Source organism: Trachinotus anak, unplaced genomic scaffold, assembly GCF_046630095.1.
Source record: "Trachinotus anak isolate AG129_WGS33_773 ecotype Australia unplaced genomic scaffold, CSIRO_AGI_Tana_v1 ptg000011l, whole genome shotgun sequence".
NCBI classification, from domain to species: domain Eukaryota; kingdom Metazoa; phylum Chordata; class Actinopteri; order Carangiformes; family Carangidae; genus Trachinotus; species Trachinotus anak.
The window spans coordinates 24,449,154-24,558,194 of NW_027273862.1; the positions used below are offsets into that span (position 1 = coordinate 24,449,154).

The 109,041-nt window shown below is 39.4% G+C and overlaps 2 protein-coding genes across 6 annotated transcripts; both read left to right on the top strand.

Annotated features, from left to right (window-relative positions):
* The first annotated feature begins 201 nt into the window (after nt 1-201).
* znf609b (zinc finger protein 609b) lies at nt 202-73,862 on the top strand. Of its 2 annotated transcripts, none has more exons than XM_071489202.1 (8): nt 202-601; nt 21,946-22,831; nt 49,181-49,406; nt 61,610-61,697; nt 64,445-66,767; nt 66,885-67,254; nt 68,533-68,913; nt 70,532-73,862. In XM_071489202.1, the coding sequence occupies exons 2-8, from the start codon at nt 22,073-22,075 to the stop codon at nt 70,573-70,575; spliced, it is 4,191 nt and encodes a 1,396-aa protein (XP_071345303.1). In that variant the 5' UTR covers nt 202-601; nt 21,946-22,072; the 3' UTR covers nt 70,576-73,862. The 2 variants fall into 2 exon arrangements, with proteins under 2 accessions (XP_071345303.1, XP_071345304.1); XM_071489203.1 differs by having other exon boundaries at nt 66,888-67,254.
* A 1,525-nt stretch (nt 73,863-75,387) lies between these two features.
* gramd2aa (GRAM domain containing 2Aa) lies at nt 75,388-104,294 on the top strand. Of its 4 annotated transcripts, none has more exons than XM_071489204.1 (12): nt 75,388-75,646; nt 83,970-84,074; nt 91,306-91,363; nt 92,809-93,127; nt 94,398-94,501; nt 95,105-95,203; nt 97,422-97,493; nt 97,590-97,646; nt 99,720-99,897; nt 101,625-101,718; nt 102,559-102,663; nt 103,178-103,316. In XM_071489204.1, the coding sequence occupies exons 1-12, from the start codon at nt 75,507-75,509 to the stop codon at nt 103,179-103,181; spliced, it is 1,335 nt and encodes a 444-aa protein (XP_071345305.1). In that variant the 5' UTR covers nt 75,388-75,506; the 3' UTR covers nt 103,182-103,316. The 4 variants fall into 4 exon arrangements, with proteins under 4 accessions (XP_071345305.1, XP_071345307.1, XP_071345308.1 ...); XM_071489206.1 differs by having other exon boundaries at nt 75,392-75,646; nt 93,055-93,127; nt 103,178-104,294; XM_071489207.1 differs by lacking the exon at nt 75,388-75,646 and adding an exon at nt 77,664-77,892 and having other exon boundaries at nt 93,055-93,127; nt 103,178-104,294.
* The last annotated feature ends 4,747 nt before the right edge of the window (nt 104,295-109,041 follow it).

The window sequence follows — 109,041 nt, forward strand, 5'->3', positions numbered from 1 at the left end:
TGGACCGGCTGGTGGACATTCCTCCCTGAGAACAAACAGATGAATCCAGCGGCGAATCCAGTTCCATGTCTTCAGCCCGGGCTCTGCGGAGTGTGACAGTTCAGTCCGACTGGAACCGCGTATCCTGGATTTCCTGGCCGCTCCCGCTGCCGCTGGTTGGCTACATTGTATCGGTTCCCACACGAAGAGCCGCCGCCGCCGCGTCCATCCAGAAACGGGGAACACGGCGGAATTACCCGGGATGGGAAGCTGCTCGCCGCGGGATTAATTGCCACAAGGTCGCGGCGGAGGAACGGGCTTGTGTCGGGTTTGAGACCACGCCGATAAAAATGCGTCCCCGGACTCGGTTGTTTTCGATGTGGACGGTATCTCGAAGTGTGATGGCAGAAGTCCAGTGAATCGCTGGCCTCCCCTCCTCTCTTGTGTTGGATGTCTTGGGGAGTGCGCTGCCACTGGTTTCTGGTGCTTCACATTTTTTTATTTTTATTTTTATTTTTTTATTTGTAATTCAAGCCCATTACTCTGATTTGATCTTTTTTTATGGAGTGCACTCCACCATGGACAGACCAGGGGCTCGGAATAAGAGTGGCTAGCTAAGTCGGTAAGTTAGTACATTTTCTCTTGTATGCTCTTATTGTTGATAATGTTAGCCATTTAACGTCAAGCAGGCTAGCTTTACACCATATAGCCACACAGCATGCAGCAGCAAGGAGCTAGCCAAGCCTCACTGCACTCTGAGCTCATTGTTTCACTGCCTGCTAGCCTACAAGTCAGATTAGCTCATTAGACCAGGCTGAGTTAGCCCTGGGAGCTTCTTGAAGTTCAACTAGCGCGTAAACATTTTTCATGTAAAGTTACATTTTAGACAACAAAATGTTTTGAGGAAACAGTAGTTGGACAGAGTTAGAGCTGCAGATTCCTCCACCCCAGGAGCTCTGTGAGTGGGCTTTTTGAGGTCCTCAGCCGAAGCAGAAAATGAACAGTTTTTCACTAACTAGTGTCACTCTTGAGCTGAATTTCAGACCATGTGTGACCCCATGTTTCACTTCTACTATACAGTGTGAATGTAACATCCTATATGTTGTGTATAGTCTTCTCTGGTGGAACTTAAGGGGACAAGATCTTATGAAATGGTGGATTGTGGTCTAATAAACCCCTTTAGGTTTCTAACAGGGAAAAAAAAAACAAAAAACAGCACCTTTCTCTCCAGATTAGTCAGTTTCTTTTTGTTGGCTTATGTTATTGGGGCTGTCCAATCTCAGTGAAGTGAGTCATTCAATTAAAGCACTTTTTTTTTTTTTTTTAACAAGACCACTAGGGCTAACCATGTGCTCCATCCTGTGGTCTGTGCTGCTCCTTAGAGTGTGACAGTACCACATTAAAAACTGGCCATGTAACCTTCAGCCCAATGCTAAACTGCAGGTTAACATATTTGTCAGTTAGCCAAGATTTGAGATAACAATTCTGCATTCGATGAAATCGAATTTATCTGTGTGAAACTGCAAAACCTGAAGTTTCTTCAGAACGATCGCTGAATATCCAATCCCAACAGGTTGCCTTTCAAATGAAGTTGCGATGCTTGCATAGTCAAAATGACAAGTTTGTGGTGAAAAGAGTGTGAGATTTGGTTGCCAGTGTGTAAGCAAGCTTGCAAGATAGAGTTGGTTTTGGTTTCATAGGTTTTGCAGAACCTTTGTCTTTGATCCGGTTACACAGCTGCCAACAGTTAAACAAATATGATTGCTTGTGAACATATTGTCTTTTGTGTTGCATATTTCTGTTTTTAATTCTGCAACAGCTTATTGCTTACAAAGCAACTCCAAAGTCCTCCATCTGGCCTGGCTAAATGAATGGACTAGTCACTAGCATTACCTCACAGGGACGTGTTTCAGACAATGTCAGCAGTGTCTGTGAAAACGGCAAATTCAGTTTTACTAGAGTGTACTAGAACTAAACCAGTAAATTGGACAGGCTGATACTCGTGTTAGTGTTAGATTTTTGCAGATATATCAGTTTAGGTCTATATCCACTGATAAGAAACAAGATGATGGAGTACAGAAATCCCAAACTAGCTTTGAGCTGATTTAGAAACATTGTCACATTTATATAATTTGGGCTTTTGTTAGCAATGGGAACCAGCTCTGATCGACAGTGATGTAAACATAATATCAAAGTGAACATGCTAATTGTGGCCCCTTTTTCATGCTGTGACGTATTTCAGAGCGCAAACACTATAAACAGACCTGTCATCTGCCCAGCATTGTGCTCTTAAACCAGATACACCACAGCTACACTGCTCAGGGATGAAAATCACCATTCAAAGCATCTTACACAGAGCCTATAACACTTAAAGAAGCACCAGGGATGAGATGCAATGGATCCATTTTACTAGTTTGCATGGCAGCTAGCAGCTCACTCTTTTAGTGCGTCTGTGTCCTCTCAGTCTGAACAGAAAGGCAAACTCGTCTGGCAGTGTAAAAGGAGTCATGTTTAAATGCGTTAATTTTAGTGTCAAAACAGAGATAAGAGATCCACGTGCAAATAATATGGGGGTGTGAGCTGCCATATGACTTGTTTTGAAATGCTAAACCACAGACTGTCCATGCGATTTGTTTAGATAAACACATCAGTCGCCCAGAGAGAAAGGAAACTTATTTATGTTTGGCAGTGAAACATTTTACTTGTTCCTTAAGAGCCTTAAGCATTCCTGGGTAATACTGCAAATTAACTTTAAAAACCAGTTTGGTGACCTTGCAATTTGGCAGCTCCATTTTCCACACGTGGAAAAAAACTCTGAGCTGGCAAGACTGGGAAAAGAAAACCATAACATAAACGCAGGCACAAGATATTACATGGATTCCTCCTACACACAAACTGTAGCAATGCTTCACTGTCTCGTTAATCCACTTTGTTCCAGTGGGTCATGCAATAAATATGGCTGATTTGCACCATGTATGGTATTTGGTAATGTGCTCTATGTTGGAAATTCTTTGTTCACTCTCCGGTTAGCAGCAGAAGCAGCTGTGTTTGTTTCGTACTCAAACGTTTTGTCAAAAACGCCAGCAGACGCTAGCAATTGGGTTGCTCAAAGTAAAGGCTTGGCATCCAGCCACTGCAGCCTGACTGGGTGGTGGGCTTCAAGCTTTTAAGTGACTTACAGGAAGTAATGTCAATGGCGTGAACAAAACAATCATGCATACATTGATAGGAACACAAAATTAATAGTTGGGATATTCAGGGTCTCTCACCAATAAATAAAGTGTTGTGCATATTGATTCCAATATTTGAACCATTTTACAGTTTAACTCAACGAACCAGAAAGATATTTTGGTCTGAGGGCCAATAAGAGATCGACTGTACTAGAGCTACTGTAATTTTTCAGCTGTGAATTATAAATGATTCAAGCCTTTTACTCAGGCTGCATTGATTCATTACTGACTTCTATTGTATTGATTTTATACATTTTAAGGGTTTGTTATCTTGAGACATATTACTTACTATTCTTAATATTTTTCATAGTGCAATCAATACAAAACATAGTAATATAACAATGTCAAGCTCAGAGGATTTCATGTAGCTAGTGGTACTGTTAATAATTGTGATATTCATAACCTTTTTTTTTAGTAGTAATCATTCTAAGGAGCCTTGTTGTAACACGCCAGGTACATTTTATACAATCTTAAAGAGCCATCATTTGGAAAATGGAAGTGAAATTTAAGACTCTAAGCTCCACACAATAACATGACATTTATAGTTGTCAGAGATGTGTAAATTTGCCCAGTGCTTGGATGAGGGCTTAAGATGAACATAAGAGCAGTTCCACTGAGGAAATCCCCGTTTTCTTATTCACCAGATGTGATTTATTTAGATAACTAAGGAGCTTGGATGTGATGTTTTTAAATGGGGAAGCATGGAAACAGCTGATTGTAAACGTGACTAATGTATGTAATGACACTGTGGCTTTTAATTAGACTGAATATGTATTTGTCAGTACATGATGAGAAGGAAATAATTCCATAAAAAAAACCAGTGAAAATTTAGTATGATGTTTTGTTAATTTTACCTGACCTTTCACCTTTTAAAAGGCGTTCCACATCAGGCTGGACATCTAAGAAACAGTGTGGAAGAAGAGAATTTAACAGTGTTTGGTTAGAGGTCCAGGGCATCAGATTAGTCCAGAACAACGGGATTATTTTGGCTTTGTAAGTCTCTCATCATCTCATGGCCGCACACCAGCTGATGGCAAACTAAGAAAGGATTTGGCTTATATCCTTTTAAAGTACCTTAAAACTTGAATGAAGCCATTTATGAATGTGTATTCCTATATGCAGTTGCAGTCTTGGTTTTTACTTTGGTAAAGAAATAGAAATAATAATACATCCGCTGAATGAGATGCATAAAGCGTTCCTCGATTCCCTTTGTGCACTGGTGTTCAGCCTCATAATGTGGTTAGTGTCATTTCACAGATTGAGAGGAGATGGAGAATCTTTGTAGTTTTACATCACACAGTGTTTCCCCATGGTTGAGATTTATTTGAAGTGGTCCACCTAAAGTGATGGGGGTTGGGCTTGTTAAAGTGCTGGTGGGGGAGCTCCAACATCCAACACTTGAGAGTCCGCAGAAAAACAGCATTACATACATGATCTGACTTCCAGATAGTAGTCAGTAATGCATGTAGCAGACGTTTTACTGGCTAAACTGCACAGTCAGCTGCGTTTAACAGGAAGACATTAAAAAGGAGGAATTAATGAATAAAAACATTTAGAAAAATCTTTTTTGGGTGGAGTCTGCAGATTTCACATTTAAGTGTTTGAGCCTTACCCTGATCTCAGAGCTTTAGGTATCAATCTATACACAGTAGGTCTGTAATGATTAGTCAGTTACTCAAAATATGATCAATCAGTGACTATTATGATTAACTATTAATTGTCAGAATCATTTTCTAGTAAAAAAATTCAAACATTTTCTTGTTTAAACTTCTTAAATGTAAAAGTATCATTTTTGTACGTCACATCATGGCATCAGTTTCCGATGCTCTTTACTAATATTATTAAGGTCAAATGATTAATGAAGAAAATAATTGATTGTGATTATATCCATTAGTTACAGGCTATTACTACTTTCACACGTGCACAATTGGCCTAGTGTGTGTTTGTGATATCTATATCTATATATCTATATATCTATATATCTATATATATATATATATATATATATATATATATATATATATATATATATATATATATATATATATATATATGAGAGAGAGAGAGAGTTGTCCTATGGAATAGTTGTGGGTGGAGGGTTTGGGCTGGATTTGTCTTCATCAGACAGAAAATGCTGAGGTTCAGTTTTGGTCTGCAGCCAGCAGCAGTGTCTAGGAGGCACCTGAGAAATATTCCAGTGCTGCAGAAAAGGTAGCAGTGGAAACAAGTGTTTGTAATGTTCCAACAAACTCGCAGACCCTTCACTGTGTCTGTAGATATCATTAATTCGAACAGCTTGTCGCTGCTTTATTTGCTTGTTCACATGTCAAAGCACATTGAGGTGTTTTTGTGACAGCCTGCGGTTTACTTGAAATGCTGGAGACTAAACAAAGGATGTGAACTGGATCTGCTCTTCTGTAGTCAGTATTGATCCGTCCATCCATCCTGTGGATCAGCTTGGGACACTTCTTGTGGGTGCAAATGTTTTTGGGTTGGCCATCAAAATAAATCTTGTATAGGTGAGCTGTTGTGTTATGTGAGAACATTATCTCCTTCATATCCTGGAGTTACTATTTCCTTGAAAAAGGTGACTAGATGTGACAGTTGTCTTGTGAACTGTGAAGTCATGTCATGGGTCAGAGAATATGCAGTTCTGCTTTAGTTTTTATGGCACTGATTGGATTTCTCACGAGCCAATTTCCAATTATAGCAGAAAAGAGCTCTGAATGCTTGTTGCACAGTTGCTGCTTTGCCAGAGACTGGTGATCCATCTTTTCCTGGGACGCAAGCCCAGGTTACACTCAACTCTCAGCTGCACATGCTCTAAAGATATTGTCAGCTTTTGTGTTGCTGCACAGTCCTGAGTGCTGCAGAAATGTTGTTTCATTTGCCTGTGGTCTGACGTATCGTCTTCTGTGTTCTTGGAAAGAAAAGCCAGAGAAATTATGAGTCAGTTCAGGCAGATATTGATATTTTTTTGTTGTAGTTGTAATAATAAAGCCCTGTCAAATTGCATTAGTATATTTAACACACTATTTCTTTAAGTACGGCCTTAATTCACCCGCTCATAAGCAACATGACCTTGTTCCTCACTCTCGCTTCACCTGTTTCTGACACTGGTGATCTTTTCACTGCAAGGTGCACACAGATGGTATGAAGGAGTTGCTGCTCTACAGTAGCTGTAGCCCATCAATTTGTTGACAGAAAGCAGATGCTGTAAGCTTGATTTTTATCTGTAGGAATGTCACGGTCTTTTATAAATGCACATTGTTGAGTTGAGTTGTTGCTGTAGAGCAGGAAAGGTCTGTGAAGATGATGTGTGGGATTTCCTCAGTGCACATCAATACTGTAACATGGTGGCAGTGAGTGGGTGGTTCCGAGGCACTGTCCCTGTTGCTCTAATCATACTGCAGGATCCACTGTCGTCTGTAGAATCAAAGAGAAACATCGTCTCTCCGGGCTGACGCATGCCTCACTTGTGATATTGACAAGTAAATGAGGGAACATCCACAAATGACAAAAAATGTTGCAGTCTAAAGTTGAAACTCATGATCAAGTGGAACTTCAATACAGACGTCGATACTTAAAAAAAAAAATAGTAGTAAATGGTCTGCAACTGCCTGAGAACCCATGGAAACAGATTTATAGAGTTGTTTTATGTTTAAGTTTGAAACATATTCGCATCAGAGTGGCTTCAGTTTATAGATCATTGAAGTGTTGTGTCATTTCAGGCTCACAGTGATCATGTGCAGTTCCCTTTACTGTGCATGGATAAAGAATTTACGGGGATTACAGGCTTTATTCGTTTGATTCTGCAAAGCATGTACTGTAAATATCATGGGGCTAGTTTCTTGGGCAGTGTGTGTTTGCAGCTGTTTGATAGTGAAAACATTAACAAAGGAACTAGTGCTGGATGTTTTGGCAGCACTTTCTTTTTCTGCTTTACAGTTTCATGGTAACTTTAAAAGTGGTTCACTCCTGTGTCACCAGTTACAACGAACCCCCATTAAATTACCAATCTTGAACAAAATAGTGGTTCTGGTATGTAACAGGAAATCGTATTCGGGCCCTCAAGGTTGGATACTAATGCTTGGCCAGTTGCCCTTGGCAACCACATTTGGACCACTATCAACCATTTTGTATAGTGTGGTTGCTGCTTTTGGTAACCAACACACTGATTCCTCTGTCGCTGATGTAAAATCTTGTACCTATGCAAACGAGAGAGCTGCTGTGGTTCTTGGTTGGAAATGGCAAAATATGTTAAGCTGATGCTGTTATTAAGACAGTTAAGTATAAGAACTTTAAATTAGAGCTCTAACAATTTGTCGATTAATTGATTAATCTTTCATTGTTTTCAGTTTCTCAATTATAAACATTTGCTGTTTTTTTGCCAGAAGAAATAGTAAATGGAACATGTTTGGGCTTTGGATTGTAAGTCAAATAAAACAAGTAATATGAATACATCACCTTGGATTGTGGGAAATTATAAAAAAAAAATATATTTTTTCTTTTTCTTTTTTCTTTTTTGTTTTTACAATTTACAGACATTTTAAACACAAAATGATGATTCAGTTTATCAGGGAAATAATTAATGAACAATGAAAACAATTATTATTTACACCTCTAGTAGAAACTCTGCACTCTTTAAAAAATCTTTCATTATCATTATCAAGTGGAGTCTGATTAATAGAGAAATAAAAAAAGCAACTAAAAGCAGCCCAAAAGCACCAGAGAATGCACAGAATGGGGGATGAGGTTTGAAATATTAATGCAACACGTAAGGCTATCCTGGAAGACGGTTTACTACAAATACTGAAAGTGATAAAAACATTGCAGACTTAACTCATTTGTTGGTTCTTCTGATCAAATTAGACACAAGTGACAAGCCACTGATCTGATCACGCTGCAGGAAGTAATAATCTGTCCCTGTTCATTTTCCCATTAATCGGACGAGGTGCTGGAACCAGATTCACTTATTTGGATGGAAAATTTATGTCATACTTTGATAAACAGCATTATTATTAATTTTCACAACAGATCAAGGGAAATCTCTCATTAAAAACACAACACGTCAATCTCAAGAGTGTAGAAACCGTGAGAAAGCAGTTAATCAAAAACAAGCAAATTAAGCAACACTTGCAGTAATCATACACTCTTCACTCAACATTACAGAAAAAAGCAACCCAGTAATGACACTGGACAGATCACATCGTGTAGCTGCAGGCAGTGTATATTGATTTCTTCTTCAGCGCCATTGCTGTGATGTTTACTGCACATTATAAAAACATCTGCACTGTGGCCATTTGCCTAAACCGTCGGAGAAGCAATCTTGTGGCTTTAACTTAAGTGGATTGGACTGTCCTGACTGGTTTGGAAAAATATGGGTGGGTACCGTTTCACTCAACAGCTAAAGGCAGATTTATGTCTTTGTGTTGAGATGTTGTGGTATCTACATGCAGGGCAGTGGAGGCTATAAGGGTTACATGGAGACAACAAAAATTGCTTTTCTTCTTTGTCTAGTGTTTTCTCTGACATTTCTCCATTGCTGGGATTATTTGTTGATAGGAAACACAATATGGAGCAGGTTGGAGAAATACTCAATAATGCTCCTTTTCAGTGACATTAGACAAATGTGTATATTGCATTTACATTTACATTTAGTCATTTAGCAGATGCTTTTATCCAAAGCGACTTACAGAAAGGGGGTATTGAAATGCTGCAAGGCCATTCCCACTGGAATTCCTCTAATCTCAATCAACTCTGTTTGTATCGCAAAAAAAAGGGAAAAAATGAAGGAAAACCCAATTACTTGGGGGTGTATAATAAATGCAGGACACGTCCTGATAGTGTACAACACATCCATCTAGTGAGGTAGCGGTGCCACAACAATCTACAGGTTAAATCCTACGCTGAACTATAAATCAGTTCCCACGACATAGGCATCTACACCAGGAGCAGAGAAACAACCAACAAAGAAGCATAAATTCAGCTTTAGTGTTATTAGTAATAAAGTGAAATATTGAGATCCCTCAGGCTGTGAATATGTCAGACTAAACAGGATATGTAGTATGGCACTACTGAAAAACAACACTTGTGCCATTGCTTGGGAATGTGGTGTCTTAGGTTTTACTTGTACCGTACTGTAATCTGCCAGAAAATAGATTAGATCCTGACATTAAAGGAGAATATAATGTCTGACAGTCAATCTGTTGGCTTTGCATTTTAATTTGACAGCTTCTATAAAAGAAGATTGACAGTGTTGCAGAAAATGAGAGCAGACAGGTATGTAGAATAGAAGAGGTAGATAGATAACTTGAGCAAAAGAGTTTATTGGTGACAATCTGAGGAAAAAGTAAGCAAACCTGCGCTCTAGTAAATTTCAGGATGACAGAGCATTTGAGCTCTGACCTAGCTGACTTGTGTTTTTGAAGGTGATTGCACATTTGGCCTTGTCATTTCCTTTAATGGTTGACCAAGTGGTCATGGTGGCGGCAGATGTATAAAGAAAACCGTCAGATGTCTGAATGAGGCAAATGTATCTCAACTAACATCGGGTGGTGCTTTTTAATGTTTTTCTTGATTGCTTTCCAAAACAGAACATAAGGAAAACTGGTCTAGCTCCCCTAAGACCCCTGCATTGCCATTTTGCAAAATGGAAACTGTGGTTGTTTACAGCAGCAGTCCTGTTCCAGGAGTCTACGACCATGTGAACCAGAATACAGAGCTCAGTTTGTGCTGCCTAAAAAATTATTGACGAGGGTTAATGTGAGTTGAAATGTGGGAGTGAACACTGGTGAAAAGATTAAGCAAACATCCAGCGCCAACAAGTAATTATACTGTACTTGAGTAGGAAAAAATATGCAGGCATCAAAACACACAAGTCTAGTTTTATCACAAACTGGGTGTAGCTGAATGGGAACATTTTACCATCACTAAAATGCAGCATGCTACTCCTCCCGTCTCTTACATACATGTTCTCGAATTCTAACTGCTAGCAGGGATTGAGTGCACACAAGAGTCAGCACATATTGTCAGATACTTTTTTTGTGTGTGTTTTTATGGGCAAGATTAAGTTGCAAGATGCAGCTACATCAGATGGAAGTAAGTGTGAGATGACTCGATTTTGCGAAATTTATTGTTTAGTAATTGATCACAGCACTGACAAAAACTTGCAGTATTTGATCAGTGTTGAATTGGGTATAAATTGGTGCCTACACCTGATACTCATCAATTTTTGAATGTGACACTTGTGCCTCTCAGGAACAGATCACTGCTGCATTGATTCTGGAAAGCGACCATGTGAGAGTGACAATGGCGTTTAAGACTCGCTTTGTTGACTCGGCTTCTGTTAAGCAGCAGCTGGGAGGGAGGCTGGCAGTTATTTGAGGTTAATGGTTGTCCATGCCCTCCCTCTAGTTAGACACTTACATGGCAACAGTTTATCTGTCCATGGTACAACCAGCAGTGCAATGTATTAGTCATTCAGCAGCGCTTTTATTACAGTACTACAAGTCAGCCATTTACAATGTAATAGGTTAGTAGAACTTTCCCTCCAGATTAAATTAGTTTAACATCCAGAGAAGATATATGCAGATACAATAAGCCTGACTGAGTGTATTATGTGCAGAAGGCAGGTTGTCCATCCAGGAATCATGTAATAAACATAACACAAAACACTGAAGTAAAAAAATAAATAAATAGTGTCTTTATCTTATTCTATTCCACACACACAGACCCATAAAGACAAAGAGAGCTGCACACACCCAGCAGTGTTAGACAAGGGACTGTCTGCTCTGTAGCCCCAGGCCTTGTCCTTTCACAGCTCTTCCCTCTCCCTCATTTGTCTGTCAGTATTTAAGTAAAAGAAACCAGCTTAATTTACCCAACGCACTTATTCAACTCATTTTATCTTTTCTTCCCAGATCGAGGAGAAAAAGCTTAATATAATATTGATTGATGGGGAAAATATAACAGTTCAGAGTTGTCACAGACAGTTTTTTAGCAATGTCTGTGCCCTACTTGAATTTATCTGCTGCTTTTTGAAATTTTGTTATATCTACAATGAAATAAGGACCAAATAAAGTTCTCTCTTGTGCATCCTCTTGCACTCTTTAAACAAAATTCCCACTCCTAGTTTTAACCAGGGACAGATTCTTGATTTATATGTCGAATGGGGGCTGAAACAGAGAGAAACATCTCACCTGAACCAATGTGTATGAGTACTAATGCACTGGCATTTAAGTGTAAATTGTCAGTAGTGGGTGTCCAAATACTGTAGAGCACTCCTAAGTACTCCACTTGCTTGTTGTGGCAATGCGTCATATAACTTTAAACTGGCTTGTCGTTTTCTCAGTGTCCCATCTGGACCTGGTTTTAGGGTTAAGAAGAAAATCCATTTTAAAACCTAGAAACCTTAACAGAATCTTTGCCATGTTAATTTAACAGCAAGTGCTTCCTTTATTTTTCAAATATGCTGCTTCACATTTTACATGCGTCTGATAGTTCATCTTGATAAGTTCCCCTCTTTCGTTTTGAAGCTCTACGTGCAAAAATGGACTTTCTGCTGAATCAGAGGGAACAAGAAAACATGCATCATTGGTTTAGCTTATTGGTATCTTCACATGAGTTAATAATCCTGGTTTGAAACCTGACTTCAGTCACACTAACTGGAGGCAGTTGGGCGTGATGGTCACAGTGATAATACAACAGAACTCTGGCCTGCCGAGGTCACTGACCCCAACCTGAAGTTCTTAGAGTGGTTTAAGTTGAAGTTAATTCTTAAAACCTTCCTGCTAATATTCACCACAGCTATTCTTATTTGACAATATTAAAGCTTTTTAAACTGCAGATAAACAGACTGTTCAATAAATGAATAGTGAAACAGAGCACCACTATAGGCAGGTACTTCCTCTGCCAATGAATAATTCAATTTCATGGTTAATGATGAGGTTCCCTTATTTCATTTTCCAAATGATAAACCCTGACAGAAAAAAAACTTCTCATCCAAGAGTGCGTTCACCTTTTGGATAAAGTTATGTACAAATTTACATTCTACATATTGCACTTGGTTTTGTACACCTTGTGAGGGAATCGCCCCACTCTACAGGAAATGTATTTGATGTAGTGTTTTATTCTGTCCTTCCTTAATAATGTCACCAAGCAGGTTTTTAAATGTACTATCTGATCTCTCTGTCTCAAGGTCTTGATGAACTGTTGGCACTTACTTGTCTGATTCAGTGGCTGTAACCAAATAAGTTTAAACATCATAACCGGACTTGAGCTGTGGACAGGAATTTCATACTTGCTGAATAATCGGAACCCTTCACGTCAAAGCAGGCCATTATCTGTCAATATAGTAGGCACCTCTTTATCAACCATAATATCTGGCACAACCACAGACATCCTTGCCTGGTCCCTTCTGTTCTCACTAATCAAGATGATAAACTTATGTTGTTGCACTGTTATGCAGATGACACCATCTTATACTTGAGGGGCATCACAAAACGTTTGAAGTTTCGCAACCATCTACTGTTGAATAAAGGCAAATTCAAGATTATCTAATTTGATCATGGCAGGTGAAGGGAGGTTACTCTTTTATATTTCTGTTAACAGTTAACAAGTATAAGGGATAATTCCACCATGAACATTGTAGATTTAGATTTCATGTTGTTTAAAGATATACCATGGAAAAAATCAAAACAGATATTAGTTATGGAGTGAAACTAGGTTTTATTTTGCAGCTCTAATTTTAATTTACAGGGCTTTAATGGTAACTAGTTATTATTTATTTTTTATCTTTAGATTATTTGATATAAAGAGAGCACTTGGGGGGGGGGGGGGGAGGTGGCAACAATTAATGAATTAATTGATCAACAGAAAATAAATCTGAAATATTGATAATTTCAGTAATTTTTAAACCATAAATATCAATTAATTGCTATTTCTAACTTCTCAGTGTGAGAATTTGATGCTTTTCTGTGTCCTTGTCTCATTGGTTTAATATCCTTAACATAATTTCTACAATTCTTTACACTATGGTCACAAACTGTAAGTACAGATACGGTATTCAGTGAAAATGACCAGGTGCCACTACATTGAACTGATGAGGTTAGATGGCACTGAAAATCAACTAAATGATTCCTCAGTGGCAGAGCATGTGAAGTTTCTACAGCCGCATGAATATGCCTCATTAGTATTTAACCACACGCCACCATACAGATGGATTTTAATCATAATATATTATAATTCATTACAAATTTCAGTCTGAAGTCTGTCCATTGAGAAGCACACAATCATTGAGCTTACTTTACAGTTGACCACAAACACAATCAAGTGTGTCACAGTAGATGCTGCTGCTGTTACTATATTGACTTGCATTAAGACAGAGAGTCTCAATTATAGAATGAAGAGACCAAAGATAATTAGAAGTGTTTTGAGAATCCTAGTGACTGGCTTTTGTAATTCAGAAATCGTGGCAGAGTAGAATGGCTGAGCATGTTAATGGAGCTGTTCTCGTTTCTGCCAGAGTCCTCTTTGAGCACAGGAAAAATCAATCTGGCACCTTGTCAGTATTTAAGATCAGGGCTTCCTTACTCTCTGGCCAATGTGTAAGTGTTCTTTCCGACCTCTGCATCAGCTGTTGCCACAGACAAACCACAATTTGATTATTTATTTTTACTCATGGGTGGATCGAATTCCCAGTTTAGACTGGCCACCACTATTTAGGCTTGACAAAATTGTCATGGTTTTAGTGTAATTTGTTTTTCCATATTTTCCTTTGTGCAGCTATTGAGGAATAATGTTGACACTGTGCTGACAATGAGGTTATTTCTAATAGTAATTCAAAGAGAGCAAGTACTTCACGACAAGCACTTGCTTGTGTGAATGAGAGTAAGATCATTTACTGTGGCAAGCATTTCCACTTTTATATGACAGTAAATGTTCTTGAAGTCTCTTTGATTTATGTGAGACAAATGTTTGTTTACTTCTAATATTTTAAGTGTGATATTTAGCTCAATTTGATTATAGTTCACACAGACTTGACTTCATCTGTCAGCTGCTGAAACCTTGAGAGCAAGTCTTTATTCTTTCATTTAATCTATTATATCACTATCAAAAGGAGCTCAAGCTGTCAAGCCATAGACTTTCTGTGGGATTCCAGATTAATGTTGGTCGGAAGTAGTTCGCCTCAGACCATTTCCATATGGTGGCTTTTCTGGGTGCTGGGTGATTATCTTAAAATGTGTTGTTTAAGCATACAACATAATCACAGTGCCTTTGATAAGCACTCTGCGAGCTGCTCTTTATTTATCTTATAGCATTCAGTTGAATTTGTCGGCAATTACCCCCCCTTTTTACCCACCGTACCATCTCACTAAGGATGTCATCTAGGTCCAGCCCCCACATTTTCCTCATTAATGCAGTTTAAATCAAATTTCTCTAATAACATTTGTTTGTAATTTGTCTCTTCCAACTCTGTGCCTGACTAAATTCTTGTCGGGCTTTTGGCCTACTTTACACAAAGGTTTTTCGGTGCTCAGTTACTCTGGGATTTGAAATGATAAGTTTCTCATCAGAATAGAATCACCGATCACATTGACAGTATACTTAAAAACATATGGTGGACTCTCTACGTATTTAATATGTATCAGTGACACAAGATGGAAGTCCTTTGAATCTGGTGTTGGTATTTTCAAGGACTCAATATGATTTCTTGGCTCTGAGCCATTGTATAGCATAAGGTGAATGTTTTATTTCTTTATTTGGATCTGGATAAGCTTCAGCACCGTGGTTGCTAGTTTTCCTGGGGTCCATACCTGGGGTCTGCACAAATTTTTTTGACATGCAGTTAATCTGTGTGAAAATTTCCATTAGTTGAGGATTGAGCCAGAGGACAGAACTATTGAATATTAACAGTGAGTGACTGTTTTAGGATTGTGATGTATAATTGATTTATTTTTTGTGACCTAGCAAACTGCTGTCGTGGCTGGGTTTGGGTCTGGAACAGTTTCACAATGATCAGACATGCAGCTTTTTAGTTAGTGGCGTTACATAACTAATGCCAATTATTCAACTTTGTACTGTTGTTGATTGAACTGCTGATGCCATGGAGTATTGAAACTGGCAGACAAATTCATATCACTCACATCAGCATGTGATATTACTTTCTGATTTCAGGCAGCATTGACTGAATTAGCTTATAAGCATGCTGAAGCTGCAACATTACATCAATCAATTGATTGACAAAATAATGTAGTAATAATATTTTTTTTAAAACAAAAATGTCAAATATTTTCTGTTTCTAACCTCTGAGCTTCCGGATTTGGGATTTTGGACTGTTGGTCAGATAAAACAAGGCAGTTTAAGATGTCATCATGATGTGTGGAGATATAACAAATTTTTCAGACTATTCTTTGACATTACAGACACAGTGATCAATCGATTAATCAAAAGAAATAATTTGCAGACTAATTGATAATGAAAACAATCGTTAGTTTCAGCTCTAAAGCATGTAATACACTTTACATGAGGCACTCAGCCACCCAGCAGCAAAGGTTTTTGTTCATTATTAAGTCATTTTCAGTCAGAATAACCAAATGTTATTCATGCTGAATGTACCTTGTAAACCATCAGTATGGACTCTCTGGATCTGCAGTGTGCACAGTCCAAACATTTTCTGGTGCCTTTAAACTTTATTTGTGATCACTTATTCTGAGTGTCAGTGTAGCCAATCACATAATGCATGTATTTTTATATAACGTTACATAACATTGCGGTAACTGCTAGCCTTGTTAACATGTAACATTTCTGAACTTTGATCAAATGACCTGAAAGCCTCAGTGCAGATGTGTGGTTTTAACTGCATTGTCTAATTTGTCCACCTTAGTGTTGATGTAATTGTGAACAAAGCATGTCAGACAACTCTGAAGATAGCTAGAAATCAGTTATCTTTTCTATCAGAAAGAAAGAGACAGATTGCTGTTTCTCTGTTTGGTGAAAACTACATTGGAGAATGATGCAGTTTGAGGCAGTTTTGTCTGAGAGATTTGTTTTTTGCTGCATCACACCAGAGCCTGGACATTACGGCCTAATCAGCCAGAGAGCAATCTGCATATTTCACACTTGTTTTGTTTCTGTCGCTTTGAGTCACACAGCTGCCAGTCCAAGAGATGCAGGAATGCACTGCAGTCGGGGATAGAAGACCTTTTGGCAGTAATGGCAATATTTTGAATTAAACCTTTTGTGTGTTCAAGCAGTATCAACCAAAAGTAACCTCACTGAGTTTCTAATTTAGGTTGAAAATAATCTTTAAATTTGATCGAAAGTTAAAAATGCATACGTTTTCATAAAATGTAGTGCCTCCTCAACACAATCATCTGTATAATGCATGCATACTGAAGGCAGTCATCTGAGCTCCAGGTCACCCGTTACTGGTGATTGTGAGTTCCTGTTGACATACGTACTGATAAAGATGCTGGCTGACCCACAAACTCCTGATACCCATCACCTGGACTGACTCGGTGCATTTCTATTTAGGTAATCAGCTCATGCACACAATCCAATTACATGGAGGTTACTGTGGGGCTCTCTGGATGGGGACCTTGGAAATGTGCATCCTCTTCTCTGCAGGTCATTTAAAGGCTTAAATGACCTGCAGAGAAAAGGATGCACATTTCCAAGTTTTTTCCTGCTTATGTTAGTGCCATAGTTGCTTTTTAAATATAATAAACTCATAACTCATTCACTTTGTGTCCAAATGGGAGACTTTGTACAGCAATCATGTTTTCACAAAATGCCAGTGGCATTATTGATTCTGCTTATCGGTCCAATTCTTTATCGATTCAGGATCAACTTTCTGTGTGGAAAAAAAAAATCCATAGGCCTACACAAGTTTTCAGCTTCAAAGCAAGTGTTTTATTATCTCTGGGTCTGAGCACTGTAGAAACAGAGTAGACAGAGGTTGTCGGCTTCCCTTTGTAGCTGTAACAGCAGCAGAGCTGCTAGCATCCTCACCACTGTCTCCAGATTGCATGCATTCAAAAAATTACTGTCAGACTTTTGGGGTCAAAGTTTGTCCGTCTTTCGTTTTAAAGGGATTTATAACACTTGTTGGAAAGATTTTATTGCGCTTAACAAGTTGTCAACCTGTGTCTCCTCTGCTCTGCTCCTCTGTGTGTGGGCAGGCGCTGCGACACATGGTGAAACAGAGGAGAGGAGAGAAACGTGACAGTAAATAAAAGCAAAACAAAAAATTTGGTAAAATAGGTGAAATATGTATAAATTTCCCACTTGTTTTGATTTTCTGCTTTGTTTTGGTTTCTTCCCTCCAAGGCAACGGGAACAACAATTAACATAAGTTAAACAAATCATTGTGTTGCTTTGGCCATTTGGTTTATTGTTGAGTTGTGTGTTGGGCCCAGCCCGAGTGCTCCTGGGTATCCCTCCATCAGTGCTTGTTCAAACACAGAGCCTTGGCGATGCAGGGCATGTAGTTGAGATTTTGGAGGTGTTAAAATCTCCTCTGTGAGCCATGATAAACCAGACTCTTCCCTGCTTCTCTGCAAGACAATTTCAAGTAACTTTGGAGAAGCGTTTTTCAGACCACAATGAGATTTGGAGCACTCGGAGCAGACGATGAGGCAATAAACATTATGAATGTATACATACCTTGATTAAAAAATAAAAACATCATAGCATAGTGTAAGTTTTTATGATCTGTAATTATAGAAACAACTGTAAACAAAGGCCTGGGCCCAGTTACGTGCTAGTAAATATGCATTTTTCATGACTAAAGGAAAGCACATGACATTTATTATTCTAAATAAGGGCATTTCCTTAAAAATGTGTTTAAAGATGGTGCTTTGTTTCATTAAAGTAGCTAAGTTTTAATGCTGTTTAAAGATTTTTATACCATCACAGAGAGAATTCTGGCCAAGATAATGGGACTATTAAATTTTTAGGTTGACACAGATGCCTAATTTCAGGGCTTATCCTATCTGATTTTGACTGTACATTTCAAACTGTAATGACCTGTTCCCTGTTGCATAACAACATGGGCATTCTCCTTGCGTATGTTATTTTCCACCTTTGAATTGCACCTTTCCCCACCTCTGTCTGTCACATAAGAACAATAAGCAAAAATTGCCAAATTAGTCCTGCATTAGAGTCAGTTTCAGAACCGTCTTTACAGATGAACCTCATAATGTAATTTCTGTTTGATGCACAGATGGTGTTCCTCACAGTCACATGCAGAAAAGAACATTATGCCAGGCCTGATTTTAGTTGTGTTCCCCGGCAAATCGACCAGAAATGGCTTTTCCCCTCGTCTTTTTTCTGCGCTTGCAAGGCAGAATCACCCTTATGTGGCCTCTGTGATAGATAGCTGAATGAAACTGGATCTGTGAAAAAAGGACAAGCACTCTGGGAGTTGCACAGCCTGCATGCCTTTCGCTCAACGGGGCACTCACTGGGACATTTCCTCAGTGGGGCTTTTTCAAAAGGGGCTTGCGCTGCAGTTCCAGCTAAGGGCAGTACAGTAGGTCAACTGCTGATAGAGTTACAACCTCTCTTTTGTGGAGGTGTTGGACAAATTAGACCTCACAACTATTTACCCAGTCAAACAGGGACAGCTGCATCCCTCCACCCTCCAAAACCTGCCACCGACTGTTGTTCCTTTGGGGAGCCATCTGTGAGGAATAAACAGGCACAGTGATCAAATGATTGTTCAACAGTTTTACCTCTGTCACTGTTGGGGGTGATATGACTGGCCTCTTAACTGACTCATGGGCTCTGTGCATTATGTTATCCAGCTGCCATTTTGGACTGTTGTTCTAATGAGAGCTGAGCAACAGTAGATAGTGCAAAATTACTCCTTTTCTGTCAGTCAGTGGAAACAACCCAGCTTTAAGACTAGAGCATTAAAATCATTACTAAAACCATTGCTTTTGTCGTATTTTACATCTCAAGGTAAAACTCTCTTTGAGCTCTGCTACTATAGGGAGATTAATTTAATTGTAAGACTAATAATGAAGCAGAAAATATGCTGATATCTCCATGCAATCTCTTTGGATGCTGTCATAGTTATTCTCAAAGCTTCAGGATTTGACTTGATAAGCCCATCAGGATGAGCTGTATTTACACAGGGGTAATAATCTGGGCACCTGAAGTCAACTTTGAAATAATCTCAGTTTGTGGTTTAAAATGCTGTGCAAGTCTAATAGATAAAGAAGTTAAATATTCAACACTTTTTAGCAAATTGAGCTAACAGCTCAACCAAAGATGTGCATGTTCCTAATGTTTTATCAATTCTCCATTTTACTCAGTTAATTGTCTTTACTGAAAGAGAAATGTGTGGGAATTTCTTCATTTTAAAAGAATGAAGTAGTTTTAATGTTAAATCTTAGATCAATTAATTTACCAACTAATTAGTGAGTATTTGAGCTTGTTTTGTGCTGAAACAATGTGTTGAGTTACTTGTCGATTCTGATAGGGCTGCAACTAACTATTATATACGATTAATCTGCTGCTTTTGACTGATTGTTTTGACAAAAAAATGGCAAAAAATGGCAAAAATAAGCCTGTTAACACTTCCCACAGCCCAAGGTAATCTTGTTTTATTTGGCCAACAGCACAAAACCCAAAAAATATTTAGTTAACCTTCAAGAAAAGTATCAAGTCCTGACATTTGAGAAACTAGTACCAGCAAATGTTTTGATGACTTAATCCATTATCAAAATAGTTGCTGATAAGTTTCTTGAAGATAATCGTCAGTTAAATAGTTATTGCAGCTCTAGATTCTAATTACAGATGCATTTTGAATTAAACCATTTTTATTAGAGCTCTTAATGATAATGCATTGTTGAAATAACAAATTATGATGAGGTTCAAATGCCCTGGCCTCAACCTGGATCTATTTAACAGCAAATATTTCAGATATCCATTAGAAAATGTAGGATTCATTATTTAAGCCGTACAACATAAAACAAACACACCATGGCTACTAATTAGAAATAAGCCTATATTCATAATTCTGTTCAGAGGATCTTTTTGGGGCTCCACTGTGATTGGCTGTGTTTTGTCAGTCGTGTGTCTGCGGCTCAAAGAGAATCATCAGAATTCATGCCTGTTTGAGGGGGTATTGATCTGATCACCCTTACCACAACCCCCAGAGCCTTTTGTGCACAGGCTTTCTCTTTCCTCACGTTCCTCGTTGCACAAGGAGATGAGAAATACGGATGTGGGTTTTAATTATTTACCTACTTGCAGTGAGCTCTCAGGGGGCTGTAAGTGCAAGATTTTCAGAAAATGGTTTGATTCTTTGTCTTGTGCCGGTTCATCCTCATGTTTAAGACCATCAACACCAGCTTCTGAAGGGATAAATTGAACCAATGGACTGAGCACTGCAAGTTCTTCATTTAAGAAATAGAACATCCATAATGTGCGTGCAATGTGTTGGTGATTGGTTGAGGCCTCGTAACCGTGTGAGTTCTACCATCAGTATAGTAACTCATTTTGTTCGTGGTGTTATGTGTCAGTAATGTTAACTTGTACAGCAATCTTTTTTTAAAACATAACATTGTATCACTGTTAACCTATTGTGCACAATAGGCTCTGGCTTGATCAGTTGCGTTCTCCATTTTCATCATTTACCAATATTTTCCTCACAGAAGATTTTTACTATTCCTAATGGCAAACGAATGCTAAAAAGGATGTTGTAATGGTGCCAATACAGCTGCCAAGGCAAACTTTATGTATATATTCATTTGTTATTCATAAGGGAAACTTGGTGAACTTCACATTAAAAAATTCCCAGCATGATTCAAAGATAGCATCTAACTAAAAAAACATGTTAAAGACATGAATCATGCCGAACAGACAAACAATGAACAAGCTGATGTTCACATTTTCCCTGCCACTCTTGGAAACAATCACCGTTGTATTTTTACAAGGAAAATTTTTAAATTAAAACAAATATTTAAATTAAAACAGAAAGACCCTCCAGTCTTCTAAACACTGAGAACACATCTGATCTGAATTGAGAAAATTAAGTTAGTTCTTGAGTTCCACATTGAAGACACAGTTAACAAGATTTTTCTTTTTATATATCCATGTTGTTTTGTAGTAGGTCCGGTCCAAAATTAAACATTGCTGGGATCTGTAAAGGAATGTTGTATTTACTCACTAAAAGATATGAAACATGATGACCTTTGGGCTGTATTGTATAAGCAAATACAACAAACTGGTGTTCTCCTGACACATACACTGGTCCATTCATGTTTTTGAGCTCCTCTGTTAATGCAAGATTACCATTGTGCTCTTGAGTTGAAAAGGCAGGGCTCCATAAACCATGTGGGGGTGTGTGAGACCAGCTACTCCTTATTTATCAGCAGTGACACTATCAGCAGTGCCTCGTGAAAAGAGAGCCAGTCATTCAGAACAGTGGGGCCACCTTGGCTGTCAAAGCAGGATTTAGGCTACATTTCCCATGGTTGCCATGACAACTGTGGGAAGTGATTATAAAGAGAGGGTTTCGGAGCAGTGCTGTCACACCAGTGGGTATTACCATAGTGGTTTGCGCAGTGATCATCAGAGAATTACTGGCCCATGATCAAAGATTTTTTTTTTTGTGTCTTGTACCCTATGAAATGCTCAGTTCTGTGATGGCAGAGCTGTAGTACTATTATTTATCTGAATTTATAGACTAATACAACTCTTTTTTTTTTTATTTCTCTTTTAGGGAATATGTGGTTAAATGGGACAGGAACGAGTGGACCGTGAGGATTCTCTAACCCGTGTCCCGGAGTCCCAACTGTCTGAGAGGGTGTCGGACCTCACTGAGGCAATCCTGGGCCGTTGGCACTAAAATGTCCCTAAGTGGTGGCACTGCAGGCGGGAAAGGTGTGGACTCTAATGCGGTGGACACTTATGACAGCGGGGATGAGTGGGATATTGGTGTTGGAAATCTGATTATTGACCTCGATGCTGATTTAGAGAAAGACAAACTTGAAATGTCTGGTACCAAGGACGGCATGGCGGCACCTCCCAGTGCAGTGGCAGCATTGCCGGACAACATCAGGTTTGTTAGTCCAGTGTCTGGGTCTCAAGGCAAGGAAAGCAAATCCAAATACAAGCGCAGTAAGAACTCTAAAGACAATAGTAGCAAAGCTTCAGCTGGAGATGGGGGCAAAAAAGAAACTACAGGACGGACTCAGGGGGAGCCAACAGGCACAGCAGCGAGTGCAGGAGCTGCTGTCAGTAATTCAACCTCTGGAAGGAACATGGAAAAGGGGGGCAAAGCTTCCCGAGGTGTTCTGAGTGGTAAAAAAGAGAAAGAAGGGGCTACTGGGAAAAGTAAGAAGGACAAAACAGATGGAGCCCCGGTCGTGGCAATAGCTGCTGTGGAGAAGGATGTTGTGTCTCAAGCCCATGTTGCTTTGGGGAATAGTCGTAATGCGTCCTTTGAGAACACACAATCAACAGACTTGGCAGAAGCCAATCAAATGGGGAATATTGCACTTGAACCTGTTGGGATAGTACCAGCATTGGCCACAAAAACTGAACCAGAGGAAGTGGAAAATGGTAATGGCGAATGCAAGACGTTAAAGAAGGTGAAAAATGAAAAGGTAAGCTCTTCTTTTTTTAACTCTCTTCAGATGATGCATGGATTTGTCTGGTGTTTAGTTACATATTATTTTGCTTATAGGTCTTGGGTTATATTTGTCTTTGTCAAAGGCAGTTATAAATTTCAGGCTTTATTGGGGAAATGTGCAGTTTTCAGTTGGTGGGCTGATGTCACGACATGATCTTACATGATAAGTCTCTTACCAAAAAACATAAACACATACAAACATTGTCCTGCTTTGAAAATTGAACTGTAAATGAAGCTATGCTAGATAGCCTGTTTGCATGTTTTGTGTGGAAAACTTTGTGCCCTGAAATCCTTGTTTTGAAGAAGCACAGTTTGGTTTCTTTTCCAGAAGCCAGCAGCAACTGTGGAGATGCATTTGTCTGTGCAAAGTAGGTTTGAAACAATACCGGCAGTGTGTGAATTAATACAGTAAGACACAATAGGACTGAAGATTGCAAGGTTCATGAAGTTGTTCTTTGTGATAGCCCGTCCCTTGCAGCAGGCTGAGAGATGCACTCCTTTCCCTGAAGCTGTCTGACATGTGATACATAAAAAGATCTACTGCTGTTTTCTCTTATTACCACGTGGCTGAAAAAGGGCACCCTTGATGAATATGAGACAGGAAATAGCCCACGCAATTTTTCTTCCTTATCGGTGGAGGCTTGATTCATTTTCAAAGGATGCATAAGTGCCTTGATATGAAATAAATTCTTATGCCATGTTCAAAATAAATACCAAGCCAACATCTGTTGCAATTAACTATGAAAGTGTTAGGTTTCCTGGCTCGTGTACAGTACATAAGTCCTAATGTCAGATAAGGGAAATGTTCCCATTTGTCAGTCTAGAATATAATAGATACTGTCAGCCATATACATCATATTACGCCTGTGAAGTTAAGTAAATGTCACATCGTGTTGTACTTTTTTTTCTTCACACAATTTCAACGCTGACATTGTCGAACAAGAACAATATAAAGATCCGTGTAGCTGTTCACCCACACTTATCTTGTTCACTCAGAGTTGATCTATCACTGTGTCTATTGTATGCCTCATAGCAGCCTTTTCATGCTCTCGCAGTATAAAAGACAGCAGAGCAGGGAGGTGCTGAGGACTGTTTTTGTCTGTCATCGTGTTCCATTCTTAATCCCACAAGCCCCAGTAATGCCTGGTGGAGCAGTATGTGGGGGAGGGAGCTGGTGCAAAGCACGCCTTCGTCGTTTTTCCTGCTGCTCTGAAAGTGGCATGGGGGATGGGCTGCGAGGAAGCCTGTTTGATTCCTTAAATCCAGGACACCCAGTCATGAACACAAGCTGTAGAGTCTCCTTGGAGCGAATGCTATGAAAGGAAATTTCAGGAAAGTCTTTGTAATCATAATGTACTTAGAATGAAAAGGCTTTTGAGGGAGAACCACATGAATTGGTTGACAGCAGTGAATAAAGGAGAGAGGTCATAACTGCTTTCAAATGGCCAACTGGAGAAAAGTGTCCTTCAAAATGTGATGAAAGAAGGATGTGATTATATTGCTGCACACAACAATTTTGGCTTGAAGAGCAGTTTTTTAAGTTGGTAACCCCACTGTTAACACTGGATGTGTTAAAACTACAAGTTCATTTTTTCAAAATGAAACCAAACAAAATCTATATATGTGTATATAAACATTCGATGTCATTGAGACTTTACTTCAACATGGAGAAACTTGAATGTTTCACCTTTTAAGGAAGAGGGGCAGGGCAAGGTCAAGTACAACAATAGTAAAGATAGACCCAGACCTAGTGTTGACACCAGTGAGATTGATAATATCTGCTCATAAACATTTGAATGGCCACAGCCTTATAATTCATGGAACTAGTAAAAGGCAAGTTAAATTTGGGCTTGTGAGAAAATGAGCTGTGATAAATGGAGAACATCCTGGTTGTAGGATATGTTGCATGTTTCAAGAAGATGCCTGTTCTCTCCATGGAAAGTCGCTGACTAGATGCACTCCCCAAACAGTTCCAAAGGCTAATATACCGATATGGCTCTTTGTGGCTTTTAAATGTGTACTGGGCCAAGTGCGATAACAATTAGTTGGTTAATCAATTAGTCAATTAGTCAACTGACAGAAAAACAATTACAATTTTGATAGCAATCTAATAACCATTATAGTCATTTTTGAAACTAATATAGTGAAAGAAAATGACAAGTATTTGTAGATTTCAGGCTCTCAAAGAAAAGATTTTCTTTATTAGATGTCGCTGTAAACTGAATATTTGCATTTTTTGAAAAATAATCATCAGATTATTTATTTGTTGTTCCACAAGCACTTATTGGGTAATAATTTTGTATATGAAAAAGTGCAGTTCCAACTGTGGCCACTACACAAAAATCGCAGTGCTGTTCCTGAAGGGGCTTGAAAGACTTGTTAGCTAATGCTTCTTAAAATTTACATTGGTTACACTTTGGTAGCTAGCACACAAAACTGCATTTCACATGCCCATTGAACTGAAACCATGCTGGCACTGTAATAGATATTCCCACCGGCTATAGTCAAAGCAAAGGCTGAGCTCCTGAACTTCACTGGAACATCACCCAGAAACTATCCCCATGCCTACAATGAGCACTTTGCATGAGTGTTGTTCATCTCAGATGTGGCAGCAGAATCCATTTTCTTCATCACACACACAAGTCACAGTAGCTATAGAGCTTCAAACAGTGATTGTTTTCATTATTGATTAATCAGCTGTTTTTTTTCTATTACTGCCACGTATGACCACGGTAGTAATTCTACCTACTGGCTTATGAGCTGTCACACCTTTTTGGGGGGGCTTTATGTATTCGGTTCTCTTGGTTTGTAAAATTTTAAACGCAAAACAAAATTTTCAACTGTATATTTCTGTTTAACTTCTTACCTTTTTCCTTAAATTATTTCCAGTAATATAAAAACTCGTATACACCTGTTCTAAATGTCTCTGGCATGTGTGTATTAGGATTAGTTAAATGAAATAATACCACAAAACAGCATTATTTTAGAAAACAGCAACTGCTGGGAAGTAGATTTAGAAATTTGTCAGCCTCATTACAATATATCTGTTCATTTAAAAGAACTAGCTGTCTCATGTCCATGTGTGATCCGAGCATTAATCAGTATGTGTCTCAGTAGCAATCTGGTTCTCCATGGCAGAGGTGTAATAGTGTGGCTACATTGTCGGTGTCCTAAGTTAAAGCTCCCCAAAGCTTTAGCTCTCGGATGCTGAATAAATCATCTCTACTTCCTTCATACAAGTGCTAACCACCTCTGAGTGTGTCTCACTCTCCCACCTCTCATTATACAAATCTAGAGGAGTAAGGCATTCATCAGCTCCCTCAATGTGCCACTGGCCTTGATAAATGGAGCAGCTCTCATGGAAAATTACATTGGCAATGTTACTTTGAAAAGGGAGGAGAGAAAGGAAAGGCTGCACTTGAATGAAAGAGCACAGCCACCGCTCTGCATTGCTGCTGATGTCCAGCCTGGGGAGTGGAGGGATCTCATGAGAGCTAGCTTGAGTTCTTTCTCTCTTTGCCTGTGCCTGACTGACTGTTGCTATTGTGTTACAGCTCATTCCTTTAAAGTAGTGCCAGGGCTTTTAAAGGCTCTGGAATAGAAGAGAGATTGTGACTTATTTTAAGAAGTGGAGCAAATTGCATCAAGAGGCTCACTACAAAGTGAGGCTGTAAGCTTACCTGTCCATGTTCGAGTAAGGCTAATTCTGCAGAGAGAAGCAGAGTTGTTGCTTTGTTAACAGAACAATTATGCAGAAAAATTTACAAAACATCTAATTTGATTGTTCAAATATGCCATATCTTCCTTACGTCTTGCATAAACATGTGTCTTGAGCATTTAGCTCTTACCTAAGTTTATACTCTTTGCAGAGATTGTATTAAGTTGCTAGTGAACTCTGTCAGAGCTGAAATAAATAGCTTCAGAAACCCCTTCCTCCCACGCCTTTCCAATGTGATATTAGGGGTTGCTGTTTCTGACCATTTCTATAGCTTTCCAAAACTGACAGTTGGACATTCACACCCACTTTACGCTGTGATTTGTCGGCCGTGCAAAGGTGAGACAGGAGCTGGGGCTTGAGCTTCTCCCTCTTTTTTTCATTTCTTACACAATATTCTTTTATGTATAACCCACTACAGCACTATGCATGCCTTCCAGGAGCTATACACCCTTTTGATTTCCAATGCAGTCAGACGATATGTCATATGAACTAGCTGTGTTTGATCGTAGCCTGACCTGATTGTAGCATTACACACATGAAGGGAGGAATTTTTTCTGGGCCTGTCATTACAGTTGAACTCAATATGATGACAGAAAATAAAGATATTTTTTTTGTATTTTTCATTTATGTTCAGTTTGTTAGTTTTTTTTCACAGCCTACTTGAAATCATCTGGTTTAAACAAATAACACAACATATCCATGGAAGTAAGAATTATCTACAGGCCCTGGTTCATAGCTGTTGTGATTTCTGCGTTGTTGCCTCTGCCCATTTGAAGCGTTCACCCTCAGGGACTCACTCACTACTACAGGAAGAAAACATTTGACACTAATTGTTTTCCACATCTGCCATCAGCCGCTGCCTTCACAATAATGTGAAATGTTTTGAGCTTGTAGGCAAAACAAAACACTAGACTACATAAAGTATTTATTTATTTTTTTTAATTAGGTCAAATCAACAAAGTTATTAATAGATGTGTTGACTATTTAGTTATTTATATTTAGTGAATACATGTTAGAATGGATGTAAAAATGTAGTTATATTAACATTGCTTGGGTTTTTATATTTTCATGAAATGTGAATGTCCATTTTCTATGGATACTTAGCTTTTCAGTAGACTAACACACATGCCACGCATACCGCACATTTTCAAGGTTTACAGTGTCTTATCCCTCACTGACATGCCAGTGCAAATCAAAATAGTAAAAAGCATGCTGCAGCTGGTCTGGACATAGAGCATAGTCAGTACTTCTGCACCTTCGCTTAAAAACAATTTTCAGATTCATGTTGCTGTATAGATGAGTCACCCCAGAAATCCTTATTAGAGATTTGCTAAAGCATAAGACCCCATTGTATCAGATTGCTCAGCACACACAGCACAGTTCAATTAGAAGAAGAATGCTTTGGCCCACGCAGTTTACAGTCTTGTTGCACAGGAAATCACTGTTGAGAGGCACCACAAGTTTTTTTTGTTTGGAAATATTTCATGCTGGAACCAGGTCTTTCCAGTCTGCAGTCTGTAGTCACCTGGACCGAGTGAATGTTTAGGTTTTGCGTCCCATCCCTTTGCCTCATGCAGGCTGTTTGGATTTGCTGTCACTTACCATGTTGGGTTATAAAGCTTGTGCTCACCACAAGTACAATCTGGTGTAATGAAAGAGCTGTGGTAGGAATGAGTGTGACTGCTCTTAGTCATGAAAGGAGGCCATTTTCCATCAACCTTATGATGTTTTTCCCCCCAAATACATTTCTCCATAAATCTCACTAAAAGGCAGAAAATGTATTTATTATTTGCTAATGCATTGTAATATTGACCAGGCACTGGCATGTTCTACTTCCATATAGAAAGTCCTTAGATTGTCTAAAACACAATTCTCTCACAACAAATTTTTCCATAATAAGGAGTCATGTAAAAAAATAGTGAAAAAATGCAGAGTATATTCTCCCAGAGGAGGGGATGTGTATAAATGTCTTGTGTCCAACCAACAATTCAAAACCCAAAGATATTGAATCTACTGGCACAAAAAAGAAAGAGCAGAACATTTGACATTCTTCATATTTAACATTTGATTAATCAATGATGATGATATAACAGTTGCCCATTGTCTTTATTAATAGGTTCATTGATTAATTGTTTCAGCTCTGCAGAATGGTTTTACTTCATGCCTGACAATTTTCCCAAAACTAATAAAGGTGCATAAAAATGCTGAAACATCATCCTGGCAGTGCGAATGTCATATTGTTGCTCCTTTATTAGGACAACTTGGTTATTTAGTGAGTAATACTCCCATTATTAAGTATTTTGTTTTCATTTGGCTTTCATAATCATAATCTGAAAACTATCTCTTCTGTATTTTGCATAAACATGTTGGATTTGTTTAATCAACATAGTTTTATTAATGTGTGTGGTGTTTTTTCAGGTTTTTCGATGCGTGAAGATTAATTTTTGATGTTCTGTTTTATCCATTGTTGTAATATGGTTTGTGAAGTACACCAGAGACCAGAGTCTTTTGTCTAGAAATATACTGTAACACAATTAGAGACCCCAGTCACCCTCTTTTGAATCCATCCCTTCCCAATTAATCTCAAATATGAGCTTCAGAACATAATGGAGGTCATATCTTTAGTGTGTAAAAGCCTCTGGCATTCAGCCCATTGGAACTTCTTTTAACATCAGTATCATCTTAGAAACTTGATCTCACCTTCTGATTTAAACCAAAAAAAACAACATAATAAAACACAAAGCTTCATTAAGAATTGAGTTGAGATTTTCTACAGGGACACAAAACACGGGCTACTTTTACATAAAGCAATCACAGGTCTGTCAAACAAAGCCTCTGTCAAGCTTTGTCTTTGCCTCCCAGTCTTTCCCTCCTAAGCTCTCCACAAGGTGTGTTGTGCTGTGTCGGGATCAGCTTGCTATGAGGGAGGCATGTGTGGGGGGAAGGGAGCGAAGGCTAGTACAACTAATTCAGCTCATGAAAGACTTATGCAGCAAGAGCAGCTGTCTTCCATTGTCAGCCTGCAAATTTCCAGCGTGCCTCATTTCGCCTCTCAATGCGTGAGTAGCAAGAGAAGCAGGGAGGGGAGAACAGAGAGGAAACAAACCGAAATAAGAAGGGGAAAAAAAAAAAAAAACAGGGAAGGAGAGAGGCAAATATCAAGACTTTCATTGCTAACTCGATGTAGCCCTAGTCCTGTTTTTTCTATTTAAAACCGTGGTGGGTGTGTGGTTGGACCATGGTCTAATAATAAACCATGAGCCCATTCAGACCCAGTGTGCAGTATGCAGACAGATAAAAAAGAGCTCTGCTGTGGTGAGAGGGGAGAGAGAGGGCACATGAGGGGTAAGAGGGGGAGGAGGTGGGGGTGAAGAACTGCCTGAGATTAGGAGAGGAGGGAGGGAGGGTTGAGCAGTGTTATGAATGGATAGAGTCTTTAACCCCCCCAACACACTGAATAGTTTGTCACAGGCTGCTGCGGCTGTATGTGGAATGAGAGGAGCTGGCTGAGAGCTCTTGGATTCCTGAATCCTTGAGGCATGTGGTCTGATTAGCAGAACAAAACCCACACAGTGGGGAGGAGCAGACGTGGACCCCCCCCCCCCCCCCCCCCCCACTCCTCAACTGGAATTTTCTACCAGCCAGGGGAGAGGTGGCTCAAAGTTTGTACTGCCTTGCTACGGTTGTAAAAGAGTTTGCAGCCTATGTTTGGGGATTTCTCACTTGTTTCTAAAGGCTTTGTCTCTGCACAATCTCTATTGTTTTGGGCATGTGAAAAGAATTTCCTCCTCCTGATTCTTTGCTCACGGTAGTTCGACCCTTAAATTTGGACCTTTTTCTGGTGAACATGTTAAAACAATCATCAATATTGAAACTGGTTTGACCATGAAGCAGTTGATGAGAAACATTTGTAGCACAAGATCTTAACTGCCTGTGAAAGGTTTTTAGTTTAACAAAGAGGAAGTTAACAGCAAGGCAGTGTTTGAGCAAGAGTGATTATAGAGAGGATTACGTTTCTTGCCCTCCCCCCTAATACTTTTCTAAGGGGATTGTTTGCAGCCAGTTTGTTAAATGGAACCAGTTCAGGGAATCACTAATGTTTTTCGTTGCACCGTTGCTTTTTTTATTTCTCAGTTTTATAAAACATTTCCCTAGAGCCAAAAGTGACGTTGTTAAATGTCTTGTTTTGTCCACCATTGAAAAGATTCAATTTGCTATGATGTAAGACCAACAAAAGCAGCAAATCCTCACAGTTTTTTATTTCTCTTTAAGTGGTACATAAAGAATGAGATCATGTCTGAACCAAAACTTACCTGAGTTTGTGTTTTTCCTCGGCACATTTTAATATGCTAGTATGCATGTAGTTGGAGATTTTCTTCAGTTTGATTGTGCTGTTGTCTGACAAAGAGTTTCCTACTGGGCCACTGGTTTAAGCTAACAGCCTGCTGCTGTTTTCATATCTGTATATATGTATAAAAACTTGATCCAGGAAGTACGTTTTTTTGCCTACCAAAAGACATTTGGAAAGAAAAGACGCTTTGAACAATACAGTTTGCTCAGACTTGCTGTATAGACTTGTCAGATTCTTAACTCTGCTCTGTGCACCAGCTCCCACTGTGTGATTATCTATAATTGGCCCAAAAATACCACTTGGTTGTATAGCCTTTTGGGAAAATAACTATATACATTTGTGAGTGGCTTGTTTGACTTTCAGTTTTGGGCACTTGTGATGCAGTTTGACTGGAGTGTCCTCTCCAATGGACAGGAGAAAGTCTAGTTAAGGTGAAGTGTCATCAGTGTTTCTTGAATAAAGGAAGGAGGATATTTTTTATTTTTACTTTTTTGGAGGGGGGGATTTGCACTACAAAGCCATTCATTAGTAAATGAATAAAGCAGTAGTAACATAAGGGTTCGATATAGCTTTGCAAACCCTGTTATTGTTTATCTCCATTAAAATAAGCAGAATTTTCTGATGAATTTGGTGCAATAAAACCATTTGCGTATGTGTAATAAAACCATTGGAGCGGCAAGGAAAGACCAGACAGGAAAGATATAATGGTTGGAAAGCTCACAGTGACATCTGGTGATTAAAACATTTATCTGGTGATTCTTTACATTTCGTTGTGTGTACAGTGATGTTCAACACTTAACGCTTCCAACTATCACATGCTAACATTACATAGCAACCTTGGCTGGACAGTCAGTAATGCAGATACTTCTTTTGTGAAATTTAGGGATCATGTCAAAGAGGAAATGTAAAAAGCCAAGAAACTCAAAGAGAGGTTTTTCAGACGGCCAAATAAAATACTGGAGGCGATCGTGATTAGTAAGACACTGCTAACATTTGCAGCTCTGCCGAGTCAGCAACAGTAGCCTAGCCTCAGGTCGAAGAAGAGCAGCCAACAAGCTCCTGGTAAAGCTGCTAGAGCAAGAACAGCTGCCGGGCCAAACAACTTTCAAGCAGAAACCTTGATGTTTATCTTCTGGGTATATGAGATATTTATGTTTTTACAGTCACACACTCTTTTTAGTGTCAGCTCCTGTTACACACAACTAGGCTTGTCATTTTACACGCAGTTAAACCCTCACAGAGGTAGACAACTGAGCAAACAGACATAATGGCTAATCCATTTTCGTATCTGTCAGATGGTGTTTTGGGGGGGGGGGGGGGGGTAGTTTGTTGTTCTCTGGCTGAGGAGGTTCTCTGGGCTTATCCCTCTCATTACATTTTGCTGGATGTCAAAAGACTGTCTGCCAAAAATAGAGCAGCAGTCCACATTTCAGCAAGAGAAATTGGAGAAGCAAGTTAGGTCATGTGTGAGGCTTTCTCTGCACTCCGTCTTGCCTAAGAGCCAAACTGAGAGGTCAGCCTCGAGAGCAAAGCTTTTACACAAGCTTTTCTCTAATCCAGTGACTATCGTGCCCATTTGGAGCATAATTGAATATCATCTGTTTAAACATAAATAACTGACTCTTTTATATTAAAACTGAATTTGGCAACATAGAGGTCTTCTACTTTCCTTTATGACAAGTGTGCATTTGAGATTTGCGTGTGTGTGTGTGTGTGTGTGTATATGTGTATGTGTATGTGAGTGTGCATGCATGCTTCCAAGCTTGGAAGTACAGATCTGAGATGAAAGGATTTTCTTTCCCATTCTAATCCACACAGACAGCTAGGCCCTTGTGATTATTCCTGCCCCCTTCTCTCCACTCATCTCTTTGAATGCAGGGCCTTTCTAATTCACCCTAAAAAGGGTTTCAAAAGGGGATTATACCGCTGATAGAAATTAAAGGGAGAACACGTCCGTCCTTTGGGGCCAATGTCAAACATTCATGATTCGATGGATGTTTGGGTCGTGCACAATATAGGACTGAATTTGGAACAGTTATAACTGGGTTGTACAAGTCTCCTTTTTTCCAATACCAAACTACCGATGTAATGATTTTGAGAGGTCATTAATGTAATTGTTTTGTAGTTGTTATTGAATTTTTTCTTTAAGAATTGTTGATCCATGACATGCAGACAGCAGCACCAGAGCATATGCCTGCATACAGTGTGCTGGTCTACAAGGCTTCTCTTTTATATACTGTAGATAAATTAATAATGTATTCCTATAAAACTTTTCCTCAACTATTGAATGTTCCATTTTTCAAATTACACCAATTGCATTTTTTTAACAATGATATTTCATCATAGTTATACTAAAAATGACTTTTTTATTGATGTCGTGAAAGAATATCATTAAAGTTAACAATCATGGGGAGAAATTATGTTCCAGTCAATTTAAAAAAATATTTGAAATGATCATAAATTAGGATGTCATGAGGGTTTAAAAGCATACTTCATTAATGCGAGGGGGATAAATACAGGCAAAGTGCTTCATTCAAGGCTTATTCTTTTAGTTCAGCAGTATTTGCCTTAGATTTACTGATTCGGCAAAGCATGAGTCTCATGAGGGCATTACATTGAAGCCCCTCATGTTAAACATGATGGGAAAAGAGAGTGTTTGAGAATGAGGTAAAGCATGGTGTGGCTCACTGACCTGGGCCTCAGTCCAGCAACTTAACGCTTCATTACCACTGAATCCCTTAAATCCTCACCCCAATCTACTGCTCTTCAAGAGGAATAAATAAATAAATAAACTATATATGCATTAAGTATACAAACGCTGTTGGGTTGCACTGTTCCCCTGCCCTAGCTAAAGTTTCGCTTTGCTTGCTGCCAAGTCTTTTCAAACTCGGTGACATGGAACTATTTGACTCTGGCATCAAGGAGTCGGTCACTGTTTACATGACATTTTAAATTTATGCAGCTGGCAGTGGCCCTTTGATCAGGGCCAGATTTGGCCCATGAAGAGGCAAGTGTGTTAAAATAACAATATATAAAAAGATATGATGACGTTATTATCAGCAGAATGGCCGTATAAACCAGCTCTCCACTGCAGATGACACAGCCAAACATTAACTTTAAATTGCATGCTGAGTTTGGGAGATATTCATTGCCAAACAAGAGTCATAATAGCTTAATTCCAGTCCCCCATCCGGTGTGCAGTGTATGTGAAAATTTGTAAGCTATTAATGGACTAAATGTCAAATATTGGAACCAACACCTTGTACATGATAGATTTTCTCCAACTGCATTTTCTGCAGCTACCCTTATATTCCTCCTCCCAAGCAAATCAAGTTTTCTTAATAGTGCAGACTTTTGTACCCTGAGTGTTGTAACTTTTTTGTATTTGCATGATTTACTACATTAAAAGCCTTAAATGCCATAAGTAATACATGTAGGTGTCCTCTGCTTGTACCTCTCCTCAAACATTGGTTGTGTGCCAGTGACTTTTATAGTCTCCAGTGTATGAAGGTTTGATTTTCTCATGCTGTTTCCTTCCCTTAAACAAGAGAACCACATGCATCAAAGTCACCCCTGCCACGGCAGAGTCCTCTTATGAATGCTGATACGCTCAATGGAGACTGCATCAGTGTCCTTGAATATAGAAGCATTCCATTATCTGTTGTAGGCAGAGAAAGACTCGCCTGTCAAAATGGTGTTCATCCTACTTCACTGTTTTTCCTTCCATCCCTGTTCCAGACCCATGTGGTCAGCAGTCCTGTCAGTTGGTTTTTATTTATTGCTGTTACGGGTAAGGCTGTGATGTGGGTTGTACTGCTGGAAATGATTAAGTAACTACATAATTGAGCAAAAAAACATTTAAGAATCCAGGTGCATATTACTCTTTATCAGACTGCTCATTGGCCAACAACTTAACAACTATTATACTCTTCTTGGGGTCAACACTCCATTCCAATTTCCCCAGTACATGCAAAATGAATGTCTCTGGACTGGGAGAAAAACAAGAGCCACCTGGAAGACACCCATGCAAACACAGGGACAAGGTGCAAACTCCACATTGAAAGTGCTGGGCAGTTATCCTAGGTGCTTTAAACCCTTATCCATTTTGATTGGACCAGCATGCTGGGAATGCCAAAAATGTTGGGTTATCTGGCAAAAAATAAATTGAATATGGCTGAATTTCTTTGTACAATGTAACATACATTTTCCCCCTAAAGAGTAGTGCTATATATCATTTAAGCAAAACAAATGTTTATAATGTTTGCAGAGCTTGTCTTTGTTTCAAGCAAGATGGCGCACTGCCACTGTGAAGCACCGTGGGAAACCTTGTTTATCACAAACTGCCTTTTCAGACCGCATTGTAGTTTGGGTTTCCAGTGAAGTATTTCTGATTCCTGTGTATCTACAGTATCTCTACAATGTTCAATGCACATTAACATTCATTTAGAGTACGATATCCTATATTCACTCTATTAGCTCTGTTTTTGGTCTCGACAAAAACTTATCCTGAGGGAAATATCTGGCTCTTTAGTTGCTAAATACTCTACTGTGTTCACCAGCTCGTCTCTTAACTGTGACCGTCTGCAGTTTGGTGTTGAGAAGATTGTGTACAGTGGGTTTTTAAAACAGCTGCTTCCTGTGGCTGAAAAAGGCACTATGACAGTGGTGAGAGTGCAGCGAAACAGTGAAGTTGTGGGGTGGACAGCTAAACAATGGGCTGAAACTCACTATAAAGCTCCTTGAAGCCGAGGGGAGCTGCAGATTCAGATTCAGATGATAATTCTCTGTATCACTACGAATGACCCCTTTTACATAGTCAGATGATACATTTCTATTAGTCAAATATTGACGATAGCAGCTTTAAGTGTTAATTCTCTTAAATTTGCATGGATGCCCACTGGTTTGGCACAACATTTGCACCTTTCGATCCCCTTGTTGTGACTGTGAAATCATTTTTGTAATATGAATAAATAAATGAAAAGAAAGGCTGCTTCATTGGTGCACAGGTTAGATGACTGGTTGAAGACATGCAATGTTAAGAGTGGACATTACTCCTCTTTAACTTGATACGCAGGGAAAACGCCCTGAATTTATGATCCATGTAATTGTTGTTTTGCTGAGATGACTTTTCACCCTCCACCCAAAGAATGTACAAATACCAAGTATGCATTGTTTTCTTTGATAATCAAATATTCCTAAGGTAATTTCTCCCCAGCACCACTATTTCCAAATATACAAAAAGGACTTCAGGGTGTTGGTGTAGTGGCAGGAGGAGAGGATGTGTCACTGGATCAATAAAGGTGAAGTTAATATGGAAATGAGCCTTTCTTTGTAGTGGAGGCTGGGGAGTTGTTTAGTCCTTGGCGATGAGCTGAGCTCGCACATTCAATTATGTTTTGTGAGTGGAGCCTCTCTGTCCATCTGGAAAACTAAATTATGTTTAATCATATCCATTAGGTTTATGTATCCCTTGAAGAGCGAGACATTTTGCTGTTGAATTTATTCTCTTAAGTCATATGTCACAATTACTATGGTATTTTTATTGTTCATAATATAGCTGAGGATATTACTCTAGAGGTCCAGGCAATTTGGTTATTGCTGAATAATGGGACATTTAATATACTTAAAAAATCTGATGTAAGAATTCATAGACTTTGTTTCTGTGCTGCATGACCTTCAGACTATTCTTCTGGGGTTTTGTCCTGAACTGGTTAGGATAAATCAAATATTTTAATATAGTGTATGTACTTGGAGTTTTGTAGACCAGACTCATATTTTGTACTCTGTATTAGATGTGTAGCTGCTGGCTGCAGGGCTTGATTGTTCTTTGTGGAAGTCAAGAGTAAGCACAGAAAAACCACCAGTGACTTGTCAAAGGAGGTTTTTGCAGAATTTTAATATACGCTGTGAGTTTAAATATTTATTCCAGTCCTATCTCAAATGTAGTATTGGACATGAATTATTAAGCTCTAAATAGACAAAGTGTTAGGAATAAATGTACTTGAAAACCTTTAAAATGAAAGGCAAATATAGTGCTGCAGGAACGAGTCCTTAAACCTGGAAATTAGTTAGCATTTTAGCACTTCTGGTTCCCTTGTCATGAAGTCAGTGGGTTTTTGTGTAGATGACTAAAATAAGGTCTGTGGTTAACACAAGCTCAAGATGTTTTCACGTTTTATTGTACATATTTTATAGAAGGTGGTAATTCAAAAGCCAATAGAAAAATCCCATTGGCTTTTTGTCAGGATAACCAGGGCGATGCTAACTTAGCTACTTAGCTAACTTGCTAACTAAGAATGTGTCATCCCTGTAGCATGAAAAATATTTTTGCCTGATGTTCTGAGGCTAACTAATATTGAAAATATAAATACACATAGATACATTTCTGTGGTTTCACAAAATATGAACTATATATAACTTTATTTGAAAATCCATTAGCCACGGTATGTTAAATGGCATTTAACTTCAACTAACAATACATAATGCTGACCTTGCTAGCTCATAAGACTGTCAGTTTGACACTAAGTCCTCAGGATAAATAAAGATAGAGGTATCATCTGTGTTTATGGATAGCAGCTGCAGACAGGGGGGGGACTACAATGACTGCACTGACTGTTTATTTTTATCAGGGCATTAGCAGATTAGGCACTCAAACTAACAAGGTCATCAAACTCTGATGGCTGAGAGCAGCAGACCTCTGCTAAGCAGCTGGCAGAGAGAGGGGAGATTTGGTGTGTTATAGTGGGTTTCACTTTACTCCTGCTCCCTTGACATCCCTGCAGCCTGACCTATTAGTGGTTTTAATGAGCTGAAGGGCACAGAGATATAAATTGTTTAGAGATTCCCCACCAGCGGCTGCAATGTGATGACTGTACTATACTGTGTTGACACGTCGCCACATGTCCTTTGATTAAGCAAGTGTCTGAGGAACATTTGAGGGCTCAGTCTGCTTCTGTTGTTAGGCCAAAGTGCATCCACTGAGTCGTTTAAACCTTTTCAAACAGCTTTTAGATTGATTTGATTCTTGCTAAAGTAGATTTATTTCCGGGTCAGCTTGTTTTAGTAGGTGTTTCACTCCAGAAAATGCTTCTCACTTAACTCCCCAGATTATACTGAAGTCACATCCACACTATAATTATCAAGCAAGTCACAGACATGCTGTGTGGATCAGAAAATAAACTGTGGTGTAACTTACCCTCCTACACTCTTCTAGTGACCTGCCTTTTCAACTATTTCCCCTCTCCCCAAAGAGAGTGTTGAAATGTCATGTGGTGCAAGCTCCAGCGTTCATTGTCCCAAGGTGTATTAAGGTGTAAAAATCTGCAGGGCTTTGAGGGTATGGTGCGGGAAATACTGGCACTCAGTAATAGTGCACATCAGCACCCATTAAGATAGACATGGTTCAATAGGAGCTCTGTGAGACCGCCAGCAGCAGAGGTCAGTCAGAGTGGCAAGCCCTAGTGAAAGTACCAGCATGAGGGACATCGCGGTGAGGGCAGCTCGAGCACTACCTGCAGAGCAGAGCGCAGTACACTCCTTCACATCCACAGACATATTTCTACTCCCACATCCCTAGCCTTACCCTCTGCACCTTCATCATCTGCTGTTCTGTCAGAGCAGCTAAAACTCTGAATGCAGTTTTTTTTTCTGAGTTGTCAAGTCGAGAATGGATTTTGGAAGCTCTTCAAGAGATTCTCAGCGGTTATCTGCTGACTGTAGTCATGTAGGTATATTTAGCATTTTACCAGTGATTAATTATTTATAGTTTGCCATGTTGCCCAAACTCAAGTGAATATATCAGCAAGTACTGCAATTGTTGATGTTGCACAACTTTCTGGCACCCACACTTAAAGTGAGAAGTCTTTGTTGTGCTAAGTATAATATTCATTGTTTTCTGTTTGTTTGTGTCAGTCCACAAAACAATAGAAAGTCATTTGGCATCATTCTGTTTTTTTGGGTTTTGTTTTTGGTTTTTTTTTAAGTGTGTTAATTTATGTGTGGCTTAGGATTGTCTTTCTAATGTTTGGAGAAGGCACCACCCACAGAAGAGCGTCAACACAAGGGAAACAGACTAACAGAACATCTATAAATAGTTTGAGGTTAGGAGCTCTAGGGAAATCTCACTGCCTGAATAACAACTTGTTTTCCTTGTATAATGTGTGGGACTAGTAAAATGTCATTTGTTACTTAGCTGATAAGGTGTCTGGATAGTATGTCTAGGAGAATTTATTTTTGCTCAGCAGCTCTAGGCTTTTGAATTCAGGAAGGTAGGTAGGTACCTGGAAATGGAGTTTCAGTCACAGCTGTCAACATTGTGGTGAATCGTAAACACTGAGCCCACAACACAAGGAGCTAGATTTCTTTTTCCAGGCTGATCTCTGAGGCTTGGTCAAAACCACACACTTGTAAGAAGTCAAAGAGTGAATCATTGGTATTTGGGTGGGAATCTAGGTGGCTGAGCCGTTGATGACAGCCTCTCAGTGTGTTGTCAGGTTTCCCTTTGCTGTGAGATAAGATTTATGAGTATGGAGAGGGCTGGCGAGAGAGAAATCCTCATAGGCTCAGCTTAGCTTATCTGGATTTCTGCTCCCAGCACAGCCTCCCTGCCTGTCGGACGCAAGTGGGTGACCTTGACAAGAATGTGGCTTATTGTTGTAATAGATACTGTTGTTGTCAACTGACCTATGGTCAGAGTGGGAGGATGAGTAATGGGAGACAGAGAGAAGGGAAAGAACTGAGCAGAATCAGCGTCTCGATAGGACAAGTTCAAAGTTCTGTCCTAGCTGGTGACAGTGTAAGCTTCTGACATATTCTCAATGTTAGAATGAATAGTTGTCCCAGTATGCAATGTTGCACTGCCAGTTAACTGTGCTGCAAAATCATATGTTGCTGAGAACATCCAGCCACCACCCACTAACAGTGAAACCAGACTGGAGCTGCAACCATTAAGAATAATTGGCAAATATTTTGATGATTCAGTCACTGTTAAAGCAAAAATAGTGAATCAATGCTACATATTCTTGATCCCAGCCTTTAAATTCAGTTGATTTCCTGTTTTTGATCATCACACTGGAAGACGTCACATTCAACTCTACTAACAACTCTATTTTTCAGTCTAATTAACAATTAAGCGATTAATTGAAGATTAATCAGCAGATTAACTGTTGGTAAAAAATTATTTGTTGCAGCCTTATCTGCAACTATTTTAGTAATTGAACAATCACCTTGGTCTGTGAGAAATTATAACAAGCATTTTATACTGTTTTCTGTCATTTTATAGGTGGAAAAAAAAAACAGCTGCTCAATTGTTAGTCAAAACATCATTAGTTGGAGTAGTTGCATTATTATGTGTGTGAACAAAGAGATGTTTGGCTTGTTCAGCTTCTATGTGAAGAGCTTTTAGTACTCATGACAGCCAACAGCCCACCCCTGTGCAGTTATAACCCAACCCCCACCCTGTCATCTCACAAACAATACCAGGCGTGGGCTCAAGGCAGCCGGCTGGTCTAGGGAGAGGAAAGGAAGGAATTAGGTTGACAAGGTCAAGCTGACCCAAGACAAGAGAAAGTGTACCAAACCACCTGCTGTGTGTAAGCCCAGGCAGCCAACCAGGCATCCAGCCTGCCTGCCAAATCTCTGAGCTAAGCAGGTACAAATGAACTTTTCTTAATAAGAATGTAGGTAATGCTTCCAATCCACAGCCACTTGTTAGCCTACATTTGTGTTCAGAGCTCGGCTTGTTGTAAGGGTGATGAAAGGAAAGGCTCTGTTGAGTCTACAAGATATACTGAGGAGGTAACTTGCTTGTATTTAGCTTGACAGTTACTTTATTGGACAGAAAAAGTGTTTATGAATACTTTCATGAGCTAATGACTACAGTGCTTAAGAATTATAGGTAACCCATGATTGCTAAGGTCCCCAGAAGATGTGTTTGGAGATCAGCTGACTTTCTGCAGGCGACACCGTGAGGTTGACATTTGTGGTTTTGAGTAAAATGACTCAACGACTATTAAATGGACTGCCATGAAATTTTGTACAAAAATAATGACGTTCCTATTAGGGTTGGGCAGAATTTTCCATCAGCCATCCTCAGTCCAACAACCAGAGATTGCTGATTTATTTTGCAGGTGTGTGTGCTGTGCATGCACGCCGCAGGGGGTGGGGCAAAGGAGTCCCAGAAAATGGCAAATGCGAAACTAGGATGGTGAACATGGTAAAGATCTTTGCAGCTAAATATCACATTGTTACAGTAAATTGTGAAGATAACTTGGTTACAGTCTCTTGAGTCCTGTCTGAATATGTGAAGGGAGGCATGCTCAGATGCTGTGTTTTTATTATTCAATAATTTTTATAATTAACCCAGAAAGCATGAAAAGCAAATTCAGGATGTTTTATGACTTGGGTTTTATTTTACTCACTTTACTAAAATCTTGGGATGCAAAAATCTATGAGTGGTCAGTCAGAGAAACAGAAAACTAAATATTGTTCTAGTTTTCCTGTTCGATAGTAGTAGTGAAAGGAGAGGTTTTTTTTCCTCTGTGTGACTTTGCTTTAATAGGAAAATTAGGCCACTGCCTCATAAGTGAGCAAATTGGTAAGCTCCACTTATCTTGGCTCAGTCCTGTGCCCTGCGGTCCCTTGTGCCTTCTGTCTTTTTATATCACTTTTACTTTGCCTCATGTTGCTGTAGGAGTCGTCTCCTGACTAATGTCTGCTGTCCTTTCATCAGGGAGTGCAGATGCTTCCACAGGTAAAGCCTCTCATGCTCTCTGAAGAGGTTTCTCTTTGAAAAAGCTTTGTGTGCCTTTTTGCTTCAGAGCAGTCAAGGGCCTTGGTAGGATAGTAGCACTGATTTGCAGCATACAGCTATAATGTGTCATACTAAAAAGATATTACATTTGATTACTACTGTAATTTACAACAAGTGCAAAAGCATTGCTTGTCTCTGTAACTTGTCATTCACAGCTGTTGCTACGGGTTGTGAAATGAAAGTTTACTCTGCTGCATATGAAGCTGTTGCTTTCGCAGACATCTTTCATGTTTATGTCTCATCTTTCACTGTTCTATTTCCGAGCTTGGAGGTTGTTTTGTGTCATAAAACATGAGCTATAACGTGTTAAAATGTGGATGATGAAGAGGTTATTTTTTTAGACTTTTAAGATAAAACACAAATGTGTATTACATTAATGCTAATTTCATTTTAGCTTCTCTAGTCTGTCATATGAAAAACCTGTCATTTATACGCAGGGTGTAGGCCTGTAATGTTAAAGCGTCATATGGTAAACACGTTCTTTGTCAGACAATCACTATTTACTGTGAGATCCTGGTTTACTCATGAAGAGATTGTAGGTCATGGGTGGCCGACTTCATCACAGCTTAGTTTCCTCTCTGTATTATTAATGTGTGGTTATGCTTTCCTGAAAGCACAATTAGCAACTAAAACCGAGAAGAGTTGCCTAGAAACGGAGTGCCTTTTGCCAGCTGGCGGTGTACAATAGATGTCAGGTGTTCCTATTTGTGTTTTCTCTTTCAGTTTCTGTGATTATTCTGAGCTTCAAAGAGAATGACAATGTGGTTTCAGTAAAGGAATTGGGCCATTGTGCAGTGTTTGAAAACAATCGTGTGGGCTTTCAGAACTTGAAAGGGAATCCAGTCATTTTATGTCCTTTTTTCTGTCCCTTGGCGGATTTGAACATTTTTGTAATCAAATTAGATGAGGGTTGTGTGTTTGTTTTCAATTGCAGCTTAATGCTAATAACCATGTTACTTCACTGCCCCCAATAATACGGCTCACTTTAAAAGCTACCCACTGATGTGATTGCATGCTGATAACAAGACTATACATTGCAGTTGTCTCAACTGGTTAGAATTAAAATGCTGCTGCTCTTGAATTCATTATGTGGATTCAACAACTTGGTACAGATTACCAGTCTCCATATAGTTTGTATGACAGTCAGATAAAGAGTCCTTGGTCCTTTTTTCCCCCTAACATTTCTTAACTAGTGTCAGTGGTGGTGAAAGAGGCACCAACCAGAGCCAGCAAGAAGTATAATCTCCACTGGCCTCTGACCTCAGTAACTCACCAAAGATGTTCAAAGGTTCGGCCCCGGAGTCAAAAAGAATTTCATATTAAAGCGGAAACACTAAACTCAGCCAACTAATAGCACTTCTGGAAGGATTCATTTTTACTTAATAATGGACCTCTGTGTCAGGAAGAGTTACTTCTTCTCTTTAAAAACAGATGTTTTCTTTCTTTTGATGTTAAAAATGGCTTTGAATTTGCTTTATCAGGCTGGAGTATCTATACCATTCAATGGCTAAACAATTGGTGCCAGTTTAAATCAATTATAGTCAGAATAGGACCGGAAAACTCTGCTTTTGATTCAGGTTGCAGTGATTTCATTGCCAAACAATGCTCAGTGCATCTTTCTGTGCCACAGTTTTTGATTTCCAGACTCTTTTTGTTTGACATTCACAATAGGGCTGCAACTACAAAAGCATTTTCATTATCAGTTGATCTGTCAAATTGATGAGTTACTTAGTCTATAAAATGTCAGAAAACTGATCACAAAATATCAGTTTGCAGTTGTATAAAACAGAAGAACAAAAAATTCCTGCATTTGAGAAGAGGAAAAACAACCAAAGTTTTGAAATTTTAATTCCCAGCAATTATTGGAGTATCAAAAATGGTGGATCTGGGGAATTTTCTGTCAATGGACTGATCGACTACTCGACTTATCTTTTCAACTCCAAACCACAATAGCACAGTAATTCCTCAATCATGAAAAAAAATCAGATGAATGGGCAACACTATACTTTAATTCCCTTGTTTAACAGCTATAAGAGCATATAGATGTGTAATAAAGGCTTTATGACATGTAATTAAGTGTTTACTAATGTATCTGTCAACTCCTGGATGCTGTTGTGTAAACAGATATTGGCAGTATAGTAAATGTTACATTAGCCAAATACAGTATATTAATAAACATTTAAATGGTCCTACATACAACTACATTATAGTGTGTAATAAACCAGTTATTAAATGTTCGTTCTAAGAGTAAAGTGTTACCAATGAATTTATGTCATTATCATTTATTAATACAACAGAGGTATGTTAACAAGCAGTTTGAGTTAACCACATACTCCATTGGCTACAGGGCAGCTTACATGCATTAGCTTAATGTTATGTATTATCTACATTGTCATTGTTGTGAATTATTTACATTTCATGGTCAGAGATCACGACGATAAACCCACATCTGTGGTCAATCTGAATGACCTAGTGTGTGTTATCTGACCTGACTTCAGGACCATACATTGCTTCCAGGGAAGGTTAAATACAGGTCTTGAATTTTATTATGAAAGGGTGAACACAGAAATCTGTCAGATATGGGTCTCTCTCTTTAAACAGCGTTGTAACCGATTATCAAACCAACCTTAAAAAAAAGAGCAAGATAAACAAGGCTTGAGTGGGTGCACAAAATCAAGTAAGCATGTGGAGAAACTCCTCATGGTGTTTTATTACAGGCACTAATGCAGAAAAAGCACCAGAAAAAATGTAATTCTATGGTTTAGCACTGATGTGTATTGAACTACAGTTGCAGACATGACACTCTGTGACCTGTAACAGCAGTCTCGTGTGAACGGCTAAACCATGACCAGAACATGCTTTCATAATCCCGTGTCGGACATGAGGTTTGTGTATGAAAGTGATATTAGTCTGGAGAAGGTCCATTGTGAAGAATGAATGTCGGCTTTCTACCATTTTAGAAACAATAATACCAGAATCACACATCATAAGGTCACGTGATTTTATTTTTCACCATTCAGTATTTGTGATGCATGACTAACAAGCTTGTTTTCAGATGTTATGGGAAATACAGTGAATAAATTCTACCGGCCCAAATAAAATGACAAAACAAATCGGTAACGCTTTATTTTACAGGTCTGTTATTTGTTAATCATTCCGTGAAAGTCTCCTGGACAGAACCGTGTAGTTTGGTAGTAATCAGAGGGAAAATGGAGACAAAGTTCTGAGACTGTTCAGTCAGTCATGTGGAGTTTATTATTGATGACCAGATGAATTTCCATGAAAGAAATTGCCCCATTTATCCCCAGTGAATATTTATTACTCATTCATTTATTATTGGACTTTCCATACACTTTGAAGACTGTGTTTGTGTGTAGACACATTTTGCACGCTTAGCTCATCTGCTATCCTCTGAATAAATACCTCAAGATCGAGCAAGGTTAGTATTTAGAAATAATTGGAAGTCTACCAACTGCTCTTTCTCTGTTTTGCCTATAATTCAAGTCATGTGAGATTATTTGGAAATAAATTGGCAGCATTACCAACAAATCATCCAGATCATTGTTTGTGACATTAAAGGTCATGTCTTTGTTTTAGCCAATTTAAAATTAAGTAGAGTAGTAGAGTAATAGCTGTTCACGCATTTCAGTGGTTCTCAGAGTCAGGCTGAGGCACTTGTTTTGCTCACTTAAGTAGGGTGTCCAACAAAGGTTCAAAGCTTAATTTGGTCAACTGTATTCTAGCCCCACACCACCAACAAGCTTTTAGCCAAGACAGGTGTCTCAGTATGACACTTCAGTGTAATCCTTTCTTAATCCTCGTCCAAGCTCAGTGCTCAGTTTCTTAATCCCAACTCTAATAAACAAGTTAAAGCTGAACTTAATGTGTCCTGTAAAAAGTGCAGCACGTGTCCGTCTGCCATGGGCGAGTTATTGTGTGATCTCTGGAAATCCAGGCAGAGTTCCCCCTCTGTCAGCACTGTGAGGTATGCTCAACACCAGTCCAAGATTCGTAGGAATTTTTTGTCAGCCAGTTAAACATTATTCTTGCCAGTGTGGCTTTCTCGAGGAGTCTGCATGGGGTTTTAGTTAAGAAAAGGTTTGCGTGACATTCAAGCATTGTGGTTTTGGGGGAGATTTCAAAATCCGTCTGTAAAGTCTTGCAAGGAGGGAAGAAATCTTGGAATCTGGCATCGGCTGAGCGTCGGGTAGAGGCTTGTGTAATCTGGCAAGTTGTGTAGCTCAGTTGCAAGTGGTTTTTCGAAACCCTGGACAAGACGTCAGGCATTTCACTATGTGGGTTTGCATTCTGCAGCCCAAGAGTGAAAGTCCTTTTGTTCACCCTTCCATTGATAGAACTTGGGAATGGAGCAGCATTGTTCATGTGCATTGTAAACTGGTACCATTTCCATTTTGATTCTATTCTAATGAGTTTATACCATTACATAATGAATGGTTCCTATCGTGGAGTTCCACTTCACTGGCTTGTTACTTTTATTTCTGGCTATTGAAACAAAACAATTCCCCTGTCTTTATAGCTTGCTTGGTAACAAGAATTAAGTGATAAAAATAAAATCAAAGCTCATCCAGGCAAGGTTATATTCAATCAAGATAGATCTGAAATTCATGAAGATGATTGATAGAAATTATGAACCTCAGGAATAAAGGATGGAGCTGCTCTGGGAATCTGCAGTATTCAGTGTTATTAAAACAACAGGAGAGTTAGGATTAAAAAAACGCTTCTGATCTTAAGGTTTGTAATCCAGGGGAATCCTTCAACTTCACTATACGTTGATACTTCACCTGTTCTCAATTCATTCAGGTGTTATTAATGTCCCATTATTTTAAATTAAGTTTCATAGCTCATCGCTGGGTTCTCACGAATGCATTTTGTTTATTGTTTTGATAATGACTGGTAATCGGGGTTAGAGCTGCACCAATTAGCCGATTAACCAAATAGTTGATCGACAGAAAATTAATCAGCAACTATTTTGTTAATTCATTAATAATTTCACAAATTTAACCAGAAAAAAAATGCTGAGATTTCTGTGGTTGCAGATCCTAGTTTTGTCATTGTAACCTAAATATCTTCAAGTTTTGGTCTATCGGTTCAACAAAACCAGACATTAGTTGAAGTTGTGTGTGAATTTGTCAGTATTTTCTGGCATTTATAAACATGAATTAAATCATGTAAATGGTCTGCAGATTCTGTCGATAATGAGACTAATCGTCAGTTGCAGCCCTAATCTAGGTTAGATCATCGTAAATCTACCGAAAATCGTAGTAGCTAAAGGAAAGAAGTTGATGTTCACGGTGGCAAGGGGTTATTTTTGTGCAGCTTTTGTTGGTTGTGGTTGGTCAAAAAAAGGAAACAAATAATGGAGGTTGTCAACGTAGCAGTTTTTAACAAAAGGCAAGTAGGAAAACACATGTAGGTTCTATTTCGGTCCAACAGTAGCTCGACAAAGGCAACAACCCTTAACACTGCTGCACATGAGTGCTGAAAACAACTGGGTTTCTGAGTTTGATTTAATGATTTCAGTGTTTAAAGTAGGTTATTTCCAGGCCATTACTGTCATCTTACCTTGATCACAAAATTACTCAAAATATCAGTTCCCAAAATGTCGACGCAAACAGTTTGATGACTCGAGTCAATTTAGAGGAGGCTCAGCATGAACGTGTTTGCACCTTTCACCGTTTGCTGTCACTCTGAAGGAGGGCTGGTTGTGTGTTCTTGTCTGCAGCCCACTGTGTCTCCATAAGGCCCAGGAACAGTGTGTGGTGACAGCTCGGGTGATTACCTGTCCTGTCTCATTCACTCAGCCGGCCTGCAGCTTGGCCACATCATGCATCAGAAACTGACAGACAGTGATTACGATGTCGTTAGGCCTGACTCTGCGCTGCTCTCTGCACACATTCATTTGCTCGTCCTCTGAGCACTGGCAGAAATATGCTTTTCAAGCTCATTTCAGTAATCCATGAAATACGAAGCTGATGACAAGTCTTGAGCCAATATTAAATGTCATTATGGACTAATGTTTGGTTTTCAAAGCACTGATTCAGATTTCTCATTCAGTGATTGATCTGAAATGTGTCATGCAAATTAATTCATGGTGGTAATACTTTGATATGATTTGTTTTTATACATTTGACTTTTCCAAAATGATGATCAATCACAGCATTTTTTATTAATGTCAAATAATTTAATTAATTGAAATGCTAATTAGCACTAAATACAGCTGTACACTAAGTATGGCTGGGAATGTAATTAATTTTGCAGATATTTAAAAAAAAAAAAAAAAATTAGTACTGGACAAATTGAAAGTTGGATTTATCATCTGGAAACCATGAATGAATTCTGATGAGATATGTCTCAGGATAAATTGAAAAAATAAATGAACTACTGGTGGGATCAGCAAAGTCAGGATTCATCCTCCTCAGATGTGCCAATAGTTGAGATAACTCCAAGCAGAGATGAGCAGTTTTACTTCTCCAGGTCGTACTTTGAAACAGTAAGTAGATTATAACAATTATTTAAAGCGTGTACAGTCTTCTAATCCAATGTGTCAATTGTTATTTTGTCTTCCAAGTCTAATTGGATGCAGCATTGGCAGCATATTCCCGAGCACTGAATGGTTTATGCCCAATTAATAAATGTGTGGTGTTGGCTGCAGCGTGGCATTCTTCCGGCAGTTCAGCGCTAATGACTTGGAGCGCTTTAATGTTGACTGCCTTGAATAAAGAGAACTAAGCCTGGTATCACTGTGGTCCTTAAACCACCATCAGTCTTCCTCCCTCTGTCTCTTTTCCGCCTACACACTTTTCTACCTCCTGCTCTCTCTCACTCTTCCCCTCAGTTGCTCTCATCATCTCCCCCCCTTCCTGTCCTTTGCATTTTCGTTTTCCACACAGGCCCACTGTCTCTTCATTGCTGTCACAGTGTGTCAGAACAGGTGGAATCAATTACTGACCCTCAGCAGCCCGCTCCCTGCCACAACTAGCTCTTTAATTGAGGGAATTAATGAGTGATCAGTCTGTGAGATTATTTGTGTCATGGATCTCGCTCGGCTGTGTGTGAGGGAAGAAAGCTGGGGGAGGGATTGTTTGACCAACCCTGCATAACTAATGCTGTCCTTCCACAGAGGCAGTCAAAGCAGTTCCCATGTCCCTCCCTGCCTGCTAATCGCCTCTAAGGTTGAGGAAAGACATAGTAGCACATTACAACACTGACTGCTGCATAGACCGTTCTCTGATTAAAATTTCTTTGAAGGACCACTGAAATACCAGGATGTCTTTCAGGCGCTCAGCACTTTTTTTCTCACTTCCTCTCATTGTGGCATCCGTTGGCTGTATCTCAACATCTGCGCTGTACATGTTTATACAGTGGTTCTGAAGTGTCTCATGTGTTTCTCCTTCTCTCTCAACCCCCACTTCTTTCTTCACAGATGGAATCTCCTGTCTCTACGCCAGCCCCTCCCCCCCTCCACCTCCTGGCCACAGTAGGCAACAGTGAGATTGCCTCGCCGTGTGAGCAGATAATGGTGCGTACACGCTCAGTAGCAGTGAACACATCCGATGTGGCCCTGGCTACCGAACCTGAGTGCTTGGGGCCCTGCGAGCCTGGTACCAGTGTCAATCTCGAAGGCATTGTGTGGCAGGAAACTGAGGACGGTAAGTGAAGTGGTTTAACGTGCTTTCTAGCGAATGTCTTCCCTGTGTAACATAAGAGTCCTGGAGTTTGTTGGAAAAGAAAAATAAGCTACAAACATATGGGATAGTTTGTTGTTTTTTTTTGCTTTTATTTACATAGCCAGTGTGGTTGCATTAAGACATCAAAGAGGTATTGGTTTTTTGAGGCTTTAGTAAATAAAAAAATAAAAAAAAGAAAAGAAAGAAAAACCATCATCTTGCTCCATACATATTTTGCCTGTTAAATGTAATTGGATATGCCCTTACTGCCTCAGGAGCTGGTGATGGTACTAATGTGAGCTTTAACAGCGCACATGCTGTATAATATTGCCAACAAGAATAGTAGTTGGCAGGCAGTTCTTAGGTGGCCTTGATTTGTTTTGTGCTCGGGAGCACACAGACGGGAGTTTGTTGCACAGAGATATCTGCTCTCAACAACAACATGCCTCATAACACAAAGCACTTTTTTTTTTTTTTTGCAAGCCTGCCAGTTGGGAATAGAGTTGGCTCCTCTTCTGCAGAGCAGTCCGAGTAAAATCTTAGACCCTCTCAGTTTTCCTGCCTTTGATCGAAACCGCATTCAGCTTACTTAATTTTAAGATGTATCACCAACACTATCAGGTTCTGCTGGGTCTGAAAAACTGCCCTCTTTTTCTATCGTGCATGTGAAATAATGCAAACACCTAATCTTCAAAGCAGCTCACGCTCAGTCGCTCTGCGGGCATGCTGAGTACAAATCGCCCACACATCCACAGTGCTGCTTGTTGGTTCACTTGGAGGAACTGAAGAGAAAAGGTCCCTGCCTCATCAACATTCCCAAAGCACAGTCCCCGCTATTGAGTGGCGCCCACCCCCCCACCCCAACCTTTTTTTGATTTTTGCTCAGCCCTGGGCTGTGTCTGATTCACCCCTGTTCTCCTCTGTGTTGCAGCTCTTTTCTGTTACCAAGCATCCAGCCAGTCACCCCTTGACTCTGTTTCCAAGCAAACTGGGAGAGAGTGAGTGCAAGGCATGGGGTTGGGGCAGGAGAGGGGGGGTAGACAAGGCTACTTCTGTTAGTGACACAAACATGGCTCAGAGCCAACACCAGTACTATGTTTGTGCTCCCTCATTCTCTGCCTCCCACAGAGTGATTGACCCTCCCCCTCGCCCTGCCCCCTTCCCTTTCACCGTCCAAGTCTGTCCTTTGCCTGCACTCGCTCTCTCAAAGCTGCTATTTTGGCTGAAAGAGGTAGTGGTTTGGCCTGATGGAGCTGTGTTTTCTCCTGATTCTACTCTATCTGGCTCAGTGGGGAGGAGGCTGGTGGGAGCTTTTGAGTGGTTTTAAAAGTGGTATGGTGGAGATGGAGGGTGGGTTGTGTGTGTGTGTGTGTGTGTGTGTGTGTGTGTGTTATGGGGAGAGGGGGGGCACTCTGCAGGTGTAGCGCACAGGTTGTTATGACCATCAGAGGTGTAGAGACCAGCAGGGCTTCCAAAATCCAACCCCCTTTGCTCTCTTTGAAGCCTGTTTTTTTTTTTATCTCAGCTGAAACCTGTATCAGGTAGTCGCAGTCAGGGTAGAAAATCAGACGATAGTGAAGATACATTTAAGAACAGCCACCATGAAGTGGCCCCTCTGTGTTGAGATACACATTCATTCTTATATGGCTTTCTTTTTTGGCTTTCTATTTTTTACGACTCATGCTGTTGATGCTGTTCAAAAACATCACAGCTTGTTAATTGCTGACAAAATCAGCTGAAGTTTTGTGTGTAAAGAGAGCGCTGCGCCTGAAATGTGTGCTGTTTTTAAATCCTTGCTAGATGTGCAATTGTCAGTTTTAGGTGTCATATAAACAGCCGTCAGTGTAGCTGGAGATGGAAGACTGAATCTGGGCTGAGTTTCTAAGGAGACATTTCTCAGTAGCCTCTATTGTATTGGATTTTGCACACTACATTAAACAACACAAAGATGCGTATTCCCTCTACATCATTTTAATGGTACAAGCCCCTAACAACCCACTGGCTAGTCTTAAAATGAAAGAGACCCAGATGCTGTTCACATCAAACTATGCTGCCTTCCCACTGTTTTTCCCTGAGAGACCTATGATAGCAGACTTCTCTCATTGTGGGGCAACTGAACAAATGAAAACCAAATGAGGAAATCAAGCAAATCCAGGCAGAGTACCAGGGAAGAGCAACAAACAGAGGCCCCAAAGACATAGCAGAGGCATCCTGATTAGCAGTGAAGTTGAGCAGTCCCCCACTTCTCTGCATGACAAGTCTCATATAGGGCTGTTTAGGCATGCACTGCGTGTGTGCACGTTTCATTTAGCATGCCAACCAACAGCTGCTTCATCACCTCCGCCTTTCGGCCTTGTGGGAGTAAATGAACAACAGGCTCCCAGTAATTGTCTGCGCCTCACCCAACTCACCAAGTGCCAGAGAAAGAAACAGATGAGGAGGAAGCAAGCGACAACTAACAAAATACGATCACAGACGCTGCACCTTCGGTCAGAGCTGACAAGAGTCTTGGCTGATGAGGTCGCATAAATTTTTCATCCCATGTAATCTGAGCACAGATGTAGCAGCCCTTACAGCCGAATCTTCGTAATGGCAAGATTTAATCAGCAGCCTGAATGTATAAGTGGAAGGCTGAATGAACAAAATAACCCATTAAACCTAAAAACAAAATACAATTTGATGCATTTATTCCCGTGCAGGAGACAAAGTGGATAATATGAGGTGAGGGAAAGTGAGTCTGTGTCGTGCAGTCAGTTTGGGGGCGAGTGGAGTGTAGACAGAAGGAAGGAGGAGGGGGCAGAGCCGTGGTATTTTAAGGCCCCGCACTGACACAAATCCCCTCAGCACAGACAAGGCAGTGGCAGCTCCCAGGGTCGTGTCGGCAGAGCGATGGGCCAACCCCTCCCAGGCTTAGCATGCTGATACCTCCAAATGTCATCTCTAAAATGCTGGAGAAGTTTGTTGCTCTTGAAACACAGCCCAGAACGCCTTGGCTCCTGCTCCAGGGTAGAGAGAACACAGAGGGGGCCCCTTTGGCCAAACACTGCAGCTCCATGCCAGTGCAGCCCCTCCTCACCCCCACCCCCCGAAGCCTCACACTTACACACCGACCCTCCTGTACACAGAAGGCTAGTTCCCAAGCAGGTCCCACAGCTTCTTAAGCTCCCTAATAGACAAATAATACAGGCTGTTTGTGATAAATGTTTGTCTCATGGATTATTTATGCAACACACATTACATCATTGTAGCATTACGAGAACTGGCTTTATCGCAGGAGTTAAAAGCTGCGAGGCATCTGAATAGAAGAGAGGTCAGTGTGAAACGGATATTCCTGTATAAACGTTTGAGAGATGTGGGTTTTTCTTTCTTTATTTCTCCAAGCCTGTCAGTTGGAGTTGAGAAGAGGAATACTGTATGAAAGGAGCACTTGTACCTCACTTGCCAGCTTTGCTTCCTTGCTCTTTTGGAGACCACCTGTCAGTGGCCTCATTGAAATGTTTTTATAAAGCCGAGCGGTGGCTGCTCTCTGTGAACTTGCTATAGAAACTGTCCTTGAAATAAGAGTGAGCATTGTCAGGAGGCCTGTAGCTCTGTGCCAGGCCAATGAGCAAGAAGAAGATGGAGTGAAAAATCAATCACAAAGGTCCAACTTCTGTTAACAATAGAGGACATATCGAAAAGGAAAGAACAAAAAGTGATATGCCACCTTCTTTCTCTAGCTCCCACTCTGTAGATTTTAATTTGCCAGTTTCTTAGCCACGTTTACTTTCCACACTGCCAAGCCAATCTTTACCCTCATCAGTGTTCACGGTGCAAGAATGGAAGTGGCCAATTTCCAGGGGAAAAAAATGAACAGCCGCATGTTGTAAAAAATTCTTCCTAAATATGTGGTCGAAATAATACTCTGGAAGGAACTTAAGATATAGGAGACTCACCAGGAGGCTTGTCCTGTTAGTCATAAATTTAGTCCAAGATGGCACCTGAGCAAAAGCTGCATTTCTTTCAAGCACTTAAATGGTCTTGAAACGTAAATCATATGCCTTGAGGAGCTGTAAGCTTTGTCGGCAGTTGTCATAAGATATCATGTTTTCTATACACGTCAACGGGAGCTTGGGTAATGTGCCTTTAGCAGACTTGTCTCATAATCTCAGCACCATCTTCTTTAAGAGATTGCAGATTTGCGCAGATGACATTTAAGGAAACTGCTGCTTGCCTCACTACAAATTATTTACAGCTATAAATGCATGTAGAGTTGGTAGAGATGTCAAATATTTATTTTGAGGCGGTTACATGCATGGCTGCTGCTTTGTGATCTACTCCCACTGTAAGAGTAAACATGTAGTGATTTTGTGGAAGGAGAAACTGCTGCATGCGGCTGATAATGCTGCGTCGATGTGGAGAGCATACTAATGCTCCCTTCCTTTGCCTCTCAGTGGTATGAGAGAATTGACCTTCTCACAGGCTGTTATTCTTGTCAGGGAGAGTGACTTCGCACTTTTACCTCTTCTGAACTGGGATGCAGCCTGAACTTTTCAGATAGGGTTCGCTCAAATGCTCTAAAATTCAAAATAAAATCATCAACCATACCCGTGTCTCATTTGCTGGTTACAGGGCTCCAACTAATTGAGTATTTTTATTACCGATTTATCTGCCAATTATCTTTCTATACATCTATTAAAATGTGGGAAAATTGTAAAAAAAAAAAACAGCAATCGTAATTTACCATTTCTGCCTTCACAGTTAAGCAGCAAGCTAAACACACTTCCACTAATAGCTAAAGACAACATTTGGCCTTTGAAGTCTTTACTGGAGGCAATTGTGAAACTGTGAAAACAACAAATTCATGATAAGAATTAGAGAGCATAAAAAGGTGAGAAACTATAAACCAGTGCTAAACCACTCATTATAAGTGGGAAATACTGAAAATCTGGGATGTAAATATCAATAAATTCATTTAATCTTTAGTGTCCCTGCTAGTTTTCAGTGATATCTTTTAATTGAACTCTGCAGAAACCATGAAAATAGAATAACAAAAGTGTTGACTATCTGTGAAGCAAGTATAAAATATGTAAATTAATTGAAGTATCATCAGTAAAGTCACGACCAGGAGCACCATACGATAATTACTGTAATGAGTGTATACACGGAGTTCACAACAGGAAGAGTAAAGGTAAAAACTGTAAAATACAGAGCAGTTGGCCCAACAGTAATTAAAACAGTTACTTGTTCTATTGGCAGCATGTTAGCCTCTGACAGCTATTTTCTCCGTAGACTAAAATTATAGAGACAGCTTTAAAGTTGTTGAGAGGTCACGTTTTATATATATATATATATATATATATATATATATATATATATATATATATATATATATATATAAGCATTTATAATACATCTACAATCCATGTCTTGGTCTATGTTGTATGTCAGTATGGATATAAGGCACTGAAACACTGAAACAACACGAGTTTGTGCCTCTCACACAGGGCTGCTGGGATCCATAGCATTAGCAAGCTTGATCAACACTGGCGGAAAAACAACATCGTACATTTAGATACATGATTTATGCCATCAAACACAACACACAGACCCTCCTCTGACTGTGCTATTTTCAGTGCTTTAAAAGATACTTAGGATTTACAAACACTGACGTTAACCAAGATAAACCACAGGGTAACGGGTATGTACTCACACTCCCCCACAGACAGTGCCACAGGTAGCAGAGCCCACACCAGACTCCCTGTGTTTCCAGCAGAGACAGAGTGTCCAGCTTCTCATTGCTGTCCAGCTCTGACTACCACGACTACATCACCGTCCATGCTGAGTGGTGGTCAGTGTCTGTGTCCTCTGACCCTCCACGTCACACACTACGTGGCCATGAGGCCACATCAGTGACGGCTATTTTCATCTCACTCGTTGCTTCTTTTACATTTTCTGGGAGGAGGGTTTTAGCAGAGTTTGAGGGTGTAGTTTGCCCTTCTGTCAGAATAGTTGCTGTTTAATCTTATGTTGATCAACTATTCAGCTAGTAAACTTATCACTTCAGCTCTACATTACAAGTTCACTTATTTGCAAATCAACATAGCACTTAAAATACTACAAATAATCCATCCCACTATATAACCACTCCAGTGCTATTAGTGGCTAATACAACTCCTTACTGCCCAGGATTTAAGATATGTCAGCGTCCTGACTGACCTTAACGGGACAAGCTTGGCTTCATTTTATGCACCGTGAGTGCAGAAACACTCTTAAAATGGACTGTTGGAAACATGCTCAGACACTTGAATGCTCAGACGCTTCATTTATCAATGTTACAGTTATTGCTCATGGCAGCACCCGGCTATCTTTTATCTTCTCTCCATAATGAATACTGACACTATTTTTCTCATTGTTCTCACTTTCTTGTCTACATGCAACCTTGATGAGTGGTGCTTTTTAGTGCTGAGAAAATTGGGATAAGTGAAGAGCTGTTTTCCAGCAGGGTACAAAGAAGGTTGTAAAATCTGTTGGTAATTATATTAGAATGTGACTGTGTACAAAAGATGATAATTGGAAGTGCTGCTAATTGTTCACATACTTCTTTTCATGCCTTGCCTTGTTTTATTCAGAAATATCTAGGTTATTTAAAAACAAATAGAAACCTTAATTTGGTATTTGTGAGAACAGTCATATAATGTCACAAACAATCATTATGCAGAAGTGATCTGCGGTTTTCAAAGATAACAAAGGCATTTTGACAAGGTCAGTCAGTGAAAATGTCATTAACCCCACTGAAGTGCTGTTGAGTTGGAGCAGAGCAGAGGTCAGCCGGTGAACCCATGGCCCTCACCAGCAGCAGAGGACCTGATATTTTGGTCCTACTGCAACCTAATGAAATGTGTTAAGGAGGGAGGAGGGGTGTGGTTTCAGTCTGAAGGAGGCAGTCACCCATGCAGCAGACAACCTATCCCTGACTTAATTTTCCCCCATTACATTAGCCTCTTGTTCAAGTAATCCTACACAAGTAGGCAGTGGAGTTAGGCGCCTAAGGAGGGCTGCCATTTGTTGTTCAACAGCACTGAAAGGAAATGAGAGGTAAAATTACAGGCCAATTCCTCTCATTAATGTGGGCTTCACTCAGCTGTCCTGAGTGACCCTAATAAGGCTGTCACAAAGGGGGGAGGATGGTCAGGAGTGTATGGTGCAGGGAACTGGGTTTGCTCCAAATCATTCTGACCCCCTTTCTCCACCTCACAGCAAAATGGATTTAAAAACTGCACGTCCAAAGAGGATCTTTGATTTTTTTGATCTCTGAACTTGTGCTGAAACAGTGTGTCCAGAGGGTAACGAGAACATTTATGGCTCATGAACAAAACAGAAACAAAATAGGTAACTAACAAATGATCATGAATGGAAAGTCATCTCAGTTTCTTGTGTAATTTGCTTTCTGCCACAGGGAAATTTGTTTGAGTTGTTTTGTCAGGGGCTTTCCATTTTTAGACATAACGTTGACATCTTTGTCCTGGCAGCTTGAAAATAATTTCTAGGATGAAAGTGTACAGAGCAATTCAAAAGGCTTTTAGCACTCAGACCTAATCATGATCTTTTTGTGTATCCTTTAGCATGTTTTTATGATTTGCCAAGAAGTCTTATGAATTTAGATTCCCACTGTAAAGATGCTTTGGTGTTGCAATTTATGTCGTATGCCACATGAATTCCAATCTGACTGTTGAAACAGCAGCCACAGAGATCAGACACAAATCAAATCTAGGACCACATATGCAAACGGCCTTGATGTGATTTGAAAAAATCTGATTTGGTTTGTTCACACTTGTGTGAAAAAAAATCAGATCTGAATCACTTGGAGGCCCAAAAAAAATGGATGTGGGCCACTTCAGCATGTAATGTGAACGTAGCCAAAGCATCACATTGTTTTTAACTGCCAACCCACTCCTTTCTGTCCAAACAGTCTAATGGTTGTGTAATAAACATATTTCATTGTTTGATAAGTCAGTATAAACACAATAATGGCTGCTTAGTGAAGAGAAACTGTAGTTTACACAAGGTACATTTTTGATCAGAAAACGTGACGACTTTACTGTTGCTCAAACTGATGCTGGGTAAGTAGAAGCAACAGTACTGCAATAATGGTGTAAAATGATTTTCAATCCAGGCTCATTCACCTCTGACCTTTAAGAGTAAAACTGAGGCCTGGACATTTAATATCAGATATCTAATGCAACTTTTGAAGTGTCAGCAATGAAAATCCTTTTCACTTACACTCAAGATGAGGAGTATGATATAATAACTTGACATGTTATTTTCTGTTCCTGTAAGCCATACAGCATATACACACTGATGGGCTTAAACAGCTCAAAATTTGCATTCAATTAATTAATCATGAAGTGCAGCAATATTTTGAGCCAGGAACTATTTCTTGTTTTTATTTTTTTTTATAGCAGTATTCCCATTTGAGTTAAGATGCATCCAAATTTCTTTGAATGTCCTTGAGACGTCCTATATAACGTCAAATGAAGTACTCTATTAACACTCAAAGAAAGTATTACAGAGGCAGAGATCTGAGGTGACCCAGAAGCCAAGGACCACTCTGACAGGATTACTGAGCTCCTCTGCTTCAACATGGGAGGGTGGCAAGAAGGAAGCCAAAAAAACATGACAGCCAGCATGGAGACCTCAAAAAGACATGTCAAAGAAGGCTGAGGCAAAGAAATTGATGAAGTGAAAATGGAGCTATTGGCCTATAATGTAACGTATTACAGAGTCTTCTGAAGCATATTTGCAGTCCATTAGCAGTATATTTTAGTACAATTCAATTTGGAAATAGGTCTTAAACAGACTCGTAGGAAATCTACCTGACCTGTTTCGCATAAATGAATTTTCAGAAAAAAGAGACCTGATTCAGATGGGACCCAAGCACAGCCAGACCCAACCTGAATAGACCCAGGGATTGTTAGACCAGAGAGTACAGCGTGACATCCTATCAGTTAATTTGATCAGTTAACAAGCAGCCACGGTGGAAAGGAGCAGCAATATAATAATCATAATATCCCAAGAACAGATGTAAAGTTATAGAAACATCAATAATTTGTTTATATGCTTAAAAGATAAAGTTATATAAATAGTTTTCACCTCCTGCACCAACAAGAAAACTGGTCCAGATGAATCCACTTGGATACTGAACATGTTGATACAAACTCGAGACAGTAAATTGAGACCTGACCTGATCAGACTGAGTGGAATTTGGACCTGGTCTGACTGGCGTCATGGGTTGGACCATGAAAAGCGCTATTTCCAGTGTTTTATCCAATAAAGTAATTACATTTTATAGAGTGCTGAATGATGAAATATTACATCACATGAAATATTCTTGGCCAATCAATCAACGGTGTGTCTAGAGTGTACATTTTCAATAAGATTTATACCCAGTTGATCTCCTCTTCTTATCTCCTGTGATCAGCATTTATGATTCAAAGTGTTTGTACACCGTGGGCTGCTTTTCACTGGCAGACATCTGAGAGTTGTAGTTGAGGGAAATGCAGGGGAAATTCCTTAAAGGCCAAAACCAAAAACAAAAGCACTCATGAAGATGTTATCTTCCACCAGCACAGCGATTCTCATCACACCACCAGATACAGCAAGAAAATTCTTCTGAACAAAACCGTGAAAGTCCTTAAATCTGAGCCAGAGCTCAGACCTGAGTCATGATGAAAAATCTTTGCAGTGGTTTGAAGGTGGTTTTTGAGATACTTTACTTGAGTAAATCTGTGGGTAGAATAACAGGAAATCTAAAACTTTTGATGTGCGAAGTTTAATATACAGTATTAAAGACAATCCTGGGCTCTATCAGTGTAAACTCTGATTGAGACATAGATGTGTTTCTAGTCTAGTTTTTAAAAAATGTTACACTTTTTCATTGTGGATTATTGTATTGTCAAAAACTATGAAACACAGTGTTTATTAGAATCAATTTATTATAAGCATTTTTAATGTGTACTTGTTTTATAAAGTACACTTCTACACAGTCTTTGTGAAATACATAAACTTACATGTACTCCTTGATATGAAAAAAGGTTCCCTTAAGGAACTGTCTGACATTTTGGTAAATATATAAATTGCTTTCTTGTAGAGTTGGGACAAAACCTCCCTTGTGTCTTTACATTAAATACACAGCTACTCCCAGCAGCTTCTTATCTGAGCTCAGCATAAAGACTGGAAACTGGGCTGAGTTTGGGGAGGTGAAGGTAAAGGTAAAAAAAAAAAGAGTGGTATCAATATTCTCATCAAACTCTGGGCTAAAAAGAAAATAAGCAAATTTCCCACTGGAACAAATCTTAAAAATGTTTATTAGTCCTGGCAGCAGTAATACTAAAATCCCATTCATGTTCATCCATTGTCACAGCTACTTAAGTGAAGAGACAGTCTAACATAAAGACCAAATGCTAATTTAAATTAAAATCATTAAAGGCTTTTAACAACTCACGGTATAATTTCTAAAGTCCTCGCTAGAGAAAGCACACCATGAAAGCCTAGTCATTCATTTGCCCGGCCTTGATTTACATCCTGCCACCACCAGCTGCCAGAGCCATTTTGTGTTGGAGTGTTTGGAGAGCTTAGGGGGGCGGTCTGTTGAAGGCGTTTTAGAAAAGGTCTGGGTTCTTTTAATGTGACAGAAAATCTGAACTCGAGGACCTCTCCACTACCCTGCACACACACAAACGACATTTGCAGTTGAATCTAGCCATGACCGAGCACTCGTGTTTTTAGGCCATAGAGTGAAGGAAGAGACTTGTGGCCAAGTGTCAGCAGGTTCCTGTAAACATATATAAATACCTTATATACACGCTGCTTTATGCCAGAGGCAGCAAGAGAAAAATTAGGTCTGAACTGTGACTTGTGTGTGGGAGGGAAAAAGATTGTAAGGCGGGGATGGTTATACCATTGAAAAGAGGAAATGAGGGTGAAGGAGAGAGGGAAAATGGGGTGAGCGAGAGAGGTTTCCTAAGCTAATAAAATGCTTGGAGGGATGGAAGCTGCCAGCCTGCATTCCTGTGCCATTAGATAAGTTAGCTCACTGCAGCCTCCAGTTTCTCTGCAGTGCTGAAGTGGCAAGCTGAGGTCACCATCGTGGAGTGAGGGGGATGGTGGGGGCAATAAATTCAGAGTGTTGTTCTGCACCGTCGTTGCTCTTAATCCTCTGAAGCTGTTTGGTTGATGGGCAAAATCTACAAAAATCTGCACTCAGTGCTGTGCAGTTAAACGTACAAAGAGCAGGGATGTAGTTGAGTAATTCTGTACAAATCTGCATTGTTGTGACATTTCAATGACATGCAAGCTGTTGCCAAGTGTAGAGTATTTTGTTTCTTAAGGAGAAACATACATAGAGAGTGGTGTGATCTTCTGGAACTAATTTTAGATTTTAAATGCAAGGTCAGATATCACACTTGGTACAGGTCGGATTGTGTAGCTCACACTGAGTGCTACCAAATTCACACTAGCCAAATGGCAACACAGAAGCTTCTAAGTGTGACAGATTGCAGCAATTCCTTTGAAGTCAAGGAGTTTTTGTTACACACTCCGTTACAGTCCGTCTAACTGAACCATTCACACTGAAATCATTTTAACCCAGTAGGTTGTTGTTTGTTTCTAAGAAGCTGCAGTAGTAGATCTGTATTATCCCCAAGATAGCAAATTCCTGGGTTGCAAAGTGAGACAGAGGACTGCAAGATATTATTTGCCTGCAAATAATTCTCCTTCAGGGAGATCTCCTGTACTGTGAGATGGCTTATTTAAATGGAAAGTGAGTGAGTATTCCCTGGTAACCTCAGTGTGATCATTTTTAGTGAGACCCTCTGCTAGTATACAGGTTTTACAATACTGACTGCAGCTGAGTCGCTTCCAAGTCATTTAGAAGATATCAGTCAGTCCTGCCCCTACGGCTTTACTGTGTGAAGAAGCTTAAAAAAGGATCTTTCACTTGTATAACTGTCTTGCATATGACACCCTTGAGCAAAGATCACCACGTTGATGCAGCAGACACGATGCACTTTTTGCTCACATAGGGCAGTCAGTTATATATGAATCTCACTGTAAAACGTCCTCTCTTGGATTTTTCAACTGTGTAATTTGCATTATTGTCATATTTGATACAAAATAAATGACCTCTGTGATTCTTTGTCTCACAGGCATGCTGGTGGTCAATGTTACTTGGAGAAACAAGACATATGTTGGCACCCTGTTGGACTGCACACGGCATGACTGGGCTCCCCCCAGGTAAGAACCCTTTTTCTTTTTACTGGAGAACGCAGGGGGACATGTTTTTTTATTTAAATATGCATCATCAAATCTGCACTTGTTATGTTAATCATATATATCACTTGTGTGGTGTTGTTAAAACTAAGGCTACATGCACAGAATTTGCAGAGCATTTGCACTTTACAAAGAATTTACTGTCACACATTGTAGTTGTAGTTGTAGATGTCGAGGTAGAAAAGAGTCATGATTACTATGAATTATTGATGCATTCTCTCTATCTAAGCTGCACTTGGTCTCTTAACCTTTTCATATTCTGCGTGATATGAATCTGCTGCAGTAGAATCAGCTCAAGTATATATAGCTGAATTCACTGACTTGCCTGTGTGCAGCTGGACCTTCCATGTTAGTCTTTATCTCGAGCCTGGGGAAACAGGATTCACTGGCAAACGGCTGATGTCCCAGGAGGTAGCTGTGGAAATAGAAAGCTACTCTAACAAGCCAGATTGTAGAATCCAATTATTGGGCTAATAGCTTTTCCTCAGCACTGTATAACATTCTCTATCACAAAGACTGCAATTTCTTAGATCAGTGTTATGTGGGTGGTAGCTTAAGGTGTTAGTAATTTCTGGATATTTGCCTTTGTTATGCAAAATACACAGGTTGTGTAAAATATATTTCCAAACACTTGCTTTGATTTAGAATACTTGCACTGTATCTAAATGTAAATATGAATCTATATTTTAAATGCATGGTTAAGTGCAGTAGAGAGAAGATCAAGATTAAAGCAGTGCTAATGGAAAACAAGGATAGGCTGTATCATACTAATGTATCACAGTGTATCACAATAATGTTCAGTAAGTGAGGTTTGCACAATAAGTGTGGTTTGCTGGGCTGTATTTGCACCAACATAGTCTTACAGTTTGCAGCACGGCTACATTAGGGACACACCATGAATAATTCAGAAAGCTTTCAACAGACTGAATATAAACTTGGGCTTGTAATGAGTCTAAATTCCTCTACCACTCTCAGACTACGGATGTATTCACATTCCCTGCTGAGGCTGAAATTGTTTGGAGAGACTTGTAGAGGAAGCTGTGAGTCATAGCAGCCCAATGTTTCTCTTTGTCACAGATTGCTAACCTTCACTGCTGTGCAGAAAGATAATTACATTACTGTTATGGAGAGATAAGGCCAAACTGCTATTTTAAGTATTTGAGTGACTGTATGGTTTGATTACAAAGCAGCTAGAATGTTCACTGCGGCCTTCTCCAATGATGTTTACATTTTCATTTGGAAAGTCGTGACTATGTTTAAAGTGCTCACTCACTATAATGTGCAAAATATCAGATTGATATGTAATGAGAAGCCAGGGACAGAACAATGGTGTAAATATTCTCAATATCATTGCCTTTTTTGTTTATTTTGGGCTAGGGACTCAAAAGGACTTAAAGCCCCTAGCATTGTCATCATTGGTATTACTGTTATGACCTATTTTCTTTATTCTGAATTTCCTATGAGATATTGTAGAAGGGTTATTTGGCATGCCAATACAGTAAATAGCTGTTTATGTGAGATTCTCAGTTAAAATATAAACAAATTAACTTTAGAAATGGTATGTCCAACCACAGACGTATCCTAAAATTTTGCAAATACATTTTGAATAGAGGTAAGCAGTAATGTCTTCAGAAGTATAGCAGTGTTTCCCATACACTGTTTTATTTCTGGTCGCCTGCAACAATATCAAGATTGCCCACCACATAGTGATTGTCTGTCTTTTTTTTCTTTCTACTATTCTTTTTTACAATTTTAAATGGGTAGAATCTTATTTCTCTGTAGAGCTATGCACAGCGCATTGATTCACCTCTCCTTGCCTAACCCTCTCTAACTCTCACTCTCACAAACTTATTGACAACGGACCCGTCTGTCATAGTCGGATAATGTGCCGTTAAAATAATCCATAAAGTTTTTAGTCCCAGTCTGTCTCTTCACTGTCTGTCATTTATAGGAGAGCATGCTTACATGTGCTGCGACTGGGCTTACTGGCCAATTACAATTTACAATCAACCCTTATTTGTTTGACTTAATATGAAGATATTAAGTTGTATATATTGGTCAGGTATTTATTTGTCATAAATCACTTAGGAATGAAAATGTTTCAACCTGTCAGTTGCTGCCAAGAATAGAATCTAATTCTGTAGGAAACACTGCATGGGTATAAAAAAAACCCTTTAGAGAGCGTTGCAATTGTTTCATTTTAGTTTTACAATCAAATGGTTTGGTTCTGTGAAGTTATGGAACAATAAATAATGAGGCTAGCTGGGGTTTGCACAGTAGCTGTGAAACACATCCATTACACTTAAAACAAGTGACTGCACCAATGACCATTCTGGTGTGATTGTAAAGGGGTTAAATATTTAGTTTTATTTTAGTTTTTGTTCTTAAGATCACTTATAGAAATGTATTGTCATTCCTCATGAAATGCAGCTGATCATTGTCAAAAAAGCCAATTATATTCAGTGTGTTAATGTTAATCAATGTTAAAGAATAATGTTAAAATGATAAATGAAAATGTCCAATGGGGTAAATAGTTTTTATTGCCAATGTATTATTCAGCCCCCACAGAAATTGTAATTTCAAAATCTGTGGAGTTGTGGAATTTCCATAGATACCTTTCAGATTCTAAACTAAAGCAAAGTTGCACTGAAATCAACCATTTATACTATGACATCACTAATTCTTAAATGTGATTTTTAAAATTACTGCAGGTTTTGTGAATCCCCTACAAGTGATCTGGAGATGAGAAATGGCCGTGGTCGAGGTAAGCGAATGAGACCGAATAGCAACACCCCTATCAACGAGAACAGCAACTCATCAGACAACAAGGGCACCACCAACAACAAGACACGTGCTGCCTCTAACAGCAAAGGCCGAAGGGGCAGCCAGACGCCATCAGATCGCCGCACTCCACCTAACAGTAACACAGAGGACATCAAGGCCAGTCCCTCCTCAGCTGGAAAACGCAAGACCAAACCAGCCTCAGACATGGAACCGAATTCCAGCTCAGAGGACACCAAAGGCAACAAACGTATGCGGACAAACTCGAACAGTGGAGGGGTGGGACCAACAGGTCTGCCTATCCCTTCTATTAAGACTGAGCCACTTCCACCTCCCCTTGATCGCAGCTGCCCCTCTCCAGTTCTTATTGACTGCCCACACCCTAACTGCAACAAGAAGTACAAGCACATCAATGGGCTGAAGTACCACCAAGCCCGTGCCCACAATGATGATGACATTAAGTTGGACTTGGATGGAGACAGTGAATACGGAGAGGATTCAACTCTCCACCCTGAGCCAGGGAACTGTAATGGAGCCTCTATCTCTCAGAAGGGATCCTTGTCTCCAGCACGTTCAGTTACTCCAAAAGGCAGGAACTTTGATGCTCAAAGTCCTTCCCCATCTCCCGGCAAGTTTGGTTCAAAGCAGAGTAAAAAGAAGATTGCTGAGACAGATCCAGAAATGGGAGGTACACCAATGGACGGATGTGAGGATGGGCCATGTCTCACCGATGAGGCCAGTAACGATGGTATAGATGATAAGAGAGGATCAGACAAGTCCAAAAAGGCAAGTAGTGGCACAAAGGCTGATAAAATGGCCCAGAAAAACATGAAATCACCACGGCCCATTGGCCCTGGCTCTACAGCATCCCAGCAAATGTACTCTTTTCCTCCTGGAAACCCAAATTCTTCCCCAGGGCTTACTCCAATGATACAAGGTATCCCTAAGAGTCCGCAAATGAAAGGCACACAGCCTAAACCCCCTGCCATTGGAGATCCTGCTTCAAGTAGTTCTAAAGACAAGAAGAAGAAAGACAAAAAGAAAAAAGATGGTGGAAAGGAGGCTGACAGCCCAAAGCCTCTGGGAAAGGGAGGAAAACTAGAGGAAGGAAAGCTTTCATATCCGGAACCTTGTGATCAAGGAAATAAGGGGGAAGGACTACTCAATGGTTCCTCAGATCCTCATCAGAGTCGCTTGGCCAGTATCAAGGCTGAGGCTGACAAGATTTATAGCTTTTCTGACAATGCCCCTAGCCCATCCATTGGTGTGGCCAGTCGAATAGATGGCAGTGGGATGCCGCAGCCCCTGACACCACTTCATGTGGTGAACCAAAATGGTGCTGACAATTCATCGGTCAAAACTAATAGCCCAGCATATTCAGACATTTCAGATGCTGGTGAGGATGGTGAGGGGAAACTAGAAGGTGTCAAAGTCAGGACAGAGGACCAAGCCATCAGGGAAAGTGTCAAAAAAGCACTCTTTCCAAACCAGACACCCAATAAAGATTCCCCTTACTATGCTGGCTATGATACATATTATTCACCCAATTACGTCAACCCCAGTCCCAGTGGGCCCAATCAAGGCACACCAGTGGCTGAAGGTCAGGTTAAGATCAAAAGGGATGATGACCAGGACCAAGATGAGGAGAAAGTCAAGGTAGAGGTTCATGAAGAACGCAAACCTGACAGCAGTGCTCCTGGCCAGCAGCAGCAGCAGCAGCAACAACAGCAACCCTCAGTCATCCAACAGCGATCCAACATGTACATGCAACCTCTTTACTACAACCAGTATGCTTATGTACCCCCATATGCATACCATCCCGATCAAGCCTACCATAACCACTTGATGAACACCAACCCAGCCTACCGGCAACAGTATGAGGAGCGGCAGCGACAGATGGCTGAACAGCATCGTGCTGCTGAGAAAAAGTCAGATGTAGCCATGAAAGAACGAGAAGCCTCCATGAAGGAGGAGTGGAAACAAAAGAGCCCAATGCCGCCAAGCCTTTCCAAAGCCCCAAGTCAGTCAGACCTCGGAAAGATGCAGCAGCCCCCAGGAAAATCAAGGGACTCGCCCTCTGAACCCTCTTCGAAAACTATTGGAAGCATAAAGGGGGAGGACCAGAAGTCCCAGCAAGCTGAGGGGCTAAAGATGAAGCTGACTGAAGGGGGCCATCATGGGAAGGAAGACTCCAAACAAACACTGGAGTCCAGAGGTCAAGCAGGGATGGAGCAGGCCATATGGTACAGACAGGTAAATAACAATGTAGTATAACAGTGTTAGAATATGTGCTTGTGAATCTGTTGTGAGAATCTTTTTGAGTTATTGAGACATGATTTGTGCTGACTTGTACCTTCTTCCCACCCTCAGCAGTACCCAGAGAGCCAGAAGCCCCAAGCAGAAGATGAACACCAGCAACAACAACCTCGATGGAAAGATGAAAGGGACAGAGAACGGGAACGTGACCGTAAATTAAAGGATGATAGGCAAAGGCCCAAGGACAGTCAAAGTGGGCCCAAGGAGGATGGCAAAGAGTGTAGCGATCCCAGAATCACATCTGAGGACCACCGGGCTATGAGCAAAGACTCTCGTTCTAATCCCCACATGCAGTTTTCATCACCACTAGCGCAGCACCAAGGCTACATGCCCTATATGCATGGTTACCCCTATGGACAAGGCTATGACCCCAACCACCCTGGATACAGGGGCATGCCCTCAGTCATGATGCAGAATTACCCAGGTATGACATTAAATTGACTCCAAATACATGTCAATGTTAAAGGTTTTTTTATACACTCCTAGTAAGAAATAATATGCAGTATGAAAAATACATTTCTTCTTTTTAAAATTTGTTTGAATTTTGCTGTTCACAAGCTTAAGTCACACAGTTATAAATATATTATTTATATATTATATAAAATATTCTTTTGATTAGAAAGTTTAATCATTGATGTATGTCATCAGTGATTCCTGTGGTCTCTTTTGGTCAAATACTTCCAAGTTTAAGATGAGCACTGATTTAGAATGATGTTTAAGCTGTTGGCCTTACCTTCATTTGAAGCTGTGTATGATGGCTTTTAAATTAGATGAGCCAATATAATCAACACGGCTTAAAGAATTTAATGTGTCTTCCTTGCTTGCTTTGGAAACACAATGGCTGTAGGGATTTGTTAGGACAGATTTATATTGTCTATCAAAATCAATCTTAGCAGGATCTTGACATGTTTTTGTGATTATTTCAGTCATAAATGAAGGCATTTGTGCATTGTAAAGCAGCAGGAATTGATTGTGATCATTTGGTGGAGCTTGTTGGGCCAAAACACTGCACAGGAAGTTAAACAGGTCAAGTCAATCAAGAATTGATTTGGTTTGACCTATGTTCAGTTACTCTGAATAGAATGGTTATATGTGGGAAATTGCATTTTGTGATGCAGGCATTTATTTCTGTTGTTGTTGTTCCCCATAAATATTGAAGGTGTTGGCAAAATTGCATGGCCTTTTGTGCTCTGGGAGTGGTTCAATTTTGTCTTAATCCACAAAATTCCTGGTTGATCTCAAATATGTAGCCTAAAGGATATAGCCAACATGTATAGTAGCATGCCTGGTAATTCACCAACAGTTACATCAACTGTACTATTAACACAGAACACAACATGCATGTGGGCACAATGCCTAAGGCACTTTGCTTTGTAAATGAAATGAAAACACCACATTTTGCAGTTGGGCCCAGTCTGGTCAACCACAACGGGATGTTTACAGTGTATGCTTTCATTTTTCAGATCAAAATGATCCCATGTAGAAACAATATGTGGTACTAGACTGTCAGTACCTACATGGATATAGAGCTATTAGTTGAGTGTGAGTCAAAATGGACTGGTTGGTGACCTAAAATCACTTGCATTGATTATTAAGTTTGATTGATGTGAACATTGATTAAGAATAATCAATCATTAGCTGTTGCATTTTTATTCTGCATAAAACCTAATTTTGAACTGTCAATTTTCTTCATCACTCTTAGGTTCTTACCTACCCGGAGGTTATCCGTTTTCTCCATATGCTAGTAAAATACCCGGAGGTGAGGAAGGCAGTGACAAATCTCGTGCTAGCCCCACTGTCACCAAAACGGCAACAGACTCCAAAGCCTTGGATATCCTGCATCAGCACGCCAGCCAATACAAGAGCAAATCCCCCACAGTAGGTGACAAGCCGCCCCACGACAGGGAGAGGGAGCAGGACAGAGGAGCTGCTGGAGACAGAGATCGGGAAAGGGAGCGTGAGAGGGAAAGAGAAAGAGACGTGGACCGGCCGCGCTCGTCCCCCTCTCAGCGCATAATGCCCTCTCACCACCACCTGGGATACCCCCTGCTCTCAGGGCAATATGACCTGTCCTACGCCACAGGTCAGTCAGTCCCATCTCTCCTCTTTGACCTTGGATTTAGTACAATAAATGTGTTCATATATATATATATATATATATATATATATATATATATATACACACATACACACACACACACACACACACACACACACACACACACACACACACACACACACACACATTCATATATTTGGTAATAAATAAGTGTCTTGTTTCATTATGTACTTTTGCCAGTTATCTATATAAAATAAGGCCCATGGTTCAGAATATTTAACTTCCTGTGGTTATAGACTTAAATTATGGCAGATGACCAATCAGCGATCTAAAGTAAAATAGGAAGTATGACTGATAGCCATACATTTTCCATAGGTCTGTCCTCAGCAGCCATTGTTGCAAGCAGCAACCCCCTCACGCTACCCATCACCACAGCAGCAGAGACAGGCAAAAGACTGACACTGAAACAAAACACAAGCCTACTGAGACACATAGGTAAACTGAGAGCAGTGTTTGCAAATCTGACAAATGCAGGTGGCAGAAACCCTTCTTCACATTAACAATGCACAAAGCTCTAGTTAAAAATATTTAGGCAATGAGTTATGAGTACTGGCACAGCTGTAGAACATCCTGTAAAAATAAAACCTTGTGTTTCTTTGTCTGGGATTGATTTGATTTTAAGTGAAAAGAACACTCTGCTCTCCTTTGTCTGTGCAACATTTATGTTGCAGACTTGGAGGCAGCAACCTGTAAAGAAAACAAATCCTGGCCAAACAAAATCCTTATTATTGTACTGCAATCTAGTGCAATATGCAGTGCAGCATTTAGCCCCTCAGCTCATCCAGTCTAAGTGGGTCCTCTGAGGACAAGTGGATCAGTGTTGATAATAGAGACGTGGAATGAGCCTGCCAAGATACAAATCCACTGCAGCCTGCACTGACATCTAGTGGGAGCTCTTTTATATTACAACTGACAAAAAAAAATGCACACTGCCAGTTTATTATGGCAGCTAAAACTATTGTAGTCTAATTCAGCTGTTGTAATAGGTTATAATATTCAGTTTTTGTCAAAGAGCACAGTTTGTAGTATTCAAATACTGTACTTAGAAATACCAGGAAAAAAATATGTCTTTACTAGTAAGAGCCCTCTACTCAAACTTCCACATAAGTAAAAGTACAAAAGTATTATCAGCAAAATGTAATTAAATATAAGTAAAATTACTCAATATTCCCTTTCAAGCACTACGTGATTTTTATATATATATATATACACACACACACACACACACACACACACAGCATTATATAATTGTATCACCCTTATTTATGCATTCATATATTTAATGTTGTAGTGCATAAAATACATCATATTTTTTAAGCTATTCAAATGCAGTATTTTTTATTTAAAGTCTTTACAGTAAATGTTAGGTAAAAAGAAGTGCAACAATATCCTCTGAAATTTGGTGAAGTACAAGTATTAGATAACCAAAAATGGTAAATATCTCAGGATTGTACTATAGTACAGCACTTGAGAGCATGTTCCTCTGTAGTGTTTATGAAACCTTTTTCTTTCAGTGTCTTTATTTTATGTAGATGAATAAATAATCTGGTATTAAATAAGTGTCTTGTTGTGTCTTTTGCAGGGAAACCTGACCGTCACACCTCAACCCTGCAAAGATTCATGTGACTGGCTCACATGAGAAGAGGCTCTCCCGGGTGTTACCTTTTAGACATCAGTTGAATGGTGTTTCTATCTATATTTTTATTTCTTCTGCTGAAAGGCGAGGCAGATTGTCGTTTTTTTCTTTTTTCCTCCCCTCGTAAATGAACCCAAATTCTCCAAACCTTGGACTATAACAGGACTGATAATAACCCAGGTTCAAAGCCATCACTCTGCCCCATCATGCAGAGGAAACACCAACTCGCTGATTATCTAGTCTTTGCACTGTCAACAAATACAATGCAAAAAGAGACTATTGGACTGCCAGAACAGCTTTTTTTGTTGTGTGTTTCTTTGTTTGTTTGTTTGTTTTTTTTCCTTTGACTGCATTGTTTTTTGTCGCACGCAGAAAGAATTTGGCAGTGATTTTGGGGAGTTGGGTGGCTGATGGGAAAGGGGAGTCAAACTAAATTAAAGACTGACAAAAAAAGTGAATCATTGTAATGATTTCAACTCTATGTCTTTGGCTTCTTGTATGCCGTGAAACAACAGTATATCCTTAACTTGACAAATGTTTGGCTATATTTTGAGGGGAGAGGGAATATGGCAGCAGCTGCTTTCTTCAGAGACTTAAAAGCCTGAGACTGAAGTTTTTCATTTTCCATCGTCATTGTTAATTCCCATCCTCTTTGAACCCTCAGTTCTTGTTTCAGGGATGATGTCGTCATGTTTTGCGAAGGGACCGCATACACCTCAATGGAGAATAAACACTATTCATGTTTTCTTTTCTCAGTAATATTTTAGTTCTACTCCATATCATTGTGTTCATCTTTGAATGTGTCTGACGCTGGTATTAGTCCTGATTTGAAAAGGTCACATCTGTCTCCACGCTCACTCGAAAAGGTGAAGCCACATCAGCAAGCGATAAATTCACGGGGCATTGTCATCACTGCATTAGGCCACTTGTGGGGGTTTTGGTGTTTTTACTGTAACACTGTGCTTCATTCAGTTCATCGAGTTTGATTGTTTTCTGTAAACAATGTGAAATTTCACTCAACTCATGTATTTTTCTGCTGTAATATAGACTTTTAGCCTACTTTTATGTGCGTAAATGTTTATATTTATCTCAGCACGCGGCTGTTTAAAAACCGTCACTGTTAAATAGCTTTTTGACTTCACAGCTTTTAACATTTTGTGCTCAGATCATTGCAGGGTCTCTAGATGGCTTGGTGTGCTTCTTCTTTGCCCCAGCTTTGGTTGTCTTGCTGCAGATTTTTTACTTTATTTTATTATATTATGAACTTTTTCAACACACCTCAAGGTTGGTGCACATGTCCATTCATCTCAACATGCAGTGTGCGATTGGACTGGTTCCAGACCTGTGAATCACTGTCCACATCATGGCAACTCAAACTGACAATTCAGTCAGATTAAGAGAAAACAAAATGTTAAATCAGTCTGATTTTTTTAGGCTATGGTGCACTATAAAAAAAGGAGAACGTTTCTCTTGGTGCTTCGCTTGCTTGTGTGACTTCACCATAACACACTTCTCGCCCCAGGCAGTTGTTAGCATGGTTTCCTTGCCAGCGGCTAGCTTTGGATCAGTCCGAAACTGGGCCAGTGAGTCTGATACCTCAGACACCAGTTTTCTTTGTTCAGTTGCTGCCTGTGCTGTAAGGTCAACTACTGGCACATTAAACAAAAGTGCATGAAATGACCCAAAAAAGAAAACCCTGTTCTGCTGTTACTATTATAGAACAAACATGAACCAATCAGATGCAGACAACAAACTTAATTCACAAGAAAGAGTGAGCCAGTGAAAAGCTTGGAGCAAAAGCTAACATGGTGAAAACAAGTGAAATGGGACCTTGATGACACACACGACTGAAGTGGGAAGGCTCAAAGTTGCCCGGTCTGCTGAAAAAGAAGCACGTTGCTCTAGGCTTTCCTTCGGATCTCAAACCGAAGGTGCCACTCTGTAAAATAAAACCAAATCTGGTTAACTAAAAAAAAAAATACTACACAAAGAGCGAGTGTCAATATGACCTGTTCTACCAGGGGTCCCTCTTGGCTTTAAATTACAGTTCTCTCATACCTCAGGGGTTGGAAGTGAAATTCTATCCATATGCTATTTGCATTGATTTGAGAGGGCTTCTGTTTATGGGTGTGAGAAAAGCACATTTCTGCTCTGAGCTGAGTGTGCTGCCGTGCTTCATTCAGAAATGACAAATTGGCCCAGGATAGGGGGATTGTTAATACGCCATACCATGCTGTTGTGGGTTGTGAACAATCTTTACGTTCCTCTAAAGCATTATAATGAGAGTAGAGTATTGACCATGTTGTCATTAAATTTAATTTTATTCATTCTGGTTTAACAATCACTTTTAGTGTCCCCATTGTTGTAGATTTTTTTAATTTAACACTGTATGTGATTAAGTCCGTAAACCACCAGTTAATCTCATGTCTAATCCCTTCTCACATTTGATATTAGCAGTTTGTTGAGACACTACTCATGGTCATGAAACTGCAGCTCTTCATTTTGAGGTTCTTGGACATTCCAAGTAAATAAGTTGTCAGTTTCTCGTTCCACAGATTTTGCAAGATGGTTTATCTTTTGTCTTTTTGCGCATTTTAAAGAAGAATGGCTGACATGAATAAGATGAATGTGGTGGTGTTTGACTTGTACTTAATCTGTAAGGGTAATCTAGGCAGCTGTGATGTTGTCATTAAAGTCAGTGGGTTTTAGTACCAGCAGACTGCATACATATAGTTTTATCAGACAATGGTTGTGACAAGTGCATTTGTTCTCTCTCTGAGAGTAGTAATGTTATCTCAGTAGTAAGCAAAGCCCAGTGAAAATCATATATACTAAAGTGTATGAAAAGCCAGAAAAGTAATGTTTGCTATAAACATATTGGAAAGTGCTTGGCTCTTGTATTTTGCAGGACTGTATTTGTTTCATGGTGAAGAGTATATTTATTGGCCAGCAGTTGTCTCAATTGGTGCCTAGTTGAACATTCTTCTGTGAAAACACAGAGACACTTGCTCGTTTGTCCTTTCCTGACCCACCTACTGTCACAGAAACCCCCCCCACCCCACCCCCCCAAAAGTACCAGTACTGGTGCTTGCAAGGATGTTTACAATGTCTTCATTTTCTTTCTGTGTGAGAAATTCAGAACTCTTCCCCCTCTCCTCCTTTCTCCCTCCCTTCAGGAGTTTGTGTAAAGTGTACATTACCATGGTTCTTTTTTATACAATACTCTGTAACTTGCCTTTGTAAATTTGGGCTGGAAAAAATAAATCTTTTTATGAGACTATCTGTCCTGGGAACTGCTCAATGGGTGCTGTTTTGTCATTGCTGTGGAGTTGAGATGGTAACACTGTTGAATTCTCCAGATTTTTTAAAAAAGGAAAACAGGAATGTTTGTAAGACGATCAACTTCTATTCCGCATCCCATCCCATCGTTAGTGTAGGTGCTATCTTCAAATTAATGCTTGTTATTACATTTTATTTTAAATAGCAATATGTTTTTCCTTCTGAGTGCATTGAGGACATAAAACTGGTGTTATATAGTTTTTATTCCATATTTTAAGTATTATTTCATTCAGTAGATACAAGTCATCAGAGTGCAGGAAGTATGAGTCCAAAATGCTCTTAAATTCACTAGTCACACAGTTAATGGTTTTGATATGGAAACTGCACTCTGGGTTTTGGCCACAGGAGAGCAGTGTCTCTAAAGAGGCCTCAGTCAGTCCTAACTGACTTATTTTACTTACGCAACACACACGAATGTCATTTTGTACAATATATACGCTGTATTTGTGCACCTCTGTGACATTGTGAGAGACAGTGTGTAGCGCTGAAACCACAAGATGATTGACAGAAAATAGAAGTGATCTGATCATCAACCAATCACTGAAAACCGCCTCCGATCTCATTTTTGCTTATTGTCACTTAGACGTTTGACCTTCATGTGCAGTTTGTTCATGTTTGACACTAGAGGGCTGTTTTCACATTTGTCAGCTGAAGGGGGAAATTTTCTCTTTTCTCTCCGCACGTGTTGGGTCCAGCAGGATGTTGTACTAGTGAATGTTCATAGACTTTTATCAATTGAGGAGAAGGAGTAGGTGTTTGATTGATTTTATTTATTTGTTATTATTATGTAAAGCATAAAGAGTACTTGATATGTTATGTTTTGAAACATGTCCGGGGACCTTTAAGTCAATAATCCTGCAAAAAGGCCTCACATTTGCTGGCACAAGCTTCTCATATGTGAGGTTTTGCTGCTTTCTTTCCTTACCTTAACTTTAACTGTATAATTATAAATTGAATACTATATGTTTGAGTTTTGGACTGTTGGTCTCACAAATTAAGCAACTTCAAGATTACATTTAGCACTGGAAAATTATTTTTCTCTAATCAACATTTTCAGACAGTAATAGATTGAAAAATAAATTGATTATTAGCTGCAGCCGTAGCAGTATGTTTGACAAGCAGTCAGCAGTTCATCACTCAGCACTGTTAAAACTTTATCTGCGTCTGCGGTGGCATTCACTTCTATCAGGAAGTAATGATATTTTTAACTGCCCCAAATGCTCCTGAACCGAGAGTACACTCTGTGCATTAGCATAATGCAACATCAGTGACAGGGAGTGATTACGCTGGGGATGATTTTGTTGAGTGTAAATGTGAAATCTGATTATCCTCTCTGCTCTCAGCTCTGCAGAGGGAGGAGGGCCGGGGAGGGAGGGGGAGAGAGAGAGAGAGGACAAGGTTGGCTGCAGGATAGATTCAGAAGGAAGGAGGGGTTAAGATAGCAATGTGCTGAGCCAGTGGCTTTTCCACAGAGCAGCTGGCTGGCATCAGGACAGGACAGGCCGCTCAGAGGAAGGATACCTTGAGGACGGCTCTCCTCCGCTCGCTGTAGGACACTAAGGTTGACTTCCAGGAGGTGTTCATGGGATGCACTATCTACGCAGCCAGCCCTAAGGCCCTGCCCGCCGACGAGGCCCCAGGCCAGGACAGATACTACCAGCTCCCCCACTACCGCCAGCCTCATGGTAACTGCAGTCAGAGGATAGCAGCCAGCAGAGCCAGGTCAGTCAACAGCATCCAGCAGGAATACTGAAGGTGCTGGATATTTGGTGTGCTTGCCATGATTAACACTGACAAGGTGAATCCAGGTAAAAGAAACTGATGCTTAGTTAGTGGCCAATCACAGAGGAGGAGATGCAGGGAATGTGAGTAAGATGTGTCAGAGAAGGATGTTTAAACTGGTCCAAAGGATGTGGGTTGTGTAACTTTTAATATCAGGAAGTGTATATATCATTCAGTGTATATATCTAGAAAAACAAAAAGTACAAAAATGCTAAAACCATGACAGAAATGAGGGGATATTTTACACTGAAGTGATAAATACTGATCTTTTAAAGAATTACAATTATTAACAGAAGCAGTTAGGACATCCAGTTTAAGCAGTTGAAGTGTTTTTGCTCCTGGGTGTCAGATGGGTAGAAACACAGGGGGCAGGCCAAAATAAACACAAGTCATTGAAGGGATTAAATCAGCATTGCAGATGACGGCCATCGTAATGTAGGTAGACATCCCCCCACACAATCTCCCACTTTAAACAGCTTTTGCAGTTGTTATACCTGCAGTTTGGACTCAGGTGATTCAGCTCTGACTGGAACCACAAAGTCTGTAATTCCCAGCAAACAAATGCTAACAAATGTGAACTTAATATGACCCACATATGCAGCAGTGTTTGGTTTGTGATTAGGTTTTACATGAGTTTATACTTAATAAGGAGGGGTTGCAATATTGTCCTGGCACCATGTGCAAGCTGAGACGCATCCTGACGATGACAAACTGAAACTGAAACACAGCCTCTGCGTTTCAACCTGAGAGCCTGAACTGTCCTTAAGATGATAAGTGGCTGAATATTTTTAGTCATGTACTAAGATTTCTTCATACATTATTGTTTTGCCCATCATTATTTGTTTAGTCTATAAAGTGTGTGATTCAGTGTGTACTTTTCGGACAGTGCTTAGATCTTTTTTAAGCTTTGGTTGAGCGAAATGTTTATTTCTTCTACCTTCATTTAGTCTACAGTGTGTAATGAATTATAATACAACCATCACATTTTACCACAGTCTAATGTTATGTCTGACAGTTGCTTACTTATTATGACCAAAAGAATTCAGTTTTTCACTTGAACAAATTGTAAATAATTTTTTGTCAATATAACGATTATTAGACTAATCCTCCGATGCTTTTCATAGCAATTAACTTACTACTTTAATAAGTCGACTTTGTTTCTTCAGTCAATACCTTACATGGAGGCAGAAAACTATTTGATATACAGTTAGAGTGTTTAGTTCAGTGGTTCCTAATGTAGGGGACATAGGGGCCAGGCAAACACTGGTTTAACCTTTAACAATGTCTTGTACTAATGTAAAACCTTTATTCTGCAAAGTAATCAGCGATAACTGCCATCATATAAATGTACTGCAGTGAAAAGTACCATATTTCTGTCTGAAATGTAGTCGGGTAGAAGTGTAAAGTAGCAGAGAGGTTTCAGTGAGAGGACACAAACTGAAAGGGTTGAGAACTGCTGGCTGAATTTTTAACAAAGGATTGTATATAAGAGTTGTATATGTTTTTATGCTTTTTGTAATACTCGAGAAAAGTACATCAAAGTGGACTTAAGTAAGTGGACTTTGCACCACTGCAAATACTGAGATGTTGCCTTAATAATTTTAGATGTAACATTGCTTTTTTTTTACACACTTGTGGAATACAAATAATCCACAAAATCATCAACTTGAAATAAATATGATTTGTTCTTAAAAAATACATAAATAAATAAATAAATACACAAGCCCACTCAATGTTATATTTCTGCAGTAACAGCCTCAACTTCACAATTAAAAGTGAAACCAGAAGAGGCCTCGCAGTATTTTTTCCTGTTAGTACTGCAGATGCTGTCAATAAGCGGCCGTCAGGTTATTCTGGGAAGCCGTGGGAAGAAAATAGCCGCCGTTTAATCCGCGGGCAGTGTGTGAACAGCCCACACGGGGCTATAGGTAAGCTCAGCCCACCTCTCCAGTGTCGGGCTCACGTCTGAGGCGGCCGCAGCTCCGACAGCGCGACTCTCTTTCTCACGAACTGGACCTTCATGGTTTTTGTTTTTGTTTTTGTTTTGTTTTTTTTTTGGTCAGTTTTTTGTGGATGAACAACGTAAAATACTTTCACTGAGGTAATGCTGCACAGACCTGGGGAGTTTCGTGGAGCTGCAAAGCGACAGAACAGCGGACAACGTCGCGGTAGCTTGTGAGCCACAGGTAGGAGACCTTACCTGGTCAAGCTGGCGAGAGGAAGAGCCGGAGTTCCGGTTAGGATTTCAAAATAAAAGCACCAGTGGTTAATCGTAGGTGTCACTGAGCAAAATAGAAAATATTTTTGTTTTTTGTTTTAGTTTTTTTCAGTGGGTAATGATGTCTGGTAATTGGAGCTGTATCTTTTAGCCAATTAATCAATTAGACAATTAACTGAAAATTAATTGGCAGCAATTTTTATAACAGATTAGTTGTTTGAGTCGTTTGTAAGCAAACTTTGAAATTCAGTGAATGAGAATATTTGCTGGTTATTTATTCCTTTATGACAGATGTTAAGGGTTTTACACTGTTGGTCAAACAAAACAAGACGTTATCGTACATGATAACACATCACCTAGGCCTCCAAGAACAATATGTGGAGTTCACTATTAATCAGTTACTCAATAAAATCATCATTGTATTAATCTATAAAGACAATAATTTTTGGTTACAGCTCTACTAATAGAGTCAGGATAGGCCCTCTAGAGAATACACACAAAAATCTAGTAATGTCATGTATAAAAGTGAGGATGACTGCACACTAAACTTCCAATAAGTTATAATAATAATAATAATAATAATAATAATAATAGATAATCATATGAGTGACATTTCAACCATACCTGATATTTCTCAAGGCCAATTCAGTACTACAGTCAGACAGTCCAATATGTTCATTTTTATGCACTTTTACTTGTAGCATGATCAAACCAAATGTTCGTATGATGTGATTCCATTCTTAAATGCATAGACATAGGGAGTGCTGTAGAATATTTGTCATTAATGAATTGTGCAATTTCTCTCATTAGCCTTTTCATTTTAAGTGACATGTGATTCAGTATAAATGATTTTTGTGTTTCCCCTTTTTGCACTGCAGACTCTGCTTTTATTTTGAAGAATCACTTCTGTTCTGACCTTAACCTGCCTTTTGTCACAAACTTGACACTGTTTCTGCTTTTGATAATAAAAGACATATTCAAAAAGGCAAGTGCTATAGATGCATATATACTACCTTTCAGGAACCAAGTGTATATGCAGTCACCTGTAAAGTAGTCAAATGTAATGAAAGTTATACCATAATACTATAGTTTATGTAATTCTGTGTTGTTACTTAAACTAGAGGTGATATAAGGCCTGCTATTTCCCAGTAGAATTGTTAATGTGTTTCTAAATGGACACATGACTCTGATTTGTGTCCTCATGATTCATTAAAAACACTTAACAATTAACTGACTCTTTTATAAAACTATTTATTCTCATGTCCCTTGAAATCTGGTTTGGATTTCACACTAAACAGTAGGCTAATGAATGCTCACCATGTGCTCTTCAGTAAGACGAACATTTGGTCCTTTGTGCCGGCTTAAAAACACACTTCTACCATCAAAGGCTTGTTTTGAGGTCCTTGCACAATGGGGAGGTTATTTCTGGAGGTCTCTAGCACAGTATCTCAGTGTCTAAAGGCTGTGCTTCTGTTTCATAGACTGCCTGTGTCCGTGTTTATGAGAGAGCAAAACCTCCTTTGTGGTTTGCGCCTAAGACTGCACACAACTTAATGTTGTCTCATAATATGACAAACCCACTTTCAGCTTTTTAGACAAATTAAACCTTTGCTTCTACGCACCCAGTATAAACAAAGCTGCCTGCATTGCTTACAAAGCTGTGTGCTGCCTCGCTGGAGACTTTCCTTGTGGGGTGTAGATTTGACAGTCCTACACAGAGAAAAGTCATTGGCTGTTTGTGACCTTGCCTGAGTTAATGAAGACTCATATCAATTTTGTGTGAAGTGTGTGATTTAGTTGTTTGTCTCTGTGTGGACACTCTGTTAAACCTGTGATCAACAAGGGACAAAGAAACAGAGCATGTTTTAAGTGACAGTGTCATTAGCTTGAAGTGGGAGCCATCACGCTAATAACTGATATAGAACAGTGAAAAATGGACTTGACTTAAGGTTGTGACAATAACAACAACTTAGTGGCAGAGGTCTACAGGAAATGAGCGACCGGACGCAGAGAGAGTGTGGCGATTCTTCAGCAACGATCCCAGTGGCTAGCAACCTTAACAAGATTACAGTTTATTGGATTGGAGGATTTCTTGTGACAGCACAAAATGTGTCTCCAGAGACAAAGAAGGACATGGAGGAGGAGAGACGGAGTAGTTGAAGCCTTTCAGTTAACAAAAACAAAATTTAGACCTGGGCAGAACCTTCCTGAGCTCCAAGAAGGTTAATATGGCCATGTTGCCTTGTCACTCCATATGCCCACTGGTCACTCATCTCAGTCAAGACTCCTCTCTGTTCTGTTCTCACAGTGGAGGTATGAGAATTATTACTTCACTGGAATATATCACCCTTTTCTTGGGATTTCTCGAAATAGATTAATTTTTATTTTAAAACAGAACTGGGAATAATTCATCATAAACTGACAGCTATTCCACGGTTTTCTTACATGTTTGTTAGATTATGCAGTATTTTTCTAGTAGGAAAAAAATCCCTCCTGAAAGAACACGATGTTCTATGGGAGCACCGGGCCATCTTTATAGATCTAACCTGAGGTTATTTCTTCATGCAGTGACAGGAAAAAATATCCATCACATGCAGCTGTTTTTCCTAGGAAATGGGAGCAGAATTTGGCCACGGTTCCAGGGAATTTTCGATATCGACCCCTAATTTTTAGGGGTTCCTGTAGGTTAAACCAATTTGCTCATTGACTTTGAGATCTAACAGCCTCTACCCTCAGAGAAACTTGGTTACATGTATAACTTTCCCGTGAAATTGCCAAATAGGAAACAAAGTCTTGCATTAAACAGTTTGCTAACTAAATCATTCAGTATCAAACAGGATTAACCTGCAGATTAGGTTATTTGCCCATTAACAATGCGAGAGAGCTCATCTGGCTCCTTCCTGGATAGAATTTCAAGTGCAGACAATAACATACTGACAGACATGTTAGTATATATGACTTTGTAAGAAAATTGTAGGTTGTGGTGTAAATGAGGAAACATTTATTGTTTACTTTTTGATCAATTGTTCAATCCCAGTTTCAGGAAACCCTCTCAGACTAAATAAGACCCAAATTAGATGACTGAAACATCCTCATGGCCAAACTCACAGTCATATAATGATAATGTTTATCCCAAGGCTGTTTATGTCAATGACTGTGTGATCAGAGCTGCTATGTGTTTCATAAGATTTTTAAATTTTGTGAATGAGGTTACCAAAAAGCCATGCAAAATGAGAAACTGTCTACAATCTCATGTAAACTGTTTTTCTTATTTGAGTAAATGAAAATGAACCAATAGCTGTCTACATTTTTTGGTTTATACATTTGGTACATACATTTTGCAAAGTTTACATCTGACCCACTCATAAATTCGGTCAGGATTTTTTTAACTTAAAAAGACACAATCTAAAGCTAAAAAGTGAAGTATTTTTTGTTATTTTAATAAGAGCACTTTAAATACTTTAAATAGTACAGTTTTAAGGAATATCTTTTTTCCATATCACCTCACAGTGATCTATGAAATCTTATTACAATACTTCAACCCAACCATTTCCTTTCAGAGTAGTCAAGCATAACTTCTAGCCTGCTATACCTTTTGTGCACTGTTTTCAAGTGAGCTGCAGCAGCACTACAAGCCTTCATTTTGCCCTTAGGCTCACATCTGGGCTCAGACACCCCTCCTGAATCCCTTAACCTCAGGCTTAAGGTGAATAGACCCCACAAACACGTTTTTATCTGTTACAACAGACCCTTCATCTCCCATTCAACCCTCTGTGATCACAGATAACCAGTCAGATGCAACCTGTAGCACCAGGAGGCCCCTGTTGTTTGAACAGGTCAGGGGCTGACGTAAAGCTTCTGGCCAATTAGAGATAATACATTGGAAAAACTGCATGCAGGGGCCTATTTCCATCAGCACCTGTAATTATACCAGAACAGGTGGTAACGACTTCCCCTCTCCCAGAGGAAAATATGGCACAGGGCAGGTGTGTGTGTTTGTGTGTTCATTTTAAAAAGATTTGTTGTGCAGGTGAGAGGAAGAAACATAATAGGTGGTTTAAAACTTCCCCATACTTGTGCTGTAGTATGACACCACTACAAACATTTATAGGGTAATACTAGCCTTTTCTTTCCTAGTTATCACATAGATCATAATTTCCAATCATGGGTATATGTACCTTTGGAAGTACAGTTGTTATGGGGTGTTAGGAAGATTATGGATGACTCATTTGGAAAAGTAAATTAGGATTTGATTAAAAAATATATACACATAGGCTATTTCTGTTAAGGTAGAAAATAAAGATATACAGTAATGGCATATATACACAGTTGCTACATAGGCAACATCAACCTGACAGCTGTAATACATAAACACCATGTTTTGTAACAGTGTGTGAAAAATAGTTATCAACCAAGCAAAGATGAAACACTTAACTGAAAGTAAGGAAAGAAATGACTGAAATTGTAAGCCAAAATGAATGAATGGTTGCAATAATAGAATATAATAATAGAAGAGTTAGCTAAGTAATGGATGGTAGAAATAGTAAACCAACTAAAAGTCATGGATAAACAGTTGACGTAGCTAAAACTAATGGACAAACTGTTAAAATGTTAATTAAGTCATGGATAAACAGCTGACATTGTTATCCAAAACTGATGGGCAAACTGCTAACAATGTCAGATAAAAGTAAAGGACAAACTTGACATAGTTAGGTCAAAGTACTGGATAAACAGTGGAACTACCTAGTTAGCTAAAAGTAACAGATCAGTTGACATACATAACTAAAAGTAATGAGTAAGCAGTAAAATTGAGGAGTTAGCTACAAGCAATGGTGAAACGGTTGAAGTTAGTTAATTAAAGTATTGGATAAACAACTGAAATGTAGCTAGCATGAAGTAATGGATAAATAGTTAAAAGTAATGGGTTAACAGTTAACATAGTGTAACATAGTCTAGATAATGTTACCTAAAAGTAATGGCTAAAGAAATTGAAAGGCTAACAGTAAAGGTTTGATTAAAGTAAACTGTTGAAATAGGTCTAGTTGAAATAGAAAGTAGTAGTTAGCAAAAAAAAAGTTACATAACAGTAATGGATAATGAGTTGAAATTGTTAAGAAGTAAAGGGTAACGGTTGAAACAGCTAAAAGTAATGGGTAAACAGATGAGATATAACTAACAGAAATGAATAATATTACTGACTTAAACATTGTACATCAAACTAAATTTTTTTACCTGGTCTCGTCAAGTGTTATTATATATCACATCTGTTTTTCCATTGCTTTAAATGTCTCATTGTAGATGGAGATTGCAAGGCTTGTTTTTCCTCCCACAGGAAACCATTTGCTGCCATTTCAAACAGTATGCAAAACAGCATCAACTAGCCTTTAAAATGACCTGAGCCACATAATCCATCACAGTAAACATGAAGCTGTGATTTGGTTCCCACATATTTTCAGCTGAATCATTCCTTCACTGACTCAGAGTTAAGTGTTTTTATTTTAGTGCATCATAATTTCATCTACACTTTGTCAATCACCACCCACATGAAGAAATGTAAGTGCTTGAAAACATCTCACCTCACACAATTTATGATCATATCCTTCGTTTCTTCTTTTGGTTTTCGTTGCAGCTTGCTTCAAGAGACATTTGGTTCTGCAAAGTTTCAGTGTGAAGTGTAAAACATTTTTTAAATGTTTGAGTCAGCTCACAGCAGCACATCAGGTCAGCCATCTGCACAACCTCCGAGGTGCTCCGTTTCTTTGTGGACATCTGGTTGAGTGCAGACACTGACCCCATTTACACAAACACAGCTTTATTTTGCTGAATATAGATTTCTAATGTAGTGTAAACCAGCAGAATCAGACTTTGAATGTTGCATCACAACTGTGTTGATTTTGAAGACAGAGTCCACTTGTTCAACCCATAAGAGCTCTATTTGAAGCCAAACCTGGAGACAAACACAAACATCATTTTTTGCAAGTGTACATGAAAGTCCAGCAGAGAGTTGCCTGCTGCTAACTTAGAGCTGTGTGTTTGTGTATTCAGGGCCAGGAACATGACTGAGCAGCAGGAGCAGAGCGAAGAAACAGGCCTGCTCTCAACTCAGGACCTGGACCCCTCCAAGGACGACGACACACACGGCCACTTCAGGCAAATCTCACACACACAAACAGCGTGCTGGTCTTCAACACTTGCTGTCTTTCCAGGCTCTTTTTGCCCTACACACCATCTGTATCCTGTGCATGGTCATGGGTTGCAGCCCTAGGAGATTTATTTTCACAGCACTTACTTTTTGCTTTTGTTTCAGCTGTTTTGATGTCAGACAATGGTCAAAAATGTGCACACAAATGCAGACGAGGCAATGCAAACACAGATCTCTTTTCTTTTCCCCCCTAAAAGCCTGGGGAGGAACTATATGCGTTTGTAAAACGAAAACTGCAGTAGTTATACCAAAAATAATGTCTTTTAATCAATTTCAACATATATTTTGTGCAAAGTATTCATATGCACAATGTTTGTATATGACTGCAGACAGAGTGAATGCGTATATGCTTGTGTGTTATATAAGAAGGCTTTGAGGCAGGAGCAGTGTAATCCTGTGAATCTGTCCTGGGATGGGATTTAGCACTGAAGCATGGTGTGTGCTGGTATACTCAGTGAATGGGAGGGACTTGAACACTATAAGCAAATGTCAATCACTCAGCAAGTAGTGCATCTGTTTTGTGCTCATCTTGACATTCCTCTGGTGCTGCATGCAATATTTCAGGTTGTAAATGTTTGTTTAATTAAGTGTTTAAAACTGCTTTTATTGATTTATGCCTACTAGGGTGGACACAAAAACATCAACACAAGCTGTACAATACACACAACCACCACATATCATTGGCCTGTAATGTTGTCATGCCTGATGAGTAAGCAAACAATTGATCATTTAAATCTTTATGTGTAATATTCACTCTCCTTTTAGCTCTGCTTTGGTCTCCATCAACTTATATTTACTTTATTCAACTCTGTCTACTTTGGTGCTGGGCAGGTGGCATACAGGTATCACAGAAGCTTTATTAGAAACAATTGTCTACAATGGCTAGAACTCAAGTATTAAATGCCCTGTAAAAGCAAAACTTTGAGCTAAAGGATGCTAAAAAAGCTGCAGCTAAGAGTTACGTGATAATTCCCCATGGGTTTGTTACGACAAGCAAGCATCCCCATTAACATTACACATTATTTGACCCAATGCTCATATAAAAAGATCTAACATAACATAACATTTTGTGAGTTTTGAATCACAAACACTATGCTTCAGTATATGTGTTAACTCACACTGAATAATCATAAAATGTTGATGAGTTTTTGCAGGATATTTGTCTTAATTGTATCTTTCTCATCTTCAAAGTAATCAAACTTATTGCACATTTAAGATTTTTCCAGTGATTTTATAAATTGAAATATTTAAGCTAAAAACACACAAAGTTACCTCAGAAAATGTTCTGTCTCTTGTTCCATCAATTCAGTTCAATTCAATTCAATTCAATGTTATTTGTACAGTGCCAAATCATAATATACATTATCTCAAGGAGAGTTGAGACCTTACTTTGTTATAGAGAAAACCCAACAGGAAAAACTCCCTTTTAACAGGAAGAAACCTCCAACAGAAGCAGACTTAGGGTGGGCGGCCGTCTGCCTCGAGCGGTTGGGTTTAAGAGGAGAAAAGGGGGTGGGGGGAGGAGAGAGGAAAAAAGAGAGAGAGAGAGACCTGGAACAGCTGTATAGGTAATGGTGCTATCAATAATAATGACAGATAGCAGTGGTAAATAGTAATGATGAGTGGTGGTAAATCTGGATCCCGCTGCTCCAGAAACAGAGAAACCTGCAGAATGAGGACAGAGAGAGGGAGAGAGAGGAGAAGCACAAAAAAAAGTTAATGGCATAAAGGAGTTGGTTCCACAGGAGAGGAGCCTGATAGCTGAGGGCTCTGCCCCCCATTCTGCTCTTAGAAACTCTAGGAACCACAAGTAGACCTGCATTTAGAGAGCGAAGTGTCCTATTGGGAAAATAAGGAATTATAAGCCATCACCGTTTTTGCATGTCATATAAAAGCTTTCAATTATCCATCAAGTTCCTCTATATCACTCCATATTACTACTACATGCTGCATAACCCAAGTGTGCTGTATCTACAGTTTGTTTAAGAGTCAATTAAGTACATATTATTTTTTGATAAAATATGCTGTTAGGACTTGTTATTTGGATTCTTAATTTATTAAAGTCTGTACAATACTCAATATATATGTTAAATAGTTCATTATGGTAAGGTTCTGCTGATTTTCTATTATTCATTGTAAAGTGTACTGTTATATAGTTGTAGTTTATGACAGGAGATTGTGCCATAAAGCAGTTTGGTGGCAGCACTAATGAGTCTGCGGAGTTCTTGACGGTGTAAAATGTAACAGCTTTACGTCAGGAGTATAGAGGTCGTAATGGACCAGACTGAGATGTAAAACTGAAACACCTGCTGTGACGCTGGTATATGGAAATAAACCCTCCTTTCAAATGTTCCTGCCTTAGTGTTGACTACATTGGGTTTTTACATTAAGGTTGGGTTAATTGAGTAGAACACGAGTAAAAACAGACTCTGCTGACTATGTGGCCGAGGATCTTGGAGTTTGGTAAACGGCCATGTAGTAGTAATTGTGTTGTTACTCTAAAGTGCAAAAATTTCCCATAATTTGCTCACTGAGCATGTTTAGGTTCCTACTGACTTACGGTTACACAGTGTTGCAGTAATTGACTACAGAACCTTGAAGTCTTGTTTCAAATGAGAACTCTGATCTATTATTCTGATAGTTTATTTTAAAATAAAGAGATAATGTGAAAATTCTTCTACTTCTCTCATCATTCTTATCTCTCAGTCTCATATCGAGTCTATCCACGTCTCTCAGCACTCTCAGTCCCAATTTCTTCGCCTCCGGTTAAATTATTGACTGGGAGTCCACTGCTACACCTCCCACCGATGGGAGGTGTTCGCTTTCTAATTTAGGATTCAATTTAGGATTCTTTGAGCTAGTAATTAGTTTCACTATCCAGCCTCACAGCCAAGGGCACCGAGATACATGGACAAAGCGCATGCGCATACCTATGAACACACACACACACTTGTAGCAGGCAACATTTTGCTTTGCTCATAGTGGGAATAATCTGATGCAAAGATTAAGTTATGAAAGTACGGATCAAAGTCGATTGCTTTTGCTCTGTGAGGATTTTTAGGTTGATATGCCTTATAATTCCTCATGCGCGGGACTCAGGACAGGTTCTCCACATATACACGATGTGATCCACAGTCCACAGAGCCTCCTGGCACCTGGAAAACCAGCATATTTTGTTGCTGTTGTTGCATGAAAACCTTACAAACCTGCTTTAGTGATTTTCATGTTTTTACTTCAGCTGAAAAATGTTATGGTTCCTCCTGGGCCTGTGAATCATTTTCAAACCCTCGGAATAATGTGAAAAATAAACTTTAAGTGATACTTCGTCAAAGCTGGGTTTCACTGTATTTTTGACAAGTGTCAGCTATTTTTCCTCATCATCCCAGCATGACCGTGTTTATACCCTGTGTTAAAAGTGCTTTACCTTGACGCACCGCATTCACAGCTCTCCTAACGCCAAAGTGGGAATTGCCTGTAGCAATTTTCTTTATTCACTCACCTAGATGCACCAGCAGTATTGATTAAGACCTGGATCTTGAGTAAAAGAGAGAGACAGATGGAGAGTGAGAGCGAGGACTAGAGAGCCAGTTAGTCCCCACAGAGCCTCCTGTGTTTTTAATAATCACTCTCTTCTCCTCCACCTGGGAACGCAGAGCCACTGTGGATCCTATTTATAGGCAGCAACCAGCAGGCAGGAAGAGCAGCACACATGCACTATTGTTCATAACATGGTCACAAGATAATGGGGTGTCTTTCTCTGAGGGTGGTTTTAATAGCAGAAAAGGATGAATTTGGATATTTATTTATAACAAGCTACATAAAGTAATCAAATGTTGGAACTGTTAAGCATAGCTTTTTACACCTCTAGTGACCTGATTTGTTGTGTGAAATTCATTATAACTGCTTTGAAATTGTTTAGGAATTCTGACCTTTTAAATCTATAAATCTCATGTATTTTTTGACATTTATTTATTTAGTTAATGCACATTTTGTAAGTAACTACTCCACAATATGATGTGCTGGTGGAAAAATAAAAGGTATTAAATGTGAAACAGTTAAAGTAGCATAAGAAATATTTTCACCTATTTTCAACAGCAGGGAAAAGACAGTTTTGTCATTTTAGAGGTTTTGCAAGGATGCAGGATGAATTCTGCTTCTGCTGTTTTAAAGACTATATGTGATATAACACATCCAGCAGAAATGGCAGCAGAGTTGGCAGCACTGTCGCAGCTGCACTGCTCTGCTGTAAACAACAACCTCATCCTGATCTGACACAAGCACACACACACGGACACACACACGCAGCAGGCTGCCATAGCATCTGTCAACCCCCCTCTGCTCCCTGACACTTTAACCCTGCTTGAATGCATGAGTAAAGAAATGTTCACCTAGACACAATGAAGCTTCCAGTATAGTTCTGTGTGCATTTCATACAGATGTTGAACACAATAACAGCAACATCTGTGCAATATATTACAACAATCATGGAAGAGATTCTACCTTGTGAAGCTTATAATGTATAAGGGTCATCACTCTTCACTTTGACAGAACAATCCCAACTTATGGTCCACTTTGTATAATTTTCCAAACCTTTTAACCATGTCACATGAATGTCGTCAGCAGATTGAATTTGCTCAGTTGTCATAGAAATGTGTCTGTTGTTGTGTGAGCTCAATAGTTGTTTTTATCCATAGCACTGTCCTAACCTTTACACCAGCATGGACAAAATGTCATTTATGAGATTTATGATAGCTTTTCCTCAGTTTCTCTCAGTATTGTCTTATTTTTTCTTGTTTTATTTATAACATAGTCATTTATTGCTCTGTGTGTGGATGGGGATGGGGGGTATTGATTTTTATTATTTTTATTTGGAAAAGCATTTTCTGTTACAATCTCATCTTTATTTTATAGGATTCATTTTTGCTATGTAGCCTTATGTAACTAATACTGTGTAGATAGGAAGGGCATCACCTGATGAGTTCATAATGAATTTCCATTTCAAAATCATATAATTTCTAATGATGATGATTTCTCACACTTGATAAGTGCAAAGTAGGCAACTCGGTTTATTATGTTTTTTATACTCTTTAAATGAACGAATCAGTGTTTCCCTGACATAATTATCCAGGTGTCGCCATGACAGACTCATTTCCATTGTAAGAAAGAGTAATGTGGAAAGAAGCGGCAGAGTCAGGGAGGGTTGTCTGGGGACAGAGATCATGCTATCTTCTTACCCAGAGGACAATCTGAGAGTCCTGCTGCTATAAAAGCAACATTGAAGGGTATTTTAACATAATGGCACCTTGCTGTATACAGCAAAGGACACTGTTGAAGGAGAATACAAATGTGGTGCATGTCGGAAACAGATTTTCATTGAATATTCTGAGAGAGCTAGTAAGGATGAAAGGTAGGAAATGATTTTCTTGTCTTTATACTTTTGACTTTTGCTGCATTTGAATTAGTTTAAAGTTGTAATTGACCTGTGCTAACAGCTAGCTAGTGAGACTGGCAAGGGTTATTTTTAAAATTTGTGCCAACTGACCATTAGCTAAGCCCCGCCCCCCTTAGTTACTGTTTCTACCTGTGTTCTGGCAGGGCACATAGGCTGACTTTTTCATGTCTCCAGTCGGTTTAAAAGAGCAGTGTTGTATAAGGTGTCTTGAATACGCACTTGATGGCTACATCTATGACACTGTGCTAAATGACTGAGGCTCAAGCTAAGGCAAGCTGTCCCCGGCAAAAAGTCATCATCCTCACCAGGTAATGATCAATGTAGAAAACAAAGTAAGATATGAAGAAGAGTAGGCTAAGCATTGAGCTAAGTTGTATAAATCAGTTACATAAGTAAAGATGGCAATACCACAAATAAAAAAAATAAAAAAAAACTTAATTACAAGCAAAATCCTGCATTCAAAAGCTTACCTAAGTAGAAATACATAAATGTTGTTAGCAAAATGCATATGTTTTTAAACTAATCATACGTTTCATGTTTGAAATCTTGACCTGAAGGGTAACCAGTAACGTTACTGTCAGATAAATGTAGTAGCCTCTATGGGAGAGGGAGATTGTAGGTCCAGTATGATGAGGAAAGATGTATCTAACCACTATTTATATCTCAGCCCAGTATTTTCCAACAGTATGTTTTCACCTTTATCATTGCAAAAGAAAAGGCCTGGAGTATGGGGGCTAATCGTTGAGTACGGCAAACACAACTGTCTTCCTGTGTCCTTCACATTTCTCCCGTTGGATTGGGCTCTCTCTGACTTTCCTCCCTGTTTTGATGCCTGTCTTTCTTTCTCACTATGAAGAATGGCTTCCAAAGAGTGAGATAATACATCACAGCGCACACAAGGCTGCAGCTTGGCTCTGCCAGAGCTTCTGTTTTATCACTATCTCCTTGAGCAGGAGTGTTTTCATATCAGTGTTGCATTACGTTGTCCTCTGCTCTCCATCAATCAACTGGCACTCATAGAAAGATACAGGAGAAGAGGGAAGTCTCTCTCAGGGAATAATCCCTCAAAAACATGCGTCTTTTGAGACTTTATTATTGCAGCATCCACGTCTTCTTCTTTAAAGCATCTTAACTGTGACAGCAGTTCAATTCAATGACATTTTCCTTAAAGGGCTGATTATCTGCTGCATGGTTCTGTCTGCATAAGCAGTAGATATGAGTATCGTGCTGTGACATCTGCCGCGCTGCTCTGAATATTCCTCCCGAGGCGAGCGTGATGCCAGCGATGTGTGTGTGTGTTTTACGTATTCTGACTATAAAAAGAACAACATGGATAATCTCCTGGCATGGTCACTATTTGTGTTCAAACAACTCAGTATTTATGTCTGATTGTGTTATTTTGTGACAGCCTTCATCTCGCTGCAGTTATGCACACACTGATTAACTTGTCATGTGGAAGCTTTGACCCAGCTGGGATTTTCATGTGATGTACACATAGACACACACAGATACACACACACTGTACACATTCACACAAGCTAACCACCATTTGTTATGCTGCCAAGAACTGTTCTTGGCGTTTTCAGGCCAGATGAAGGTATTAATCTGCCTCCGAATGTGATTGTATGAATATACTGAAGTAGATTTTTTTTTTTTCATTATTTTTGTCCCTAGTAGTGCATTGATAAGAGTTGTAGACGAGAGTGTTTTTTTTCCTTTCACCACAGGTTTCAGCTGATTGAAGACCTGTCCTATGAAGATGTGAAGAAATGTTACAGGGGCTCGGTGAGTCTGGTTCCTTAAATGTGTCTGTAACTTTAACCAGTTGTCTTCATGTTTACATAAATGTTCAATCTCCAGTAAATGTGGCACTTTTAACGCGCCGTTTTCCCTCTGAGGAGATGATTTCTCCCTCTTTTATACTGCATTTATTTTAAAACTTATTAACTTATTTAACTTTTGGAAATCATATATGATGGTGATCATGATAACAAGCCAGAAAAACTAAAATGCTGACATAATAAATATGTGAAAAATGACTAATTTGAGATTTTTCAAGCTAAGTCATCTGTAACACTTTAGCCTCAACTTATAAAGCTGAATGGAGAGCAAATAATTGACAGTAGTTCAGCAGTGTTTTTTTTTATTTCTTATATCCATTCACTACTATCCTGATATTATCTCAAAACAATATATCACAATAATATCCTGCATGATTTACCTTGTGTTCTATGGGTTACCCTCCTTATTTTCTCATCTATCATCACCTGTCACTTAAAACTAAAGTAGAAATAAAATCTCAACACTTTTCACACCATGAGTCATTAAGCAATCCGGTTAAGATGCCAAATTGTCCCACATGGAACAACTAATAATTCCTTAATTTTTCACTATTTGCAACAATACATTAACAGTCAGCGTCGTCTCTGGGCTTTCCCACAATGATTGAGCCATGTGTATTACATTAACCTACTGTAAGCACCATATCACTGAGGACAGCAGCGGCTCTAGCATGAGCTATTAATAGAAAGACAAAAACAGGAGCAGCAGACAACAGCAAACTGAGCAGACACACAAGTTGAAGGAAAGATAGATGAGGCACAGGACAGGACAGAAAAATAGGGAAAGATATTGCGGTGGCAGAGATATCAAGAACTGGAGGTGAGGGAGGAGAGCAGGGACTGAATGAGACCTCTTGTGTGTTCAGGGAGGAAAGTGTATGTTTTTCCTTGAAAGGCGAGCACTTCTAGGTGTCGCAGACTGACACTACAGGAGGAGAAACTGACAGATAGAGGGAGGGAAAGGTAAAAGGCAGAGAAGGAAAAGGATTTCAACTGAGAGTAGAGCGGAGTGCCTGTCTGTGCCAGAGTGTTGGTTTTTTTTTTCAGCTCAGAGTGATGAAGGGCAGAGTGTGTGTATGTGTGTAGAGGAGGGAGGAGAGGGAGGGTGTCAGCTGGGTGCTGCAAAGTGTAGAGTCACTGGAGGTGTATTTGAGACAGAGAAAGAGAGCCTTGTAGTTTCTGAGAAAGAGCTCAGTGGCTGTAAACTGAGGCGCTGCTGCTGTAACTCTTTAGTAGTCTGTGTGTGTGTGTGTGTGTGTGTGTGTGTGTGTGTGTGTAGGTGTAGACACTAGAGCCAGGTGTGTGTTTGTACGTGCGTGTAGACTAGAGGTAGTTGCACAGAGGCAGTCGTCCACCTCTGCCCTGTACTGACTGAGGACAGGGGAACAGTGTGTGTCTTGCAGCGGCTTGCTCCAGGCCTTGGATGTGCGCGAGTGTGTGTGTGTGTACGGTGCCAACGTGCTGAGCCTGGTGCAGAGCTCGCGTCCTTTGAGGGAGAGGGTGGTGTCTGCGGCGAGCGGAGCAGGAGTGGCCGGTGGTGGCGGAGTGCCTGGTGGTGCCGGCGGTGCTAGTGCTGTGCAGGCAGGCCGGTCCGCCAAGGAGCTGCTCATGACTCTGCCCTGTCCCTCTGCACAGACTGTCAGCAAGTACAACTCCCAGTACCACAAACTGTTCCAGTGTGTGCCCAAGGATGAGATACTCATGAAAGGTACTGTCCTTTTTTTCCAAACTTGAAGGCTGTGTTTTGTTCTGCTACATCTGTTTTATTATTCAACTTGTTAATTCCTGAACATGTCATGCTTCAGCTTCACTCATTTCATTCCATTTGCCTGTTGTGCATTTGTATTGATTTTATTTTTATAACCCTCTCAACTTGTTTTAATGTAGCTCATTAACGTTTTATTGAATATTAGATATTGGCTTTTAATCAGTTGGTCAATCAACAGAAACTTTGATGGCTGATTCATCTTCAAATCATTTATCAAACAAAATCAATCAAAATCCAACAACTACATAAGACAAAAAGTCTGTCAAATCTACACTTCAGTTTCATTGTCTGTTCACTTTTTTCCTATAATTGTTCGACAATATTTTTTGCAAATATTTCTGATATGCCAGAGGTTTTCTTGAGATGAGGGCAGATGAAGATACAGTATCTTTAGTGTCCTGCCAGGGTTTCTCTTATAACTTTCTTTGGCAAGAGTAAAGTTTGTGGTGGAAATGTCTGATCTTATTTGAAAATGTTCGACAATATTAATATCTGTAGAAAGAGACAGCAGCTTCAATGTATTAGTATCTTCAACATATTCAAACAAACCTTTAAACGGTTGTACAGTATAGTTGTTTTTTTTTTGTAATTCTGGTTTTCTTGTACTTTTTATTGGTTTGAAGTGGCTGTCCTGATTTTGACTCATCTTGTTTTTGGTCTGTGAATCTGAATAAGATCGGACACATTGGGCGACTTGATGGCAAATGGTTAGGATGCATACCACATGAGCGCAGATGCTCTTAGCAGGCGAGTTACCGGTTCAACTCCCGACCAGCCCGACTCTTTCCTGCATGTCAGTCCACCTCGCCCTGCCCCTTTCCTGTCACTCTCTACTGTCCTATCGAATAAAGGCACAAATGCCCCAAAAATATCTTAAAAAAAATTAAAAGTCAGAAACATTTAAACTGTCAGATTTCAGCTCGATCAACTTCTGCCCAGAATCAACTCCTCTGTTTGCACTATTTCAACATGGTTTACCATTAACTTTGATGCTCAGTGCAACCTATGAAAATAAAACCTATGATGTCAAACTTAAGAGATGAATTATTGTAAAAGTGATTTTGAATTTTCCAAAATTACCCGTGAAGCAATGTGAGGGATGGGAGATATTGTTTCTTTCTTCTTTCTATGTTTCTTTGTCCAGTTTACAGTTGTTGAAGAGTAAGAGTAATGTTTTCTCTCTCTCTCTCTCTCTCTCTTCTGTCCTCAGTGTACTCCTGTGCTCTTCTCAGAGATATCCTTCTACAAGGCCGGCTCTACATTTCCAGAAACTGGCTGTGTTTCTGTGCCAACCTCTTTGGCAAAGACATCAAGGTACGAATGACTGGCAGACGGCTTAATAAACTAAAGCTGACTGACAAACTTGAACCAAATAACTGCAGGTGACAACCTGACAAGCTGAATGTACAGCCTGACAACTTATTCAACTGAAAGTCAGTCAGGATTATGAACTGACTTCCAGTGTTACAGTTTTAATTCTCCCACATAGAAAATACCTCTGTCTACATGTTTGGGATCTGAACTTATTTACCAAGAACAGGTAGACTTCTTGAACCTTTAACCTCAACCGGTTATGTGATTTTCTCTTTGATGTGCTGTGAATTGTTCTTTTTCCTTCATTTCCTTGAAACCAAACCTCTCATGTCATCTTAGTGGCAGTAAGCTACTTATTCAGACTGCATTCCTTACATTCTGACTGAAATAAGACACGTTTCATGTCCTTCACTGATTTTCATCAGGGACATTTCCTGACTGTCCTTCCGTGTCTGTCTTTGCTGTCACCATTTACTCAAATCGTACCGGTGTTTCTCCCTTACCTAACATTTTCTCATCATCTTGCTTGGAAGTTTCCCTCCTCAGATCTGAGTGTCTCTGTATAAGTGTTGCTTTTGTGCCTTTTTCCATCTTCTTCTCTAGGTGGCGATCCCTGTCGCTTCTGTGAGGCTGGTGAAGAAGCACAAAACAGCGGGCCTCGTGCCCAATGGCTTGGCTATCACCACAGACACCGGGCAAAAGGTAAACACTTCCGTGGCAGTCACTGTGAATTAAAATACTTATGCTGATTAGCGCAGCATGGGTGGTGTGTTTTCCAGGCGAGGTGTGATGGAAAAAACAACACCATGCTATAGATAGAAGCAGAGTAGAGCCCCAGCCTGGCGGCACAAGAGAGTGAAGGGTTTTTCCACCATTACAGCAATGTTCAGAGAGGCCTCTTAACTTTCTATCACATCAGAGTCAACCTGTCATCAGGTGGTGTTTCCAAAGACATAATGTGTCTTTCAGCTTCTGTTCTGGCCTCAACAACCCATGAATAATGTTGGTTGATAAGCAACAATAGCATGTGGAAAAATCTGGGTAATTTATCATCAGCACCAGTTAGTGTTGCACAAAAAGAGCACACAAATAAGTCATTCATCCAAAGCCTCCCACCTCCAACACCCAGTGGGTACTTGAGAACTTCAAAAATACAAGTATGTTAGCATTTTAGCAATTTACAGCTCAAATCCATAATGTCTTAGCTGTCCATTCTTTTCATATGGATAATGGTACAGGTATTGGCAGGTAAAAAGACGCAGAAACATTAAGATATTTCTTTGTAGTCCTGCTTTAAGAAAGTAAACAGAGCTAACATAGAAGGCAAGTAGTTCTTTCTCAAGCTCATGATGCCATTTGGATTCCTGAAGTTTACTGTTTATATCAGACAGGGTTTTATAGGGACTTGATTTTTATGCTAGCTGTTTTCGCTTACTCCACTGGCAGATCTTTTTGCATAATTCACAGAAAAAGATCACAGAATATTCTGCATGTTTCTAGTAGTTGCACACATATTTAGGCTTCATGCAGACTGTTTCCACAGCCCACTCACTAATGAGCCAGCTCAGCATTACGGGAATCACAAAGTTGGTAAATAGCATGTTATACATGTTTATATAATATTTGTTTTTAAGTGTCCAATTAATTATTGATAAAAATTATGACTAAATTATATAAATTATTTTATTAATTTTTTTACCAGATAAACATGGCAGAAAAAGTTGAATCTCTGCACACCGAGGTCCACTGTGTGAGCATTAGATAACAAGATTAATGCAAAACATCTCAGCAGACGTCCTTATACACATGCTTCCCCTCTCCTTCTCTATTTAGAGTTACATGTTAACTCAGCTAGTCAGTCCACCGCCCAGCAGTGTAAAATAGTTCTTAACATCTGAGGTTGGAATATTAGCTGCTATAAAATGAGCAAATAAATCACCACAGAAGTAAAATATTACACAAATATTTAACCAATGAGCCCAAACTGCAGAGAGTCAACACAACAGGTCAGAGCAGCAGCTTCCCAACAAAGACTCACCTTTGTCAAAGTACGTGAGACATGCAGCGTGTGGACACAATGTTTCCTACCTTACAAGGACAAATATCTCTCCCCTTATACAGTGGGATCCAAAAGTCTGAGACTACTTTCCCATTTTGGACCCCACTGTATGTCTGCGTGATTATGTAATGTGCATTGCATAACTACGTGGACATTCATGCCCCTGTACAACATAGGTTTGAATCATGACCACAGTTGGGTCTTCTGTTTATGAGGTAAAAAGTTCACAGCTTGTGTCTGGAACAACAAAGTTCAGGCTCATATGTCATTTTTCAGCTCATTTACCCACGTGACTGTGTCAGGAGAGACACAACAGGACTGTTTATGAACTGACATGGACAAAAACATCTGATAAAAGTCCACACACAATAACACAGTGTTTCAAATGCTCATAAATAAATTCAAAAGTACTTTTTTTTTTCTAGATAACAATGATATTTATCCAGGTCAGAGGGATATTTGGGTAAGCTGTCACTGACCTGCCATTCATCATTTTTCAGGAAAGAATAAACTGGAACAGAAATGTGATTAGAGAAATATCCTCTTTGTGCCCCAGATTAAAGCTTTTGAATCCCTGAAGTGTTATTCGTCCAAATTATTTCTAGCAAATTTTAACCCTTGCCCAGCCAGGCTGATGTTCGACAATGCTGCAGATAGATATTAACATACCTCAATATATGCTTAAAGAGCATTATGTTCATTTAAGTGATGAAGAGGAGCACTGTAAAATCAGAATAGTTTCAAGAGATCTTTTTATTTTTTTTCCTCTGTACTTGTACTTGTTGTTCTCAGGAGTGTCTGTGTACAGTGACTGAATATCAACATGCTTTTTACATCACTGTTCCTCCTTTTTTTCCTCAGTATGTATTTGTATCTTTGCTATCAAGAGACAGTGTCTATGACGTCCTTCGCAGGATCTGCACACACCTACAGGTCAGAGGACGCACTCACTATGCATATCATTCATTCAGACTATATACTGTGCGTTGTACATGTCAGGTAAAGAGGTGATTTCCTTTCCCTCTCCAGGTCAATGGGAAGAGTCTGAGTCTGAAGCAGTTCATGGAGGAGCCGACCCTATCCTTGGTCAGTGACAACTTGCCTTTCACAGAGAAAAGCTTTTTCATTAAACATCATAAAATCATAAAATTGTAAAGATCAAAGTGAATTGAATTTCACCATTTGGTAATCCAATCCAAAATTTCTTGAACGATTCATTGTCATGTTTCATGTTGGCTTAAAAGCCTCTGACAACTCTCACTTACAACTGGCCCTGACCTGAAGGCTGACTTACCTCCTTACACAGACAGGATCAATAGATCATTGTATTACAGCTGCAGCCTTGCAGTGAATTATCCCCCGAGTCGGCAAGATGCTATCAAAGAGCTCTGTGAAGTCATCTTGTGTGTGTGTGTGTGTATACCATAGGCTGCTCTGCGACAGAGCAGCTTTTGTATTTAGGAATAATTAATTTCTGTTAAGGTGCTCGTCCTGGATCATGCTCTAATCTATGCTGACGGTATTCAAAGAAAAAAGGGTGTTTGTTCATGTTGCCAGGATATTGTGAGGCAGGTTTTATACAGCTTTGCTAATCCCTAAGTTAGAAAATGTTAAAATAGCTGAATTATATTAATAATTCCCAATCATACTGTGTATACTGTATATTCCAAATGTCCAGAATATTGCTGAAGATCTCTTTCAAGTATAGCTTTCATGCAGGCCTCCACTGATGGTATCAGGTTTTAATAAGTCAGCCTGATATAAAGTTACAACTTTAACAGCTTTATTAATAGTTAATATATCATTTTCTAACACTTTATGGACCAGTTATATTTGATTATCAGAATCAGAATCAGAATCAGAATCAGAATCAGTTTTATTGCCAAGTATGTTTTCACATACAAGGATTTTTTTCTGGTGATTGGTGCATTTGATCAGCAACAGGCTCTCTAGCCTTGTTGATGAGGCTAATAGCAGATGGGAAGAAGCTATTTTTGTGGCGAGAGGTTTATATCAGTTCTATTCATTTTTTATGAAAACCACTATGTCTGTTTGGACTGTTGAACCACTTGTCTGGACCAAAATCCATTTATTAGCCACTTATTCAGATTTATAACTGCAGACTTATAGCTTATTAGAAAGTGAGAAGTCCATGTGTTTATATTAATGGATTACTAACATTTGTAATGGTACACTGACACACACGCACACACACTCTGGCATCCCAAGATTGCTCTAATGAATGTCCTGCAACTTTATGAAAGCATTATTAAACTAGAATGGCTCTCTGACCTCCACCAAGGCCAAACAATCCTCCACGTTTGTCAGATCCAGATTATTACTGTACAAAGTCATAGATCTCAACACCATTAATATGTCTGTTGTTTTTTTTTTTTTACATTAAGATCCAAACATTATTTCCTAAGGAATTGACCAAAGTGTTGAAAAGTGAAGATACATTTCCACCAAAATGTAATGGATTCTTTTGGGCTCATGCCCTCAGTCTTCCACCAAGTTTGGGGCATGAAGACCAGTTCAGTACTTTTTGTGTAATCCTGCTGACAAACAAACAAACATGGTGGAAAACATTACCTCCTTGACAGAATTAATTAATGATAGCTTTTCATTTTAAACCCATCAGTTTGTACTTAAATGCTCCTTAAAAAGGATGAGTCATTATAATGTGGCACTAATAGATCACTGATTTGCAGCATCACCTAAAAACACACTTTGCAAATGACAAGTGATATGTGGTGTTGATACAGCTCAGTAGCTCCTCGCCTAAGGGGGGGGGGTCATATGATGATTAAAGTGGTGAGAAAGAAAAGGAGAAAAAGCTGTCACACAAAAGTTTTATTTATTTTTGAACTATTGCTTTTTCATTCTTGCTAAATACAGAATACTGTTTTGTTTTATAGGCTCTAAAGCATTCAAATAAAATAATCTGAGAGTGGATTTCACCAGTGTCTTTGACCAAGCAAGACATTGAAATCGGAAGAAAACAGATGAAATGAAAAGAAAACATTGAATTTTAAGGAGAGGTGATTTGTCATCTCAGCCTTAGCTGAACAAATGACTATTCTCCTGGCAGCTGAAACACTCCTCCTAGTCTGGATCCCTGTCTTTCCGATTCATTCTCCACTTCTCTCTATGCTACAGGACGAGTTTCCAGCTCCAGACGAATTCCCAGTCGTTGACGAATTCCCATCAGTGTTAAAGTGGAGAAGGAAACCCTCAGTGGTGTCTGTGTCCTCCTCCCTTCCTGACCTCCTGGGGAACTCCACCAGCAGCCTAAGCGCCACAGACGCACCCTTCAAATCAGAGCAGCTGCTGGAAGGTGATAAAAAAGATCCATAAAATGAGGATGCAGTGTCATTGTATGGATACAAAGTCCAAGGCCACTCAGTTTTACGTTCTCGTTAGAACTGATTGGCTGAAGGTTGCACATAGTTTGCTGAAAGTTGTTGGCATGCCTTATGTCTATCATGAGGAATATCATGTGCCCTCTGCTCCAGGTTAACACTTCGTCATGAAAGTACAACTTCAGATTTATAACAAATATCCTGCATTGTTTGACAAGAAAACCTCTCTGTGAAATATTTAGGAGTTGAATAGTTTTAAGTTAATTGGATGTCAGCGCCCTGAAAGGCTTAATTTAATAACCAGTTTGAAGAGAAATGTGTTCTCTCTTCATCTGATCAGAAAGTCCCTGTAGGTGTTTCTGTGAACCTAAATGCACAGAATCACAAAATGTCTCAATACAAATTAAAAAAAGGAAGAAAGGAGACAATTACTAAAGATAATATAAACGTAAAATAGATAAAACTATGTAGCCTAAGTAGAAGTGAGGGAATTAAATATTTAAAATATTTTCTGCCTATGAAGGAGGTGGTAATCCATGAAGAGTTTTACAGGTAATAAGTAACAAAATGTAAATAATAAGTGAAGATAAAATCTGTGTTGCATCTTCAAAATGTCACTTACATTATAGGATAATGGTGTGAATGTCATCAAATCATATTTATTCTGTGAGACATGGACGTAGAGTTTCGTTGTCTGGATGCATAGGTTTGTGTGCGTGTGTATGTGTGTGTGTTTATGTTTCATTTCATTGGAATTGTGTGTGTCAGAGAGAGAGAAAGAGCAAGAGAGAGCAAAAGACAGAGTAATTGCTTTTGGATGGCAATGGCTCTGTTACGCAATGACACACATTAAGCTCCAAATGGAGATTAAATCATGTGGGGGTCTGTATTAAAAAGCTTTGGGCGGATGCAGATTAAGTGGAGATTATCACAAACAATGTCTTGTGTCAAAGTTGTCTGAGGACAGTTTAACAGCTGTATGCTGTCAGGCTATAGATCAGCTCTAAACGCAGGCTTACATTAATGTTGTTCTCATATTACATGTTCATTGTGAGCTTTTGTGTACATTATCATCGTAGCTCACATGTGGACTGGAGAGCTGGGAGGTGCTCTGTGTTATACACACAGAGAACCTGTACAAAAAGAAGCAGTGCATACATGTCAGCAAGGATGCAATAGTAATGGAGCTGTAGGGATATAATAATCAGCTCAGGGTTTTGTATGGTTCAGACAATATATTGTTCACTGTTTGCAATGTTTTCATGAATGAATAAACGGTAAAAACAACACCATATTCTTAAAACTTGGTAAATATTTTTGCACCATGACAACAACAAAGTTTCATTTTTATAAAATCAGCACGGCAGCTTCTGCAGGCAGCAGCTGGGCCCTGTCAGCTCAGTGTTAATATAATTTAATTACACTCTCCAGCATTACATTTGTATAAACAACAACATGTACGCAGACATGTAGACATAATTGATTAGACTGGCTAAATACTGTGATTCATTTTTGAGCTCCAAAGTGAATATTGTCACACCATTAGCTGTGAGAGAGGGCTGTCCAAATGTGTTCAGATGTACACTAACAGGTGGGCCAGCGCTATTAAAAGTGAAACATGTAGTGTAGTCAAGCCAAGCACTGTTGATGGTTTTATGTTAGTGTGTATGTGTGTGTATGTGTGTGTGTGTGTGTGTTACAGAGCGAGCTCTGCAGACAGACAGAGGTCTTTTATCAGAGCCAGTGGCAGAGCTGGGCCAGATGGAGTACCAGCTGCTCAAGTTCTTCACCCTCCTGTGAGTATAGAGAGGGACACACAGACAACAACAACACCACCCTCACCTCCTCCAACAGCTGACTCACAGCTACACACACACACACACTCAGCGCGTTAACATGGAGCTCCAAACAGTCCGACTGAGCACAGGGGAGCAGAGCTGTTAAAACACTTTTTAGTTTGCATTTTGACAGAGAGAAGTTGCCTGTCATGAGACTTAATTATTAAAATCCATGGCAATGCATCAAATCATGTGTCTCAGTGAGCATCATGCTATCTTTACCCCACCTGCCCCTTAGCATAGCAGGGTGACTGTCCTTCACCCGGAAATCATGAAGCCACTCCCTCCTCATCTATTCCTGGGTAAAGACAAAATTCTTTCTGGTATATCACAGATTATAATCCATATAAATTACAATGAAAACTGCTGAAAATAGAATACCCAATACATGTAATAAAGCAAAACATGGATGCATATTTAGTTGCTTTTAAGTAAATTAATAGATAAATATCATGTTGCGGGCTTATTTTAGACAATCTTCATGTAAACTGCAAACTGTATTTTTTGGAGGCTTGATTTTCTCTGATATCACAGTACATGCAAGTTTCATGTTACTGGTTTTATTTTATTTTTTTGTAGTTTTTGCAAAAACACAGCTATGGTCCACCAAAACATATTTAAAGAGGGTTGTTCAAGGACAGTGTGGAGCCACGATATGTTGATAGAAAGTCAAACATTGCCTCCCAGTGTTCATCTAAAGACACTGCAGCTCTCTTCCTCCACAACAGAGGGTTCCAATGTCATAATAATCCCAAAACCTTCATCTTAATTTATCCATGTCTCCTCCTCTTTGGTCAGGATTATTCTCCTCATCCTGTCATCGTGCTACTTGGCCTTTCGTGTGTGCAGTCTGGAGCAACAGCTGTCCTTCCTCAGCAACCCCAATCTGCCCCTGAGAGAGAGGTAACAGTGCATCAGTTACATCATCAAGACACAATACATTAATATGCACAAGGAAAGGTCATTCACTGTGCACAAAGGATGATGTTTAGACATAGGAGACAAAATAACCAAATATGTAAGATAGGTATCATAATTTAATTAGTAATAAGGAGACTATTATATTGATTATTATATGATATATTGTTTTTGATAACAGTGTTATTTAACAGGGACAATACTGTTACATCAGTATTGTCACATCTAAATAAATAAAAGTATCAGATATGGTTTGTGTGGGGCTTCTAGCTGAAGCTAATTTGCAGCTCCTGTCCCTGCTAAGGCTTTTTAAAGGAGTAAAACAAATGAGGTTTGGGTGTAGTTAGTTAGAGATTCTGTTGGTTTCCACGTACAGTATCGGCGTGTGTATAAAGGGATCAGTGTAAGGCTGAAAAACTAAAAACAGGTATTTAGCTATTGATTTACCCTCAATTCAATCATTAGAGTCTACTAACCTGGCTTCTTTCTTCTCGTCCAGGTAACCACTGCTCTCCGCTGTGACCCATCAGATTGGCTGCTCTTTTATTCCTCTCATGCTTGGAGTTGTTGATGCCCTCCTGCACAGATCCAGGACCAGCTTAAAGCCCAGAACAGATCAAGTCCACACCAGCTGCAACACATAAAGGAGCAACATCGACCTGACTCTGGGCACATTACGGACCTTCCCGCCGTGGAATGGGTTCCTATCCAGTGATCACTTCCAGACTATGCAAACAGACTGTCTATTTATTTTTGAATATAAAGTAGCTTTTACTTTAGATAATGATTGTCTGCCATGGCCTGCCCCTCTCACAGATATTTCATCTTTAACCACATGATGCTGAAATAGTGAGCAGATTACAGTTCAACCTGCTGTTTGTAACACTGATGAAGTTTAGAAGCTGTGGTGGAGACGAGAGGTGAGGATGGAAAGGTAAGACATAATTCAACACATTAATTACTTGAAAAGACTGATAGCAAAGATATTTCAGGTGAGTGGTGTTAGCGATGCAGTCGTGACTCATCAATTCATATATGACATATATTCTGACTGACAACAAGTGGACTAAACTGAATGTTTTTCTTTCTGGTGAGATCCTGCTGCCACAGCCCTCAGTAGAAAGGCTACAACTAGCTGCGACAATGCACTTTTTAAAACATGCCCACATTATTTCAAATGTATGTAACTTGTTTTAGATTTGTTTTTTGCTTGTTTATAGGTACTTAGTTATCATTTTTAAGTATTTATGAAAGGGTGTCATGTTAAGACTTGACTGATTGAAGTTACCTGTCATTTAACTGTAATATACAGGATTGATAACATCACTTATGCGTGTTAACTATAATGTGAATGAGGTGCTTAGAGGACGTGCATAATTTTTGTTTTTAGTAATACTAATCTGCTGTGTGAAAGGAGTGTTTTTTCTTTTATACATGTCCAGTCAACAAAAACTCAAAAATGATGCATTGAGATTCTGAGTGTGATGATGATGATGATATAATATCTTTGTCTCAAGATGTTTTACTAATTTTGCAATGGCAAAATGTAGTCCTAGACTAGTTTGCAAAATCCCTGCAAATTAAATTGGCAAGTAAAAGGTAGAGAAACAGACAAATGTTTGTGGCTTTTGATTTATTTCTTTGGTCATTTTGCATGACAAGGTTTTACTACCTATGTCTGTCATATTGTCACTATATACAAGACCACCATGTAGAGGCGTGACTCCCGACAGCAAGGCAAATTTTAGGAATCTGCACAACTCAGGCTAAATTATAAAATTGTAGATATGAAGTGGCACTGGTTTTCTGTGAGATGTCTAAGTTTCAACTTAAAACATTTCAGTTTTTATGGGTAAAAAAAAAAGTGTTTTCTAAAATGTCAAATGTTCTGAAGCTACATAACTAGCCTTGACTTAAGTCAATGAATACATGAAGACAAATACAAGCTTGACATTATCTGATGGGGTCTGAAAAGGCACCGTAAACTCAAGAAGCTGGAGCAAATTCTCTCCAGCTCATTCTCTCATCACTCAGTGAAAACACTGATATTAAGGGATTTGTAGTTGCAATCTTTTCAAACATCAGCAGCGATAGTCAGTTTTATGTCATACTGTTAATGTGTAACATTCAGTGCTTTTACTTTTAAACTAAGTAAACAGTATATGCAAGGAAGATTGTGACATTTGTTGACATTTGATCCCTGGGTTGGACCCTGTCTCATTTATTTTAAAGTATTTCTAAAATAAACTGTACGATATTCAGGCTAACACACACATACACACAGAGAGAGAGAGCGAGAGATGTGATTGTGTATGAAAGACAGTTTACAGGTCTAGTTTTCTGGATCAGTCCCTTTGCCTGACAAATCTAGTCTGATTTAAAATGGCATCTGCACCCCTTATGGTTCAGTCACGATCAAAACTTCCATGATTTTGAATAGAGCAACACTGTGTCCAATGAGTAAATACTGCGAGGTATGCCTTAACATATAGTTCCCTCCTTTTATTTACCTTAAACTATAGCTTAAAATGAATTCACCTTGTGCCACACTGACAGTATAGCTTAACTGGATCAGCTTGTTCCAGCTCTTTATTGAACCTATGGCATATTTACACAGAGTAAATATTCAAACCCGAGACTTAATGTTTTTATGGCTGCACCATTTCATCAAAGGAAATATAATAGATCTCTTGTGTGTCATTTTATATACATTTTACACTAAATTAGCCTGACGTATTTGGAATTGGTGGGTTTCAACAAAGTTTGGGTGCACTGCATGAGTTGCATGAGAGCAGTGACTCTCCCGATGGTGGGTTTGTGGGTTTAAAGCGTCACAGTCAGTCTGTAAGTCCTACGTAGGTTATGGGAGCAGTGAGTCTGTGTAACACATGGAACATATGGTGTTAATTAAAAATGTTTCATGAAACAACCTCTGAATAGAATTAGACAAAAGAAAAACAGATGTTACAAAAAATGTTTAATGTTTTATTAATATCCAAAAGGACACAAAATTCTCAGAAAAGGTTTCTGTCACAACCTTTGTGAAGTTGTGACAGAAACCTTTTCTTAGGTATTGAACTGACTGTGTGGTGCTAAACCTCATTACAAGAAACTACACTAACATCTCATGAACATACAACAAAGAGTGCCAGACTCCATCCATGTTATATAACAATGTCTGAAATTACCGGGATACCATGACAACATGAATGATTGACAGGTAGCTTACTTCCTGCAGTAAATAGGGGGGTGGGAGAGCGAGTGTTAAGTGATCCTGCCCAGAGACTGTCTGAGGAATAGGCCAAGAATAAAGTGACAGTCATATCCTGAACTCAGTCAATCAGTCAATCTAGCAATCAAGCGAGAGAGCCTGCAGCTATAACCAGCCTTGTTTTTATGAGCAACAAAATATACAGTATGTGGCAGTGACCATGCTAAACTCCACTCAAAGGAAATAGATGAATATGGATACAAGAAGAAACTTAATGTGTACTTTTACTTTTGATACTAGGAGTACATTTTTTCCTGATAATACATACATACTTTTACTTACTACTAGATTAAATTTTAAAGGCAGGACTTTCACTTTTTCCACTGCAGGCTTTTTTCTTGAGTAAAGGGTCTGAATACTTCTACCACTGATGCATGCCAATTTTGCTGCACTTTTTGTAACTTACTATGTAATAAAAGTGCTGTAGAAACAACTTCATTACAATTATTAGCTCATGCAGCTCCCAGTTTATCAGTCTCAGTTGAACAGCAGGCCTTCTGGAGACTTTAAGACGCACAAAGGGCAGAGCCTTCTACTGTAACTCCTTGTGTGTGTGAATGTGGAGTCAGTTTTAGCTGTGGAGTAATGGGGGTAGGTCGAAGCAGATGGCCAGACAAGCTGCAGCTTCGTCCATACCTCCAGGGAGCCATATTGTCTGTCCTGGAATGCTCTCCAGATGACCTCTGACCTCTCTGGTGTGAAGCAGAATGCTGACTGTAAGTTCACGGTAATGGTCCGCATTACACACAGTAAAATCATCACACCCAGGCTGCGTTACTGGAGGTTTTCCAAGAACATATTACCTCAGTGGTGCATTAAATGTGTCCACGTCTGCTCAGAGCACAATCCAAGTGTGTTACAGTTAATCCATTTATGAAGTGAGAGGTGCTGGGTTTTTCTGCCATACACTGGAACCCAATATCCGGAGACAATGTAATTACAAAAGCCCAAAATCCTTTAGAAATATTCCAACAGCGTGATAAAATCATGCGTGTTTATGAAATTGTGTTTAAAAAATTTTTTTTAAAAGACTAATTTAAAAAGTAAGATGGATGCACATCCATTATTCTATAATTTCACCTAACAAGACCTAAGAAATAGCATTAGAGACCTTTAATATTGCATGTATAGAATTGAGCATATGTAAAAAGATCAGTGAAAAAAAGTTAACAGAGGTACACGTTTCTTATTTCCATGGAAAACCAGCCAAGAAAAAAGAATTACATCATTTTAGGCTACAACTGAGTTTGATGGTAAAAACATAGCTGTCTGAATATTAAAGCTCTGGTTAAATATTTCATTTCTTTCCTGCCAGAGGACCTCAAAGGACCAGAATGCAATGCAGCCACATGTTAAACTGTGTTTTGATTAACAGAGGTTGGCTGTGACCACAGACACACCCCAGTGTTCACAAACAAGTTGGATAGCTTCTCTATATTTATACATGCATCTATATGCTCGCAATGGACCGAGAGCAACAAGTTCACACCCATTCTCTGGAGAGCTGTTGCAAGGCATTCTGGGATTTATTCTGTAAAGAAATGACAATTATTCGTTGGACTAAGTCTTTGGTTTAAGTCTGCTTTAGTGCAAGTCTGATGATACTGTTATTGTTACAACTACAGTCCCTGTGGAGGAGAAACAGCCGTGAAAATCTGAATCTTCATGGTTGGATTAACTGTTGTCTATAGGAACATATCCATGGAATTAAATTTACTGTGCCTTTTCATTTTCTTCTACACTCTCATCTTTTCCTCTCTCTCTGGCTCTTTCTCCCTGGATTAGCATCTGCACTTCATCAGCTTTTCCCTTTTCCTTCCAACAAAAAAAAAAAAAAACTAATTCAACACAGAATCTCCTTTGCTGAAAGATCTGCGGTTCCTCATAACTGAGTGTGTATTCACTTTTCACAGACTCGGTGGTTACAAGCGTCCACCAAGTGACACAGGCTACAGCTTGTTAAAAGACGACATGTGGTGAAACTAAGAAACTTATTGTTATTATATCACTTTCATATTTATACTTTTTGGTTTGAAGACAGAACGATTTCTTGTCGTAATGTGTAAAATATTTCAAAGACTTGGAGTAAAAGTTTGACATTTGGTGGGAAATATGCTTGTGCTCTTTCTTTTAGATAGAGAAAATTTATCTCACTTACATATCTGTGTGGTAAATGTTAGGATACTGCCAGCAGCTGGTTAACTTAACTTAGCACAAATACAGGAAACAGGAGGAAACAGCTAGCCTAGATGAGTCTGAAGATAACGAAAGATGTCAATATTTAGTTCTCTGTGAGGGACACACAGCAGAACAGCTCTAAAGTAGACCTGACCGTCATCTGTGTTTTAACAGATCCATGTTTACTTTGCAGGGAATTCTGGCAGGTTCACTACCTTCCTAATCAAATTTGATTATTTTAGAAAGCAAATCTGACATGCAGATCTCAATCATACAGCAGGCTTCAAATGTTGCACACATTGTTCATTATCTAATCAAAATATCTCAACTTTTCTCATTTCCCCAGCCCAACGGAGAATCAAAGGGAAGGAGCTAAACGCCTACATATCACTGCATATCTTTTAAACTCACAATAGTGGGAGATCACAAAGTTTCAAATAACACTAAATACTGAATATCACTGTGGATCTTTGTGTCATTTATACCTTGTCAGTACTAACCCACAGCTGGCTGCATCTCTGCTGGGAATTGGGATCAGAATAACGACCACACTCCTGTCTCTCAGCAGCTTATCACTTATTGTAATACATTTAAAATTCTTAAAATCTGGTAACTTGGACCTCTGGTAATTTCCATTGAGTTGTAATGATATAAAACACGGTTTTGTACATAAAAACAAGCTGCTGCAACTGCAGTGACAAGTGACAAGGAAGTGATGTCCTCACTGATGACCTGCCTTGATGAGAGGACTAACAGAGTGTGTTTTCACCTTCACTCCAAAAAGTGACATGTAATTATAAATGAATGGACTGAGGGCGCTGTTCGCTTATTGTATTTGAACATTGTCACAGCAGAGCAGGTGAAATCTTTGAAGATGAAATATCAAACAGCTTTTCAATTTTCATTTTAATATG

Bases quoted from the DNA above. Each gene is read 5' to 3' on its own strand.
- gramd2aa (XM_071489204.1), top strand. From the start codon at position 75,507: ATGGGATGCACTATCTACGCAGCCAGCCCTAAGGCCCTGCCCGCCGAC. The intron at 91,364-92,808 runs GTGAGTCTGGTT...ACAGGGGAACAG, and splicing joins AGAAATGTTACAGGGGCTCG to TGTGTGTCTTGCAGCGGCTT. The intron at 101,719-102,558 runs GTGAGTATAGAG...CTCTTTGGTCAG, and splicing joins CTCAAGTTCTTCACCCTCCT to GATTATTCTCCTCATCCTGT.
- znf609b (XM_071489202.1), top strand. From the start codon at position 22,073: ATGTCCCTAAGTGGTGGCACTGCAGGCGGGAAAGGTGTGGACTCTAAT. The intron at 61,698-64,444 runs GTAAGAACCCTT...AAATTACTGCAG, and splicing joins CATGACTGGGCTCCCCCCAG to GTTTTGTGAATCCCCTACAA. The intron at 67,255-68,532 runs GTATGACATTAA...CATCACTCTTAG, and splicing joins CATGATGCAGAATTACCCAG to GTTCTTACCTACCCGGAGGT.